General features: G+C 43.3%; 1 protein-coding gene across 4 annotated transcripts; it reads right to left on the bottom strand.

The window, feature by feature from the left end:
• Window positions 1-40040: 40040 nt before the first annotated feature.
• On the bottom strand, window positions 40041-119656 carry LEMD2 (LEM domain nuclear envelope protein 2). Of its 4 annotated transcripts, none has more exons than XM_056557566.1 (10): window positions 118902-119656; window positions 118450-118766; window positions 91381-91421; window positions 90276-90351; window positions 70788-70864; window positions 70418-70497; window positions 68190-68335; window positions 65426-65527; window positions 65193-65295; window positions 40041-41047 (listed from the first exon to the last, which is right to left on the bottom strand). In XM_056557566.1, the coding sequence occupies exons 1-10, from the start codon at window positions 119654-119656 to the stop codon at window positions 40906-40908; spliced, it is 1839 nt and encodes a 612-aa protein (XP_056413541.1). In that variant the 3' UTR covers window positions 40041-40905. The 4 variants fall into 4 exon arrangements, with proteins under 4 accessions (XP_056413541.1, XP_056413539.1, XP_056413542.1 ...); XM_056557564.1 differs by having other exon boundaries at window positions 118857-119656; XM_056557567.1 differs by lacking the exons at window positions 118450-118766; window positions 118902-119656 and adding an exon at window positions 91806-91904.
• Window positions 119657-144179: the final 24523 nt, after the last annotated feature.

The following is a 144179-nucleotide window of genomic DNA, read 5'->3' on the forward strand; positions in this document are numbered from 1 at the left end:
TGTGTTGTGGCATATATTTATTCCTTGAATACCGGTATGGTCATGGAAAATTATCTTTTCTATATTAATGTGTTTTATATACATGTAATTTTATTTTATTTTGTGTGTAGAGGTGGGGCATGAGGAAGGATTTTGGTGGGATTGGGGGCATGACAGGTGTGGCCAGGGGCAGAGTCTGGCAGGGGGCCCTTGCTTCATTTGGTCTGGGGGCCCTGAGTGTTGTCAGTCCACCCCTGACCACATGCTGTGCTTCCTAAGTATAATACTGCTGTATTCTGTGCTTCCCCTACAAAAAATATTTGCACATTGTATCCTGAACACAATATTGCCACATGGTATGCCCTAAACACAATACTAACAAATTTCATACGACAATAGTACCACACATAGTGCAACGCACAGTGCCCCTCAATAAAATGCTGTCAAATCTTAATTAAATAGTTCCACAGTGCCCCCTCAAACAATTAATAATGCCGCTGCCCCTAATAAATTATGCCACTGCCACAATGATTTGTGACACTGCCCCCAAAAAATGGCACTGCAACTTTTATGCACTGTGCCAGGCACCTTAAATGGCCACTATCATCAAAACTATATTTTTAAAAGCAATAGAGCCATAGAAAATAAGTATATCTCTAATACTATTTCATAATTTTTTTCCACAGTTTCCTTAGAAAACTGCTCCTATAACAGTGGCCACCAGAGGTCCTCATAAAATGTCCCGACTGTGGCAACAGCAGCATCTCAGTCGGAATACAGGAAGTGAAAGCGGGGGCCACACCTCCTCACACTCCCTCTGCAGCTCCAGTGAGAGAAGGAGAAGGATTCAGTGCACAGCTCCATCCATAGCATAGAGGAGAAGAAGAAGCAAGCATGACAGCATGACCTACCTCATACAGCAACATGTACCCCAGTAGTAAGGACATGGGGAGGGGGTTTGTTACAGTGTGCCATCCCATTAGTAAGGAGATGGCAAGGGGAGGGGGTTTGTTACAATGTGCACCTCAGTAGTAAAAAGATGTCATGAGGAGGAGGTTTGTTACAGTGTGTCACCCCAGTAGTAATGAGATTGCATTAGGACGAGGTTTGTTACAGTGTGTCACCCCAGTAGTAATGAGATTACATGAGGAGGAGGTTTGTTACAGTGTGTCACCCCAGTAGTAATGAGATTACATGAGGAGGAGGTTTGTTACAGTGGATCACCCCAGTAGTGAGATTACATGTGGAGGAGGTTTGTTACAGTGTGTCACCCCAGTAGTAATGAGATTGCATTAGGATGAGGTTTGTTACAGTGTGTCACCCCAGTAGTAATGAGATTACATGAGGAGGAGGTTTGTTACAGTGTGTCACCCCAGTAGTAATGAGATTACATGAGGAGGAGGTTTGTTACAGTGTGTCACCCCAGTATGAAGGAGATTACATAAGGAGGGGTTTTGTTACAGTATCACTCCAGTAGAAAGGAGATTACATGAGGAGGAGGTTGGATACAGTGTGTCACCTCTGTAGTAATGAGATTACATGAGGAGGAGGTTAGTTACAGTGTGTCACCTTTGTAGTAGTGAGATTACATGAGGAGGTGATTTGTTACAGCGTGTCACACCAGTATTAAGGAGATTACTTAAGGAGGAGGTTTGTTGCAGTGTCACCCCAGTAGTAAGCATGGGATAGCTGGATAACATACATATTGACAGCCATATTGCTTGTCATTTAGCTTTACTACATAGTAGAAGCCAGCATTGGGATTGGAATCACCCATGACCCAACACAAAATGTGCGGGCGGTCTGCTATGGGCTGGCGGTCAGGCGCAAATCCCGCACCACCATGGCAGCCTCAATATAAGTCTGACTCAGTGACTATTTCACAGTGCTCCTCCCAGTCCTGACTGCTCCCCCTGCTGCCACCGCAACCTCATTTATATAAATAAAAATTATATATATATAAAAATTTCTGGGATATGATTGGTATGCTTTATTTGTGCCATTGCCTCCCAAACCATGTCACTGCCCCTTTATGAACTGTACCAACCTCTTATTGTGCCACTTTCCCCCAGCCTAGCCTAGCATTCCTTGTTCCCGTCATCATTCAGTTATTCAATTGTATTGGCATCTTAAAGACACAGATACAATATAATTCAGGAATCTAGCTGAAGGTAGTCGGCCAGTCCACTGCTTAATGGCACAACCACATACATGTATATGATTTGTCATTAAGGGGTTAATAACTTTATGTAAATAGGTGGCTATCTATATAACTGCATGGACCTAAATTAGATGTGCCATTAAAAAAATATCTATTGTTAAAAAAAAAAAAATATTTCACATATTTTAAGAATTATTGGTGTGTTTTTTTTTTTGTTTTTTTTTATAATTTTCCACATCACAACCTATTAACAAAATCCTGAAATCATGCAGTCAAGCATATCTCTTAATGCCCTTAGAAGAAGCTCCATCAAGATGGCCACCCCCATAACATTGTACAGATAAGAGAATAATGAAATCTGCAGTTAGAAATTAACATTGCTAGGAAAAAGGTATGAGTATCTTGTTTTAATTAGTAAAAATGTAGGTGACACAATTTTTTTTAAGTGTCTGAATACTGGATTTCTTTCTGTGTATTTATAGTTAAATAGATCTATCCACTTGTTTCTCTATGGGCAAAGAAACCAATCATCTTGTTATGTGGGAGTGAGATACATCTGTTAGTTGCTATATATAGTATATATATATATATATATATATATATATATATATATATATATATGCACTCGTATCAATATTTACAAGTAAACATGAAAACAAAGATGCTTAAACATATGACAAGGCGGGTTGTAGCCTTGCAGACCCAGTCAGTTTTAATTTTTGTGTTTTTGTTTACCTACTTGCCTTTGAAGAGACATAACTCTTTTATTTTTCCATCCACAGGTCTTGTGGGGTTTAAACACAATGTTGCAACTTTTCTGAGGTTTCATTTTATGCAGTGCGCTTTATGATAAAACTGACAAGTAAGGGTTAACCCAATTTGTGGGAGGGTTCGGCACCTACTTATATGGCAGTGACCCTTTCCAGGGCCACTGTCAGCATTTCAGTTCCCCCACCCACCCTCCCCTTTTTATTAAGTTCCTACAGCGGGTATCCCCCTTTTTAAGGATTACCCTATATGGCCGGGCAGACACACATCAGGCTGTTAGGTTCACCTAGGTGGTTGTTCAGTTTACTCGTTCTCCATACATTAACTGACCACAAATTATCTTTATTCTGTGGGTCAGTATGATTAAAAAGATACCCATATTTAAATAGCATTTCCATTGTTGTACTACTTGCCCTATTCTGTACCTATAACCTTTTTGCTCATTTTTGCACTGGGATCTGTAGCTTTTAATGGTACCCTTTTGGTGTACAATAAATTAACAAGAGATTAACAAAAAAAGGGGAGCACTGCAATTTGAAGAATAAAAGCTCAAAAATAATATAGAGAACACTCATGTGGTGTGACCAGTGAGTTGGAGAGCGTCAAGGTTAAATCGGATGGACTTCAACTACAGCCATGGGAATGATATATTAAAAAAGAAAAAAACAACTAGCGCTCAGGAGGACACCAGTTTAGAGGGCAAAGGTGCAATTCATATGAAACTCTGACTTACTCCACGTTGGGGGGGATGCAAAATGAATTTACATACCCCCCTCCAGGATGGCATGTAGTTTATCCTTCTATCTCCAATCAATCATATGGATAGAGGGATTAGTCTGCAGCATATATTCATGAACTTTATTGGGCGACGCGTTTCTGAGGTTAAAAAGGCTTCTGCCACCTCCTTCATCAGGCATAACATAAATAGTATTAACGTAGTTTAAATACATGCAAGGTAATTGTTTACTGGATGTTTCTCGTCTCTCTCCGCGCTCCATCCGGGGCCTGGCGTTCCCCCATGTTTCCGGTGAGGTCACATGGTCCGCACTCCTCCACTCACGTGACATCTGGCGGGCGCCAGGTCACCTGAGCAGCCGTGCACTCCACCGATGTCACTTCCCGTAACGGTGGAACGCATAAGGAAACCGGGCTTCCGGAAGTTGGAGCGCAGAGGACAACAAGTACAACATTTCAATTAAAACTTATTCCATATAAAAAAAACTGAATTTCGTTACACCTTTATAAAATTACCTAAATAATACATTTTAAAAAAGGATATTAAATATTAAAAATATAAATAGACAAAGGGCAGTGGGTGCATGCGATACTTTCCAGCTATATATCTGGGATGGCTGTTTGCATACCACCACCCATCTTAAGGAGGTGGATGCAAACAGCTACCTGAATTATGACAGTTGCCATAATAAGAGCTGGAAGAATAATGTTCCTTATGGCCAGATGAAATGGATAAGGCAAAACAACAGAGTTTAAACAACAGACTTCGGTCTTACAAACCTGGTTTAGACAGAAAGGCTATCCTAAACCTTTGATAGATGGAGCTCTTAAACGAATAAATACCCTATCCCAAATAGACTGTTTCCCAAAACCCCCCAAAAAAACAGAAGTTGACCAAGAGGACCAACAGATGTTTGATGCGGCTTTCATTACCAGGTATAATAATTTGCATTCAGAAATAATGAAGATCTTGCGGACAAATTGGGGTCTAATTAAGGGAGATCCTATCTTAAATAAGTTTATAATAGAGAAACCTAGATGTGTTTTTAGGAGAAGTAAGACCCTAAAAAACATCTTGGCACATCCATCACTGGAAAACAAAGGGTAGGGCAAAAGCCATTTAATATCAAAGGGGGCTTAGGAGAAATTAGAGGGGCATATAAATGCGGAAAAAGTCGCTGTAAATGCTGTGACCAAATTTATAATAAAAGAACTGAGGTTGGAATTCCAGATGAACCTAAACATCTCCTAAAAGATCATTTAGATTGCAGCATTAGTTACATCATTTACATGATAGAATGTCATGGATTACGCTATATTGGCAGAACAATAAATAGTTTAAGAATTCGTATAAATAAACATAGATCCAATATAAAAAATGGATATACATTACATAGCGAATCGCGTCACTTTTTACATTACCATCAAAAAATTCCTAAAGATATGAAAGTGACACCACTGGAAAAGATTATAAACCGATACTATAAAACCCTCTGCAATAAACAAATGTTATGGATATTTAGGCTAAACACCTTGATCCCTCAAGGTTTAAACGAAATTTTAGAACAAGTTTATTGAATAGGGGCACTGGATGTATGTGATGATCCGGCAATTCATTTAGCTGGAAAGTATCGCATACACCCCCTTTGTCTATTTATATTTTTAATATTTAATATCCTTTTTTAAAATGTATTAATTAGGTAATTTTATAAAGGTGTAACGAAATTGATTTTTTTTTATATGGATTAAGTTTTTATAGGAATGTTGTACTTGTTGTCCTCTGCGCTCCAACTTCTGGAAGCCTGGTTTCCTTATGCGTTCCACCGTTACAGGAAGTGACATCGGTGGAACGTACAGCTGGTCAGGTGACCTGGCGCCTGCCGGATGTGATGTGAGCGGAGGAGCGCGGACTATGTGACCTCACCGGAAACATGTGGGAACGCCAGACCCCGGATGGAGCTCAGAGAGATGAGAAACATCCGGTAAGCAATTACCTTGTATGTATTTAAACTACGTTAATACTATTTATGTTATGCCTGATGAAGGAGGTGGCGGAAGCCTTTTTAACCTCAGAAACACGTCGCCCAATAAAGTTCATGAATATACGCCGCAGACTAATCCTTAAGTCTTATCTTCTGCATTTTGTTTCAGCTCACCAAGATGATTGGCGATTCCCTGAAGATCCCGTTACAAGCTCGGTCCCCGCTACCTTGGTCCTTTCCAGATTCTACAAAAGATCAATCCACACGTTACATATTCCCAATTCCTTCCACTTCTCTCTCCTCAAGCCTCTTGTTATAAATCGGTTCTCTCAGAAGAATCTTGTCTCCGGCTCATCTGACGTCTACAAAGTTAAACAGATTCTTGCTGCAAAAACTATAAGAGGTAAACAACTGTTTTTGGTCGACTGCGAGGGTTACGGTCCTGAGGAGAGATCTTGGGAGCCTGAGGAGAATATCCTGGACCGTGAACTTCTCAGGAGTTTTCTCTCTTGTAAAAGCAGGGGGAGACCAAAGGGGGTGGTACTGTTACGTTATGCGCTCCGGCCACACACGCTGACCGTGAGCGCATGGTCCCCTTACTTTCTGCTGCCGACGGGGCTGGGACTCGCATCGCGGGATGTTCTCCTTCCTCTGCCTCTCTGCTCTGGCGTGCATGTCCCCATCCCCTAGGGCGCACGCACGATGGAGCTTTAAGATTTAAAGGGCCAGTACGTTCATTAGTGTAATCCACCTGTGGCTAATTTATAAATTCCTCCACCCTCCTCAGTTCCCTGCCGGATCTTTGTTGCCTTGTGCCTTTGAGAAAGCGTTCCTCAGTATTGCCTTGCCGTGTATCAGATCTCTTGCTTTTGTGACTTGACCTTGCTCCTCTGTCCCCTGCCTTCTGAACTCCTGCTCCACTTTGACTACACTACTGTGCCGCCTGCCCTGACCTTCTGCTATCCAGACTACTAGTTGCCTTATCCCTCCTGTACCTCGCATCTCTTCAGCTGCCTGTGTGGTTGAGCCGTGCCAGGGGTAGCGACCTGGGTGCCGCCTGCCACAGCAAGTCCCATCCCACTTTGTGGCAGGCTCTGGTGAAAACCAGCGGCACCTTAGAATCCGCTCCCTGGTACGGTCCGAGTCATCTGCCATACAGGTCCAGCGGATCCACATCCACCCGGGTTCCTGTCTTCAGAAACGTGACTGTTACAGAAATGGGAGGACAGGGACTGCTCCCGGGCCATGCCAACTGAGGGTTGTGTCTGAGGAACCCACCGACTGTTGACTGGGGGTGTCAGATGTCACTTATGATGAAGTGGATGACCGTGTTAACCAATCGACGACGGCAGGTAGGTTGCTGATCGAGACACGACCGCTAGTTTATAACGGGAGCTCAGGCCTCTCGCTGCGACTCCTGCTGCCACTCGCCCCTAGTCTGCTGCGACCTCTGCCTGAAGGATTTAGGCCTCTGCCACTCCTCTGTGCACATCTTGGAACTTCTCTGCCTGACATTCTTCGGTGTATATGAGGGGCGTACAATACACTTCACTACGCTTAAAACAGTATTTGTCTAGAACAGCAGCAGGTGTGCACTTTTGGCTGGCCTTTCACAGTATCTAGGCCCTTGACAGATTAACAGGAACAAAATAGTATACTACTTAGATGTCGGTATGTGGTATGCACTTATAAGGGCAGAGTAATGCTCTACAGTACACTTAAAAAAGTATCTGATTACAACACCAGCTGATGAGTACTACAATACGCCTAAAATCTTTTTGTAAAACACCAGCAGGAGATTACTTTTGTCTGTCCTTTCACAGTATGTAGCCCCTTGACAGATTAACATGTACAAAATAGTACACAACTTAGATGTACGTATGTGGTATGCACTGATGAGGGTAGAAAAATGCTCTACAGTACACTATTATAACCAGTAGATGGTTATTTGTGGAACAAATGTACAAGGCAACACATAGGTATGTGCCGCTCTCTGTAATACTATGTCGAAGAAAGTGACTGGGAGGTAAATGCCTGCAGCTGCAGTAAAAATCCTTTTCAGTGAAAAAAACAATGCTCTCTGTCCAACGCTTATGTGACTAGGAGGATGTTAAACACTGCTGGAATGCGCTTTTTTCTGCTGTAATACACAGGGTGTCCATCCTATCTCTCTGCAGTGTAATGAATGAATGAAGTGGCTGGCCGCAATATGGCTGCCGATTATATAGGGGTGACAGGCTGCTGATAGGCTGCATCCTGCATGTGAATCAGGGTTATCCCGCCTACTTCCCTTCCCGCCCTCCCAGCATCCCTTGCCCCATGTACTGACATGTGGATCCGCCATTCTAGATGCCCTGGAGCCTGGAACGCTGTAAAATGGAGTTTAATGAAGCGATTCGCGCGATAGAATCACGGCGATATTTACAATAGTTGCGAATCAAATATTTCCTGAAATCGTAACGAATTCGGGTTCATCAGCTTCGATTTGCTCATCTCTACTTTTTAGCATACCTCTCAACCTTTTGAACGGCCAAAGAGCGACACTTTGCACATTATATTAAAGTTGAATTTTGACTTGCATTTTCCTATGAGCCTCAATACTTTTTATTTTAGATATTATTATACAATTTACCTGTATATAACAATTTTTAAGATCCAAAATACACTAGATCAGTTGTACTCAACTTGTGGACCGTGGGGCGAATCTGGACTACCGTCAGCAATCATCCAGACCTCCAGCCAGTTCACGGAAGCGGCCAGAGGAGGTATCTACATCCATTTGTATTGTTGTTAAGACACCGATAAAAAAGAATAAATGAGTGCCGCCCGAAGCAAAGAGGGAACACTCTGTTTCCTGCCTGGCCATCTGGCGCTTCCTTTCTGATTAGCATTGCCTGCACTATTCTGCTCTGGCTAGGCCAGAGCAGTAGAAGCAACGCAGGAGCTGGGACAGGTGGGTAGTCTGTGTATAATGGCAGTTTATTATTATTTTTTATTTTGCACCAGCGACAATATGCCATATATACAATTAACATCTGAAAGCAAATAACTCTGTTTACTGTGTAGCAGTGGTGCCGGGTTAATACAGCGCAACTTTTCTTGAAGTGAGAGCTGAGATGCAGCATCCACTAAACAATGAACAAAGCCATCTGCCCCCCCCCCCATTCATTGTGTGTATGCCAAAGCTGCAGCTCTGCTAAGCAGAAATAGCTGTTCAATTTACTTTACATGTGTAATTGTTACAGTTATAATTAAGTTGTTGCATGTTACTTCTTTTGTGTGTATTCTGTTCGTATTGTATTGGACTGCAAAAAATATCAACAAACACACAAAAAAATTTTTTTAAATAAGATTAAAGGGACACTGACAGGATGGATGAACAGGAGTACAAAGAGCTTTAACCTACGGAAATTGGTTAAGCCATTCCAAAGATATGGCCCCTTTTGCTATACAGCTCAATCTCTTCCATGCGTAATGGAGGCAGTGAGACGGCTTTCCACACTTCAAAATCAATATGATCCTCATGTATAGAATAGTTAATGAGTTAATAGTTAATGAGAGCACAAATGTAGTTAGGTCCACTAATAAAGGGTTAGCATATCATAAGTTCTTATCCATATTCACAGGTACAGTAATAGAATAATGTAACACATAGTAATGCAGACATGGAACAGGGCATATACTACAGTCTCAACCAATAGTAGCATCATCGTATTTGCCTTCTAACCACTGATACCTGAACAAAACTATTCATGTCATAGACCTTTTCCTATGTGTTTCTTGCTCATAAAGGCAATCATCAGAGTCCTTATTGATCCAATGGCAATATGCAAGCGGAGTAACTTGTCTAAATGGCACTGATATGGCTGCCATCGGTATTAGGATATTAAGGATCAAAACCAGCGGTGAATATTACCAATTTCTTTTCTATGGTGGAGTTTTGCATGGAAGATATATGTATGTGTGTGTGTGTGTGTGTGTGTGTGAAAAATTGGTGACAAAACTCATGTTGTACACATAAGGTGCTAAAAATATTCCACAGTAAAGTTTGGTTAAAAACCAAAAAGACTTTATTAAATTAGTGAATTCCTTTATGGTTCAAACAGTGAAGCTTTATTATCTGACAAAAATATAAGCAATACAAACAAATACATAGATGCCGGAAACATCTCTATGAAAAACTAACTAAATCAAATAACTGGGTACAGTACAAGAAAAATAAAAGAGTAGAAGTCGCAAAAAGGCACATTCCTAAGGAACCCCAAAGACATTTAGTAGAGAGACATAGATGCTTAATCCCTTAATGACCACGGAGTAAATGTACGTCCTGGTTTTGCTGTACTCCGCGCACCAGGACGTACATTTACGTCCTGTGTATGACTGCGTGCATCGGAATGGTGCTCGCGTCATACAGGGCAGGTTCCGGATGCTAGCAGCACCCGGGGACCAGCCGGTAATGGCCGACATCCGCGATCGTGTGGATGTCCGCCATTAACCCCTCAGATGCCGTGATCAAAACAGATCACGGCATCTGCAGCAGTGCAGTACTTTGAATGGATGATCGGATCGCCCGCAGCGCTGCCGCAGCGATCCAATCATCCAGCATGGCGGGCGGAGGTCCCCTCACCTGGCTCCGGCTGTCTCCCGGGGTCTTCTGCTCTGGTCTGAGATCGAGCATACCAGAGCACAAGATCACCGATAATACTGATTGGTGCTATGTCCTATGCATAGCACTGAACAGTATTAGCAATCAAATGATTGCTATAGATAGTCCCCTATGGTGACATAAAAAGTGTAAAAAAAAAAAGTTGAATAATTTAAAAATAAAAAGTAAAAATAAAGTGAAAAATCCCCTCCCCCAATAAAAATGAAAATAGTCAGTTTTTCCCATTTTACCCCCAAAAAGCGTAATTTTTTTTTAGTAAACATATTTGGTATTGATGCGTGCGTAAATGTCAGAACTATCAAAATATAATGTTAATGATCCCATACGGTGAATGGCGTAAATGTAAAAAAGTTAGTCCAAAAATGCAGTTTTTTTGTCACATTTTATTTAAAAAAAAATTATCTAAAAGTTTTATATATGCAAATGTGGTATCGATAAAAAAGTACAGATGACGGCTCAAAAAATTAGCCCCCATACCACCGTCCTATATACGGAAAATTTAAAAAGTTATAGGTGGTCAAAATAGGGCGATTTTAGATTTTGTACAAAAAGTTTTAGATTTATTTTAAGCGGTACAAAAATATAAAAGTATCTAGCCATGGGTATCATTTTAATCGTATTGATCCACAGAATAAAGAACACGTCATATTTACAGTAAAGTGTATAGTGTGAAAACAAAACCCCCTACAAAATGTGCAAAATTGTGGTTCTCACTCAATTTTGGGGGGGGTTCACCGTACACTTTATGGTAAAATGAAAGGTTTCATTACAAAGTACAATTGGTTACGCAACAAACAAGCACTTATATGGGTCTGTAGATGGAAATATAAAAGAGGTATTTATTTTAGAAGGCGGAGGAGGAAAAAACGAAAATGCAAAAATAAAATTGGCCTGGTCCTTAAAAGGGTACTACCGTGGGAATTTTTTTTTTAAATCAACTGGTGCCAGAAAATTAAACAGATTTGTTGATTACTTCTATTAAAAAATGTAAATCCTTCCAGTACTTTTTAGGGGCTGTATACTACAGAGGAAATGTTTTATCTTTTTAGATTTCTCTTTTGTCACGACCACAGTGCTCTCTGCTGACCACTGCTGTCCATTTTAGGAACTGTCCAGAGCAGCATATGTTTGCTATGGGGATTTTATCCTGCTCTGGTTAGTTCCTAAAATGAACAGCAGAGGTCAGCAGAGAGCATTGTGGTCATGACATAAGAGAAATCCAAAAAGATAAACATTTCCTCTGTAGTATACAGCCCTTAAAAAGTACTGGAAGGATTAAGATTTTTTTATGGAAGTAATTAACAAATCTGTTTAACTTTCTGGCACCAGTTGATTAAAAAAGTAGTACCCCTTTAAGGTTAAAATGGGCTTGGTCCTTAAGGGGTTAAATTGCTCAATGGTGCCTTCCCATATATGCTTCCCATATAGCATATACAGTGGGGATCAAAAGTTTGGGCACCCAAGGTAAGGAATCAAGGAAAGATGCATCAAATTACAGATTAGACATTCTTATAATATGTCAACAAAAGTTAGATTTTATTTCCATCATTTACACTTTCAAAATAACAGAAAACAAAAAATGGCATCTGCAAAAGTTTGGGCACCCTGCAGAGTTAATATCTTGCACTGCCCCCTTTGGCAAGTATCACAGCTTGTAAACACTTTTTGTAGCCAGCCAAGAGTCTTTCAATTCTTGTTTGAGGTATCTTTGCCCATTCTTCCTTACAAAAGTCTTCCAGTTCTTTGAGATTTCTGGGCTGTCTGTCACGCACTGCTCTTTTAAAGGGGTTCTCCGGTGCTTACACATCTTTTCCCCTATCCAAAGGATAGGGGATAAGATGCCTGATCACGGGAGTCTCGCCTCTGGGGACTCCCGGGATCATGCACGCGGCACCCCGTTTGTAATCAGTCCCCGGAGTGAACACGCTCCGGGAGTGATTACAGGCCACCACCGGGCCGGTGGCGTGTGACGTCACGCCCCCTTCCGTAGGCTTGCATTGAGGGGCGGAGCAAGACGTCACACGGGGGCGGAGGTGTGACGTCACACACCGCCGGCCCGGTGCTCGCCTGTAATCAGTCCTGGAGCGAACACGCTCCGGGGACTGATTACAAAGGGGGGGTCGCGTGCATGATCCGGGGGGTCCCCAGCAGCGGGACTCCTGCGATCAGGCCTCTTATCCCCTATCCTTTGGATAGGGGAAAAGATGTGTAAGCACCGTAGAACCCCTTTAAGGTCTATCCATAGATTTTCTATTATGTTGAGGTCAGGAGATTGTGAAGGCAATGGCAAAACCTTCAGTTTGCACCTCTTGATGTAACCCCCCTGTGGATTTCGAGGTGTGTTTAGGATCATTATCCATTTGTAGAAGCCATCCTCTCTTTAACTTCAGCTGTTTCACAGATAGCATCAAGTTAGCATCCAAAATTTGCTGAAATTTTCTTGAATCCATTTTTCCTTCTACTCGTGAGATGTTCCCTGTGCCACTGGCTGCAATACAACCTCAAAGCATGATTGATCCACCCCCATGCTTAACAGTTGGACAGAGGTTCTTTTCATTAAATTCTGTTCCCCTTCTTCTCCAAACGTACCTTTGCTCATTCCGGCCAAAAAGTTCAATATTAACCTCATCTGACCACAGAACTTGTTTCCAAAATGGATCAGGCTTGTCTATATGTTCATTTGCAAAGTACAAATGCTGATTTTTGTGGTGAGGACGTAGAAGAGGTTTTCTTCTGATGACTCTTCCATGAAGACCATATTTGTACAAGTATCTCTTTATAGTGGAATAGTGTACCACAACTCCAGTGTCTGTCAGATCTTTGTGGAGGGATTGTGCAGTCAAACGTGGATTTTGAATAGTTTTTCTCACAATCCTGCGAGCTGTTCTGTCTGATATTTTTCTTGTTCTTCCAGAGCTTGCTTTAACTTTCACTGTTCCTGATGACTGACATTTCTTAATTACATTCCGAACAGAGGATATTGACATCTGAAAACATTTTGCTATCTTCTTATAGCCTTCTCCAGCTTTGTGAGTGTCAACTATTTTCAGTTTCAGATTTCTAGACAACTGCTTAGAAGAAGCCATGGTGCTGATTGTTGGGGCAAGGTCAGATGAGTCTGGGCATTTAAAACCTTTGAGATTGACATCACCTGGTCTTCCCAGATGAAGATTGAGAACAATCCATGACACTGGTAGGTCTCAGCTTTGCAAAGGGGGCAGTGCATGCTATAAATTCTGCTATAAATTCAGCCCAAACTTTTGCAGACGCCATTTTTTTGTTTTCTGTTATTTTGAAAGTGTAAATGATGGAAATAAAATCTAACTTTTGTTGATATTGTGGTAGCCTGGTGGGGGTGTAGGGTAGTTGGGGTGTTGCTGTAGTATATGAGGGGTTAACTTAACCCTTGTTACTCGTGACGCCAGGGTGAGGGTTAAAACTCTGTAGTGATGCTGGGCCTATCGCCACCCTTCCCAAAAGCGATAGGTGTTTTGTAAAATAATTGGATTGTCCACAGCAGAACTTAAAACTTGCAGGAACTTTACTGAAGATTTTCTGTACATGCAGTATCGGTAACAGTCCAGATAACAGAGTCTATATAGACAGCACAGAAGTGACTGACAGTTGCTTAGGACCGGCAAGTTCTCTTAAGATTAGGAGAATTGTATTTGCATAGATCCACTGGATTTAGGGGTTAGATTAGGTCCAGAGATCTTGCGGATATATCGGGGAATTGTAAGAACTATCCGTCTCTAGCGCAGGCCTAGGCCGCAAGGCTTTGGCCTAGTAATTGTCTTGAAAGCTGCGGAGGTCCTATCTCTTCCAGAGTCAGCAACCCAAGAGCAATGATGCTGCTTGCTTGGCAGCGCAGGAACAAGAGCGCGACAAAATGGCGCAGTTCCCTTATATGGGCAGGGGCTGGCCGTTTTGGATTGGTCCATATCAGCTGTCACTCACCGTTAAAATGGATTGTGGGTGATCACCTGACTAGAACCACGAAAGGTCCTTTAGCAAACCATAGAGTTCTGTGAAGCGTGTCACATGACCTGCAGGTCCTGCGACGCTAAAACAAGTGAGTAACACCATATACATATATTTACATAGATAATATTTATAAATATGAAGTTACTAAGGGGTGACTAGGGGTTAATTAGGGAAGCAAACCCCGACAGTACTAGGGACTATAACTTTGGGGACTAATAACTAAGGAACAGTATGAAATACGGTGCCGGGACACCACAACATATAAGAATGCCTAATCTGTAATTTGATGCCTTTTGGAGATTTTTCAATCTTTCCTTTGCTTCTTTATGCACATTAATACAAATTTTTACCTGGGGTTCCCAAACTTTTGATCCCCACTGTATTGCCGGACAGCCATTGACTGTTTAGGCATGCTGGGAGTTTTGTAACAGCTGGAGGCACCCTGTTTGGGGAACACTGACGTGTCCATCCCTATGCAAATCCCTAATTTAGGCCTCAAATGCACATGGTGCTCTCTCACTTCAGAGCCCTGTCGTATTTCAGGGCCACAGTTCAGGGCCACATATGGGGTATTTCTGTTCTCAGGAGAAATTGCCTAACAAATTTTGGGGGGCTTTTTCTCCTTTTACCCCATATGAAAAGGTAAAGTTGGGGTCTACACCAGCATGTTAGTGTTAAAAAAAAGAAAAATGTTTACACTAACATGCTGGTGTTGCCCCATACTTTTCATTTTTACAAGAGGTAAAAGGAAAAAAAAGACCCCAAAAATTTCCAACGTAATTTCTCCTGAGTACGGAAATACCCCATATGTGGGTGTAAAGTGATCTGCGGGCGCAAAACATGGCTCAGAAGTGAGAGCGCACCATGTACATTTGAGGTCTAAATTGGTGATTTGCACATGGGTGGCTGATAGTTACAGCCGTTCTGACATAAACGCAAAAATAAAAAAAATCCCCACATGTGACCCCATTTTGGAAACTTCACCCCTAATGGAACGTAACAAGGGGTACAGTGAGCCTTAACACCCCACAGGTGTTTGACAAATTTTCGTTAAAGTTGGACGTGAAAATGAAAAATCTGATTTTTTTTACTAAAATGCTGGTGTTGCCCCAAAGTTTTTATTTTCACAAGGGGTAATAGGAGAAAAAGCCCCCCAAAATTTGTAACACCATTTTTTCTGAATATGGAAATACCCCATATGTGGATGTAAAATGCTCTGCGGGAGCACTACAGGGCTCAGAAGGGAAGGAACGCCATTGGGGAGAGAATTTGGCTGGAATTGTATGCCATGTGTGTTTACAAAGCCCCCATGGTGCCAGAACAGCAGAACCCCCCCACATGCAACTCCCTATTGGAAACCTCACCCGTCATGTAATAAGGAGTACAGTGAGCATTTACACCCCACAGGCGTCTGACAGATTTTTGGAACAGTGGTCCGTTAAAATAAAAAATTTAATTTTTCATTTGCACAGCCAACTGTTCAAAAAAATTTGTCAAATGCCAGTGGGGTGTAAATACTAACTGTGCCCCTTATTAAATTCTGTGAGGGGTGTAGTTTCCAAAATGGGGTCACATGGGGGGGTCCACTGTTCTGGTAGCATGGGGGCTTTGTAAACGCATAAGGCCCCCGACTTCTATTCCAACCAAATTCTCTTCCAAAAGCTTAATGGCGCTCCTCCTCTTCTGAGCATTGTAGTTCACCCGCAGAGCACTTTGCATCCACATATGGGGTATTTTAAGGTGAAAATGGGCTGCTTCCTTAAGGGGTTAAAGACCCTTTTTTTTTATTCTCTGTGTGATTTAATTACTATTATACTGTAATAGTTCGAAAGTTTATGCATGAGGCAATACCACATATTTTTATGCTTATTTTTGTTTATATTTTATTTGAAAAATAGGAAAAGGAGGTGATTCTAACTTTTATTAGGGAATGGGTTTATTCACATTTAATCAAAAAAATTTAATATTATTTTCACTATGTCTTAGTCCCCATAGGGGACTATTACCTACAATCTTTCAGTGTTATCAGTGCTCTACTTGTATAGGTAGGCATAGGTCTACTTGCATGTAATCCCACTAGTTGCATATAAATTTGAGGTCATTTCCATAGCACGTTGTGGTCTCCCGGTACCGTATTGCATCCAGTACCTAGTGTAGAGGTCCCCAAAGTCAGAGCAACTATGTTCAGGTAGGGTTCCTCAGGTGGGACAGCCCCTAGTCGCCTCTCCTTAAGTATAACTGTAATATTAGTAAATGTATATATTTAATAATTATAGCTATATTCTATAGAAATGTATAGTACTTACCTTGTTTAGTGTCGCAGGACCTCCGGTCATGTGACCCTGCTAGTAACCACTATGTTATCTTGCAGGACCTTGGGTCACGTGTTACCCACTAATCTCTGTAACGGTGATTGACATCCGTTTGGACCAATTAGCGTTAGTCCAGCCCCTGCCCATTTAACCTCTTAAGGACCCAGGGCGTATGGATACGCCCTCACACCCTGCGCCTTAAGGACCCAGGGCGTACTAGTACGCCCTGGCGTTTTACGGTCTCTGCCTCGCGCCGGGCAGAGATCGGAACTGGATGCCTGCTGAAATCCTTCAGCAGGCATCCAGGGCAAACGCCGAGGGGGGCCATGTAGGCCCCCCATGTCGGCGATCGCCGCATATCGCAAGGGAAATCGCCCTTGCGATCTACGGCGATACCGGGCTGATCGGGTCTCTGGGACCCGACCGCCCCGTAATTTCGCATGATCCCGGCTGTCACAGACAGCCAGGACCATGCTAACGTATAGGAGCGAGGTGGCAAGCCTGCCACCTCCTCCTATACCCTGCGATCTGTCGGTTAACTAACCGACCAATCGCAAGGGGGGGGGGGGGCGGTTACTTCCTCCCGTCCTGCCCGGCCCCTGAAAGTCCGGAGAGGACGGGAGGAAGACCGGAGGACGCGGCGGGGGACGGGGGAGTGCTGGGGACCGGACCCGGTACTTACCTCGTCCCTGAAGACCCGGATCCAGACGATGAAGACGGCGGCGGCGGCGACAGGTGAGTAGATCTTCAGCCGCGGTCGGGCCCTTTACAGCAATGCACGTCGCCGTAAAGCGACATGCATTGCTGTATTGGGACCCTGTAAACTACAACTCCCAGCATGCCCAGACAGCCCTTGGCGTCTGGGCATGCTGGGAGTTGCAGTTTTGCAACATCTGAAGGTCCACAGTTTAGAGACCACTGTGCCCTTCCAGATGTTGCAAAACTACACATCCTCAGCATGCCCTTACTGTCCAGGCATGCTGGGAGTTGTAGTTCTGTAACATCTGGCCCTTCAGATGTTGCAGAACTACAACTCCCAGCATGCCTGGACAGTTTGGGCATACTGGGAGTTGTAGTTTTGCAACATCTGGAAGGGCATAGATTGGGAACCACTGTATTAGTGGTCTACAAACTGTAGTCCTCCAGATGTTGCAAAACTACAACTCCAAGCATACTGGGAGTTGTAGTTCGGCAACATCTGGCTCTAAAGATGTTGCCGAACTACTACTCCCAGCATGTTTGAGAATGTTTGGGAGTAGTGGTTTTGCAACAACTGGTGGCACACTGGTTGGGAAACATTGTCTGTTTCCTAACTCAGTGTTTCCCAACCCGTGTGCCTCCAGCTGTTGCAAAACTATAACTACCAGCATGCACTGATAGACTGTGCATGCTGGGGGTTGTAGTTTTGCAACAGCTGGAGGTCCCCCCCCCTGTGAATGTACAGGATACATTCACATGGGCAGGGGGCTTACAGTGAGTATCAGGCTGCAAGTTTGCGATGCAGCAAATTTTGCGCGGCAGCTCAAACTCGCTGTAACCCCCCGCCCATGTGACTGTACCCTAAAAACACTACACTACCACAAAATAAAATAAAAAGTAAAAAACACTACATATACACATACCCCTACACAGCCCCCCTCCCCTCCCCAATAAAAATGAAAAACGTCTGGTACGCCACTGTTTCCAAAATGGAGCCTCCAGCTGTTGCAAAACAACAACTCCCAGTATTGCTGGACAGCCGTTGACTGTCCAAGCATGCTGGGAGTTTTGCAACAGCTGGAGGCACCCTGTTTGGGAATCACTGGCGTAGAATACCCCTATGTCCACCCCTATGCAAATCCCTAATTTAGGCCTCAAATGCGCATGGCGCTCTCACTTTGGAGCCCTGTCGTATTTCAAGACAACAGTTTAAGGTCACATATGGGGTATCGCCGTACTCGGGAGAAATTGCCTAACAAATTTTGGGGGGCTTTTTCTCCTTTCACCCCTTATGAAAATGTGAAGTTGGGATATACACCAGCATGTTAGTGTAAAAAAATAAATTTTTTACACTAACATGCTGGTGTTGCCCTATACTTTTCATTTTGACAAGAGGTAAAAGGGAAAAAAGCCCCCAAAATTTGTAACGCAATTTCTCCCGACTACGGAGATACCCCATATGTGGGCGCAAAGTGCTCTGGGGGCGCACAACAAGGCCCAGAAGGGAGAGTGCGCCATGTACATTTGAGGTGATTTGCACAGGGGTGGCTGATTGTTACAGCGCTTTTGACAAACGCAAAAAAAACTAAACCTCACATGTGACCCCATTTTGGAAACTACACCCCTCATGGAATGTAATGAGGGGTGCAGTGAGAATTTACACCCCACAGGTGTCTGACGGATCTTTGGAACAGTGGGCTGTGCAAATTAAAAATGTTGTACAGCCCACTGTTCCAAAGATCTGACAGACACCAGTGGGGGGTAAATGCTCACTGTACCCCTTGTTACGTTCCTCAAGGGGTCTAGTTTCCAAAATGGTATGCCATGTGGGGGTTATTTTGCTGTCCTGGCACCATAGGGGCTTCCTAAATGCGAATTGCCCCCCGAGCAAAATTTGCTCTCAAAAAGCCAAATATGACTCCTTCTCTTCTGAGCATTGTAGTTCGCCCGTAGTGCACTTCAGGTCAACTTATGGGGTACCTCCATACTCAGAAGAGATGGGGTTACAAATTTTGGGGGGTATTTTCTGCTATTAACCCTTGCAAAAATGTGAAATTTGGGGGGAATCACACATTTTAGTGAAATTTTATTTTATTTTTTTACATATGCAAAAGTCGTGAAACACATGTGGGGTATTAAGGCTCACTTTATTCCTTGTTACGTTCCTCAATGGGTCTTGTTTCCAAAATGGTATGGCATGTGGGTATTTTTTGCTGTCCTGGCACCATAGGGGCTTCCTAAATGCAACATGCCCCCCCAAAAACCATTTCAGAAAAACGTACTCTCCAAAATCCCCTTGTCACTCCTTCGGTTCTGAGCCCTCTACTGTGCCCATCGAACACTTTACATAGACATATGAGGTATGTGCTTACTCGAGAGAAATTGGGCTACAAATATAAGTATACATTTTCTCCTTTTACCCCTCGTAAAAATTCAAAAATTGGGTCTACAAGAACATGCGAGTGTAAAAAATGAAGATTGTGAATTTTCTCCTTCACTTTCCTGCTATTCCTGTGAAACACCTAAAGGGTTAAAAGGCTGACCGAATATCATTTTGTATACTTTGGGGGGTGCAGTTTTTATAATGGGGTCATTTGTGGGGTATTTCTAAGATGAAGACCCTTCAAATCCACTTCAAACCTGAACTGGTCCCTGAAAAATAGTGAGTTTGGAAATTTTGTGAAAAATTGGAAAATTGCTGCTGAACTTTGAAGCCCTCTGGTGTCTTCCAAAAGTAAAAACTTGTCAATTTTATGATGCAAACATAAAGTAGACATATTGTTTATGTGAAAAAAAAATTTAAATATTTTGAATATCCATTTTCCTTACAAACAGAGAGCTTCAAAGTTAGAAAAATGCTAAATTTTCAAATTTTTCATAAAATTTTCAAATTTTTCACCAAGAAAGGATGCAAGTTACAAAATTTTTTTACCACTAAGTTAAAGTAGAATATGTCACGAAAAAACAATCTCGGAATCAGATTGATAACTAAAAGCATTCCAGAGTTATTAATGTTTAAACTGACAGTGGTCAGATGTTCAAAAAATGGCCGGGTCCTAAGGTGTAAAATGGCTGGGTCCTTAAGAGGTTAAGGGAGCTGCGTCCAATTATCGCTATCTTGGGTTGCTGCTCTCGTGGATGCCGGACTAACAGGACGGTGTGCTACGCAACTTTCAAAGACACGCTAGGCCTCAAAACCTACGGCCTCAGCAGAACCAAAATTGTGACTTGTAATCTAATCCCTGGAAAAGGAAAAGGAAAAGCCTTATTGAGGAGCCCTCACCCTGGCGTCACGAATAGCAAGGGTTAACCAGCACGCTTTAATACCTGCACAGCTACACTCCCCATACCCTACTTGCCTTACAAGCTTACCACATAGCTTTTTGGCGTCTGGCGAACAGGATACGGGTGGGTGCCTCCAGCTGCTGCCGCTAAGTAAAGTGTACTCCCCCCTAGGTGAAAGACTTTATTAATGTATTGTGAATCTCCTGCTAAAATACGGGACGGTGCTGCTGGTGCGGTGTGCAGAAAGTGCGCAAGAAAAGTAAGGGGGGGAGGGAAATACTGCGGAGCTGCAATTTGCAGCACAAGGGGTTAAGGGCACAGCTAGTCCTTCCCGCGCGCAATACTGAAACTCCGCCCACCGAAGTCTCCAGAGCCACGGCGACCATTTTGGCAGAGTCCCGGGCAGGAAATCTGCGGAAAGACCTAGCGGGTGCGAAAAAGAAACGTAGAGTCGGGCTGAAGATTAAAAGGATTAAAGAACCGGCCCAGTTTAAAGTCCTGAAGCACGAGATCGCTAAACTAAAGTCCTGGTTGCACGCTATTCAACTCCAGATCGTCGCACTCAAGTTGCAGGTCAGCGCACTCAATTTCACGATCAACGCTCTCAAGTTCGAGATCTACACACTCAAGTTCCAGATCAGAGGACAGCTACGTCTCTTAAAGGGACCGAAGTTCCCAAGCTTCATTTAAAGAGACAATCCCGCTTGCCAAGATGTCGGATCCCACAGTGGCAGTACCACTTCCAGGACCTGCTCCACCACCGGACCCTGCTCTGGTACCTGTCCCAGCGTCACCTGCACCCCCTAGTCAGCAAGATGGTGGTGCTCAGCCAGCAGGGCAGGTCCAACTGGATTCATCTCCAGTCGCTGCTCTGACCTCCAAGGCACCTGCAGCTACTCCTGTCTTTTTGGAGAACCCTGTTCTCCCACATTATAGCGGGGATCCGTTTACACTTTTTATGCTTTCTCCCCTCATCTACAGGTGCAGTTACTTACTGGACAGTTGCAGGGACCTGCATTGGAGGAAGTACGCACATGGCCATCGGCCGACAAGGCTACAGTGGAGAAGATTTTTGAGGCGTCTCACTCCCCCTCTAAGGTACGTTTAAGATTGTATGAGTGACGACAGAAGCCAGGTGAGACTCTTCGGGCCTATGCTGTGGCCCTACAGAATGCATTAGAAGCGACGCAAAAGCTAGACGGCATCACGCCCAATCAGGGTAACCGGGTGTTGATGGACAGGTTCATAGACGGGGACCAGAATAAGGCCGAACTCAGAATGCTGGCAGCTCAAAACCCCGATATGGCTTTTCCCGCCTTCAAGAGACTGGCCATTAAGGTCATTGAATCCAGTCTCGAAGCTGAAGAAAATAGCCCCCTTTCTACTGAACCCTTGGGGGCCTAGGCCCCAGCCATAACTACACCCCAGCCAACTGCTGTGTCACCTCCCTCTAGTCCCTGGGCTAATGACTTTCAACATGTCTGATAAGACATTGACCAGTTAACTAAAGCTGTTAAAGAAATGGTGGGGAGAACTAAGTCCCCGTCCTCCAAAGAGACTGCCCCTCATCCTTCCAGGCCACCTAATAACCCCCCTGTACGGCTCCCTGGGACTCAACGGCCTGTCTGTAGTTATTGCAACAAGACTGGACATTGGAAGAGTCAATGTTGGGCTTTAAACGGGCCGAGGACTGCACCCCGGGAGTATTCACGGAAGGTCCGGAATCAACCAGCACCAAAACAGGACTTTCTATGTATGTTGCCCCTTGCCCCTATGTACAAATAGTAGTAGAAGGGGTTAAATTGCAAGCTTTGATTGACACTGGGTCCCAGGTGTCCACTATTGCTCGAGGGGTGTTTTGTGTGAACCTCATGACGTATATTTTTGTGTAATGGCAGGGAATGGGAAGCCAGTACCCAAGCATGGCTACTGGGAGCCCACAGTGCAAGTGGGGAATCATGTTCTTAGGGGGCAAGGTGTTATTGTTACTAGTGTTGTTGATGATCATGCTGCTGAGTTTATTCTGGTAATGAACATCATGACATACTGTTTTGACAAGCTATTCCCTACATGTCACCCTCTGGCCGAAGAGCCATGCAACACCACCTCATGACACTCCAAGCTGAACGAAAGTTTGTCAATCCTCGCAGAGAGATCTGCCGGGTGAGAATTCAAGACATACGGGCCATCACGCTGCAGCCACAGACAGAGACTATTATCTGGTGTCAAGCCCGACCAGGGGTGAAGAATCAAGAGTACCAGGCACTCTTGGAACCCATGCAATTGGAAGACTACCCTTTGGTACGTGCCGCAAGAAGCCTAGTCACTGTGCGGAATGGGAGCGTTCCGGTTCGAGTGGTCAACCTCTCTCCAGTTGTCACAAGATTGACCAAGTATACCCCTGTTGCTCAGCTGCACCATCTGGACCCCCGAGATGTGATGTCCAAACCTCAAGTGGCCAGACAGTGGACTGCTCAGATTGCCCCGGGGGGCGACAAGGACCGGAAGGACCCCTGGTGGACTCAGTTGCAGATAGGAGACGACGAAACTCCCCCGGACCAGGTTGGAGGAGTCATTCAGGTGGCTAAGCAGTTTCAAGAAGCCTTCAGCAAACACACCACCGACTTTGGCAGGACCACGATGATCCAGCATAGGATTCTAACTGGGGATAGCCCCCCCATCAAGGAGAGGCACCGGCCGGTTGCTCCTGCAATTACCAGACTGTAAAAAAAATGTTGCAGGAAATGAAGGAGGCTGATGTCATCTGAGAAACCAGAGTCCTTGGGCCGCTCCTTTAGACCTTGTTAAGAAAAAGGATGGAAATATTCGATTCTGTGTGGACTACAGGAAGTTAAATTACATCACCCATAAGGATGCATACCCTCTTCCTAGGATAGAAGAGTCCCTCACCGCTCTGGGATCCGCGGCTTACTTTTCTACACTGGACCTGACGAGTGGGTACTGGCAATTCCCTATGGCTGAAGAGGATCAAGAAAAGATGGCATTTGTGACCTCGATGGGGCTCTTCGAGTTCAAGAGTATGCCCTTTGGGCTTTGCAACGCCCCGGCTACCTTTCAGCGGCTAATGGAGAGATGCTTTGGGCACTTGAATTTTCAGAGTGTCCTTCTCTATCTGGATGACGTCATCGTCTACTCTCGGACATACCAAGAGCATCTTGAACATCTCACAGAAGTCTTTCAAGTCCTGATACAGCATGGCCTGAAAGTAAAGCCCTCCAAGTGCCACTTGCTGAAGCCCAAGGTCCACTATCTGGGGCATGTCGTCAGTGCTGAAGGTGTGCAACCTGATCCCGATAAAGTGAGTGCCGTGAAAGAGTGGCCTACGCCCAGAACTGTACGTGAAGTCTGAAGTTCCCTGGGGTTTGCCGGTTATTACAGACGGTTCATTCCCCATTTCGCCCAGATTTCTGGGCCTCTGACTACACTGTTACGGGGAATTGCCAAAGAGAACTATAATGGGAGACTCCCTATACAGTGGGGCAAAGACCAAGAAGTGGCTCTGAAGCATCTCCTTACTGAGCCTCCTATCCTAGCATACCCCGACTACAGCCAGCCATTCCGGTTATACACTGATGCCAGCTTTGAAGGCTTGGGGGCTATTCTGTCGCAGATGCAAGACGGTAAGGAGAGAGTCATAGCCTATGCTAGCCAACATCTTCGGGGTGCAGAGAAGAAAGACGCTAACTACAGTTCTTTTAAACTCAAACTCCTTGCTCTGGTCTTGGCGGTCACCGAAAAATTCAAGGACTATTTGGTAGCTACGCCCTTCACGGTCTACACCGACAACAATCCATTGGCGCATCTGAACATTGCCAAGTTGGGGGCCATTGAGCAACACTGGGCCTCCCGATTTGCCAACTATGATTTCAATATCAAGTACCGCAGCGGAAAGAGTAATGTTAATGCAGATGTGCTCTCCCGTATGGCCCCCGGTGAAGAGCCCCCCCCCATGGAGAATGTATGGGAAGATGTGGAGATGCCGCACTTTTATCAGAGGTTCATGAGCCAGGACACTCTAACCACTCAAGAAGGTGATGTCCTTGTACACTTGGAAGACTCTGCAAGATGAAAGTAGGGTCATGGGAGACCTCTTGGACTACTTACTGCAAAAGAGAGTGCCGACTGGGGGACTTGGAATTGAAGCGGTTGTGGCGACAAAGGAATCGTCTGTTCCTCCACAAAGGACTGCAATGTCGAAATTCCTTGGACCCAGTTTCTGGAGAACGCCTGCATCAGATCTTGGTCCCGCGAAGGGATGCCGTCATGGTTCTCAATGCTTATCATGACCAGTCGGGACACTTTGGGGTCCACAAGACCGAGGCCACTATTCAAAGAAGGTTCTATTGGGTAGGGATGCGTGGAGATATCGAGAAGTGGTGTGCCGAGTGCACTAGAATCCTCGCAAAGACGCAAGAGCCCCGTTGCATCCCATCCGTACTGAGAGGCCTAATCAACTGGTTGCCCTGGATCACGTGAAGTTAGCCCCTACTCAATCAGGATACACCTATGCCTTGACTATGGTGGATCATTACTCCAAGTGGGTAGTTGTTGTGCCCGTCAAGGATCTTACTGCCAGGACGGCCGCCCAGGTCTTCTACAGCCAATGGATCCAACCCCTCGGGTGTGCTGAATCGGTCCTCACTGATCGGGGGACTGCGTTTGAAGCTCAACTGTTCCAAGAACTCTGTCATTTTTCCAATTCCTGCCACTGTCATGTACACTAATTCTCTGTTCTTATACGTGTGCGAGATGTTCTGCCTGGCCAATAGATACTCTTGCAAGCTTAAAAGTAATGCACGTAATTAAAGGTAACCTAGGTAAGGTTTATCTGTTGTGTTCTAGGGATAGGAGCGTGTAGCCAATAGACCCTAGTAGCCACCCTTATTGGTAGAAAGCCTCGGGCAAGCCAATATACTTTCAGTGTACTGAACAGTTAGCTAGTATGGAAAAAATGTATAGTGAGATTTCAATTGTCTAGTGAACCTAAATAAAAGTGTATAGTGAGATTTCAATTGTCTAGTGAGCTATAAAAGGAGAAAATGTTAAGTAGGATGTATTTCATGTGACTAATATCATCCTGTTACTAAATTCATGAACTAACCAACCCTGTTCGTGAGTTTACCCAAACCAATTTATGTACACCAAAAGTAAATGTTAAGTAGGTTTATAGGTTGTAACCGACCTTCACTTCGTCCCTCTGTCTTAGGGGACTGACGTCGAGGCCGACTTATCTTAAGTAAGGGAATTTGTGGTGTCCCGGTACCGAATTGCATCCAGTACCTAGTGTAGAGGTCCCCAAAGTCAGAGTAACTACATTCAGGTACGGTTCCTCAGGTGGGACAGCCCCTATTCGCCTCTCCTTAAGTATAACTGTAATATTAGTAAATGTATTTATTTAATAATTATAGCTATATTCTATAGAAATGTATAGTACTTACCTTGTTTAGTGTCGCAGGACCTTCAGTCAGGTGACCATGCTAGTAACCTCTATGGTATGTTGCAGGACCTTGGGTCACGTGTTACCCACAAATCTCTGTAATTGTGATTGACATCCGTTTGGACCAATTCGCGTTAGTCCAGCCCCTGCCCATATAAGGGAGCTGCGTCCAATTATCGCTCTCTTGGGTTGCTGCTCTCGTGGATGCCGGACTAACAGGATGGTGTGCTACACAGCTTTCAAGCTAGGCCTCAAAACCTACGGCCTCAGCAGAACCAAAATCGTGAGTTCTAATCTAATCCCTGCTAATACTAGCAGAACTACTGGACTACTTCGTCCCTCTGTCTTAGGGGACTGACGTCGAGGCCGACTTATCTTAAGTAAGGGAATTTGTGGTGTCCCGGTACCGAATTGTATCCAGTACCTAGTGTAGAGGTCCCCAAAGTCAGAGTAACTACGTTCAGGTACGGTTCCTCAGGTGGGACAGCCCCTAGTCGCCTCTCCTTTAGTATAACTGTAATATTAGTAAATGTATTTATTTAATAATTATAGCTATATTCTATAGAAATGTATAGTACTTACCTTGTTTAGTGTCGCAGGACCTTCAGTCAGGTGACCATGCTAGTAACCTCTATGGTATGTTGCAGGACCTTGGGTCACGTGTTACCCACAAATCTCTGTAATTGTGATTGACATCCGTTTGGACCAATTAGCATTAGTCCAGCCCCTGCCCATATAAGGGAGCTGCTACACAGCTTTCAAGCTAGGCCTCAAAACCTACGGCCTCAGCAGAACCAAAATCGTGAGTTCTAATCTAATCCCTGCTAATACTAGCTACTGGACCACAACTAATTCCCCTAAATCCAGTGGAACAGCGCAATAGACTAAAAGACTCTTAAAGCTAAAGTCCCAACCATTGTCAATCTTCCAAGGAAGCTGTTGTTATGATAAGAGACTGTTATATTGTTGAAGTGTACAGAAAATCTTCAGTAAAAGTTAACTCTGTTTACAGAAGCTTTCCGGTTGTGGACAATCCTTTATTATCTACCCCAAACCTATTATCATCTACCTCCCTATTGTTCCTGGGAAGGGAAGCGGTAGGAAAAGCCTTATAGAGGAGCCCTCACCCTGGCGTCACGAATAGCAAGGGTTAACAAGCACCATTTAATACCTGCACAGCTACACTCCCCATACCCTACTTCCCCCACAAGCTTACCACAATGTCATAAATTATGAGACCATCCTGGTCACATTAAACAGAACTGGGTGAGAATGTGCTAAGCAAGCACTTTTCTGGTTATTTCTACTTTGGTCAGGTTCTAAAGACTAAGACCCCAACCAATCAAAACTTTTGATATGTCTCTATGACATATCAAATTTTTTTTGTCATGATAACAGTGCCCATTTAAACCAAAACTAGGAGTGGAATCTGAACAGAACAACAGTACATGCCTGAAGAATATCAAAGAAAAAACCATGGTGAGTGCCATAAGTATATTCCACTCCTGGTTTTGGCTTACAAATAGCTTCATGTAAAAGCGCCCTGGGAGCCAAGATGCATCACTTGCTACTGAATTACAAACTTTCTCTAGAAGTGACAACTCTGTGTTAGGGTTACTAGAGTAATTCCTCTTGACTTCTCCGCTCCAAATTAATGTACATCCCCTCTGCCCACACTGCGGAAATTCTGCTAGCGGAATTCCAGCGCTGAATTCCGTTCCGCTTGAAGAAAGAGCATGTTCATTCTTCAAGCGGAATCCGCTAGCAGAGATCAATAGAATTCAATTGTAAAAAAGATTTTCCGCCCGACATCGTATTCGCGGAATTCACGCGGAAATGGCTGAAAAACCGTTCACCTCTTTTCCACACGCAATTTCGCGCAAATTTAGTGCGAAAATAAAATTCTTTTTTCCGCCCGTAAATTTTTCGGCGTGAATTCCTCTTGATTTACTCCGTGTGAATGCACCATTAGGAGCTTCATGTAATTGTTTACATAGTCAAGTAGCTGAACACAGGGCTAAGGTCACTATATGCAATGCCACCTCCAGCTGCAGTTATTTAAAGTACGCCAACATTAGACCTGAACAGTAGAAACACGTCTTCTTAAGTGATTATGATTCTAGCAGTCTGATGCATGAAGCGGAGTGGCTCCACAGAGAACAATGCCTACTGCCATAGTGCATACTGTTCTCTTGAGTAGAGAAACTGGTATTTTTCTTATTAAGGAAGGGAGAGAAGGGTGGGAGAAACATGTATGCCAAACATATAAAGGCTGTATATGGAGTGCTTGAGGCAGCAGGTTATATAACATCAAAAACAGAACAAGGGGCTTGGCCTGAATCTGAAACAAGGCGGGTGCATGTAAGACGAGCTTAGCCTCAACTGACTCTCACTATTTTTGATTCATCTGATTCAGAAATTCCAATGATCATCCTCAGCCTGAGAGCGGCAAAAGACGGGTCCAAGCACATAGGCCTACAAATATTGCTGGAGTTGCAGAATAAATTTATGTACTGCGAAACCAGAAGTGATGTTCCTCAAACCTGCATCACCCATTAGACGCATCTTCTGGCCAGCAAAAAGCTTTGTACACTTCATCTCCGCTAATGTACCCTAAAAGATCCAAAAAAGGAGAGAAACAAGAAGAAGAGACCTTTATACAAGGATATGAAGACATGGTGACCAGGAAAACTGTTTAATTTAAGCAGCCTCCAACTAAACATTGCCCACTTTAACAAAACGTTTAGCAAAACGTCTGGTGTACCTTCTCCTCATCACAATGTCCTCCTTGGGTGCCACAGTGTTTCTTTTCACATCATCCCTGGGTAAGAACAAAGCAGCATTGCATAACATTATTTACTCTGGGACCTGAACTCTCCCTACAAACAATCATGGTTAGGGTTGGATCTGGGGAAAGTGCAGGATGATATTGTATCTATACAAGAAACTAATTTTAATTCTCACAAATAATAAATAAAAAATTCTCACATTTGATTTTTTTAAATGCCACAAAGAAAGAAGCGGGTGTTATGATCGCTATCAAAGGCTCTGTCACATACCACGAAATAGAGGTTAAGACAGACACTCAGAGCAGATGTATTATTTTAGTCTGCCCTGTAAATAACTAACTCTTTACACTAGTTAATCTTAATGCTCCTAATACCAGCCAGATAAGTTTTCTTAATAAAATCATGGAAAGGTTTTAACAAAATCCACCAGGGCAGAGTTGAGATTTCAATATGGTCCTTGACAGACACTTAGACACTACTACTTCCTGAAGCTCTCAACCTTCAGCCCATCTCTGGGTCAACCCATAAGGCTTTATGTCAAGAACCTTTAATTCATCAAGCCTTTATATTTTAGAAAAACATACAAAATACATTAATGAGACCCAGAAATCTATAAGAGATGTTTAAGCTCAGCATAAATGTTACAACTCAGTGCCAACACTATAGAAACTGAGAGAATGTAAAATAAAACTAATTTACTCATGGAAAAATACAGTAAACATTCCCCAACACTTCCCGTCACCAATGGAGGAAGCATAAAAAATATTTCCGGGATAAGTGCAACATTTCCCATTTCCCATACATAAGCCGAATCCCTTACTGTTATATTTAAATTTAAAGCATTACATGGGTCTCACCATTAAAATAAAGTAGCCTTTATTTTTCCATATAAAAAATGCTCATGGACAGGAAAACAGAAAATGACCCCTGACTATTTTGCGGTAGAACTTGCTTCTTTTGGCCAGAGGTGTATGAATAAAAAATTCTGACCTAAATTGACAACCTATCCCTTTACAACGTAAATGATTTTAAGTCTAGTATACTTGGCTTTAACATACTCGACAATCTGAAATTACAAATACTGTTGAAATTTTTGTATTGTTGGGGGAAAAAATCTATTCTTTATCTAGTAATCTGATTATCCAACAAGATCAAAAACCTATGTCAAGTAAACTTCCTGTCCCTGTTAGTCTCACTACAAAAAGAAACTCTACCAATACTACCAGGCGAAGCAAGTTTAGCAAACCTAGCCAGGCGAATCCGGGATTGCTCAGAACATTGGGGTGACAGCAGTTCGCCAAAATTCGGTAATAGCAGAAGGGAAAAGGAACACATGGCCTTTTGGTACCTGAATGAAATAAGGAAGTACAGAGAACACTGAGGTAATGTCAGGGTAGCCCCACATACCTTGCAGCTATCAGCAATATTACATAACCACAGGTTATCCAATCATTGCTTTGCATTATGTGCCATACAGCTCCCAGGCCAATGAGAACACAGCATAGGGGCGAGTTTAAGAAGCTGATAAAGCCCTATGCACTGCCATGTGAATGCCATTTTGGAAAGAGAAAGCTGAGAGAGCAAGATTTACTCATCACAGAAAGCCTTCACAAATCAAATAGATTTTCAAAGAAAGCTGAACAAAGCATTAATCAGTGGGCTGACATCAGACAGTGACCTGTCACCTATAGTGTTGTCTCCAGTTGGTCAACTACAGATCCCAGCCAGCAGTGAATGGATCTATAAAAGCTATACAAGCAGAGCAAAGCACTAATCAGTGGTCTGACCTAAGATAGTGACCTCCTGTCATCTGCAGTGCTGCGTCCAGTTAGTGCACTACAAATCCCAGCAGTAAACAAGCCCATAAAGCCATCACATTACAATACATAGTAAGCTGAGCAAAACAGTGGGCTGACCTATATTTTAACATAAATACTCATTAAAAGCGTTGTAAATGTGGAATACGCATTTCAGGTCAAGTTATGTGTATTTTCTGTGTTTAATTAAACATATAGTATTTTTGCCTTGGTTTAACAGAACTATGTATTTACTTTCAATAAGTTTTTCTTAAACATTTTTTGTCTATTTATAATGCAGACAAATGTAAAAGCATGGTGACAGTCGCAGCTGTCAGTAAGGCACAATATAACAGTTTACAATAATAAGGTGCAATGAAAGGCATACGTTAGAGGTGATAAGTGCCTCAGTGAGACAAAAGGAACAATAACAAAAAGAGAACCAACAAAGGAATCGCAATCAATCACAATAGTTCAGTGGTTCTGTTCTCACCTAAGAGAACTCATAACATATCTGTATAGTGTCTGTTATTTCAATGAAGTATAAACGGAAAGAACCAGGTGTTACCCAGGATTACCAAGACAGCAGTATAATGAAACAGTAATATGGTGTCATACACAGATGCTAACGGCCTGTGCCTATTGTGAATGTGCAGTGGAGGAATCAAGAGTTGAGCGGATGAGCGCCAAAGTTCCCATCTGTTATGGAATTTGACCATAGTTCCAGCACCCATGGCAAGAATCTTTTCATATGAGTAGGTAGTGTTGGGATCAGTATGTCTTTAGTTGATATGGTAGGAGACTTCCAAAGGCTAATGAGAGCTGTTTTGGCGATAACACAGAGAATGCAGAAGAAGTCTCTATATGTTGTGAGGATCTGCTGAGAGCCAAGGAAAAGTAATACTAAGGAGGGAGACCAATCAATGGGGAATGGATACAGTTCTATTACAAGCAATCTGCACATGTCCCAATACGATTATATAATTGGGCAAGACCATAGTATATGTATTAGGGTACCTTTCTCTCCACAACCCCTCCAACAGAATGGGGAGGCTTCAAGAACTATGCATTTAAAAGTGTTGAGAGTGAAAGTGGAATAGCCATCTAAGGCAAAGTTATGTGTATTTTCTAGTGTTAATAATAATAATAATAATAATAAACTGCATATATAGCTCGGTTCAACATAAATATGCATTTCAAGCCTTGAGGGTGATAGTGGACTAGTAGATGAGTGACAAATCACCCCCAAAACATAAAAATAAGCTCCAAATTTTTTTCAATAAAATTGTCCTATGCCAGCAAGAAGGTTGGTGGCTGAACCAGCACCGGTACAGATAGCAGCAGCCAGCCAGGTGCTTTCTGAAAGTACTAGAAGCCATGTCAGCAAGCAAAAATTTTCACTGTAGACCAGGGATTTTGTGGTTTCGGAGGATAGAACAACCCTCATGAACCGGTTCAAGGTCTTCTCAAGAGGAGGAAGATATGACATTAAGCCAGTGGATTCCTCATTGTCTACAGTTACATGGTGCGGTGGAAATGTCTGTCCTAGACTGTCTTTTCCATAATTTTTGTCTTTGCTTACCCCCCAGTGCTGAGCAAAATGATAGAATTAGTAATGAGGAAAGGTTGTGTGGGGACAGTCAACCTTTGGAATGTGTTGCAGAGGAGGTGAATAGCACAAGTGGGACTGGTGAGGGTAGGTGTGGTGGGGATACTGTAAGGCATCATTGTGGACATGCTGAGTGGGAGCAAGGAGCCCATTATGATACATCAGAAATTGATGCAAAGAGTTCCTGGGAGGAAGTGAAGGAGTTTGATAATGACGATGTAGTGTTGGACAGGACAGGCAAAAACCAGTTGAGGAATAGTGTTGAGTGCGAATATTCGAAAGGCAAATTTTCACCAGAATATTAAGAATAGTGATATATTTTCGTAATGACGAATATTCGTTTTTTCAGTTTTTATATGCGAATATGCATATATTCCCGAATATGCAAATATTCGCGAATATCAGCACTTCCAGTCAGATGACACTGATCCCTCCCTTCTTTTAGGTGAACAATATAATCACGCATGTGCACTAAGCAAATTTCATTACGAATTTTCGCATGGAAAAAAAAGAGAAGGGACATAGCGAATATGCAAATTTCGTGAACATTGGATAAATATTTGTCCATATATTCGCGAAATATTGCAAATTCGAACATGGCCCCTGCAGCTCATCACTATAGAGGAAGAGGTGACATGTTCAGAGCAGGAGGGTAGGGGTACTGTCAGCAAAGAAGAGTGTAGTCGAGGTAGGGCTAGAACATCTGTCAAACGTAACAGACATGCTGGTCTGATAAGCTCAAGTGATGGCGACAATGCTGCTAAGAAAAAAAGGAGGAGCCCAGTCAGGGGGAAGGGTACCTGTCCAGAATTCTGCCATGTGGAAATTCTTTTCTAGCTTACCAGATGCCGAAAACGTGGCACTGTACCATCTCTGCAAACAAAGTAAGCCGTGGCCAGGGTATGAGTGTAGGAACTACATCGCTACATAGGTACATGGAGCAGCATCATAAGGCCACTCCACAGTGCAAGGAAAAATTTGCCTCTGCTGCTCCTTTAGATCCTTTTCAGCTGTCTAGCACCCAGGCCTCGTCCACAGCCAGCACATTCTCTGTTTTGTCCTCCTCTAGCTTGTCAGTTAACTATTGGGGAATGTACAGTCATTGCCGTAAATGTTGGCACCCCTGAAATTTTTCAAGAAAATTAAGTATTTCTCACAGAAAAGGATTGCAGTAATACATGTTTTGCTATACGCATGTTTATTCCCTTTGTGCGTATTGGAACTAAACCAAAAAAGTGAGGGTAAAAAAGCAAATTGGACATAATGTCACACCAAACTCAAAAAAATGGGCTGGACTAAATTATTCGCACCCTTTCAAAATTGTGGATAAATAAGATTGTTTCAAGCATGTAAAGCTCCTTTAAACTCATCTGGGGCAAGTAACAGGTGTGGGTAATATAAAAATCACACCTGAAAGCAGATAAAAACGAGAGAAGTTCACTTAGTCTTTGCATTGTGTGTGTGTGTGTGCCACATTATCATGAACAACAGAAAGAGAAGATAACTGTCTGATGACTGGAAAACCAAAATAACAATCTCAACATTACAAATCCATCTCCAGAGATCTACTGTAGATTTGCCTTTGTCCACAGTGTGCAACATTATGAAGAAGTTTGCAACCCATGGCACTGTAGCTAATCTCCCTAGGCATGGATGGAAGAGAAAAATTGATGAAAGGTGTCAACGTAGGATACTCCGGATGGTGGATAAGCAGCCCCAAACAAGTTCCAAAGATATTCAAGCTGTCCTGCAGGCTCAGGGAGCATCAGTGTCAGTGTGAACTATCCGTCAACATTTAAATGAAATGAAAAACACTATGGCAGGAGACCCAGGAGGACCCCACTGCTGACACAGAGGCATAAAAAAAGCAAGACTACATTTTGCCAAAATGAACTTGAGTAAGCCAAAATCCTTCTGGGAAAACATCCTGTGGACAGATGAGACCAAGATAGAGCTTTTTGGTAAAGCACATCATTCTAATGTTTACGGAAAATGGAATGAGGCCTACAAAGAAAATAACACAGTACCTACAGTGAAATATGGTGGCGGTTTAATGATGTTTTGGGGTTGTTTTGCTGCCTCTGGCACTGGGTGCCTTGAATGTGTGCAAGGCATCATGAAATCTTAGGATTACCAACGGATTTTGGGTCACACTGTACAGCCCAGTGTCAGAAAGCTGGGTTTGCGTCTGAGATCTTGGGTCTTCCAGCAGGAATATGACCCCAAACATATGTCAAAAAGCACCCATAAATGGATGGCAACAAAGCTGTGGAGAGTTCTGAAGTGGCCAGCAACGAGTCCAGATCTAAATCCCATTGAACACCTGTGGAGATATTTTAAAATTGCTGTTGGGAAAAGGCGCCTTCCAATAAGAGAGACCTGGAGCAGTTTGCAAAGGAAGAGTGGTCCAACAATCCGGCTGAGAGGTGTAAGAAATTTATTGATGGTTATAGGAAGCGACTGATTTCAATAATTTTTTCAAAAGGGTGTGCAACCAAATATTAAGTTAAGGGTGCCAATAACTTTGTCCTGCCCATTTTTGGAATTTGGTGTGACATTATGTCCATCCAATTAGTTTTTTTTTCCCTCCCTTTTTTGGTTTAGTTCCAATACACACAAAGGGAATAAACATGTGTATAGCAAAACGTGTTACTGCAATCCTTTTCTGTGAGAAATACTTCATAAATTTTAGGGGTGCCAACATTTAAGACCATGACTGTATGTCATACAGACAACAGTATTCGCCAAGTTACCCTGTTGTTGGTGGTGCAGGTGCTACAGTAACATCTTGTTGACTCAACGGCTCTAAGGCAACTAATGAGGTGTGCCCAGACCAGGTGAAGCATATCTCGCCAATATTTAGCCTAAAAAGCCATCTTTGCTTTGCACAATCATGTGATTGAGAGGGTGGGCCACTCCATGCAGTTGTTCAACATCCTGCAGAACAAGGCATCTACAGAACAAGGCTAGGAAAGAGTAGTGACACCTCCACAGTTGTGCCGATCCAGTTATGCTTCTGACACCTGCCACCTATCCTCCTACTTATCCACAGACATACTGCATCCCCCCTACAGGGAAGACTGTATCTTACGCTCCTGCTCCTCCTCTTTTTAACGATGCAAAGTCAAGAGCTTTCATGCTGTATTACGTTTAACAGGAAGTTTCACACTGGCTTTTTCGAATTGTAATCCGACATCGGAAAACATGCTCACTGATAATGGGACATACAGTGGGGAAAAAAGTATTTAGTCAGCCACCAATTGTGCAAGTTCTCCCACTTTAAAAGATGAGAGAGGCCTGTAATTTTCATTATAGGTATACCTCAACTATGAGAGACATAATGATAAAAAAATCCATAAAATCATATCTGATTTTTAAAGAATTTATTTGCAAATGATGGTGGAAAACAGGTATTTGGTCAATAATAAAAGTTCATCTCAATACTTAGTTATATACCCTTTGTTGGCAATGACAGAGGTAAAGCATTTTCTGTAAGTCTTCACGAGGTTTTCACACACTGTTGCTGGTATTTTGGCCAATTCCTCCATACAGATCTCCTCTAGAGCTGTGATGTTTTGGGGCGGTCGCTGGGCAACACAGACTTTCAACTCCCTCCAAAGGTTTTCTATGGGGTTGAGATCTGGAGACTGGCTAGGCTACTCCAGGACCTTGAAATGCTTCTTACGAAGCCACTCCATGGTTGTTTGGGAGGAGTGTTTGGGATCATTGTGATGCTGAAAGACCGAGCCACGTTTCATCTTCAATGCCCTTGCTGATGGAAGGTTTTCACTCAAATCTCAGGATACATGGCCCCATTCATTCTTTCCATTACACGGATCAGTCATCCTGGTCGCTTTGCAGAAAACAGCCCCAAAGCATGATGTTTCACAGTAAATATGGTGTTCTTTGAATTCAACTCAACATTCTTTCTCCTCCAAACACAACAAGTTGAGTTTTTACCAAAAAGTTCTACTTTAGTTTCATCTGACCATATAACATTTTCCCAATCCCCTTCTGGATCATTCAAATTCTCTCTAGCAAACTTCAGACAGGCCCAGACATGTACTGGCTTAAGCAGGGGACACGTCTGGAACTGGATGATTTGAGTCCCTGGTGGCATAGTGTGTTACTGATGGTAGCCTTTGTTACTTTGGTCACAGCTCTCTGCAGGTGATTCACTAGGTCCCCTGTGTGGTTCTGGGATTTTTGCTCACTGTTCTTGTGATCATTTTGACACCATGGGGTGAGATCTTGTGTGGAGCCCCCAGATCAAGGGAGATAATCAATGGTCTTGTATGTCTTCCATTTTCTAATAATTGCTCCCACAGTTGATTTCTTCACACCAAGCTGCTTGCCTATTGCAGATTCAGTCTTTACAGCCTGGCGCAGGTCTACCATTTTGTTTCTGGTGTCCTTCGACAGCTCTTTGGTCTTGGCCATAGTGGAGTTTGGAGTCTGATTATGTGAGGTTGTGAACAGGTGTCTTTTATACTGATAAGTTCAAACAGGTGCCATTAATACATGTAACAAGGTGAGGACAGAGGAGACCGAGAGCCAGAAATCTTGCTTGTTTGTAGGTGACCAAATACTTATTTTCCAACATAATTTGCAAATACATTCTTTAAAAATCAGACAATGTGATTATATGGATTTTTTTTTCTCATTATGTCTCTCATAGTGGAGGTATACCTATGATAAAAATTACAGGCCTCTCATCTTTTTAAGTGGGAAAACTTGCACAAGTGGTGGCTGACTAAATACTTTTTTTCCCCACTGTACCTTGAAAAAGCGCTGCATCTAGGTGGAATGACACACTCTCCCTGTATGGCATATGTGCTAAATCTTGTCAAATTTCTTGAGGGGCGTAGTTTTCAAAATGGGGTTATATTTTATTTATTTATTTTATGCTTTTTTTTTGTCAGAACCACTGAAACTATCAGCCATTGCAGTGAAAATCACCAATTTAGGGCTCAAATGGGAATGGTGCTCCCTCCCTCCAGAGCCCTGTTCCATTTTAAGGAAACCATTTAGGGCCACATATGGGGTATTTATGTAGTTAAGAGAAACTGTAATTCAAAATTTCTTCCTTTACCCCTTGTGAAGATAAAAAAAATACTACACCGTATTAATAGGCATGTCTGTCACAATTATCACAACAATAAATTTTATGTAGGATAATAGTTCTTAAAATGTGTAATATATTTTACCATACACTGATATTTTTTAATTCTTCATATATTTAATTCTTAATTCTTTTGCATGTAACGGTATCAGGTCTAGTCAGTTGCTATAACAGTTTTGCTGCAGAGGCCCATCAATGTGAGCTAATTCAATGTTTGTGTGAATTAACCAGAATTTCTCCCTAGGTTTGTGTACCTTCTAATTAGTCAACACTACATTACTCTGCATATTGATTAACCGTACAAAGACAATGAACAATATGTTGAGGTTTATCTGTAGTAACAATAGCTGCCATGTGGAATTTTAAATTCTGTCCCTTCTCCAGCCATCATAAATACTCCGAAAAGCACATTTATTGTGGTTCACCGATTCTGCCTTTAAAAGATATTTGCCTGGAGGATGCATCATATGGAAGGAAATGGACCGAGCAAAGACGTACGCAAGGCTCTGCTTTTATCCAACACTAACTTTGTTGCATAGATACTCAGCTCTTCTAATGCAGTACAGCATGTTCAGTTCCAGTTTTTTATGCTCAGCACCAATATAAAAAGCTACATTTCTTACCAGGTTTATCGATATACTGCACAGTTTCACATCTACTCAAAAATTATTATTTTTTTACAGCTGGCATCCCTGTAACATAGTTCATGAGGTAAAAATAAAATAAAACCAGTGTCCATCAAGTTCAACCTATAACCCTAATGAGTCCCTACTGACTTGATATAGATCTAGAATCCATAACCTGTAATGTAATGTAGAAAAGGTTTTGCAAATTCAGTGACACTGCAAAGGTAACATAAAATGGGCATGATTTTTTTTTTGTATCCTTGTAGCGGCTTACCTGTCCTATCAAGTACACCTGTCATTTGCAACAACTTTTTATATCATCTAGACAACATTATATATATATATATATATATATATTTGTGTGTTTTTTTGTGTGAAAATTTTTGGGCCAATCATCCTGCTGTGTGAGGAGGGAGCGTGTCATAGAGCCTCACTGCACAGAGCCCTGCTTGTCCACCATCCACAGAGCCCTGCTTGTCCACCCAAACTTACTGTATTTTGTCTCTGCAAAGGCAAAAGCTGAAGGGACAGTTTTTTTTTTTTTTCACAAAAAATTACCAAATATTTACAAACATACATGTTATCTACATGATATGATAAGTTTTCTTAAATATCAATGCCCATTTAAAAACCTGCAGTATGGGTTAATGTAATACCATAGGTCTGTATATACCTGTATTTATGTTTAAAGGCAAAATTGCTGTTCACATTTAATTTCAAGGCAACCATACTGGATGAATGGGTTACTCCACTACACAGTGTCTGGGACATTGAGCTCTGAACGCTGTGTGTGGGCTACCATGTTCACGCCCACCGTCGTCTACCTAATGTAAACATCACTAGCAAAATAGCATATTACAGCTGCTCAATGTCTTTTCAATTGTCTCAAAGGGAGGGGGGGGGGATTGTCCTTATCTTGCCTGCACTGTGATGACTCCTTCCCCTCCCACACTCTGCTGACTCACTGCTCTTGAAGCAGCATGGCAGCCCTGCTCTGTAAGGCTTCTTTCACACCGTTGTTTGAACACAGCAGTGCAATGCACATCAGGGAAACAGGAGAGTAGCAGGGGTAAAAATACATCATGCAAAGTCTTTCTCCCACTTCTCTCCTTAAAAAACAGCGGCACCCAACGGACCCCATAATAGTAAATGGGATCTGTCGGGACCTGTTGCTGCCTGTTGTGCCCCGTCCGGATATCGGACATTAAAAAGGTATAAAAAAATAAATAAAAAAATAGCCTAATGGACGTTTTCTGATGGGGCACACAGGCAGTGCTAAAGGGACATAACCCTTTCCTCTCTGGTTTTATGCTGTATACACACACACAGTGATTATTAGATGTTGCCTGTACTCTACCACCAAATACAAAATGGTTAGTGTATAACTTAGATCTTCCAATGTCATTCATGTGTATCATCCTTTGGCAGTCTTGTAATGCTCGGACTTGTAGTTTTGAAACAGCTGGAGATACAGTGTTAGGATAACACTTTTTTTTTTTACAGCAGTGTTGCCTTCAGCTGTGTTCCTACAGCTTTTGCAAAACTACAACTGCAAAACTACAACTCCCAGCATGCCCAGAATACTTTGACTGTCCAGGTATGCCTGGAGTTGTAGTTTTGCAACAGCCTGAGTGTGTCCATGACCCTTGGACACGCTCATGCTGCTGTGGGACTCAGTGTCCCAGGAGGTATAGGAACCCCTAGTGGTGGGATTTTCGAAGACCGTTTTCGTTAATAAAATGTAAAACTTTTTTACAGAAGTATATTAGAAAAACAATTGTTTTGCCAAGATGTACAACATTTCAAAAGTTTTTTTTTTATTATATCTGACAGTGCCCATTTAAAATTCTGGGAAGATAACTGCTAACAAAGGTGTCTAGAGGGGACAGAGGATGTGACCTACATTTGGATACATGACCTAATTCATTCTAAGAGGGAAAAGCAGATATTCCTGATATTCTTTAACCACTTCTTAGCACATGCCCTGGAAGGGGCATGAAAGAGTAAAAATACATTAATAAAAAACATAGTATAAATTTTAGTAACATTAAAACGATAACTGCACAGACTTATGTTCAATATGACTTAATTTATTTAATGTTATACAGCACGGAAAGGATTATTGTAGCAATAGCCTTTATTTTCTGTGAAGCTTTGAAGAAGGTGCATTCAGACTACATGAATACAGCTTTGGCACTGAAACAGTTATTTCCAATACTGCAGGTGTTGTGTTATTCTCCAATAATTGAATTTTCTGCCTCTCTGCTGCTGCTTATAAACAACATCTCTGCTGTGCAGAAGAATAACCACCGTCCAGAACGGGAGCAGCCAAGCGAGGAGACAGCAAGTGTCTAGATCTCCCATGAGCCCCTGCAAGAACAAATTACAACATCGCATACACCACCCATTCCCTCCCCCTCCCACAACCCCTTCCTACTTATAAAGGAATTACACTTAAACAGCAAAGGGTCTAGAGAAGGGGATGGAGATAACAAGCTAGTATGGTGGTTGGCTCTTTACATTACACAGGAAGGCCCGGACAGTGCAGTGGGTATAAAAAAAAAAAAAAGCTGAAAATAACCACAGTTGGCATATTACGAAGGAGGAAATTATTCTACACATCATAACTGAACATTTCTGAAAGTATTCAATGCAGTACAAAATATTTGTAAATAAAAAATGTAAAAAATTGTACAAATTGACTGCACTTTAAACTTTCGGCAGTGTGACTGTAAAACATTTCATAAACTAGTATGTCATACAAAAGCAAGAAGGCAAGACTGTTGCTCAATTTAACCACAGCTCATAACGCTTAGGTAATACTTTTGGTGATTATGGTACTTATATCAAAATTTGCGCAACTAAAGCAAACTGCTGCAGAACACCATCACCCATCAATTTATTTGTAGATTGCACAAAATTAAAGCACAGCATTTATCTTGGATGTTCATTCCGCGTTTGTATCCATCGCCACACATTCAAATTGGCACCAGCTACACGCTGCTGTTCTGTACGGACACGGGATTCATTATTAACAAACTGTTCTGCACGGTCCCAGACTTTCTTTAAACGTTTCCTGCACATAAAGAAAAGTTACGTTCTAAATATTCTACTTTGTGTTTAAGAGCAAGCTTACATACGAACAAAATACAAAGTTCAAAAACTATATGCAAATCCAGCATCCATAAAGTGTCCCTGTTATTGCAAAATAAAATTGACATATCACAGAAACAAACAAAAAAAAAAATAAAAAAAAAAAAAGGCTTCATACAGTAACATCATCAAAAAAAAATTAGTTTAGGCTTTTGTAATGCACTTTCATTTTTTTCTCCTACCCTTTTAAAAATCATAATGCTTCCACTTTTGCACCTACAGACACATATAAGGGCTTGTTTTTTGCATCACTAATTGTACATTGTAATGACATCACTTTACATTGTAACAATCTGCGGCGAAATAAAAAAACGAACTTATTTCTGGGGGCTTCAGTTTCTACGCAGTGCACTTTTCGGTAAAAATGAAGCCTTATCTTTATTCTGTTGGTCCATACGGTTACAAGGATACCCAATTTATGTAGGTTTTATTATATTTTACAACATTAAAAAATTTTTACAACTATATGCTAAATTAGTATGTTTAAAATTGTCATCTTCTGACCCCTATAACTTTTTTCTTTTTTCGCATACAGGGATTTATGAGGGCTAATTTTTTTGCGCTGTGCTCTGTAGTTTTTAGCAGTACCATTTTTGCCTTGAGGGGACTTTTTGATCGCTTTTTATCAATTTTTTTATGGTATATGAAGTGACCAAAAATACACAATTTTTCGTGCACACCATCAACCGTGCGGTTTAAAAAAGCTTTTATTTTAATAGTTGGGACATTTGGGCACACGGCGATACCACATGTGTGTAGATTTATTTATTACAATATTTAAAAAAATGGGAAAAAGGGGTGATTCAAACGTATTAATTATTTATATTAATTATTTATTAAACCCTTAACGACGCAGGACGTATATTTACGTCCTGCGCCGGCTCCCGCGATATGAAGCGGGATCGCGCCGCGATCCCACATCATATCGCGTCGGTCCCGGCGCTAATCAACGGCCGGGACCCGCGGCTAATACCACACATCGCCGATTGCGGCGATGTGCGGTATTAACCCTTTAGAAGCGGCGGTCAAAGCTGACCGCCGCTTCTAAAGTGAAACTGAAAGTATCCCGGCTGCTCAGTCGGGCTGTTCGGGACCGCCGCGGTGAATCGCGGTGAGATCCAGGCAGGAGCAGTCAAGCGCCGATAATGCTGATCACAGGCGTGTTAATACACGCCTGTGATCAGGATGAGAGATCAGTGTATGCAGTGTTATAGGTCCCTATGGGACCTATAACACTGCAAAAAAAAAGTAAAAAAAAAGTGTTAATAAAGGTCATTTAACCCCTTCCCTAATAAAAGTTTGAATCACCCCCCTTTTCCCATAAAAAAAATAAAACAGTGTAAAAAAAAAAAAAAATAATAAACATATGTGGTATCGCCGCGTGCGTAAATGTCCGAACTATAAAAATATATCATTAATTAAGCCGTACGGTCAATGGCATACGCGCAAAAAAATTCCAAAGTCCAAAAAAGCGTATTTTGGTCACTTTTTATAACATAAAAAAATGAATAAAAAGTGATCAAAAAGTCTGATCAAAACAAAAATCATACCGATAAAAACTTCAGATTACGGTGCAAAAAATGAGTCCTCATACCGCCCCGTACATGGAAAAATAAAAAAGTTATAGGGGTCAGAAGACATTTTTAAACGTATAAATTTTCCTGCATGTAGTTATGATTTTTTTCCAGAAGTGCGACAAAATCAAACCTATATAAGTAGGGTATCATTTTAATCGTATGGACCTACAGAATAAAGATAAGGTGTCATTTTTACCGAAATATGCACTGCGTAGAAACGGAAGCCCCCAAAAGTTACAAAATGGCGTTTTTTTTTCGATTTTGTCGCACAATGACTTTTTTTCCGTTTCACCGTGCATTTTTGGGTAAAATGACTAATGTCACTGCAAAGTAGAATTGGCGACGCAAAAAATAAGCCATAATATGGATTTTTAGGTGGAAAATTGAAAGGGTTATGATTTTTAAAAGGTAAGGAGGAAAAAACGAAAGTGCAAAAACGGAAAAACCCTGAGTCCTTAACTAACAACTAACTAACAAGCTTGTTCACATTTATTTTTTTTAACACTTTTTTTTCTGTCCCCATAGGAGGGTTATACCATGCGATCTTTAGATTGTATACACTAATCAAGTTGCTCCATAGAACAGCATTGATTACTCTTATCGGTGCTCTGTTGCTTCAGCCTGCAAAGCCTGGATGGGGACATCAGTGCACCGATCGGATGGCAAGGAGGCAGGTAAGGGCCCTCCCGCCATCCCTTTAGATGATCAGGACATTGCAATTTCACCGCAATGGTCCCGATCAGCTACACTGAGCTGCCGGGATAGTATTTTTGCCATTTCAGACACCACAATCAACTCTGACATTTACTCCTGGGCATCGGTCCGTTCGACAATGTCAGGCATTGACCCTGGGTCCTGGCTGCTGATAGCAGTCAGGAACCACTGTGTATGAAGCACGTTCAGCTTGTGAGCTTGCTTCAAACAGTGGTAATGGGACCAGGGCATACAGGTATGCCCTGCGTCCTTAACTACCAGGATGCAAGGGCGTACCTATATGTCCTGAACAGGTTAAAGGGGTTATGCTGCTTTACAAAATTGATGGACTATCTTAAAAATAGGCTACCAATATTAGATTGACAAGGGTCTAACTACTGGCACCCCTGCCTATCAGCTGTATTAAGAGGCCATGATGCTTGTGTGAGTGCTGCACCCTCTTTAGGCTAGGTTTCCACTTTTTTGTGGGGTGAAAATGCCCCCCAAAACCCCCATGACTGCCGCTCAGCAATGCTAGTAAACTCTTACCTTGTTGGAACTGCACAGAGCGCTCAGCCAAGCAAGAGGTTACAGTAAACCAGCTTTTTATACAGATCACTATGTTCTTATTTGATATACAATGTATACCTTATGGCCAGCATGAGCTTTACCCGCAGCTGTATAGCCGTTGGCACAGCTAAGCCTCGCTAGGATCAGGGACGGTATACAGTTAAGTGGGTTTGGCATTTTAGAATTCCACATTGACTCTTTGCCAAGATCTATCCCCAAAAAACACTGTGTAGCAGTTGTGGGATTTTAGGGTGTTTTTAACCGCTCAAAAAACTAGCGCAAACTTAGCCTAAAGAGCGTTCAGGGATCATACAAGCATCATGGCCTTTGTAATTCAGCTGATAAGCAGGCAGGGGTGCCAGGAGTTGGGCCCTTGTCAGTCTAATATAGGTGGCTTTTTTACACATCAGTTTTGTAAATAACCCCTTTAAGGGCATCTTATTATTTTTTTTTCTTTTCATTGTTGCATTACAAAAGCTAGAACGTATATTTCTGATGTAGCTGTATGAGACCATGTTTTTTCAGTGGACAAGTTGTAGTTTTCAGTGAATATTGAGGTACATATACTTTATTAACTAGCTTAGTAACATAGTTAATAAGGTTGAAAAAAGACCAGAGTCCATCAAGTTCAACCTATAACCCTAATGAGTCCCTACTGAGTTGATCCAGAGGAAGGCAAAAACCCTCATACTAGAGGTAAAAATTCCTCCCACCGACTCCAAATATGGCAATCAGAATAAATCCCTGGATCTAGAATCCATAACCTGTAATGTTGTTATTCTCCAAAAATGCCTCCAGACCCCTTTTGAATTATTTTACAGAGTTACCCGTGACCCGCTCCTCTGGCAGAGAATTCCATAGTATCACTGCTCTTACAGTAAAGAACCCCTGTCTGTGCTGGTGTAGAAACCTTCTTTCCTCAAGACATAGAGGATGCCCCCTTGTTATGAATACAGTCCTGGGTATAAATAGATCATAGGAGAGATCTTTGTACGGCCCCCTGATATATTTATACATAGTTATTAGGTCTCGCCTAAGCCTTCTTTTTTCTCAACTAAATAACCCCAATTCTGATAATCTTTCTGGGTACTGTAGTCCTTCCATTCCCCGTATTACCCTGGTTGCCCGTCTTTGAACCCTCTCCAGCTCCACTATATCTTTCTTGTACACAGTATTCTATGTGTGGTTTGACTAGTGATTTGTACAGCGGTAGAGTTATTTCCTTGTCGTGGGCATCTATGCCCCTACTGATGCACCCCATGATTTTATTTGCCTTGGCAGCAGCTGCCCGACACTGGTTACTACAGCTAAATTTACTGTTAACTAAGACTCCTAAGTCCTTTTCCATGTCAGTCGTCCCAAGTGTGCTCCCATTTAATACATAATCCCAGCCTGGATTTTTCTTCCCCATGTGCATTACCTTACATTTATCAGTGTTGAACCTCATCTGCCACTTCTCAGCCCAAACCCCCAAACTATCCAGATCCATTTTTAACAGTGCACTGACCTCTGTGGTACCCCACTAGTAACAGTCACACAATTAGAATAAGTACCATTAATAACCACCCTCTGTTTCCTATCATTGAGCCAGTTACTTATCCACTTGCACACATTCTCCCCCATCCCCATCCTTCTCGTTTTATGCACCAATCTTATGTGGCACCGTATCAAATGCTTTGGAAAAATCCAGATATACGACATCCAGCAATTGTCTCTGGTCCAGTCTGGAGCTCACCTCCTCATTAAAGCTGATCAGGTTTGTTTGACAGGATCGATCCCTCCTAAATCCATGCTGATACGGAGTCATACATTTATTTTTATCAAGATATTCCAAAATATCATCTCTTAGAAAACCCTCAAAAAATTTACATACAACTGAGGTTACGCTAACAGGTCTATAATTCCTGGGGTCACCTTTTGACCCCTTTTTAAATATTGGCACTACATTTGCCATGCGCCAGTCTTGTGGGAACAGTCCCTGTCACACTAGAGTCCCTGAATATTAAAAATAGGGGTCTGTCTATTACATTACTTAATTCCTTTAGAACACAGGGGTAAATGCCACCTGGACCTGGTGATTTGTCTATTTTGATTTTCTGTAGGCTTTTAATAGCATTTTACTCAATTAGTACAATAAAAACATGTTTTATTGGGAAAGTAATTCTCATTTTGCCAAATTTCAAGATAATTATTTTAGTTGTCTGACTTTTTAGTTATTTTCTTTGTGATGAGTTGTAGTATTTATTAACATTTTTGTGCACATACAATTTATTGAATAGTTTATTACTTTATAAAGGACTCCATGTTTTTCCATTTTTGCACTTTAGTTTTTGCCTCCTTACATTTTAAAAATCATAACTCTTTCAATTTTGCACCTAAAATTCCATATTATGGCTTATTTTTTTCACCACCAATTCTACTTTGCAGTGACAGTCAATTAACAAAAAAATCCACGGCAAAATGAAAAAAAAAACTTCTGTAGTTTCTACGCAGTACATTTTTTGGTAAAAATGACACCTTTTCTATTTTGTAGGTCCATACAATTAAAAGGATACTCTACTTGTATAGGTTTGATTTTGTTGTACTTCTGGAATGAATACGTTTAAACCCTTAAGGACCAAGCCCATTTTCACCTTAAGGACCAGAGCGTTTTTTGCACATCTGACCACTGTCACTTTAAGCATTAATAACTCTGGGATGCTTTTACTTATGAATTTGATTCCGAGATAGTTTTTTTCGTGACATATTCTACTTTAACATAGCAGTAAAATTTCGACGATACTTGCATCATTTCTTGGTGAAAAATTCCAAAATTTCATAAAAAATTTGAAAATTTAGCAATTTTCGAACTTTCAAACTCTCTGCTTTTAAGGAACATAGACATACCAAATAAATGATATATTGATTCACATATACAATATGTCTACTTTATATTTGTATCATAAAGTTGACATGTTTTTACTTTTGGAAGACCTCAGAGGGCTTCAAAGTTCAGCAGCAATTTTCCAATTTTTCTCAAAATTTTCTAAATCTGAATTCTTCAGGGACCAGTTCAGGTTTGAAGTGGATTTGAAGGGCTTTCTTATTAGAAATAACCCATAAATTACCCCCATTATAAAAACTGCACCCCTCAACGTATTCAAAATTACATTCAGTAAGTGTGTTAACCCTTTAGGTGTTTCACTGGAATAGTAGGAATGTGAAGGAGAAAATTCAAAATCTGCATTTTTTACACTCGCATGTTCTTGTAGACCCAGTTTTTGTATTTTTATAAGGGGTAAAAGGAGAGAAATCTCCCCAAAATTTGTAACCCAATTTCTCTCGAGTAAGGAAATACCTCATATGTGTATGTAAAGTGTTCAATCGGTGCAGTAAAGGGCTCAGAAGGGAAGGAGCGACAATGGGATTTTGGAGAGTGAATTTTTCTGAAATGGTTTTTGGGGGGGGCATGTCACATTTAGGAAGCCCCTATGGTGCCAGAACAGCAAGAAAAATCCACGTGGCATACTATTATGGAAACTACACCCCCTCAAGGAAGGTAACAAGAGGTACAGTGAGCCTTAACACCCACAGGTTTTTGATGACTTTTTGTTAAAGTCTGATGTGTAAATGATTTTTTTTTTTTCACTAAAATGCTGGTTTTCCCCCAAATTTTACATTTTACAAGGGGTAATAGGAAAAAGGGGTAATAGGGAATAGGAAAAAGCCCCCCCAAAATTTGTTAGGCAATTTCTCCTGAGTACGAAAATACCCCATATGTGGCCCTAAACTGTTGCCTTGAAATATGACAGGGCTCTGAAGTGAGAGCGCCATGTGCATTTGAGGACTAAATAAGGGATTATCATAAGGACGGAAATGGATGCAAGAATGACACTTGCCTCCGATACCAAAAATACCCTATGGCAGTGTTTCCCAAACAGGGTGCTTCCAGCTGTTGCAAAGGGGAATGTGTATGTAGCATTTTACTTTTTATGTGTATGTAGCGTTTTACTTTAAATTTTGTGTAATGTAGTATAGTGTGGTGTTTTTCGGGTACATTCACACGGCCGGGGTCTACAGTGAGCTTCCCGCTGGGAGTTTGAGCTGCGGCGGAAAACTTGCTGCATCTCAAACTTGTAGCAAGAAGCTCGCTGTAGACCCCGGCCGTGTGAATGTACCCTGTACATTCACATGGGGGGGGGGGGGGGGGAGTGGCGCAAACCTTCACTACACTACCAGCATGCCCTTTGGCTGTCCGTGCATGCTGGGGTTTGAAGTTATGCAACAGCTGGAGGCACACTGGTTGCAAAACACAGAGTTTGTTACTTAACTCAGTGTTTCGCAACCAGTGTGCCTCCAGCTGTTGCAAAACTACAACTCCCTGCATGTACGGTCTATCAGTGCATGCTGGGAGTTGTAGTTTGCAACAGCTGGAGGCACACTGGTTGCGAAACACTGTGTTAGGTAACAAACTTCACAACCAGTGTGCCTTCAGCCGTTGCAAAAACTACAACTCAGCATGCAGTGACAACTGAGGGCATGCTGGGACTTGTAGTTATGCAACAGCTGGAGGCATACTACTAACAATCCCAGCATGCCCTTTGGCTGTCCGGGCATGCTGGGGGTTGTAGTTATGCAAAAGCTGGAGGCACACTGGTTGCAAAACACTGAGTTTGTTACTCAGTGTTTCCCAAAAAAGGTGCCTCCAGCTGTTGAAAAACTACAACTCCCTGCATGCTCAGACCGCCGAAAGACATGTTGGGAGTTAGTTTTGCAATATCTGGAGGGTCACAGTTTGGTGACCACTGTGCAGTGGTGTCAGAGCTGTAGCCCTCCAGATATTGCAAAACTTCAACTCGAAGCATGCCCAGACTGTCCAGGCATGCTTGGAGTTGTAGTTCTGCAACATCTGAAGGGCCATATGTTACAGAACTACAACTCCCAGCATGCCTGGACTGTCTGGGCATGCTGGGAGTTGTAGTTTTGCAACATCTTTAAGAGCACAGTTTGGACACCACTGCCCAGTGGTCTCCAAACTGTGGGCCTCCAGATGTTACAAAACTACAACTCCCAGCATGACCAGAAAGCCTTTGGCTGTCTGGGCTTGCTGGGAGTTGTAGTTTGGCAACTCCTGGAATGCAGCTGTGAAGATCACTTACCGCTGATCTTCACTGCTGCGTCCGCCGCTGCCTTCGCCGGTCCCGCGCTGTCTGTCAGGATACCGCCTCGTGACACGTGGCATCCGCCATCGTTCCCCCGCTCTGCCCCAACATCCAGGGGCGGGGCAGAGACGGGATTTCACCTCTAACCTCCCGCCCCCCTCCTGCCATTGGTCACTAGTCCTAACTACCAATGGCAGCTGCCACCTAGCTCCTATCACTCAGGATGGATCGGAGCGGTCTCTGACTGCTCCGATCATCCCTATTTTCCGGCCGATCGGGTCACCAGAGACCCGATCAGCCCGGAACCCCGCAAGTCATTGTCATTAGTCAGTGACTAATGACAATGATCTGCAGCAGGGGACCAGTCTGATTGGTCCCCTGCTGCATAGTGTCCAGGGCAGCTGAGATGACGTTTCTATCACCATGCCAACGGACATGGTGATAGAAAATGTATTGGACGTGTATACACGTCCATTTGCGGGAAGGGGTTAAAATTGTCATCTTTCAACCCCTATAACTTTTATTTTTCCGTGTACAGGGATTTGGGAGGGGTAGTTTTTTGCGCTGTGATCTCAAGTCTTTAGTGGTACCATTTGTCTTGATTGGATTTTTTGATCGCGATTTATTCATTTTTCACGATCTAAAAAGTGACCAAAAATACGCTATTTTGGACTTTTGAATGTTTTTGCGCATACGCCATTAACCGTGCGGTTTAATTAATGATATATTATTATTGCTGCATACAGAAATGTCCAAACTATACTACATGGTAAAAGGGGGGGAAAAAACGAAAAGAGGGGCGATTCTTTTATTAGGGAAGGGTTAAATGATCTTAATTAACTTTTTTTTCTGCAATATTATAGCCCCCTCTAGAAGCTATAATACTGCACACACTGATCTTTTACACAGATCACTGCCATGCATTAACATGGCACTGACCAGTGTTATCGATGGACGATTGCTCAAGCCTGGATTTCAGGCTCGGAGCAATCCATCGCCGATCGGACACGTCGAAGGCAGGTAACAGACCCTCCGCTTGTGTCCTAGCTGATCGGGATATCCCTGCCGGGAGAGTATTTTTGTTACTTTAGACGTGGCGATCAACTTTGAACGCCGCGTCTAAAGGGTTAATAGCGCGCAGCACAACAATCGGTGCCGCACGCTATTAACCCATAGCTATTTCATTGGCTGCCGTGACCCCGTGTTATAGACCGGGCGCAAGGCGTACAGGTACGCCATGTGTCCTTAATAGGTTAAGGGAGGAATACAAAAAACTATTGAAAAAAAAATACACAAAACAACAGCAATTTTAGGCATGTGTTTAACCCCTTAAAAAGAGTACCTGTCACCAAATAAAACTTTTAATATAGTGTCCTTTGTGTAATTAGCAGACACTTTCCCATTCATTTGCTTTTAAAATTATCAACATAATTATGTTTAAAATGTAATAGAAAAAACGGCCACTAGGTGGCTCTGTTCTGTTCCCTGCCGCAATTAATACAGCGAGTTTGGTCTCCTCCCGGCCTGGCAGGAGTCCAAACTCAGGAAGTGCTTCTCTGCACTGAGCTTGATTGTCAACTCTGTGTGAAAGCTCCACAGAATCTCACAGAAAGCCCACTGGGAAACACCCACTTTCTCCTGCTGGGGAATTGCACTACGTGAGCAAGAATAAAAAGTAAGATACAGAGCTTTTTAAAGCTCTGATTTTTATTTTATTTTTTTTATGGGCTGGAGGGGTGTTAGGAGTACATGGCCCGAGTTGGGTTAAAAAAATGTATTTGGTGACAGGTACTTTTTAAGTACACAGCCCCATTCTGCACTTAGGAAATAGCAAGTTTCCTTTTTTGCTTTTTCCTCCTAGCCTTATATTTCCATCCAGAGACCTATATGAGGGCTTGTTTCTTGCACAACCAATTTTACCACGAAATGTATGGCGTGACCAAGAATACATTATTTGTGTGGTTGGGAGGGGGGAATAGTCAAAAGAAAACCCGCAATTTTGCAACTTTTTACGCAGTGCTTTTTACAGTAAAAATTACATGTTATCTCTATTCTGTTGGTCAATATGCTTAACATTTTACTTATGTTTGCATGCTTTTCTATTATTGCACTGCTTTATAAAAAAAAAAAAAAAAAAAGGCCAAATTTTTTACAAATTTGTATGTTTAAAATTTCTGTATTCTTACCCCTATAACTTTTTTCCTTTTCCTTATACACAAGGTCATAGGAGGGCACATTGCTTGCACAGTGATATGCAGGTTTTAGCGGTACCACATTTGCACATAAATGACACTATCCCTTTTAATTCAATTTTCTTTTTTTTTTTTTTCTTGGGAGAAATTTTGAAATATGGCATTTGTTTTTACGTTTACCCCATTATATACTTACTCCATTATATATTTTAATAATTTGGACAATGCCACACATGGCCATGCCATATGTGGGTGATTTTAATTTGTAATGGGGAGGGGCTTATGTGCCATTTAAAAAAACATTTTGCAGCAGACTGGACCCGGGACTAACCTGAAGCAGGTGAGAAGACCTCCTGCAGGCAAACAAGGCAAAAAATCAAACCCCCACATACATGTTGCAGGGGTTCCAATCGGTAAGGAGGACAGTGATTATGGCGCCTAAGTGCATAATGCTTAAAGGGGTACTCCGCCCCTAGACATCTTATCCCCTATCCAAAGGATAGGGGATAAGATGTCAGATCGCTGCGGTCCCGCTGCTGGGGACCCACGGGATACCCGCAGCGGCACCGCGCTATCATTAAAGCACAGAGCGAGTTCGCTCTGTGCGTAATAACGGGCGGTACAGGGGACGGAGCAGGGTGACGTCATGGCTCCGCCCCTCATGACATCACGGCCCTTCCCCTTAATGCAAGTCTATGGCAGGGGGCGTGATGACAGCCACGCCCCCTCCCATAGACTTGTATTGAAAGGGGCGGGCCGTGACGTCACGAGGGGCGGAGCCGTGACGTAACGATGCTCCGGCCCCTCTACTGCCCGTCATTACGTGCAGAGTGAACTCGCTCTGTGCTGTAATGATAGCGCAGTGCCGCAGCGGGGATCCCGTGGGTCCCCAGCAGCGGGACCGCAGCGATTTGACATCTTATCCCCTATCCTTTGGATGGGAGATAAGATGTCTAGGGGCGGAGTACCCCTTTAAGATCAATCGCTATTAAGGGGTTAGCGACAGAGAAAAACGGTATTGCAGTTGTCATTGACTAAGTGCATGGCTTTGTTGTGTGCAACAAACTCACTCAGATTCATGACTTATTTATCACTAATTCTCATAACCTGTTGGCTCTTACAGAAACTTGGCTACAACCTTCCAACACAGCTTTCCACCCGCTGCTCTAACTTACGGTGACCTTCACTTTTCCCATACCCCCAGATCTGACACCAAGCATGGTGGAGGAGTTGGGGTGCTTCTCTTCCCACAATTAACTTTTCAGGTCATTATTCCTCCATTACCCTCACTCATATTTCCCTCATATGAGGTCCACACCCTCAGACGTCCATCTTCTCTCAAAGTGGCGGCCATCTATCAACCTCCTGGTTCTCCTTCAATGTTTCTTGATCATTTCACTACCTGGCTCCCTCACTTCCTTTCCTCAGAAACATCTACACTCATCGTGGGTGATTTTAATATCCCTATTGATACCCAAATTGCCTCATCTGCCACTCTGCTTCTATCTTTAACGTCTTCCTTTGGCCTTTCACAGCTTACTGACTCTCCCACACACAAGGAAGGGAATAAGCAGGACTTGATCTTCTCTAGACTTTGCTCTGTCTCTAAATTGACTAATTCTCCTTCTGAGCTTTCTGACCACAACCTCCTCTCCTTCGCTATCAAAAACTCTTATCCTCTTCCGGACACTCCAACTTAATACACTTACAGAAACCTACATGCCATTAACACAAATCAACTTATAGACACTCTACAATCTTCACTGTCTCCAATTTCCTCCTGACAAAGATAGCAGCAACCCTGGCACACACTAACAACCTGCTTTCTCAGGTGGTGCTCTAGGTGTGCGGAACATCTGTGGAGGAAAACTAAGACTTCATCAGACTATCTGCACTATAAATTCATGCTAAAATCCTATTACTTGGCTCTTCATCTTGCCAAACAAACATACAGTCATGGCCGTAAATGTTGGCACCCCTGAAATTGTCCTAGAAAATCAAGTATTTCTCACAGAAAAGGATTGGAGTAACACATGTTTTGCTATTCGCATGTTTATTCCCTTTGTGTGTATTGGAACTAAACCAAAAAAGGGAGTGAAAAAAAATCTAATTTGACATAATGTCCCACCAAACTCCAAAAATGGTCTGGACAAAAAATTATTGGCACCCTTTCAAAGTTGTGGAAAAACTAATATTGTTTCAAGCATGTGTTGCTCCTTTAAACTCACCTGAGGCAAGTAACAGGTGTGGGCAATATAAAAATAACACCTGAAATCAGATAAAAAGGAGATAAGTTCACTTAGTCTTTGCATTGTGTCTTTTGTCTGTGCCACACTAAGCCTGGACAACAGAAATAGTAGAAGAGAACTGTCTGAGGACTTGAGAACCAAAATTGTGGAAAAATATCAGCAATCTCAAGGTTACAAGTCCATCTCCAGAGATCTAGATTTGCCTTTGTCCACAGTGCACAACATTATCAAGTAGTTTGTAACCCATGGCACTGTAGCTAATCTCCCAGGGCGTGGACGGAAGAGAAAAAGTTGATAAAAGGTACCAACGCAGGATAGTCCGGATGGTGGATAAGCAGCCTCACACAAGTTCCAAAGATATTCAAGCTGTCCTGCAGGCTCAGGGGGCATCAGTGCCAGCGCGAACTATCCGTCGACATTTAAATTAAATAAAACGCTAAGGCAGGAGACCCAGGAGGACCCCACTGCTGACACAGACATAAAAAAAAAAGCAAGACTACATTTTGCCAAAATTAACTTCAGTAAGCCAAAATCCTTCTGGAAAAACTTCTTGTGGACAGATGAGACGAAGATAGGGCTTTTTGGTAAAGCACATCATTCTACTGTTTACCAAAAACGGAATGAGGCCTACAAAGAAAAGAACACAGTACCTATAATGAAATATGGTGGAAGTTCAATGATGTTTTGGGGTTGAATGTGTGCAAGGCTTCATGAAATCTGAGGATTACCAATGGATTTTGGGTCACACTGTCCAGCCTAGTGTCAGAAAGCGGAGTTTGCATCCGAGATCTTGGGTCTTCCAGCAGGACAATGACCCCAAACATACATCAAACAGCACCCAAAAATGCATGGCAACAAAGCGCTGGAGAGTTCTGAAGGGGCCAGCATTGAGTCCAGGTCTAAATCCTATTGAACACCTGTAGAGAGATCTAAAAATTGCTGTTGGGAAAAGGCACACTTCCAATAAGAGAGACCTGCAGCAGTTGGCAAAGGAAGAGTGGTCCAACAATCCGGCTGAGAGGTGTAAGAAGCTTATTGATGGTTTTAGGAAGCGACTGATTTCAGTTATTTTTTCCAAAGGGTGTGCAATCAAATATTAACCTGTTGGGGACCACGGGCGTATGGGTACGCCCTTGCGCCCTGGTACTTAAGGACCAAGGGCGTACCTTTACGCCCATGGGAATTTCGATCCCCGCCACTAGCCAAACAGGGATCGGACCGGGATGCCTGCTGAAATCATTCAGCAGGCATCCCCGTGCAAATGCCTGGGGGATCCTGAGAACCCCCCCCATGTCGGTGATCATCGCAAATCGCTGATCAATTCAGATCGGCGATTTGCAGCGATTCCGGGCTGATCGGGTCTCTGATGACCCGATAACCCGGAAAATAGGGATGATCTGAACTGTCAGAGCCACCTCCTCCTATCCCCTGCAATTGGCTGGTAAGGACTGATCGGCGAATCGCAGGGCAGGGGTGAAAGTAAATTTCCACCGCTCTGCCTGGTTTTCGGGGCAGAGCGGGCGATAGATGGCGGTGATGGTGCGGCAGCAGTTATCGACGATCACGGTGCGGGGAACTAGGGACCAGGACCGGCAGCTGACAGGAGACAGCAGGCAAGTTGTGGCGGAGTCAGTGTCAGATGCAGCTGTGAAGATCGCCATAAAGTGATCTTCACAGCTGTATTTAGGAGTTTCAGATGTTGCTGAACTACAACTCCCAGCATGCCTGGGAAGTCTGGGCATGCTTGGAGTTGAACTTTTGCAACATCTGGAGGGCTACAGTTTGGAGACCACTACATAGGGGTCTCCAAACTGTTCTCCCCCAGTTGTTGCATAACTACAACTCCCAACATGTCCTTCGGCTGTATGGGCATGCTAAGAGTTGGAGTTGTAGTATTGCAACAACTGGAGGCACACAGGTTGGGAAACATTGTCTGTTTCCTAACTCAGTGTTTCCCAACACGTGTGCCTTCTGCTGTTGCAAAACTATAACTCCCAGCATGCACTGACAGGCCATGCATGCTGGGAGTTTTAGTTTTGCAACAGCCGGAGGCACATGGGTCCGGAAACACTGCGGTAGTCTGTTACCTAACTCAGTGGTTTTTAATCCTTGCTGTTGCATAACTGCAACTCCCAGCATTCACGGTCTGTCAGTGCATGCTGGGAGTTGTAGTTTTGCCCCCTCCCCCCCCAATGTGAATGTACAGGCTACATTCACATGGATGGGGGGTTTACAGCAAGTTTCACACTTCAAGTTTGAGATGCGGACAATTTTCCGCTGCGGCGGGAAACTCACTGTAAACCCCCCCTGTGTGAATGTACCCAAAAAACACTACACTAAATAAAGAGTAAAACATTACATATACATTATACCCTTACACTGTCGTCCCCCCGCCACCCCAAAAAAATTAAAAACATCTTGTACGTCAATTTTTCCAAAACAGAGCCTCCAGCTGCTGCAAAAGAACAACTCCCAGTATTGCCAGACAGCCATTGACTGTCCAGGCATGTTGGGAGTTTTTCAACAGCTGGAAGCACCCTGTTTTCAGGAAAACTGACGTACAGTATTTTTGGTGGAGGAGGCAAGTGTAACGCTTGCATCCGGGTACATACCTATGAAAATCCCTAATTTAGGTCTCAAATGCACATGGCGCTGTTCTGCCACCATGGGAGCTTTCTAAATTAGACAGGCCCTGCAAAATACATTTCAGCAAAATTTGCTTACTCGAGAGAAATGGTGTTTCAAATTTTTTGGGACATTTTCACCTATTACCCATTGTGAAAATGAAAAAATCGGGGTAAAAAGCATTTTAGTGAAAAAAATTTAATTTTTTCATTTTCACGTCCAACTTTATTGAAAATTCGTCAAACACCTGTTTGATGTTAAAAGGGGTTCTCCGGTGCTTAGACATCTTATCCCCTATCCAAAGGATAGGGGATAAGATGCCTGATCGCGGGAGTCCCGCTGCTGGGGACCCCCGGGATCTTGCACGCGGCACCCCGTTTGTAATCAGTCCCCGGAGCGTGTTCAAAACGGAACTGGTCCCTGAAAAATTCTGATTTTGGAGTTAATTGGAAAAATTGGAAAATTGCTGCTGAACTTTGAAGCCCTCTGATGTCTTCAAAAAGTTAAATATGTCAACTTAATGATGCCAACATAAAGTAGACATATTGTATATGTGAATCAACATATAATTTATTTGGTATGACTATTTTCCTTACAAGCAGAGAGCTTCAAATTTATAAAAATGCTAAATTTTCAAATTTTTCATGAAATTTGGGAATTTTTCACCAAGAAATGATGCAAGTAATGACGGAAATTTACCACTAACATAAAGTATAATATGTCACGAAAAAAACTCTCTCTGAATCAAATTCATAAGTACAAGCATTCCAGATTTATTAATGCTTAATCCCTTAAGGACTCAGCCCATTTTGGCCTTAAGGACTTTAATTCTTACGTTTTCGTTTTTTCCTCCTCGCCTTCTAAAAATCATAACTCTTTTATATTTTCATCGCCAGACTAGTATGAGGGCTTGTTTTTTGAATGATCAGTTGTCCTTTGTAATGACATCACTCGTTATATCATAAAATGTATGGCGCAACCAACAAACACTTTTTTGCTAATTATGGAAGGTTTCGTTTTCACGCCGTACAATTTACGGTAAAAATGACATGTGTTCTTTATTCTGAGGGTCAATACGATTAAAATGATACCCATAATTACTTACTTTTATATTATTGTTGTGCTTAAAAAAAATCACAAACTTTTTAACCAAATTAGTACGTTTATAATCCCTTTATTTTGATGACCTATAACTTTTTCATTTTTCCGTATAAGTGGCGGTATGAGGGCTCATTTTTTGCGCCATGATCTGTACTTTTTTTTGATAAGACATTTGCATATAAAAAACTTTTAATACATTTATAATTTTTTTAATAAAATGTATTAAAAAAGTAGCAATTTTGGACTTTTTTTTTACGTTCACGCCGTTCACCGTACGGGATCATTAACATTTTATTTTAATAGTTCGGACATTTACGCACGCGGCGATACCAAATATGTCTATTAAATTTATTTTTTACGCTTTTGGGTGTAAAATAGGAAAAAACGGATGTTTTACTTTTTTATTGGGGGAGGGGATTTTTCACTTTTTTTTTTACTTTTAATTTTACATTATTTTACACTTGAATAGTCCCCATAGGGACCATGATTGCTAATACTGATCTGTTCTATGTATAGGACATAGAACAGATCATTGTTATTGGTCATCTTCTGCTCTGGTTTGCTCAATCTCAGACCAGAGCAGAAGATGCCGGGAGCCGGACAGAGGCAGGTGAGGGGACCTCCGTGCGGCGTTCTGAATGATCGGATCCCCGCAGCAGCGCAGCGGGCGAACAGATCATTCATTGAAATCGCGTACTGCCGCAGATGCCGGGATCTGTATTGATCCCGGCATCTGAGGGGTTAATGGCCGACGCCCACGAGATCGCGGGCGTCGGCCATTGCCGGCAGGTCCCTGGCTGCGATCAGCAGCCGGGATCAGCCGCGCATGACACGGGGATCGCTCCGATGCCCGCGGTTATGTACAGGACGTAAATGTACATCCTGGTGCGTTAAGTACCACCGCACCAGGACGTACATTTACGTCCTGCGTCCTTAAGGGGTTAAAGTGACAGTGGTCAGATGAGCAAAAAATGCTCTGGTCCTTAGGGTCAAAATGGGCTCGGTCACCAAGGGGTTTAGTCAAGGGTGCCAATAATTTTGTCTAGCCCATTTTTGGAGTTTGGTGTAACATTATGTCCAATTTGCTTTTTTTCCTCCTTTTTTGGTTTAGTTCCAATACACACAAAGGGAATAAACATGCGAATAGCAAAACATGTGTTACTGCAATTATTTTCTGTGAGAAATACTTCATTTTCTTGAAAAATTTCCAGGGTGCCAACATTTACCGCCATGACTGTATTTCACCTCCCTCATCTCCTCTCTGTTTGACAACCCAAAACAACTTTTCAACACATTCAACTCTCTCTTTAGGCCAAAAGTACAGACACCAATTACTTATCTCTGTGCTGAAGACCTGGCCAAATACTTTAAAACTAAAATTGTTGACATTCATAATGAAATCTCCCAGTCCCCGGCCACATTTCCTCTTCATCACTCTTAGTTTTTGAGCCAGTAAGTGACGATGAACTTTCCTGGCTCCTCTCATCCTCCCACCCCACTACCTGCTCTAGTGACCCTATCCCCTCACACCTTATCCATTCTCTCTCCCCTGTTATCACCTGTCACCTAACTAAAATGTTTAACCTCTCCATCTCCTTTGGTATCTTTCCCTCCTCTTCTAAACATCTATCATAACCCTGTCACTGAAAAAAACATATCTGGACCCATCTCCAATCGCCTGGAACGCTTGGTCTATTCCCGCCTAATCTGCTTTCTCTCTGAGAACTTACTCCTTGAGCCCTTACAGTCTGGTTTCCATTCCCTACACTCCACAGAAACATCCCTAACCAAAGTCACTAATGATCTTCTGACAAATCTAATGACAATTTCTCTCCATTGATTCTATTGGACCTCTCTGCGGCTTTTGACATTGTGGATCGCCAACTCCTCCTTAGTAGTCTCCACTCCATCGGTCTTAAGGACTCTGCTCTCGCCTGGGTTTTCCTCTCATCTTTCTGGCCGCTCCTTTAGTGTCTCTTTTTCTGGCTCTACATCTCCTTTTCCCCTTGCTGTTGGGTTCACCCAGGGATCAGTCCTAGGTCCTCTACTCTTTTCTCTCTACACATCCCCCATTGGAAAAACAATCAGTAGATTTGGCTTCCAGTACCACCTCTATGCTGATGACACCCAACTCTATACCTCTTCTTCCGACATCACCCCTGCACTCCTTCAAAATACCAGTGGCTGTCTCAAACATCATGTCCTCCTATCAAACTAAATCTTTCTAAAAACAGAACTTCTTGTATTTTCCCCATCAATTGATGAACCTAAACCTGACATTTCAATTTCTGTATGTGGCACTACTATAACTCCATAGCAGCAAGCTCGCTGTCTTGGAGTTATACTAGACTCTAATCTGTCCTTCACTCCCTATATTCAGTCCCTTTCACTTTCTTATCACCTGCACCTCAAAAACATCTCCAGAAACCGCTTGTTTCTCACTATTGAAACTGCTTAAACTCTCAATATTGCTTTAATTCACTCCTGCCTTGACTATTGTAACCCTTTACTAATAGGCCTTCCCTTTTCTAAACTCTCCCCTCTCCAGTGCATCCTCAATGCCTCAGCCAGACTCCTCTTTTTCTCCAGCCATTACATGATGCCTCCCCCCTGTGCCAGTACGACACCGATTACCCATTCAGCCCAGAATACAGTACAAAATCCTCAGTCTCACATACAAAGCTCTCCACAATGCTGCATCTCCTCTCTTATCTCGGTCTACCATTCAGCACGCTCTCTCCGCTCTGCTAGTGATCTAACACTAAAATCTTCTATAAGCCGAACCTCTCACTCTCGTCTCCCACAGTTTTAAATGTGCCCTAAAGACACATCTCTTCAATCAGGCCTATAACATCCCCTAATTGGCTTCCACTACTACCACTTTGCCCCTTTTTAAACCTCTAGGTCTAAAAGATATCAAAAGCTTCAAATTCGACAGTATTCCCCTATTCTCTATGTACTTTAGACCTTCAGAGATTAGGTTCACTCTCCTGTATGTAACGTCGGCAAACAAAAGAAAACAAAAACGGCGGCACCACTGCGGATAAAACTGAAGACACACTGCTAGGACTATCTGCTGCTGACCCGGTTCCCATTGTAGATAGAAATCATAATGAGGAATGAACAACTAGAGAAGATAGATATCGCACTGACCGGTCGAGAAAACCAAAAAGCAGCTTTATTCTGGAACTAGCACGGCAGCAAGCATCATGCAGGTAACATTCCAATACAGCTTAGGGTCAGGGAAGTGGGCAAGGTGAACAAGGTGTGGGGCGTGTGCAGAAGGGCAACGAATCGTTTCACGTCATAGGTGACTCTTCATCCGGCCTCTCTGAGGGGGAAGTTCCTTGGGTTTATATACATGTGCAATAGTGGAAAAATCCCTTAGCAACAGAAAAAAAAACTATTTGTGTATAAAATATGCAAGAAAAAACAATACATAATTTCAATGCATAATTAAAAGAATAAACAAATACAGGGAGAACTGCCAGAAAAAGCCGCGCAATAACCAAAAAAGGTACATTTTCTATAAAAACGCTGCACGTTCGTTAAGTCCAAGAGATCCAGTGGCATCCAAAAGGATGATCCACTTGGCCTCTTGCTGTAACAAATGAGCGTCGCGATCTGTCTCAATCCTAGAAAAAATTATTTCAAGACCCATACATTTTAATTCAGCAGGGCTACTACCATGACTTTCTTTTATGTGGGAAATGAAGAGTGTTGCTCCCTTCTCTGTCCTAAGGGACATCTATCAATATGGACTTACATTCCGAGGCTACGAGCACACAAGACCCACCTGCAGTGGAATGATCTATAGACACTGATCACACTAGCAAGTATGGACTCTGCGTTAACAGCAGGGCGAGTGGATGCAGGTGCGTTTTTCCTGATGTGCAGTAATAAGGATGAACTACAGTTGCTCAATATCAAATCTCTGGGGCACTGCATTTATTCTCTTGCTGAGAAAGAAATTAAGGTCTTTTGGACTATTAACTCTTTGTCCACCTATCTTGAATGTAACCGAGCACCTCGGGGCTTACGATTTTTCAAAGCTCCGTCACAATTTCAAGAGGATTCTATATTTATGAAGGAATGGCATGAAACACATTTGGTTAATTCCATGAATCTTTTGAGGACTGTTTTAGCTAAGAACCAGAGAGATTATTAAATTATCGCTGCTGATCTCTGCAAAAGCTAAATTGGAGTTGCGCTCTCGCACCCCGAATGAAAAGTCACTGTCTCTCTTTGTTAAGACCTTGGAAAAAAGACTGCTACATGTACAAACAGAAATTAGAGATAAAATAAAAATGTGTGCGTGGCAAGAACGATTATGAGCACCATCTTGAGTTTACATGGACGAAGTTCAAAAATCCTGCTCCATCTAATTTTAAGAGGAAGCCTAAATCCACCACTGACTTCTTCACTACAGAATCAGAGGGTAGTGTGTCTGATGATCAGGATGCTAATCGACCGAGCACATCTAGTGCCAACAGAGGGAATCATCATCCAGGTGAAGAATCACCTCTAGGATGATATGGTCCCAATACAACAGTGAATAGAAAAGGTCCATTCCCTTTAGGAGGAGAAAAAGTAGAGGTCGTCGGAGGAAGAACAGACAGCTAGAAGAAAGGAAAGAAGAGAAATTCGGTGACCTGGCGCAGGACTTAACCATAGATAATGTGATACATTTGACCTCACCGACTCTTTCATCAGACTGCACCAGAGCCTTGTCTAAAGGACTTAACTACGAGTTCAATGAGGGCTTTTTGTTGGAGCACTTTGAAGTAGATTTTTATGAATCTATTAGAAAAATAAATCCACGGAAGTTTTTTGCCAGAGTTAAAAAGCCCACTTGTACCCAGGTTACAAGGCAAGGAGAAGTTACTTGTAAGATTAGTACTTTGGGATTTAGAATGGTTCAGGAGTTCAGTAAGGAGGAGGAATTATGTGTTTTAACCCTCAATGAGCTACAAGAGGAAGGGCCAGTGCCCCGGCACAAGATGACCCTTCATCTTTTTTCTAGGGGTTAACCATTCAAGCTTTAGTCCTCCTGTTCCTGTTGGAAGCTCGTTAGATTTACTTCAGAAGGCATATGATGTTAACTCTTTAATATACCCCAAGTCCACTCCTAACTTAACCCATACTGAAAGAAATGCATTGGACTGGCTAGCTAGCTGGTAATCGTGTGTAAATCTGATAAAGGTGGAGCCGTGGCCTGTGGCCAAAAGCTGACCACGATTGGGAGGTCAATAATCACCTCTCCAATGCTGAAACTTATGAAAGGTGTATTAGTGATCCCACCAAACAAGTTCTTGATAGATTGTGCTCTTTTCCAGAACCAGCGTGGAGACGGGAATATTAGCAGAAGCGAGACAGCCGAGCGCCTCCTTCCCAAAAAATCCAGTCCCTGCGAAATGGTATATGTCATCGAAAGTGCATAAGTTGCTTAGCCAACCCCCTGGGCGACCGATCATCGCGAGGATCGGCTCAGCGGCTCAATACCTTTCCAGCTATCTAGAAAGGAGTTTTCCCCTCTCTTCCCGGGAATTCCCTCTTTCTTACATGATACAAATGATTTCATGATGGTGCTGGATGGGTTCGTGTGGCAGGACGCATTCCATCTAGTGTCGATAGACATTGAAAGCCTGTACACCCGCATCCCCCATGATGCGGGTGTGCAGGCAATGGGCGACTTTCTTTCCCTGATAAGTCTGAATCATTAGTATGTTTTGTCTCTGCATCTTTAAAATTTATTTTGGATAATTTTTTCATGTATGAAACACAATGGTATAGGCAGACACGGGGGACGGCCATGGGGTCCCCCGTGTCTTGTACTTATGCAAATGTATTTTTAGCAGTGTTGGAGAGCCAGCTGATCTTCTCTAGTGCCAACGCATTAACACGTCACATAAAATTATATCTCCAGTATGTGCATGAAGTGCTTGGGATATGGGAGGGCACTAGAGAAGAGTTCGATGCCTTTGTTTCTTACATCAATCTTAATCACGCAAACATGTTCTTCACTAGCCATTTCGGCGATGCTCACCTCGATTTTCTCGACGTGAGTATTGACGTAGCCAATGACAACATATCTACATCTGGCTACAGGAGAGAAATGGCTAAGAATTTCACATTCACTTCAAGAAGTTCACATTTACCACATGTAAAAAACTCCATCCTGTATGATTCAGAGAGGTTATCCCGTGACTTATTGATGCAGCCCTGGATAGAGCTAAGAAGCTCTATAGGAACTCCCTACACACCAGTAAGAGCCGTAGGCGTAAAGAACATAACAGGCAGAAAAGGTTTATGTTCGTGTTTAGAAATATACCTCTCAATCAGATCATCAAAAATTCTATACATAGATGTTGGTTTATGATTGAAAATGATGCTGACTTAAATTCTGTCGCAATACATAAACCAATTATCACATTCAAAAAAACAGTAACAATAGGCAATTACATCAAGAAAAAACTATTAGTCTGCAAAGAAATCCATGAATTGGTTACATTTCCCTTGAAAGAGCTGTTCTTTTTGTCAGCATAATTTAGGTAAACAAAATTTCCGAGTGGGAGGATATGAGGTCGAAGTTCACCAATCCATTACTTGCAGGAGTACCCACATAGTCTACTGTATTTATTGTCCATGTGGGAGATTCTATGTGGGGAAAACTAAAAGACCCCTTTTTCACTGCATTCGAGAACATTTTTATTCCCTTAGGGCAGAGAAGGGAGCAACGCGCTTCATTTCCCATATAAAAGAAAGTCATGGCAGTAGCCCTGCTGAATAAAAATGTATGGGTCTTGAAAGAATTTTTTCTAGGACTGGGACAGATGGCGACACTCCTTTGTGACAGCAAAATGCCAAGTGGATCATCCGTTTGGATGCCACTGGAGCTCTTGGACTTAACGAGCACAGCAACTTTTCCCAGTTTTTGTAGAAAATGTACCTTTTTTGGTTATTGCACGTCTTGTTCTGGCGTTTTTCCCTGTATTTGTTTATTCTTTAAATTTTGCATTGAAATTATGTATTGTTTTTTCTTGCATATTTTATACACAAATAGTTTTTTTTCTGTTGCTAAGGGATTTGTCCACTATTGCACATGTATATAAACCCAGGAACTTCCCCCTCAGAGAGGCCGGATGAAGCGTCACCTATGACGTGAAACGATTCGTTTCCCTGCTGCACACGCCCCACACCTTGTTCACCTCGCCCACTTCCCTGACCCTAAGCTGTATTGGAATGTTAACTGCATGATGCTTGCTGCCGTGCTAGTTCCAGAATAAAGCTGCTTTTTGGTTTTCAGGACCGGTGAGTGTGATATCTATCTTCTCTAGTTGTTCATTCCTCATTATGATTTCTATCTACAATGGGAACCGGGTCAGTAGCAGTTAGTCCTAGCAGTGTGTCTTCAGTTGTATCCGCAGTGGTGCCGCCGTTTTTGTTTTCTGGTGCCGTGCTAGTTCCAGAATAAAGCTGCTTTTTGGTTTTCTGGACTGGTGAGTGCGATATATATTTCTTCTCTACTTGTTCATTCCTCCTGTATGTAACCTTTTTTTATTTATAAAACATGGCTGGACCATTGTATCAATAAAAGCCCTTTATGCCTTCTGTCTCTACCCCATTCCTCGTAGTCTGTAAGCTCTCACGAGCAGGGCCCTCACTCCTTCTGTTTGAATAGTTAGTGTTTAATATTGTTGGCGTTATATAAAATAAAATTATTAACTTATTATTATTATTATTATGAAGTACATACAATGTCCTTAAAGGGTTAAGCTATACATTATACCTAGCAAGTTATCTATATTATTATAGTTGTGTATGTACCTGGCAGAATTGATAACCCATATAGAAGGGAGACAGTTTTATCATGTACTGATGTTCATAAAGATTGAAGGCTTCATATAGGTCACTGCTCACCTGTCTTGAGGCATTATCAATGAATCTCTCACATGCAGGATACCAATATATGGATTCTGCTCTATTCCTGAAGTCCAATCCTTGTAATGGTGTTTCACAACATCTTAAAAAGTCAAATAAGAATATGTATGAGCATTTTTTTGAATAAATATTCAGTCCAATTTCTAACATTTTCAGAATTAACAGCAGTTCACTACAAGGGTTAGTGAATTGTATACAAAAATATAGCATACCAATGATTTTCTCTACCATTGCAAACATCTGCTTCTCCTCTTCTTCCAACCTTTGCCAATGATATCTCAAAAAAATCAATAATATCCAAAGCATGAAGATACCTGGTAAAAGGAATTAAGATGTAATCCAATGAGAAAAATACATTTAATTACATTATAATATTGAATTGCCCTTATCTATACAAACTCACTTTATGAGCCAGTGGAAAAATGCAAAAGAAAAGTCATTTTCCCCATGAAACTACCACATAAGCAGATTAATTAGGAATTGCGTTGTTATTTCTAACACTGATTTAATTGAAAGAATCTGTAATAGGAGGAATGTTAAGTGTCACACAGCCATATTGTTGGAAAATTAAAGCGGGTACGCCTTTTAATAGAACCCTTAACCCCATAAGGACAAAGCCCATTTTGACCTTAAGGACCAGGCCAATTTTATTTTTGCGTTTTCGTTTTTTTCCTCCTCGCCTTCTAAAATCCATAACTCATATATTTCCATGTACAGACCCATATAAGGGCTTTTTTTTGTGTCACAAATTGTACTTTGTAATGAAACCTCTCATTTTACCATAAAATGTACGGCGAACCCGAATAATATTTTTTTAGGGAGGAAATTTTAATGAAAACCACAATTTTGCACATTTTGGAGGGTTTCGTTTTCACACTGTACACTTTACGGTAAAATGACATATGCTCTTTATTCTGTGGGTCAATACGAATAAAAGGATACCCATGGCTAGAAACTTTTATATTTTTCTACCGCTTAAAAAATAATCTAAAACTTTTTGTACAAAATCAGTAATCTAAAATCGTCCTATTTTGACGACCTATAACTTTTTCATTTGTCCGTATATGGGGCGGTGTGAGGGCTCATTTTTTGCACTGTCATCTGTACTTTTTATTGATACCACATTTGGATAGATAAAACTTTTAGATAATTTATTAATTTTTTGGGGAATAAAATGTGAAAAAAAGCAGCATTTTGGACTTTTATTTTTTACGTTTACACCGTTCACCGTACAGGATCATTAACATATTTTGATAGTTTGGACATTTACGCACGCAGCAATACCAAATATGTTTATACAAAAAAATTACGCTTTTTGGGGGTAAAAATGGGAAAAACTGACAATTTTCATTTTTATTGGGGGAGGGGATTTTTCACTTATTATTTTTTTTTACACTTTATGTCCCCAAAGGGGACTATCTATAGCAATCATTCGATTGCTAATCCTGTTCAGTGCTACGCATAGGACATAACACTGATCAGTATTTTCGGCTATCTTCTGCTCTGGTCTGCTTGATCTCAGACCAGAGCAGGAGATGGAGGGAGATGGACGGAGGCAGGTGAGGGGACCTCTGTCTGCCATTACAGATGATCAGATCACTGCGGCAGCGCTGCAGGCAATCCGATCATCTAATTTAACATGCGCATTGCCGCAGATTCCGTCACCTGTACTGATCACGGCATCTGAGGGGTTAATGGCGGACATCCGCGTGATCGCGGATGTCGGCCATTACCGGTGGGTCCCCGGCTGGTGATAGCAGCCGGAACCTGCCTTTTATGACGCGATCACCGCTCCGATGCTCATGGTCATACACAGGACTTAAATGTATGTCGTGGTGCGCGAAGGAAATTATTTTCTTTTTGGAACACAGAGCTCTCTGCTGACATCATGAGCACAGTGCTCTCTGCTGACATCTCTGTCCATTTTAGGAACTGTCCAGAGCAGCATATGTTTGCTATGGGGATTTTCTCCTACTCTGGACAGTTCTTAAAATGGCCAGAGATGTCAGCAGAGAGCACTGTGGTCGTGAAGTCAGCAGAGAGCACTGTGCTCATGATGTCAGCAGAGAGCACTGTGTTCCAAAAAGAAAATAATTTCCTTTGTAATATTCAGAAGCTGATAAGTACTGGAAGGATTAAGATTTTTTAATAGAAGTAATTTACAAATCTGTTTAACTTTCTGGCACCAGTTTAAAAAAAAATAAAAGTTTTCCACCGGAGTATTCCTTTTTAGAATTACTACAAATGTGTATTTCATTTTGCTTATACAGTGCTGACATATCAGTTGTTGTGTTCAAAGGGGTTAACAAATTAAAGACCCTATTAAAATCACACATTAAAAGGAGATTTCCAGTGAAAGACAACATATTCCTTATCCACAACTTATCCCATACCTCCTGAATGAGACCCTGGCTTTCTGTAAGCACTTACATCTGCAGCACGCACTTCTCTCAGAGCCATTCAGGAGATCGGAAGGGGTCTCAGCAGATCAGACACTTGTTCCTATCCTGTGGATAAGGGATACGTTGTCTTTCACTGGATAACCCCTTTAACTTACCTATATCCCAAGTATGTTAGACAATGCTGATGCCCGCCATTGATTCAGCAGATGATGTGATCAATACTAATCAGCTGGGGGGGTGCTCTTACCCTCTGATGATACTAGCCAGTGTAGGGACACAAGGTGAATGGTAATGCCCAGTCGTGATGTCTTTCATAAAAATATTTAAAAGGAATAATAGTACAACATAGGGGGAGGTTTATCACGACCTGTTTTGTAGATTCTGGTGGCAGGATTCCAATATGGTTTTAATCTTGTTGCTTCTCAGCCACCACCACACTCCCGAAACACAGGGATTCTACTATTTGGTTGTTTGCCTACTGTTTGTATTATTTTTTTATGCATGCAAAATTAAACATTCTTAAAAAAAGTATCAATTCTGAGGTAACCAATCAACAATTATTATTTTTTTTTACCAAGAAGAGCCAAAAAGAGGTTTGAAATTGCAGTGTAAAGTGCATTCTTCAATCGGCAAACAAATCCAAGTCTAGGCTTAGAAGATTCAAGACAAAAGACGTCCGTCCTCTTAGTGGCAAGTTTTTCAGAATCCTTACCCTTTACCCTAACCAAAACATAAGAAAAAATTTATGTCACCAAACTACATTATAACAAAGGGCCCTGTCTTCTTAAATTACATCAGTATATCCTTATAAGCATATGGGCATGTGTGCCTCTTAGCTTTTCCTTTATTATAGGGTCACACATGCCATATTTTGCAAAATATTTTCTGCAGCTAATTTGACTTTAATGGGTAGGAACATATGAGGCAGCAAATATGCAGCAAAATATGGCATGTGACCCTACCCTAATAAAAATATTGACACACATACATGTATGTATGTACAATAAAGACTCAGAATGTATGTACAATATTTACTCAGAAATCCAGAAGGAACACATGCACCGAACTACCATGCAGCATAAATTAACACATTATATACTCCAGCAAAAAAAATCCACACAGTATATACGGCTTGCTGCAGGGGATTTTACAATTTTTAGTACAAAGGAATAAAGCAGAGTAAAAATTTACATTAGTATGGCACTTTTTATGGACCTAGTTCAACAGCACATCCACCATACATGAACATACCTCAAGGCTGACATGTACTAAAAGGGGCATATATGATGTGGCTGCATTGTTTCTCTCTTTAAGCCCCCTTTGATCTTGCTTGACACTGCCTGTTATTAAAGAAGAACTCTGGCTGGAAGTTTTTTTCTCTCTAAATATGGCTATTGTGTAAAATATAAAAAAAATGTATATCTACTTACCTCTAGCACTCTCGCGGTGCCTCTGGTGTCCTGCTCTGGTCTCCCACAGCGATAGTGTTCCTGAGCTGCAGAGCAGACGTCGTTTACGGAAGCACCCAGGCCCAGTGTGTCATACTGCAGATCAGTGGCTGCAGGATACCGGTGGCTCCACAGGAGCGCTAGAGGTAAGTAGATGTAAGTTTTTTTTTTTATATACCACACAATAGCCATACTTTGAGAAAAAAACTCCCACTGGATTTCTTCTTAAATAAAAGCCTTTGATTTGCTAATGTATCTATCTTTCTCATTAAACAACTTTAGAACATTAATTGTTGAGAAAAGAAACAGTAAAAAGAAAAAATGTACGGAAAACACCCAATGTATCGCCTTATATGGGCATAAGAGTTGCCTGTAACAAGCACTGACTAACAACGCAGGAAGTCGATCATTTCTTTGTCATTTATTGTAGGAGTTTGAACAAACTAACAATTGTTCAATCTAACCCCTCTGCTCAGATTGGCCTCTGTTTGTGAACTTGCACATCGCTATGACTCCGCCCCAAATGGGATCTGAATAGTTCTGATTTTTAAAGGCATTTCTAGTTATTTAAATATTGCGCCTTATGATATTTTAGAGCAGTTTTTTCAAGCTGTACTATACAATAAATTAATTAAAACCCTAGAAATTCCAGCAGAGTTTAAGAATGTCCAGAACTCTCAAATTCTTAACTCCAAAATGCCTATGTTTGCAACATCCTGTTCTGAAATGCAGTTAAGGACACAGCCAATTTTATTTTTGCAATTTCATTTTTTCCTCCTTGACTTCCAGGAGTCATAACACTAATATTTCCATATTCAGATGCATATGAGGGCTTGTTTTTTTTGCATGACCATTTGTACTTTCTAATAACTTATCTTACCATAAAATATTATTTATGTAGGGAAAACAACAATTTTACAAATTTTCATGCTGAGAATTTAACTGTAAAAATATCTGTATTGATCACGGGATCTGAAGGGTTAAAGGTGGACATCCGCGCGATCGCGGATGTCCACCATTACCAGCGGGTCCCTGGCTGCTGATAGCAGCCGGGACCTGCCACACATAATGCGAGCACCGCTCCGGTGCTCGCGGTCATGGCGGAGCGTAAATGTAAGCCATGGTGCGTTAAGTACCACGTCACCATGACGTACATCTACGTTAATTGTCGTTAAGGGGTTAATAGACACAGTTAGGACCCAATATGGGTGGATCTGAATGAGGCCAGTATTTAACAATGATATATCTGGTAATCCGATGTTTTTGCATTGTTCTAGATTGGTGTGGTCCGTGGTACTGCTAACACTGAAGTTTTATTCATTTCTAATGAACTTCAGTATGCATTTTTACTCACCATATGCCAAAATGTTTGTCACTGCTCAGCAACCAGTCCAATGCAGCATCAAATTTCTCTGCTCCATATCCACTAACATTCTAGTGCAGACACAGGTGAAACAAAACCAGGAAGAGTTATCAATCCAAGGATTATGGCAATGTAATGTAAGTTTATGGGGGAATTTATCAAAACCTGTGCAGAGGGGAAAAAGGGAGCAGTTGCTCATAGCAACCAATAAGACCTTTTCTCTGATTTTTTAAATGCCTCTGAAGAACGAAAGAAGAAATCTGATTGGTTACTATGTGCAACTGGTCAACTTTTACTCTTTACTCTGCACAAGTTTTCATAAATCTCCCCAAGATATACATACAGTTCTACATCTACTTACCATCACATGCTCTTCAGCTCTTTTAACTGGAATACATTTACTAGTCAGATCAGATGGGTTTCCACACACATAACCACCTGACATAAAGAAAAGTTCAGTTTAGCATTTATTGATGATTAATAACTGAAGTGCATCCTGTGGGTTAGTAGCCCTTTCAGGGCTGATATTATGAAAGAAAATAGGTATACAGTGTACTACATAAATGTGTCCAGCTTCGTTGTTTTTATCTGCAGCGGAGTTCCCAAACTAAACTCCCGAATGCAGATGTGCACATAGCCTTAGTTTACATACCGAATAAACTACCATCACCATGCACATAGCAGTGACACATGATATTGAGTAGGTGGCTATCATTTATACCACCCTCTATTAGAGCTCTGTTTATTGCATGATGTTTATACATTAATCTCAATAATAAAAAAAACAGTACGCAGAAAACTTGTTGGCTGCAGGTAGATAAGATATATAATAATATTAAAAAAAAGGCTAAGTAGATGATCTAGATTTGTGTATTTCAAACTAAATGTAAGTGCATATACCGGTGTATCTTTTTAATGGTGTTATGTTTTTGCTTTAAAAGGGATTTAATGTTTTCACCTTGTCTTGGTAAGAAGGCTAATGGAGCTGTGTCATAATTAGAATAAAGATATATTTATACCAGTTTCATGTTTAGATATTAGGCATAGCTAGAAACATTTTGACACTATTACAAGTAGATATTGTCACTTGTTTCGTCCCCTTGTCCATGAGCATAGGTACATAATCTGTGGTGCTTTCAATCACAATTTTAGCTATCAAGTACTTAAGTACTTTTTTTTATATATCAACTGGCTCCAGAAAGTTAAACAGATTTGTAAATAACTTCTATTAAAAAATCTTAATTCTTTCAGTACTTATGAGCTTCTGAAGTTAAGGTTGTTCTTTTCTGTCTAAGTGCTCTCTGGTGACACCTGTCTCGGGAACCGCCCAGATTAGAAGAAAATCCTCATAGCAAACCTCTTCTAAACTGGGCGTTTCCCGAGACACGTGTAATCAGAGAGCACTTAGACAGAAAAGAACAACCTTAACTTCAGAAGCTCATAAGTACTGAAAGGATTAAGATTAGATTAATAGAAGTATCTTTCTGTTTAACTTTCTGGAGCCAGTTGATATATATAAAAAAAAGTTTTTTTTCCTGGATAACCCCTTTAAGACTGTATGATGTGAACTTACATGGGGGACACTAACTAAAGCTTTTTTTTTTTTTTTAAACACAGGAAGACAGCTGACTGACATAAGCACCAACCTAATATGAAAGCTGGTGCTTACTAATATGAATGAGTCTTTACATAGCTGTACAATTGTTTATGCATCCACTTATTTCCATGTTTGTCAGCAGCACCTCCTAAGCATGGAGAGATCTGTAAGTAACTAGGCCATTCAGCTGATAAACACTCAGTCTAGAGAGAGTGAAGGATTTTTCTACTTTATGCTGCACTGTATTGGTTCTAATTAGGTGCCACACACAGTTTGTAGAAATGATTGGGATCCTAATATACCAGCTGTGCCAATTAGCTTTCCAAATGACATTTCCTCTTCATATTTGGCAGTGCTTGTTGATCAGCTGGCATGGACAATACTGACTGTGTTTGTTTTAAGCCATAGGGTCAACTGTGTTTATGAAGACAGAATCCCATTTAGAGCAGCTAATTATGTGAATGTAACAAATGATTTCCTTTGTATGCAAAGATAAAGCATTGGGAGAAGACAATGTACATTTTGTAGTTCACAGAGAATACACACGTAATATGAAAGGGGTTATGTGGCATTCAGCAAAAATTTGTATTCTGCTGGAGCCGAAAAAAATAAAATAAAAGTAACCCCCCTCCCCCCTTAAAAAAATAAATAAATAAATAATCCAAAAATATACTTGCCTAGTGCTGTTCACTAGAGATGAGCGAATTTACAGTAAATTCGATTCGTCACGAACTTCTCGGCTCGGCAGTTGACGACTTATCCTGCATAAATGAGTTCAGCTTTCAGGTGTTCCGGTGGGATGGAAAAGGTGGATACAGTCCTAGGAAAAAGTCTCCTAGGACTGTATCCACCTTTTCCAGCCCACGGAAACACCTGAAAGCTGAACTAGTTTATGCAGGATAAGGCATCAACTGCCGAGCCGAGAAGTTTGTGACGAATCGAATTTACTGAAAATTCGCTCATCTCTACTGTTCACCTGATCGTCTTTAGTCTTCCTGTAAGGCCTCGTTCACATTGCCGTTGGACTCCCCTATTCAGAGTTCCATCCGCAATCCGGCCAGAAGTACGGGAGTTTAATGGAGAAAAAAATAGTGCAAGCACTATTATTTTCATCGCTAAATTCCTGTAATATTACCGGATCACTGATGGACCCCATGCACCAATGGGGCCCGATAGTAGATGTGTGCATTCTACTCATTTTAGGGTCCCTAAATGGGTTTGATGCGAACGGCAACGTGAACGAGGCCTTACAGACACGAGTGCACGTTTGAGGGCCTGCTGGCTCAGCCAATCACTGACAGACTGGACTCCAAGGGGGCGATTTATCAAAACCTGTCCTGAGGAAAAGTTGCCGAGTTGCCCATAACAACCAATTAGATCGCTTCTTTCATTTTTGAAAAGGCCTTGGAAAAAAAGAAGCGATCTGATTGGTTGCTATGGGCAACTCAGCAACTTTTCCTTTGGACAGGTTTTGATAAATCTCCCCCCAATGCTTCTTGCAAATCCTGCTTAGAGCACAGACAGAAGATCACAGGACAGAACAGGAGCAAATTAAAGCTGGAGGAACTGGAGAACGCAATTTTTTTTTTTCTATTTTTTTTTTTACCAGCTCCAGCTTGAAATTAATTTTTGCAAAATGGCAGATAATTGGAATACTCGAAACCCCTATGCACACAAGGTGGTAAGCCAGTCCTGTTGAAATTGCCAGGTTCAGCCAACACGTGTGTGTAAACGAGCACCTTAGTCTATGTTCATACAGGCAAAACAACTCAAAAATATGTATGGTTTTCAGTTTCAATTGACTTCATTGGGGAATGCATTAACCCCTTAAAGACCAAGCCCATTTTGACCTTAAAGGGGTATTCCAGGCAAAAACTTTTTTTTATATATATATCAACTGGCTCCGGAAAGTTAAACAGATTTGTAAATTACTTCTATTAAAAAATCTTAATCCTTCCAATAGTTATTAGCTTCTGAAGTTGAGTTGCTGTTTTCTGTCAAACTACTTTCTGATGACTCACGTCCCGGGAGCTGTCCAGCTCCTATGGGGATATTCTCCCATCATGCACAGCTCCCGGGACGTGACATCATCATTGAGCAGTTAGACAGAAAACTTCAGAAGCTAATAACTATTGGAAGGATTAAGATTTTTTAATAGAAATAATTTACAAATCTGTTTAACTTTCCGGAGCCAGTTGATATATTAAAAGTTTTTGCCTGGAATACCCCTTTAAGGACCAGAGCATTTTTTGCAAACCTGACCACCGTCACTTTAAGCCTTAAAGAGGTACTCTGGTGGAAAACTTTTTTTTTTTTTTTTTTAAATCAACTGGTGCCAGAAAGTTAAACAGATTTGTAAATTCAAAAATCTTAATCCTTCCAGTACTTAGCTGCTGAATACTACAGAGGAAATTATTTTGCTTTTTGGAACATAGAGCTCTCAGCTGACATCACAAGCACAGTGCTCTCTGCTGACATCTCTGTCCATTTTAAGAACTGTCCAGAGTAGGAGAAAATCCCCATAGCGCAAACATATGCTGCTCTGGACAGTTCCTTAAATGGACAGATGCCAGCAGAGAGCACTGTGGTCGTGACAGAAAAGAAATCCAAAAAGAAAATAATTTCCTCTGTAGTATTCAGCAGCTAATAAGTATTGGAAGGATTATTTTTTCACTGTGTAGTTAAGTGTGGGTGGAAAACTTTTTTTTTTTTTTTTATTTACTTTTACTGTAATAAAGCAGGTTATTTTTGTATTTATTTTTTGGCACCTTTTTTTTTTGGGGGGGGGTGGGGGAAACTGATGGTCCAGGCCATCAGCGACAGTTTTGCACTGTGTGGATGGACATAGCCTGTGTGCAGACTGCCCTGATTGCTGATCGGTGAATCATTACTTGTTTATTTATTTATTTTTTTGTACTTTTTAGTGGACATTTGTGGTCCGTGCCACCAGTGACTGTTCTGCACTGTGTGCTTAGACTACAAACACCCAAAAAAGTGATAAAGTAATAAAATCACTGATCAGCAATCAGAGAAATCTGCACATGGGTTATGGTCCGGCCACACAGCACAGACCAAACACGGCCCCCATAAAAGTGAAAGAAAAACAAAAACAAAAAAAAGCCTACACCACAAGAAAGATAGGAGCAGGCAGATGCAAGCCCTGGTGGATCACAGATCAGTGGTAACCAAACTGTGGCCCCCAGATGTTACTAAACTATAACTTCCAGCATCCCCAGACAGCTGTTGGCTGTTCGGACAAGCTGGGAGTTGAAGTTATGCAACAACTAGGAGGGCCATAGTTTGGAGACCACTGATTTAGACCCCCACAGCAGTACAAGGTGCTGCAAAAAAACACAACAAAAAGTGTCACTTAGAACAGTGGTCTCAGATGTTCTAAAACTACAAATCCCAGTATGCCCTCATAGCCAACATCTGAGACTAGGGAAAGCTAATCCGAATTCGTTACCAATTTCAGGAAAAATTTGATTTGCAACGAATGCGAATATCGGCGTGATTCTATCGCACGAATTGCTTCATTAAATTCCATTTAGTGCGCTCCAGGCTCCAAGGCATCTAAAATGGCGGATCCACATGTGAGGACATGGGGCAAGGAATCCTGGGAAGGCAGGAACAAGGGTAGGGGGGATGACCCTGAATAACATGCAGCCTATCAGCAGCCATCCACCCGTGATGTCACAGCCCTATATAAATCGGCAGCCATCTTGCAGCCAGTCACTTCAGCCTTTTATTGCAAAGAGAGAGAGAGACACACACACAAACAGCAGTGTGTGCTGCACAGAAAAGCATTTTTACAGAAGCGATTCACCTCCCAGTCACATCAGTGTTCTATTGCAGAGAAGGACAGAGAGCACTGTGTTGCACAATAAAGTTTTACAGCAGCGATTCACCTCAAGAGCAAATCCAGCCTTGAAGCACTGATAGGGAAGGGAGTGAGATTGAGGGAGCAAGTGCAATTTTGGGTGTAGTACACAGCGACTGTGTGCTGCAGCACTGGTCTGTACTGCTGGTGTTGTAGACAAATACTGTTTTAAGCGTAGTGGAGCGCATTGTCCTCCACTCATAAGTGCATACCCCATTCGTACATCTAAGTGGTGTACTATTTTATTCCTGTCAAAGTCTTAAGGGCCTAGATACTGTCAAAGGCCAGGCAAAAAGTACTCACCGGCTAGTGTTGTAGACAAATACTGTTTTAAGCATAGTGGAGCGTATTTGTACTCCCCTCATATACACACTAAGTATGTCAGGCAGAGAAGTGCCAGGCTGTGCACAGAGGAGTGGCAGAGGCCTAAATTCATCAGGCAGAGGTCACAGCAGACTAGGGGCGAGTGGCAGCGAGAGACCTGAGCTCCCGGTATCAGCGAGCGGTCGTGTCTCGACCAGTAACCCATCTGTCATCATCGATTGGTTAACATTGGTGTTCCCTCTCCCACAGAAGTATCTTATTCTGTGGGTTCAGCTCCACTATTTAGTGAGGACAGTTAGTGAGGAGGCTGGTGGAGCCGGACTGTGGAGGAGCGGCATTCGAGAACCAGGCGGCCTCTGATGGTGTCCGATGGAGCTGCCCTGTGGCTGGGGGGTACCCCCCCTCTCTTGAAGTCCTTGGAGGCTCCGGGGTTGCAGAGCTTTGGGCCCGCCATTGCTGGCCTTCATGGGCGGGCCTGGTCTCTGATTGGTCTCCATGGCAACCGCGCTCCCTGTGGTGCCGGGACGGGCTGCAGCGCTGAGGACGCAGGCTGGGATGACAGCTAGGAAGGGGAGAGGAACTTTCTACCTGCAATTACTGCAGCAGTGAGTACACCTGTCCTTGCCCTACCCATCTGGCCCTTGGGATTGTGGATCTCCCTACTCCGTCAGGGCTTGCTGGGGTTTCATCTGTTGCAGCTCCTTTAACCCTCCCTCTGCTGGACTTTCCTGATATTACTTTTGGCTGGGAGTGCTGGGACTTGTGGGGAAAGCAGTGCTGGTGAAGTGCTCTGATAACCTCTGGTGTTCACCTTCCGCTGATGCTCTCTTTACTGTGAAATTTTATGCTCTCTTAACTGCTTGCTCTGCGGGCTACGAGTGGTGCTTCTAACTTCTGGTGCCTTACGTTGCTCATATTTCTCCAGATAAGTGTCTGTGTGATGATATGGGAGGCCCGAGGGGCAAGTCCAAACGTAATAAGTCAGGGGTTGGTGCAGCTCGCCCTTCCTCAGAGGAGGTTGTTCCTTCAGATGATGGACTCTGAGGCTAGCGGTCACTCCCAGCGTGACTGCGGTCCAGGCGCCTCTTTTTACTAAAGTGGCAAGTATGCTGCTAAAAGCTGTGTCAGTTTTCCAGGTCTGAAGATGCGGCGGGCAGCGCTTTGACTAACCAGTCTGTGTCCTCAGTGGATCGTCCTTCTGATCAGTCACCCCTTCCTTCTCCTGATCGGATGCAATATGAAGGGGCTCTCGTGGACCTTCTCTTTACAGAACTATTGTCTACTTTAACCTCCTGTCATACCTCTATGATCTCTAAGGTGGACAAACTTAAACAGGAATTTGTCATACTACATCATGAGACTCAAAAGCTGAGAGAACGCACCCCAGAGGTGGAAAGCAGTTTCTACGGTAGAATACCTCAATAAATTGTGGATCTCCAGCGGCAGTTTCGGGGCATTGTAGACAGAGCTGACTACGTTGAAAATCGCCTGGCAAAGATTCTTCATTTTAAAGACAGAGACGCTATCCTGAGGGCAGTGAGGATTTAGGGGCGAGTTGCTCTTTGGTGACAGCAGTTTAATTCTACCCGGACTTCTCAGTGAAAGAAAACAGCGCACCCAGTTTACGGATGTCAGAGCCAAACTTCGATCCAAAAGGATATCGCTATGCCATGCTGTACCCGGCTCGCCTGAGGGCAGTGGATGGCCGCACTACCAGATTCTTCACTTCACCTGTGGAAGCGATGCTGTGGGCGGAGGCTGCCCCTAGAGCGGCTCAGCCGCCGGACTGATATCCCTGCTGAACTGCCGGTTCCCCTCTTAGTTAGAGGGTAGACTAGGAGTGCTAGTGGGCCGAGGTTCGAGTTCCCCTTAGGAATTCCCTGGTTAGAGGGTCAGGGGGTGTTGTCCTTAATTTACTGGGGAGCGAAAGCGGGGGTTGGTGGATTGTAAGTAGCTCCTGCACTCACCCTATACGATTATCTTGTTAGGAGTCAAGGTCTGCACTGGATTAGTTAGATAACAGGTAAACAATCCCTAAACAAATCCCTGTCTAACACTGTTTTTGCTGTTCTGTGGAATGGTATCTGTGTTGTATGTCCGTGTTGTTTGGTTGTGTATGGGAGCTCCTCTAGTTGACTGGTTCTGGTATGACGTGTTGGGCCCTGTTTGTGCTTCTCACTGGCTTCATGATGGGGTCCCTTAACCCTTTAAGGACTCAGATTTTTTTTTTTTTTTTTTTGCACTTTCGTTTTTTCCTCCTTACCTTTTAAAAATAATAACCCTTTCAATTTTCCACCTAAAAATCCATATTATGGCTTATTTTTTGCGTCGACAATTCTACTTTGCAGTGACATTCGCCGTGTATTTTTGGGTAAAATGACTAAACGGGAAAAAAAATCATTGTGCGACAAAATCGAAGAAAAAACGCCATTTTGGAACTTTTGGGGGCTTCCGTTTCTACACAGTGCATATTTCGGTAAAAATTACACCTTATTATTTTGTAGGTCCATACGGTTAAAATGATACCCTACTTATATAGGTTTGATTTTGTCGCACTTCTGGAAAAAATCATAACTACATGCAGGAAAATGTATACGTTTAAAAAGGTCATCTTCTGACCCCTATAACTTTTTTATTTTTCCACGTACAGGGCGGTATGAGGACTAATTTTTTGCGCCGTGATCTGAAGTTTTTATCGGTATGATTTTTGTTTTGATCAGACTTTTTGACCATTTTTTAATGGTATAAAAAGTGACCAAAAATGCGCTTTTTTTGACTTTGGAATTTTTTTGCGCGTACGCCATTGACCGTGCGGTTTAATTAATGATAGATTTTTATAGTTCGGACATTTACAAACGCGGCGATACCACATATGTTTATTTTATTTTTTTTTTACACCGTTTCATTTTTTTTTATGGGAAAAGGAGGGTGATTCAAACTTTTATTAGGGAAGGGGTTAAATGACCTTTAACACTTTTTTTTTGCAGTGTTATAGGTCCCTATGGGACCTATAACACTGCACACACTGATCTCTTGCACAGATCACTGGCGTGTATTAACACGCCTGTGATCAGTGTTATCGGCGCTTGACTGCTCCTGCCTGGATCTCAGGCACGGAGCAGTCATTCGCCGATCAGACACCGAGGAGGCAGGTAAGGGCCCTCCCGGTGTCCTGTAAGCTGTTCGGGACGCCGCAATTTCACCGCGACGGTCCCGAACAGCCCGACTGAGCAGCCGGGTCACTTCCACTTTAGAAGCGGCGGTCAGCTTTGACCGCCGCTTCTAAAGAGTTAATACCGCACATCGCCGCGATCGGCGAGGTGTGGTATTAGCCGCGGGTCCCGGCCGTTGATGAGTGCCGGGACCGACGCGATATGATGCGGGATCGCAGCGCGATCCCGCTTCATATCACGGGAACCGGCGCAGGACGTAAATATACGTCCTGCGTCGTTAAGGGGTTAAGGTATTCAGTTGGAATGTCCGAAGCCTTAATTCCAAGTTTAAGAGAGCGTTGTGCCTAGATTTTGTTAAAAGACACTCGCAGCATATTATTTGTTTGCAGGAAACTCACTTCACTGGTTAAAAGGTGTGGGTGGCGAAGGGTTATCATTCTTCTTACTCATCCCTAGCTAGAGGGGTCTCAGACTTTGTGTCTAAATTTCTGCCTTTGATAGTCTCCCAGGTTTCACGTGACCACTTCAGTAGGTATGTGATCTTACATTGTGCGTTGTCTTCCTTCTGCTTCACTTTGGTCTCTCTATATGTGCCTTTTCCCTTTCATGTGGCCCTATTGGATTAACTTACAGATAAGATGACTACCTTCCCTACTGACCCTGTTCTTTTTATAGGAGACTTCAATGTGGTTCCTGACCCCCAGCTTAATCGCACCAGTGCTGCGAACCCTGTATTGGCTTCTTGGCGTCTGGGACTGGGCCTTACTGATCTCTGGAGATGGAAATATCTGGATGACACTGTCTTCTCCTTTTACTCCTCGGTGCATAAGTCCTTCTCTCGAATTGATCTCGCCTTTGCTTCGGCTGACCTATTGCCAGTGGTGAGTGAAGTGTGTTATACAAATAGGGGGATCTCAGATCATTCTGCCTTAATAGTTACACTGTCTGTGTGTCCTCATCCCTCTTCCCGCCTGTGGAGAATGCATCCTGTGTGGCTTCAGGTGGAAGACCTTACTTCCGCCTGAAGCCACACAGAGGTTGCTCACTCTTACTAATGGGTCCATGATGCCTCCCATTCGGATGTTTTAATCCAATGGGACGCTTATCAAGTGACTGTAGAAGGATAGGGTACATTTAAAGATGGCGTCAAGGGAGGTGGCCATATTTGAGTTTGGGGACAAGGATGGTAAGTTGCTGGCCTACCTGTCTAGGGAGAGCCATCCTGTCGCCTCCATACCCTGTATACGCACTCAGGATGGGACCAGTAGCTCTGACCCTATGGTGATTAATGGGGTATTTCACTCCTTTTATAGTTCCTTGTATTCTTCCTCCTCCGAGGTGGCCCCTGAGGTTATACTATCCTTCCTGAGGGACCTTACCCTATTGACCTCACTTCAGTCTTCTGGTCTTGAGGCCCCTTTGACCGCTGAGGAGGGGTCAAGGGTTATCAAAGATTTTCCCTCTGGGAAGACCCCGGGGCTAGATGGGTTGGTGGGGGACTGGTACAGAATGATTAAAGAGAAATTGATCCCTATCTTGCTTAATTTGTATACAATGGCCTTGGAGTCTGGGGCCCTGCCTGACTATGAGAGAAGGCCTAATTGTAGTTCTGCCTAAGCCTGGGAAGGATCCGACTTTGTCGGACTCGTATCATCCAATTTCCCTACTCAGTGTAGATATAAACATTTTGGCAAAAGGTTCTGGAAAACAGGCTTAAGGGGGTCATTTCCTCTGTGGTTCACCCTGATCAGACTGGGTTTATGCCAGGCAGGGCAACTGATGTTGATGTCAAACGGCTCCAGCTTAATATTTCCGCAGCAGAGGAGGACAGATCCCCTGGATATGTGGATAGCCTTGATATCTATAAGGCCTTTGATTCGGTTGAGTGGCGCTATATTTGGTGCCTGATGCAAGTCCTCCACTTTGGACCTGTTTTTAGGCAATGGGTTTGTTTGCTGTATAATGCCCCTAGGGCCTGAGTACGCACCAATTTGGAGATTTCTGGATCATTCCTGCTGGGCAGGGGCACTAAGCAGGGGTGCCTTCTATCTCCCTTTCTGTTTGCATTGGCTGTAGAACCTCTAGCGGCGGCAGTCTGCTCCTCTGACTCTATTAGGGAACTCCCTAGGTGTTCCCTGACCGAGAAGATATCCCTATACACTGACGACACCCTAGTTTATTTAGCTGATGTGGAGGACTCCCTCAATGCTCTGTTTGATCTTCTGGGAAGGTTTGGGGGAGGTCTTGGGTCTCCAAGTTAATTGGGCCAAATCATCCATTATGTCCCTGTCCCGGGTAGGAACTTTACCTTCAGTATTACCTAATGGGTTGCAGGTGGTGTCCCGCTTTAGGTATTTGGGAGTGGAGGTGTCACCTAATCATTCTGAGTTTACGGCACTTAACTTAGACCCTCTTCTATGTCTTACGCTTACGTATTTACAAGCATGGGATTCCTTACCCTTGTCCCTAGCAGGTAGGGTCAACATTTTCAAAATTATATTTCTCCCGAAGATCCTCTACCTTTTTCATTTGTCACCTATTGTTCCTCCTAGGGTTTTTTCTGTTAAACTTAGCAGGGCTCTGAGATCCTTCTATTGGCAGAATAAACCTCTGAGATTAGGACAGGCACTGCTCAAGGCGCCAAAGCAGGGGGGGGGGGGTAACGGGACTAGCCACTCCTAATAAGCATAACTATTTTCTAGCCTTGCAGCCGGTGTACGTGGCCTGGTGGATTGACCTGGACCTCTCCAATACCTTCACGGCTTTGGCGGGGGCTCTCATGGGGTCCTATGAGACAATGACTAACAGTTTGTACAGGTATGTTCCTTCTTCATCCTTGTTGGCTCCTATTAGGACGGTGGCAGCGGTCTGGTCGGTGGTTTCTTGGCACTTTCCTCAGCCGGTGATATCTCCTAGAGTACCCCTGTGGGGTAATCCTCATTAGGGACACCTACGGGAGTTGGAGGCGGACAGATTCTCAAGCTCCCGGGGATTCAAATTCGCCATCCACTTGTTTGGTGATGACTGTCTTTCCTTCATTTGCTGATATTAGGGAACGTTTTCATGTCTCTCAGGATGCCCACTTCCGTTATCTTCAGTTGCGACATGCGGTCTCTACGCAGTTTGGTTCCTGGGAACCACCGACCTGGCTAAACCTCTTACTCAGAGTTATGCTCTACTGCAATCAGTGGGCCCGGACCAGTATGCGGAGGCACAGCTGAAGGGGGTTGAGGATATTCCTAGTCTTTCTGCTGATATGTGGAAGGAAGTAGTTAAGACATATAACCCTATGGTAGTTAGTGCCCGAGATATGCTCATTCAATCCAGGTTTATTCTTAGTCTCTATTATACTCCTTTTAAAATAAGGTGCAGCTCACAACAGAAAGACCGATGTAATTAAAGCTATAGCCGGACCCCACCGGCAGCAAAATAAAAATATAGTCAATATAATAGTTTATACCTCTAGGACCTCACCAACCTTGGAGCATAATGATGAGGGTGGAAATAAATTAGAGTATAACAGCGTTACTCATAAAATTTTAATTAAATATAAATAAAATATATATTATAAACAAATTTACACATTAAATTGGCACTGTTGATAATCCCACTGGGCCCTAGTGGGGTATCAAAAAATTATTAGAATGAATGTTAAGATGGATAGTGTCCAATAATCTAGTATTCCAGTGTGTATGAAGGAAAAAGTCAGTTAATCCGCAAACGAAAAAAAGCCCGTCAAAAAAAGCCCGAGAAAAAAGTCACTTAAAGAATCAAGTCAATCTCCAGCTAAAATATGCAAATGGTGCTAAACTATTTCTCACCACTGCTTCTGGCGGCTCGATGATCCTTTATTATGTATCACAGTCCGTACTCCTCTCGTGATCCAATGGGCACGGGAGCACAGCAGTCTCACGTCTCCCTTGCAGCCCCAATGGCAAGGGGGAGCAGAGTGATGGTCCGTGCCGCAGGCTCCGATGGCAGGGGAGCGCGATGTGATGTTCCGTGCTGTAGGCTGCACTTGCTCACCGGCTGTCTCTTGATGGTATTAGTCTGACACTCCGGCAAGAGTGTCAGTCAGCACGGGAGCGTAAGTAATTCTAGCGGCAGCGGTGCATTCGGGAGCGGTAGACAGTCCGGGGATAGCGTCCCACGTGGAAGCTTTAGCTGCGGGAGATGTAGGCTGTGAAAGGTGGTTAGAGGTGAGGTTGCCGCCAGGCAGGGCGGAATAGACTGGAGGAGCTGGATTAACTCCTCTGTTGCTGGGACTTGTGGGTTTGCCGACGGACACTGGTAGTAGCTGTATGAACAGTGCCAAACACCTAAACGCATTTCGGGGTGCTGGGAATTGTGATCCTCTGACCCCTTCCTCAGTATAGTTCCACAGTTTATATACACATTTCTACTGAGGAAGGGGTCGGAGGATCACAATTCCCAGCACCCCCTGCCATCGGAGCACGAGAGGAGTACGGGACTGTGATACATAAAGGATCATCGAGCTGCCAGAAGCAGTGGTGAGAAATAGTTTAACACCATTTGTATATTTTATCTGGAGATTGACTTGATTCTTTAAGTGACTCACTCTGTTACAAAACAGGCTTTTTTTTTTCATTTGCGGATTAACAGACTTTTTCCTTCATACACACTGGAATACTAGATTATTGGACACTATCCATCTTAACATTCATTCTAATAATTTATTGATGCCCCATTAGGGCCCAGTGGGATTATCATCTAACAGTGCCAATTTAATGTGTAAATTTGTCTATAATATATATTTAATTAAAATTTTATATGAGTAACGCTGTTATACTCAAATTTATTTCCACCCCCATCATTATGCACCAAGGTTGGTGAGGTCCTAGAGGTATAAGCTATTATTTTGACTGTATTATACTCCTGTTAGACTACATCGCATGGGGGTCTCTAAGTTGGATGTCTGCTTTAGGTGTGGGCAGGAGAGAGGCACCTTTCTGCATGCGGTGTGGACTTCTTGTGTTGTACCTTTTTGGAGAGAGGTAATGACATTCTTGTCAGATCATTTAGACTTACCCTTTGTTTTGACACCGAATGTGTGCTAGTTTTGAGTTCTTAATGGACTAAAGACGGGCTCTTAAGGCGCATACTGATCCGTTTCCTCTTGTTTTATGAGCGTAAGGTTATATTGAAGAGCTGGAAGGATGTGTCCTCCCCCCCCCCTGTCCCGTTGTATAGCATTAGTGAACGAATATGTTCCCTTGTATCATGCCTTATATGCAAGTCGGAAATGGCCGAAAAAATTTGACAAGGTCTCGGTACCGTGCCTGTTGTTGGATGTGTCTGCTGATCCACCAGTTCATGGGTCCTCCCAGGCTTAGGGTGGTTCTGTGGACAACTGAGGAGCTCCTAGGATGTGTTCTGTAGTATGTGTGTGAATGGCTTGGCTGTAGTGTGGTTTTAATGTGTTGTTCTCGGTGGGGATACACTTCGTATACTCGTATACTTATGGAAGTCTATGATTCTGAACTACGGTTTAACCACTTGATCCTTTCTATGTCTGGTCTTGCGGTAAGATTGTTATTTTGGGTGCGGGTGGGTCTGCCAGAACTGTTTACTTGAATGTAGTTAAGTTGCTTCAAAATTAATAAAAATAAAAAAAATATAAAAAAAAAGGTGAATGTGCTCCTGTCCAAGTTGCTGGTGCTGCAGTCCCTCCCTTTTCAAGTGGTGGACTTTGCACCTTTCAGAGAACTGATGGCTTGTGCCGAGCAGAGGTGGAGTGTCCTAAACAGTCAATTCTTTTCGAAGAAGGCAGTACCAGCCCTGCACAATTTTGTGGAACAGAAGGTGGGCCAGTCCTTGAGCCTGTCGGTGTGTACCAAAGTGCACAGCAGTGCCGACATCTGGAGCTGTAACTATGGTCAGGGAAAATATATGTCCTTTACGGCCCACTGGGTGAATGTGGTTCCTGAACAGCCACAAACAACAACTTGGATAGGTCATGCCGCTTCCACCTCCACGCTCTCAGGCCGTTGGTTCTGTGACTGTGTCACTCTGCATTCTCATCCTCCACCATGTCCCCAGCCTCCACTGCACAGACAAGTCACAGTGCACCTCCAGCATACCATGTGTGCAGGGTACGGCAGTATCATGCTGTTCTTCACATGGTTTGCCTTGGCAAATGGAGTCACACAGGGGAGGAACTGCTAAAAGCAATTCATCAAGTAATCAAATTATTTCTTACTCAAGGAAAACTGGAATGGGAACCATGGTGACCGACCACGGTAAGAACATCTTGTCTGCGCTGCGACAAGGAAGCCTGAGCCATGCTCCCTGCATGGCACAAGTGTTCAGTCTGGTTGTCAAGCGGTTCCTGGAGTGTTCCCCCCAATTTGCAAGACTTCCTAAAAATGGGAAGGAAACTTTGAATGCACTTCAGCCACTCGTACACCCTCCTTGAGCTGCAGCATCAGAACGGCATTCCCCAACTTAGTCTGATTTGAGACATTTTCACACGTTGGACTTCCACCCTCCATATGTTTGACCGACTCTACGAACAGAGAAAAACCATCACCAATTTCTTGATTATCCAAGCAGATAGGGGTCTCCCCTGTGTAACTTCAATGTCAACCAGTGGCAGCTCATACGCAACACCTGCCGTTTACTCAGGCCACATTATTAGTCAGTCGCCAGGATAGCGTGATGAACAGCGTCATTCCATTGCTTCATCTTCTACAATACGTGTTGGAAACAATGGCTGGTCAGAGCACTGGAGACATGGCACCTACATCTCATGGCCACATGAGCCCTGTGGGGGCTGAACTGGAGGAGAAGGGGGAGGGGCAAAGTGGAGCACAGTTTAGGTTTCGCGAGATGGGCGGTTTTTCTAGTCATCTGAAAGGAGAGGAGGAACTAGAGGGTTATGGGGAAGGCGAGAGAGAACCTAGACACACCGTGGCAGTATGCAGTGGAGATGGAGGCAGGGAGTCCCTCTGAGTCACTTGCACAGATGGCACGTTGCATGCTCAGTTGCTTGCGTAGTGACCGACAAATTGTCACCATTCGGCAGCGGGATGACTTTTGGCTCTCCCCCTTATTGGATCCACGCTACCGGCACAAAATGGGGGCCTTTTTTACACCCACTAAGAGGGTGGACAAACTGACCTACTACAGAGACATCCTACGTAGTCAGTTGGCCGATGCCTATCTGCGCCCTTGTCCATCCTCTCGCAGGTCTGACATGGGGGGGGGGCTCTCTGCGATCAACTTCCACTGCCATGGCTGCTGGGAGGGGTGGGGTTGCAGGAGCAGTACCAGCTCCATCAGCCGCAGCCTGAGTCTACAGTCGCTGATAAGTAACTTTCTTCACCCGCATAGTGAAGCAACTCACCAACAGCAGGTAGACCTGGAGCTGGACCTGAAACAGCAGGTGGTGGCATACCTTGACATGACCATGCCAACACACCTTGAATATCCGCTGGACTTCTGGGCAGCCAAACTTGAATTATGGCCGCAACTAGCAGAGTTTTCCCTGGAAAAGCTGTCCTGCCCAGCCAGTAGTGTGCCATCAGAGCGTGTGTGTGTTTAGTGCAGCGGGGGCCATAGTAACCCCAAGGAGAACTCATCTGTCCACGAAAAATGTGGAGAGACTGAACTTTGTGAAGATGAATCAGCCATGGATCAGCCAGGATTTCCACCCACCAATGCCTGATGCATCAGAGTAGATTAACCATGGTGCCACACCAACAATTCACTAATATGGATAGTGCAAAACGTATTTATGGTGCTGCTCCCCAGTTACAGACATTCCTCGGCATCAGACTGCAAGTATTGAGGATATGCATTAGCTAAAACTTAACTTTTCTTAGGATAAAATATATGTACCCACATTTTTTTTCAAAGCAAACAAAAGGAAAGGTGTGCAAAAAACACCATGTGCCACCTACATCAAGAAGTATCGATGTGATGCAAAGACCTCTAAAAAGGTGGAAGGGAGCAACGTATGGTCCATTGTAACCGGTGGGGGTTACAATGGACAAACTTCTTCTGTAAGGCCCTACTCTTGCATCATTAATTCCCTTCTTGGCAAGTGTTACTCACCCTAAAAAGGGTGGCCCCACACGTGAAACCTCTCCCTATTTCCCCCTACAAACACTGCCATTTTCCAGGGTTTTTAGGTGGAAATAGAGGGCGAGAGTAGGGCCTTACAGTGAAAGTTTTTACCCCCACCTGCTACAATGGACAATAAGTTGTTCCCTTCCACCTTTTGGAGGAAAGTCTTATTAGTCTTAAAAAGGGCAGCCCCACACAGGAACCAATCCCTATTTCCACCTAAAAACCCTGAGAAATGGCAGTGTTTGTAGGTGGAAATAGGGAGAGGTTCCTGTGTGGGGCCACCCTTTTTAGGGCGAGTAACACTTGCCAAGAAGGGAATTAATAATGCGACAGAAGGGCCTTACAGGGGAAGTTTTTACCCCCATCGGATACAATGGACCATACATTGTTCCCTTCCACCTTTTAGTGGTCTATGCATCACATCAATACTTGGTGGTGTAGGTGGCACATTGTGTTTTTTGCACACCTTTCCTTTGGTTTGATTTAAAACATTTTTTGGGGGCCATGTATTTTATCCTAAGCACATTATTAAACGTTAAGTTTTACATAATGCATATCCTCAATACTTGTGCACACTAACACTTTTACAAAAGAGACCGTTTTTCCTGCCTACCTGCCTCAGCTACTATACTGATCCTGCCACCGGCCTGATGCTACACATCTGATGCCAAATTCTCCTTTTTTCACCCACCTTCGTCACCGGGTACTGGTATTGCCACCCTCCGCACCACTAGGTCACCGGGTCACTTTCAGGACTTCTGATGCTGCTGCCACCTCCAGGCTGTCTCATTCTGCCACCATATGGTCTCTTCATGCTGATACCAGCTCCAAGCTGATTCATACTGCCACCATATGTTCTCCTCATGCTGCTGCCACCTCCAGGCTGCGTCATTCAGCCACTATATGCTGCCGCCACCTCCACGCTGTGTCATTCATCCACTATATGGTCTCCTCATGCTGCCACCACCTCCACGCTGTGTCATTCAGCCACTATATGGTCTCCTCATGCTGCTGCCACCTCTATGCTGTGTAAGCCAGCCACTATATGGTCTCTTCATGCTTCCGCCACCTCCAGGCTGTGTCAGCCACTATATGCTGCCGCCAACTCCAGGCTGTGTCATTCAGCCACTATGTGGTTTCCTTATGCTGCCGCCACCTCCACGCTGTGTCATTCAGCCTCTATATGGTCTCCTCATACTGATGCCACCTCCAGGCTCTGTTATTGTACCGCTCTGCGACAGTGATTCTAATAGCGATGCCTCTGATCTGCATGTCATACTGAATGACAGTATTATTTCACTAACCCAGCACACGCCCTCTGTGTGTTACAGAAAGGGAAAGTGTTCTACACCTCTCTTGACGCTCGCTGTAGGCCAGAAATAGCAGTTTTTAATAGCGATTTGCGGCAAATAAATTCGGACCGAAACAAATTTTGGGGGGAAATTCTGCGAATCGGCTGAATCAAATAAAAAAAAAATTTGCGAACGGAGTCACACGGGGAAGAATTGCTAAAAGCAATTCATCAAGAAATCGAATCATGGCTTACTCCACGAACACTGGAAATGGGAACCATGGTGACCAACAACGGTAAAAACATCTTGTCTGCGCTGCGACAAGGAAGCCTGAGCCATGCTCCCTGCATGGCATACATGTTCAGTCTGGTTGTCAAGCGGTTCCTGAAGTGTTCCCCCTATTTGCAAGACATCCTAACAATGGGAAGGAAACTTTGAATGCACTTCAGCCACTCGTACACCACAAAGCACACCCTCCTTGAGCTGCAGCATCAGAACGGCATTCTCCAACATAGACTGATTTGCGACGTTTCCACACGTTTGAATTCAACCCTCCATATGTTGGACCAACTCTACGAACAGAGAAAAGCCATCACCGATTTCTTGATGATCCAAGCAGATAGGGGGACTCCCCTGTGTAACTTCAATGTCAACCAGTGGCAGCTCAAAAATTCGGCAAATCGGCTGAATGAAATTTTTCAAAAATTTGCTCATCTCTATCTGGGACCACTGGTCTAAGTGACTTTTTTTGCTGCACCTTGTACTGCTGTGGTTCCTAAGTCAGTGGTCTAAAAACTGCGGCCCTCCAGATATTGCAAAACTACAAATCCCAGCATGCCCTGACAGCCAACAGTTGTCTGGGCATGCTGGGAGTTGTAGTTTAGCAACATAAGGAGGCCCACAGTTTGCTGAAGTCACTGCATGCTGACAATCAACTGCATGGTGACAATCCGCTGATGTCACCTCTCTGTCACAGCATGTTTACACCCTGTGTTGGCAACCAGTTAAAATAAAAAAAATAAAAAATTATGTTTTTTTGTTTTGTTTTTTAAACACATTGTCATGTCATTTTTAGAGCGGTTTCCCTTAGAAGCTTACACTGAGATAAATAGGAGTTTGAAAAGGAAAATGCCTTAAAAGCCATATGAAAAAAAAAAAGCATGTAAAAATCAGCACCAAAATCTGAACAGCACAATGATTTAGGTTTGTTTTTTTCAGAGTGGGTTTTGCTCATGTGAACATATGCCCCAGACCAGTAAAAATGGTAATGCAACATATATACAAAGTTACTCAAATTTTTTGTGACAAGTATGTCTATATACCGTATATTAAGCTGTGAAACTATTTAGGGTTTGGCACTCTAAACGCAGTGTAAGTGCTCATTAAATAGCACTTACTAACAGTACATATAACAGCATGCAACCTAGATCTATAGCAGAAAGTCTCTAATGCTATGGCAAGGGTACTTATCGATGGAATATGAATCACATACCGGCCTCTAAGGACAAAAAATCATACAATTCTGACAAGATCTGAAGAGTAATTTCCTTCTGCTTCGTTTTGCAAAACTGTAGAAATAAAAAATAAACCTTAATAAATAAGAAACATGATTGAGGAGAATTTAAACCCATAAAGGAGACTTCAACCCAGGAAAATAGGTGCATTCATTTAAATGGGCACGGTTATCAAACTTTATTTTTGATATATTATAATTACGTTATTTGAAACATATTCCTAATATATTTCATCAGTCAATTCTCTCTATATTTGTGTTTTTTTTGCCTTTGAAAAGCCAGCTATTAGGGGTCTCCCTCCTAGTGTCAGTTGCAGCACGGCTGAGGTCACCTCTGAATTCGGACTGATCCATACCGGGCATCAGTTTGAATTCAGTCAGTTAACCTACCGTCGTCCAGCGCTCGCTCCCTGCCTGTCAGGCAGGCGGTGCCGAGTGCTGGACAGTAGGTAACTGACTGAATTCGGACTGATGCTCGGTATGGATCAGTCCGAATTCAGAGGTGACCTCAGCCGTGCTGCAACTGACACTAGGAGGGAGACCCTTAGTGGCCGGCTTTTCAAAGGCAAAAAAAACCCACAAATATAGAGAGAATTGACTGATGAAATATATTAGGAATATGTATCAAATAAGGTAAGGAATAATATCAAAAATAAAGTTTACTAACAGTGCCCGTTTAAAGAAGAAGTATCATGGACAAAAACTTTTCCCCTATCTGCAGTTTTAGGTCACAGGGGTCCGAGCACTGTTTGTCAGTGTCATTTTATGACAAACATCTAGATGTAAGTAGCATCATACTACAGTATAAACCTTCAAAAGCACAGAGAAAATGAAGTTGTATCATCATTGATAATGGCTGCTTTGTGGGGGAAAAAAAAAAAGCCTGCAACACCCTAATACTATTTACATAACAAACACACAGTACACTAACCAATTGCATATAGTATCAGTATTAATGCATCACTATTACAGTGCTTAGAGGTGGACAGGCAGTAATTTACAAGAACATGCAGAGATAAAAAGTACATAGCATTCCATAGAAAATAAATAAAAGGAAAAAAGAAAGCCATAAAAATACAATTACCGGATCTCCTCTGCCTTCACAGTCAGAAGGAAGCAGTTTCACTGGAAAACAAATATATAGTGAAGAATTGGTGTTAGTTGCCATTTGTTGACTGACCATATTCTAAGCATTCTGTATTGAGCATTAAGCAGGCCTTATGTGGCTATCACCATCCTCGCAGGTGATCCTGAGATGTTTGTTAAACACGTCATGCTGCAGGTTGGGTGCTATACACGCTGAAAGGCATGACTAATGAATCACCTGCCAATGTCGTTTTGCATAAATTACCGTTACATGCAAATACATGAAAGACTGGCGTCACAGCTTTTTATTTTATAGGATCCATGACAGATATGCTATGATCGCTTTTCTTCTCTCTCTCATTGGCATTTCATTTGTACATCAGGTTTCTTTTGCAGTCTAGAATAGCACAGTATGCCTCTTACCATCAAAAAGCAACAAAAAGCTGGAGGATAAGAATTAACTGCTACACTGCCATCATAGAGAAAGTGGCATAGTTCACAGGTCCCTGCAGACAGAAGGGTGTTCCTCACTGTATGCTGTAGGGAGAAAGGGGAGCTGCAATGAGGGGACAACAGATTAGCTCATAGCACAACTAACATGATAAAAGGTAGAGCCCACCCAAACAGCACACATGGGGAATATAATGTAAACTTACAGGGGGGGGGGGGCACACAGGCTCTATGGCCTTGATAGTTACAGAGCTCACTTTACTCTAAAGGGTATATACACCCACTGTCTAATGTGTGTGGTGGCTTTGCACACTCTCCTGACAGAGGTCTGTGGAGAAGAGTCAGGAAGTGTTGGACCCTATTGTTCTAGAGAGAGATAAACTGTCTGGCAGCGGCTTACCCCCTTCTTGCCCAGGTCAAGAGAGAACAATCAGTCATGCAAATGTTCAAACAGTTATTGATAGTGTATTGTCACCTCAACATTGAATATTTTATGTACATCCCCATTCTAGTGGTAAAGACAGTTGTTAAACATTTTTTTTCATTGTTACAAAATTGTACACACAAGAATGAAAAAAATTATCACTAATACCAACAACTCCACTACCGTCTAAGAGAATGAGCAGTAATCTAGTCATTTAAGCATTATGGTCATTATATTATATACACACACACACACACACACACACACAAACTGTGGTCCACTGGTTCAGAAATCCATATTTCAGATAAAGATGCAACACACCAGGTAAAGCGCAAATCAATACGAGGATTTATTCCATGATATAAACAGAGATAACATTTCAGTGGCCTCACACCGCTCAGTGAGGCCACTGAAACATTGTCTCTGTCTACATCATGGAATAAATCCTTGTATTGATTGGCACTTTACCTGGTGTGTTGCATCTTTATCTGAATAAAATAAAATATATATATATTTTTTATTTTTTTTTTTCCAGATAAAGATGCAGCACACCAGGTAAAGTGCCAATCAAAACTTTTAACATGGCTCTATCCAGATTTGACAGAAGCAGCAGAACACCGAAGTAAGATGAATATGTGTCAGACTTTATTAATCAGATGCCACAACGTTTTTAACCACCTCACGCGGTTGACAAAGACCACGTGAGGTGGTTGAAACGTCATGGCATCTGATGAACTAAGTCTGACACATATTCATCTTACTTTCGTGTGCTGCTGCTTCTGTCAAATCTGGATAGAATAAATATATATATATATATATATATATATATATATATATATATATATATATATATATACATACATACACACACACACAGTACAGACCAAAAGTTTGGACACCTCATTCAGAGTTTTCTTTATTTTCACGACTATGAAAATTGTAGATTCAGACTGAAGGCATCAAAACTATGAATTAACACATGTGGAATTATATACATAACAAAAAAGTGTGAAAATATGCACACTCTTGGCATTCTCTTGATTAGCTTCAAGAGGTAGTCACCTGAAATGGTCTTCCAACAGTCTTGAAGGAGTTCCCAGAGGTGCTTAGCACTTGTTGGCCCTTTTGCCTTCACTCTGAGGTCCAGCTCACCCCAAACCATCTCGATTGGGTTCAGGTCCGGTGACTGTGGAGGCCAGGTCATCTGGCGCAGCACCCAATCACTCTCCTTCTTGGTCAAATAGCCCTTACACAGCCTGGAGGTGTGTTTGGGGTCATTGTCCTGTTGAAAAATAAATGATGGTGCAACTAAACGCAAACCAGATGGAATAGCATGCCGCTGCAAGATACTGTGGTAGCCATGCTGGTTCAGTATGCCTTCAATTTTGAATAAATCCCCAACAGTGTCATCAGCAAAGCACCCCCACACCATCACACCTCCTCCTCCACACCAGCACACCTGTGAAGTGAAAACCATTTCAGGTGACTACCTCTTGAAGCTCATCAAGAGAAAGCCAAGAGTGTGCAAAGCAGTAATCAAAGCAAAAGGTGGCTACTTTGAAGAACCTAGAATATTAAATATTTTCAGTTGTTTCACACTTTTTGTTATGTCTATAATTCCACATGTGTTAATTCATAGTTTTGATGCCTTCAGTGTGAATCTACAATTTTCATAGTTATGAAAATAAAGAAAACTCTGAATGAGAAGGTGTGTCCAAACTTTTGGTCTGTACTGTGTATAATATATATTATATACATATACACACACACACACATACATACACACACACCCCCAACAACTTTTCACAGAGAGACATGTTAAAAGTTTTGATCGTAAGACCCCCACTGATCCCTTGCCACTGCCCATCTCCATGAATATGCTAAGTAGAAGATATCACTCAGGGGCTGTACTACAGGTGTAAAGCAATCCAGGATTTCAACTGTGCTGATACACAAGATCTAGTGACAGCATCATCCAGGACACACAGACTACAAATTCAGCACGTATTTCTGGGATAGACAGGCCTGCGAGCTGTAGGGTACTTCACATTCTCATAAGTAGCAGTTTTCCTACTGTGAGTGAGGCTACTATTTGTTTCAGTCTGGCCGCTGGCAGCCTGCAAATCTGCCACTATTACAGACTGTCGGCGGACAACTCGCTATGGATTTTTTACAGCTGGAAACCCATTGCTAGTTACAGGTGTGTGAACATACCCAAAAACCTCAGTGGAGATTTGCTAAAGCCTGGTGCTTTACATGCTGATATTTAGTGAACCTGCAAAGCAGACCTTTTCTGCTTATTAATAAGGCTAGGTTTTCACACAGGTTTTTTTTGGCGTTGTGGAAAACTACCACTGCAGTTTTTGAGCCAAAGCCAGAAGTGTATTCAAAAGGAATGGGAAATATAAAGGAAGGATTACACTTCTCCTTCCTACCGAATCCACTTTTGGCTTTGGCTAAAAACCGGCAGTGGCAGTTTTCCAAAATCGCCAGGAAAACCTGTGTGAAAACCTAGCATAAGAGGTGCCGGCATATTGATAAGTAAGGTGCATTTGTGTTAAATCTAGACTTCATCAACAACTTACTCCTGTTTACATTTCTGAAGTTATAAATCCAGAGAGCAAGGAGGCCAAGTCTCCTTTTCACTAGGCCTTTAACACTATATACAGTGGTCCCTCAACTTACAGTGGCCTCCACAGACAAGTTTCAACATACAATGGTCTTTTCTGAACCATTGTAACTTGAAACCAGACTCAACATACAATGCTACAGACAGTTCAGATCTGCAATGGCTGGAAGAACCAACCTTTTGGAATGGGTATTTTACTGGCAATACCCCTGTATTCCTAAGGTGCATGCACTGGCTGGCTGTCTGGTAGTGCCCCCTACAGTACAGGGAGGTACTACATGTTCTGTACTACTCTTTACCTGTGCCAGGTATAGCTGCTCCAGGTGGGGGCAGCTCCATTTTACTTTTTTTAGGACATTGCCTGTACTGAACAGGACCCTGAAGAAGCTTCTTTCCTCTACATAGACAGTGATTACAGCTCCCAGCAGATCTTTATTACTTTTATATGTAAGGACTTGCTTTATCTATATTAGTTATCTACTTATTTTAATTTTATCCTCAATTCTTCCTATTTTTGGATGACATTTTGGGGGCTTCAGAAGCAATTACCAGGTTTCCATAGAGTTATAGTCTCAACATACAATGGTTTCAACATCCACTGCTCAAACAAATAAAAGGAACACTTAAACAACACAATGTAACTTCAAGTCAATCACAATTCTGTGAAATCACACTGTCCACTCAGGAAGCATCACTGATTGACAATCAATTTCACATGCTGTTGTGCAAATGGAACAGACAACAGGTGGAAATTATAGGCAATTAGCAAGACACCCCAATAAAGGAGTGGTTCTGTGGGTGGTGACCATAGACCACTTCTCAGTTCCTATGCTTCCTGGCTGATGTTTTGGTCAATTTTGAATGCTGGTGGTGCTTCATTCAAGTGGTAGCATGAGACGGAGTCTATAACCCACAGAAGAGGCTCAGGTAGTGCAGCTCATCCAGGATGGCTCATCAATGCGAGCTGTGGCAAGAAGGTTTGCTGTGTCTGTCAGCGTAGTGTCCAGAGCATGGAGGCGCCATTAGGAGACATGCCAGTACATTAGGAAACGTGGAGGAGGCCGTAGGAGGGCAACAACCTAGCAGCAGGACTGCTACCTCCGCCGTTGTGCAAGGAGGAGCAGGAGGAGCACTGCCAGAGCCCTGCAAAATGACCACCAGCAGGCCACAAATGTGCATGTGTCCACTCAAACGGTCAGAAACAGACTCCATGAGGGTGGTTTGAGGGCCTGACGTCCACAGGTGGGGGGGTTGTGCTTGCCAGAGATAGCCTGACTGCCATTAGGTACAGAGATGAGATCCTCAGACCCCTTGTGAGACCATAGGCTATTGCAGTTGGCCCTGGGTTCCTCTTAACCCCTTAAGAACGCAGCTAATTTTATTTTTGCATTTTAGTTTTTTCCTCCTCGTCTTCTAAAATTCAAAACTCTTTTATATTTGCATTCCAAGACCCATATGAGGGCTTGTTTTTTACATGTCCAGTTGTACTTTGTAATTACATAACTCATTATACCCTAAAATGTATGGTAAACCCCAAAAATAATTTTTATTGTAAGGAAATTTAAACAAAAATCATAATTTATTCTCTGGGTCAATACAATTAAAATGATATCCATGGTTACATAAATTTCTATTATTGTACTGCTTTTAAAAAATCTCAAACTTTTTTTTTTTTTTTACAAAATAAGTAAGTTTAAAATTGCCCTATTTTGACCACCTCTAACTTTCTTATTTTTCCGTATTCAGGGATGTGTGAGGGCTAATTTTTTGTGCCATGTAGTTTGTCTTGGTACCAGATTTGCGTATATGTGACTTTTTGATCGCTTTTTCATAAAAAATTTAGCAGCTTGATATGACAAAAAAGAAGACATTTTTGACTTTTTTTTTTTTTTAGGTTTACGCCGTTCGCTGTAGGGATCATTATATTTTTATAGTTCAGACATTTAAGCACGCAACGATACCAAATACGTTTATTTATCGTTTTCTTACGCTTTTATGTATTTTTTTTACATTTATTTTACACCTTTTTAGTCCCCATAGGGGACTATTTATAGCCATCATTAGATTGCTAATACTGTTCAGTGCTATGCATAGGACATAGCACTGATCAGTATTATCGGTGATCTTCCGCTCTGGTCTGCTGGAAGGCAGATCAGTGCAGAAGACCCCGGGAGACAGACTAAGCCAGGTGAGGGGACCTCCTCCGCCATCTTGGCTGATCTGATCCCCAGATCAGCGATTTTAAGTGCCGCACTGCCGCAGATGCCATGATCTGTATTGATCACGGCATTTAATAGCAGACAATCTATGTCCGCCATTACTGGCGGGTCCGTGGCTGCTGACAGCCGCCGGGAATAAAGCGACGCAGCTTCTGCGCTCGTATCACAGCCGTGCCGTATATGTATGGCGCTGTGCGCTAAGAGGTGCTATGAAGCGCTGTACATTTATGGCACACATCCTTAAATGGGCAATGTCAGATACAAAAACTTTTCATATGTTGTAAAGCATGCAAAACCAATTGGTTTTGCAATTGCTTTCATTAGAAAAATTTCTGTATTTCATACTGAAAAAGCCAGTCAAACAACTGCCCCCCTGCCTGCTTGGACACATACTAGTCTTTATGTGTCCAAGTATCATCACCTATGTCATGGACACACTTCCTTGATTGACAGCTGAGAGTGCAGGGCTCACAGCTGCAGGAAATATCCTCCCACTGTCAACTTGTGTCCCGCTACTGTCAGTGAGGACAAGCTGGGAGTTGTAGTTTTATGCTAGGGGAGATGTAAGCAGACAGCATACTGAGGGAGGGCGTGGAGACCTGCACAGTGAGGCCACCTCCCCTCCCTTTGAGAGGAATTCAGAATAGTGAGCTAAATTCAAAGTGTAATAAAAAAAAAAAAATAAATAAAGGTGCTAGACACATGAAAATGTTATGTACATGGTAAGGATTAGGTACTGAGTGATATATAAAAACGTTTTTTTCGTTGTATTTGACGGGTACGCTTTAACCTGTTGGGGACGGAGGGCGTACCTGTACACCCTCCACCCACTCCATGTCTATAGCAGGTCGGGCCCGGCACCTAGCAACGGACGGGACCCGTGGCTAATAGCGCACTGCCGCGCGCAATTAGCCCTTTAGACGCGGCGTTCAAAGTTGAACGCTGCGTCGAAAGTGAAATTAAAACTTTGTCGGTTAGCTCAGGTGGCTGTTCGGGATAGCCGTGGCGAAATCGCGGCATCCCGAACAGCTCTAGGACAAAAGGAGAGTCCCTTACCTTGCCTCCTGTTGTCCGATCGCTGAATGACTGCTCAGTTCCTGAGATCCAGGCACGAGCAGTCAAGCGGCAGAATCATGGATCAATGGGTTCCTATGAGAAACCATTGATCAATGTAAAAGATCAGTGTGTGCAGTGTTATAGCCCCCTATGGTAAAAAAAAAAAATAAAAAAATAAAAAAAGGGTAAATAAAAATAAAGATATGTGATATTGCCGCATGCAGAAATGTCCGAATTATAAAAATATATTGTTAATTAAACCGCACGGTCAATGGTGTATGCGCAAAAAAAATTCCAAAGTCCAAAACAGCGTATTTTTGGTCAGTTTTTATATCATGAAAAAATGAATAAAAAGCCATCAAAAAGTCCGATCAATACAAAAATTGTACCGCTAAAAACTTCAGATCACGGCTCAAAAAATGAGCCCTCATATTGCCCTGTACGTGGAAAAATAAAGTTATAGGGATCAGAAGATGACAATTTTAAATGTCATAGCAGGTCGGACCCGGCCTCTAACAACGGGACCCGTGGCTAATAGCGCGCGGCATTGATCGCGGTGCCGCGTGCTATTAACCCTTTAGACGCGGCGTTCAAAGTTGAACATCGTGTCTAAAGTGAAAGTGAAAGCATGCCGGTTAGCTCAGTGGCATCCCGCGGCAAAATCGCGGCATCCCGAACAGCTTACAGGACAGCAGGAGGGTCCCTACCTGCCTCTTCGCTGTCCGATCGCCGAATGACTGCTCAGTGCCTGAGATCCAGGCATGAGCAGTCAAGCGGCAGAATCATTGATCACTGGTTTCCTATGAGAAACCACTGATGAATGTAATAGATCAGTGTGTGCAGTGTTATAGCCCCCTATGGGAGCTATAACACAGCAAAAAAAAAAAGTGGGAAAAAAAATGAATAAAGATCATTTAACCCCCTTCCCTATAAAAAAATTGAATCACCCCCCTTTTCCCATAAAAAAAAACCAAAAAAACTGTGTAAATAAAAATTAAAACAAACATCTATGGTATCGCCGCGTGCAGAAATGTCTGAATTATAACAATATATTGTTAGTTAAACCACACGGTCAATGGCGTACGCGCAAAAAAATTCCAAAGTCCAAAATAGTGCATTTTTGGTCACTTTTTATATCATGAAAAAAATTACGATCAATAAGTCCTATCAATGCAAACATGGTAACGTTATAAACTTCAGATCACCGCGCGAAAAATGAGCCCTCATACCGCCCCATACGCGGAAAAATAATAAAGTTATAGGGGTCAGAAGATGACAATTTTAAACGTACTCATTTTCCTGCATGTAGTTATAATTTTTTCCAGAAGTACGACAAAAAATCAAACCTATATAAGTAGGGTATCATTTTCATCGTATGGATGTACAGAATAAAGATAGTGTCATTTTTACCGAAAAATTTACTACGTAGAAACGGAAGCCCCGAAAAGTTACAAAACAGCGTTTTATTTTCTATTTTTTCTCACAATGATTTTTTTTTCCGTTTTGCCATAGATTTTTGGACAAAATGACTGACGTCATTACAAAGTAGAATTGGTAGAGCAAAAAATAAGCCATCATATGGATTTTTAGGTGCAAAATTGAAAGAGTTATGATTTTTTAAAGGTAAAGAGGAAAAAACGAAAATGCAACAACGGAAAAACCCTCGGTTAAAGGGGGGTTAAAAGTGGTATTAGGTGAAAAAGACTCCCAAAATGTTTAGCCCAATTTCTCTCGAGTATGGAACTACCTCATATGTTGACAAAGTGCTCTGCGGGCTCACAACATGGCTCAAGAAGGAACAGAGCAACTGTGGGATTTTTGAAAACTAATTTTGCTGTCATGGTTTTTGGGGGCCATGTTGCATTTAGGAAGCCCCCATGGTGCCAGAACAGCAAAATAACCCCCACATGGCATATTATTTTGGAAACTACACCCCTTAAGGAATGTAACAAGGGGTATATTGAACTTTAACACCTCACAGATATTTGACGACTTTGCGTTGAAGTTGGTAAATTTGATTTTTAACACTAAAATTATGGTGTTACTCCAAATTTTTCATTTTCGGATGGTGTAATAGGAGAAAATGGACCCCAAAATGTGAAGCCCAATTTCTCCCAATTAAAAAGATGTCCTATATGTGGATGTTAAGTGCTCTGCTGGTGCACTACAGGTCTCAGAACAGAAGGAGCGCCATTGGTCTTATGTAGAGAGAATTTTGCTGAAATTGAAGTCGGGGGCTATGTGCAATTACAAACCTCCCATGATGCCAGAACAGCAGAAACCCCCTAAATGTGACCCCATTTTGGAAACTAGACCCCTCCAGGAACGTAACAAGGGTTACAGTGAGTACTTACACCTCACAGGTTTTTTGTCCTGAGACCCCCCCCCTACCCCTATGTTGGCGATTTGCGGCGATTCAGGGTCATACGGGTCTCCAATGACCCAGAAAATGAGGGGGATCGGGGTTGTCTAAGACACCCACTATCCCTCTGAAGGGATAGGAGTGGGGTGGCAGGGGTGCCACCCCTCTTATCCCTGCTATTGGTTGTTCAGAAGTTTAACATTCAGTTCCCCCGCTCTGCCCACCCACTGTTGTCCGCACAGAACGGGGGAACCGACGGGACCGGCGCCGAAGGTCCACTTATCCATCGGCGGCAGCGGGCGGCGATCGGTGGAGGCAGCAGGTGGCGATCAGCGCCACAAGAGGACGGCGATGCGGTTCCCCGGAGCCTACAGAAGCCGGTGAGTTGCCTAGCAACATCTGGGAGGGCTACAGTTAGGAGACCACTATACAGTGGTCTCTAAACTGTAGCCCTCCAGATGTTGCAAAACTACAACTCCCAGCATGCCCAGACAGCTGTTTGGGCATGCTGGGATTTGCAGTTTTGCACCAGCTGAAGGGCTACAGTTTGGAGATCACTGTGTAGTGGTCTCTAAACTGTGGCCCTCTAGATCTTGCAAATCTACAACTCCTAGCATGCCCACACAGCAGTTTGCTGTCTGGGCATACTGGGACTTGTAGTTTTGCAACATCTGGAGGGCCACAGTTTGGAGATCACTGTGCAGTGGTCTCTAAACTGTAGCCCTCCAGATGTTGCAAAACTGCAAATCCCAGCATGCCCAAACAGCAAACAGCTGTCTCGGTATGCTGAAAGTTGTAGTTGCCTACCTCCAGCTGTTGCATAATTACATCTCCCAGCATGCCCTTTGACGATCAGTACATGCTTGGAGTTGTAGTTTTACAACAGCTGGAGGCACACCGGTTGGAAAATACTGAGTAAGGTAACAACCTAACTGAAGGTTTTCCAACCAGTGTGCCTCCGGCTGTTGCAAAAGTACAACTCCCAGCATGAACGGTCTGGCAGTACATGCGGGGAGTTGTAGTTTTGAAACAGCTGGAGGTTTGCCCCCCCCCCCCATGTGAATGTACAGGGTACATTCACACGGGCGGGTTTACAGTGAGTTTCCTGCTTCAAGTTTGAGCTGTCAATTTTTTCACCACAGCGCAAACTCCGAGCAGGAAACTCACCGTAACCCCCGCCAGTGTGAATGTACCCTAAAAACACTACACTAACATAAAGGGTAAAACACTACATATACAGCCCCTTACACGGTCTCCCCCCCCCCCCCCCCAATGAAAAACTTATCGTACGGCAGTGTTACCAAAATGGAGCCTCCAGCTGGCGAAACGGAAAAAAAGCATTGTGCGACGAAATTGAAGAAAAAAAACACCATTTTGTAACTTTTGGGGCTTCCGTTTCTACGCAGTACATTTTTCGGTAAAAATGACACCTAATCTTTATTCTGTAGGTCCATACGAATAAAATGATACTCTACTTATATAGGTTTTATTTTGTCGTACTTCTTGAAAAAATCATAACTACATGCCGGAAAATTTATACGTTTAAAATTGTCATCTTCTGACCGCTATAACTTTTTAATTTTTCGGCGTATGGGGCAGTATGGGGCTCATTTTTTGCGCTGTGATCTGATGTTTTTATCGGTACCATTTTTGTATTGATCGGACATTTTGATCGCTTTTTATAAATTTTTTCATGATATAAAAAGTGACCAAAAATACGCTATTTTGGACTTTGGAATTTTTTGGCGTATACGCTATTGACCCTGCGGTTTAATTAATGATTTTTTTTATAGTACAGACATTTACACATGTGGCGATACCACATATGTTTATATTTGTTTTTATTTACACGTTTTTGTTTTTTATGGGAAAAGGAGGTGATTTTGACTTTTATTAGGGAAAGGGTTAAATCACATTTATTAACTTTTTTTTTTTTGTTACACTTATTTTGCTATGCTATAGCCCCCATAGGGACTGCGGCGGTCCCGATCAGCCCCACTGAGCAGCTGGGAAGGTTTTACTTTAGTTTTAGACGCGGCGTTCAACTTTGAACGACGCATTTAAAGGGTTAATAGCGCGCGGCACCGCGATCGCTGCCACGCGCTATTAGCCCCAGGTCCCGGCTTCAGTAACATGCCGGGACCGACCCGATATGACACGCAGTCACCGTGCGTTGTATCGTGGGAGCTGGCCACGGACGTAAATATACGTCCGTGGTCGTTTAGGGGTTAAGGTGAAATTGGGCTTGATCCTTAACACTAAAATAATGGTGTTACTCCAAATTTTTCATTTTCACATGGTGTAATAGGAGAAAATAGACCCCAAAATTTGAAGCCCAATTTTCTGTGGATGTTAAGTGCTCTGCTGGCGCACTACAGGTCTCAGAACAGAAGGAGTGCCACTGGTCTTTTGTAGAGAGAAAGTGAAAAATTTGATTTTTAATATTAAATTGCTGGTATTAACCACATTTTTTCTTAATTTATCAAGCAGTAAGAGAAAAAAAAGCTCCACAAAATTTGTAGACAATTTCTCCGGAATAAGGATATACCCCACTTTTGCACTATGCGGGTGCAAAACAAGGCTTAGGAGTGAGACAGCACCGATTAGATTCGAGGCCTAAAGTGGTGCTTTGCACTGCAAGAAAAAAAAAAAAAAACAGCAAGTGACCACAATTTTGAAACTATACCCCGAATGTAATAAGGGGTACAGGGAGTACTTACACCTCATAGGTTTTTTTGAACAGTGGTTTGTAAAATGAAAAAAATTATTCTTTTACATTAAAATGCTGGGGTTACCCAATTTTTTACATTTTCACAAGGGGTAATTGGAGAAATTGGGTTACAAATTTTGGAGGGCTTTTTCTCCCAACTATGGAAATACATCCACATATGGGGTAACGTGCTGGGCGGGCACACAACAAGGCTCAGAAGTCATAGAGGTCACTTTGTATTTGTGGTCTATGGCATATCAGTAGCTGACGGTTACATACATTCAGAGGAAAATACAAACATTGAACACCCACATGTGACACCATTACAGAAAGTACCCACCCTGAGGAATGGGTATAGGGGTATAGAGGACATTTTTAACGCACAGGTGTTTCCTAAATTTATTTTCCAGGAATGGATGAAGGGTAGCTTTTGAAAATTGCAATTTTCAACCTATCCTCTGCTTCATCTGTCTGGGAACAACTAACATGTGACTCCGAATTGTCACCTGGAAATACGACAGAGCTCAGCGAGAACTCTTCGCATCTGAGGCCGGTGTTTCTTACGGACCCAACAGTTACATACATTCAAATGCACACCCAACTCAGGTGGGGAGAGAGCGCTGCGCATTTGAAGAAACTGCAAACCCCCAAAGCTGTTGACTGTGTCCCATGACCCTTTTTTTTTTTTTTTTTTTTTGTGGGGGGGGAAGATATTAGGGGTATTGGGAGAGAGCTTTTGAGATTTTTTTTTATTTTATTTTTTTGGGGGGGAGGGGGGGGGGGAGGGTTGGTTTTAAAATTTGGAAGACAACGTACTCTGGATTGGTACATTGGAGTAGCATTCTAGGAATTAAAATCAGGGAAAAGGATGAAAAATTTAGTGCTCCGTGAAGTGTGATACTCCCTGAAGCCGTTTTTAATGCAGAGGTCTGGATGATCGGGGCAAGTGTCACACTGAGTGGTGGTGTCCTTCTGAATCCCCCCCACCTGTGACACACACTGCATTTTTTTCTGGGATCATTCCTTCTTTCCAGTGTGGGGGACCACACCTGGAAAGCGTTGGCCGGGTACGATCCGGGGGCCCACAGTTCAAGAGGTGCTCTGACCCGCTCCTTGGCAGCCAAAGATGAGGGCCTTTAGAACTACCTCTTGAAACTGCAGGAATGTCCCTGTGTTGCCAGCGTACTGGGACAGTACAAAAGAGTTGTACATGGCAACCTGTAGCGTGTAGACCACAACCTTTTAGTACCATGTCCATGCTTTCCATATGGCATCATACGGCTTGAGGACTTGATCAGAAAAATCAACTCCCCCCCATATACTGATTGTAGTCTAGAAGACAATCAGGCTAGAGGACCGGTCCCGCGGTACCTCGCACAGGGACAGGGGTGCTGCCGTTCCCATGAATTGTGGTGAGCATAAGGACATCCCTCTTGTCCAACAGGTTTTCATGGGAAAAGGCACGTGACTAACCCTGAGGGATAGGAGCATATAAGGGATGGGGCAGAAGGCCTCTTTGATTCTTCCAGAGTGTCCCACAAGTGACCGTGGATCTGGCGGCGAGGGATGTGAAAAGAGGGATACTAGTATAAAAGTTATCCACGTAAAGATGGTAACATTTATCTAGCAATGGTTGCAAAAGGCCCCAAACTATTTTCCCGCTAACACCCAGAGTGGGGGGGGGGGGGGGGGGGACATTCTGGGGGTTCAATACGGTAATCTTGTCCCTCATACACTATAAACTTGCAAGTGTACCCTGAGGTACTCTTGCAAAGTTTATCCTTATCGCAAAGTTTATCTTCACGCCATACCGAGCTCACTTGGTTGGGATGTATTGCTGGAAGCTGAGTCTCCCCTTGAAGCTGATGAAAGACTCATCAATAGCGAACTCCTGCCCAGGGACATAGGCCTCCCAAAATTTGGCCCCGAAGTGATTGATGACCGGCCTAATTTTATACAGGCAGTCATATGCAGGATCAGTTTGGGGGGGAAATGCCGCATTATCAGCATAATGCAAACATTTCCGAATGGCCTCGAACCAGGGACATGCCATGGCCATACTGTAGAGCGGGGTCTGGTAGAGGACGTCCCCACTTCAATATTGCCTGACACTGGGTTTTTAACTAGACCCATATGCAGCATGAGGCCCCAAAATGTCCTCATGTCAGCTGCATTGACTGGGAACCACTCATTGGGGGACATTTACTAATCTAGTCTATTCTGGGTATGCTTATAGACCAGCGTATGTGGTAGTCTCCTGTCTATTGTGCTCCTAATTTATCAAAGGTCTCACAGCCCTTGATAAATTCTGTGCTCAGACTTCAGGGTCTACAGCTTAAACTGCATTTAGATCTGCTCCAACATGGTCTGACATTTCAGCGTATTTTTGGCAGATGCGACTTGTCGCACAAAAGTCGCTTTTGATAAATTCAGCACCAATGCATTTTCCAATGCATTTCCATCTAAAATAGACTTGCATGCATGTTCTAAAAGTCCTCTACAGCAAAAATCGCAGAAAAGTCGCACATATTTAGACTGCGACTTTCTGTGCGACAAATTTAGACAGGAAAAACCAGTCTAAATCTTTTGATAAATCTCCCCCATTGGGTCTAGCTAAAAATGAGCCCGGGTTTGCAGCGACAAACTGTTGGGCGTACAGGTCCGCCTGGTCAACCATCAGTTTGACAAAGTTGTCCAAAAAAACCAAAACTGAAATAGTCCATTTCAGTGAACCTGACGATGTCAATCTTGATTCCTGAGTCGCCAACAAACTCAGGAATCACGGGCTCGAGGTCCGCTGGCTGAGTCCAGACAAGATCGCCAGTACGGGGCACCAGTAAACTTGGCTGGGGGGGCTTGACTAGTATGAGCGCCAGGGAGACTCATACTAGCATGGGGCACAGGGTCAGACGCAGAGGAGGTTTGCGGCCTCGCATGGCTGCATCTGCACCGCCTTGGTGGCTCATCATCAGAAGATGATTAGGAGGACGAGGAAATAAGGAAGGTGGGGTATTCCTCGTCCTCTGTGATGCTTTCAGAGTCAGAGGCAAGTAAGGCATATGCCTCCTTCGCCGAAAACACCCTGCGGGACATTTCCCTACGAGTGTGGTGAGATACTTCCTACCCTAACCTAACCTAACTATCCCGCCCTAAGAACAAAAATATTAAAATATAAAATAAAACTAGAAACAAAAAAAATGAAGAAACAAAAAAAAAAAGAAAATTCTAGCGCAAAAAACCCTGTGCCAAAAAAAAAAAAGAGTTTGCCTAATCAGTGGTGTGCACACTGATTAGCGCTTGGTGGCGGCAGGGGGCGCAGAAGTCAGTTGTGGGTCTGGCTTCTGAGCCCAGAACAGTGGCTGGTGGCATGTACACAGACCCCCACACAAAAAAAATAAAAAGGTTAAAACCGGAAAAAAAGCACCCGCCTGAACCCCCCCCAAAAAAATGCTCATAAGTGATAAATCACTGACAGCGGTGGGGCAGGCCGCACACGCAGGTACGGTTCATCCACACAGCACAGGCCTGCTACTGGTGGAACAGATCTCCTATAGGTGCAAAAAAAAAAAAAAAAAAAAAAAAATTTAATCCCTGAAAAAGTGCCGGAATTCCCACGGGCGTACCCATACGCCCGATGTCATTAAAGGGGTGCTCACCTGGAAAACTTTTTTTTATTTTTTATCAACTGGTGGCAGAAAGTTAAACAGATTTGTAAATTACTTCTATTAAATAATCTTAATCCTTCCAGTACTTATTAGCTGCTGAATACTACAGAGGAAATTTTTTTCTTTTTTGGAACACAGAGCTCTCTGATGAATCACTAGCACAGTGCTCTCTGCTGACAACTCATCTCTGTCCATTTTAAGAACTCTCCAGAGTAGGAGAAAATTCCCATAGCAAACATACGCTACTCTGGACAGTTCCTAAAATGGACAGAGGTCAGCAGAGAGCACTGTGCTTGTGATGTCAGCAGAGAGCTCTGTGTTCCAAAAAGAAAATAATTTCCTCTGTAGTATTCAGCAGCTAATAAGTACTTGAAGGATCAAGATTTTTTTAATAGAAGTAATTTACAAATCTGTTTAACTTTCTGGAACCAGTTGATTGAAAGAAAAAAAAAAAAAAAAACCTTTTCCACCGGAGTACCCCTTTAATGCAAGACAATGCTAGACCTCATGTAGCTGGAATGTGTCAGCAATTCCTGCAAGAGGAAGGCATTAATGTTATGGACTGGCCCGCCTGTTCCCCAGACCTGAATCTGATTGAGCACATCTGGGACATCATGTCTTGCTCCATCCACCAACACCACGTTACACCACAGACTGTCCAGAAGTTGGCGGATGCTTTAGTCCAGGTCTGGGAGGACATCCCTCAGGAGACCCCCGCCACCTCATCAGGAGCATGCCCAGGCATTGTAGGGAGGTCATATGGGCACGTTGAGGCCACACACTACTGAGCCTAATTTTGACTTGTTTTAAGGACATTACATCAAAGTTGGATCAGCCTGTAGTGTGGTTTTCCACTTTGATTTTGAATGTGACTCATATGCAGACCTCCATGGGTTGATAAATTTGATTTCCATTGATAGTTTTTGTGTGATTTTGTTGTCGTCAGCACATTCCACTATGTAAGGGTGCGTTCCCACAGGGCGTATACGCAGCGTATTTGACGCTGCGCAAAATGTATGGCAGCAGCGGGAAATACGCTGCGTATCCCTTGCTCACTATACACACAGGGCTTTCCTGCGACAGCCCTATGTGTGTAGTGAGTTTTGGAGGCGGAGCCGCGCGTCACAGACACGCCGGCACACGGCCCCGCCTCCAAAACTCACTACACATATAGGGCTGCCGCCGGAAAGCCCTGTGTGTATAGTGAGCAAGGGATACACATTTTTTGCACAAACTTTCACTTTAAGCATTAATAACTCTGGGATGCTTTTACCTATCATTCTCATTCCGAGATTGTTTTTTTCGTGACATATTCTACTTTATGTTAATGGTAAAATTTTCGTCCATACTTGCATAATTTCTTAGTGAAAAATTCCAAAATTCGATGAAAATTTTTTTAATTTTGCATTTTTCTAACTTTGAAGCTCTCTGCTTGTAAGGAAAATAGACATTCTAAATAAATTATATTTTGATTCACAAATACAATATGTCTACTTTATGTTTGCATCATAAAGTTGACATGTTTTTTTTATTTTTGGACGACATCAGAGGGCTTGAAAGTTCAGCAGCAATTTTCCAATTTTTCACCAAATTTTCAAAATCTGAATTTTTCATGGACCAGTTCAGGTTTGAAGGGCCTTCATATTAGAAATACCCCATTATAAAAACTGCTCCCTTCAAAGTATTCAAAATGACATACAGTAAGTGTGTTAACCGTTTAGGTGTTTCACAGGAATAGCAGCAAAGTGAAGTAGAAAATTCAAAATCTTCATTTTAAACACTTTCATGTTCTTGTAGACCCAGTTTTTGAATTTTTACAAGAGGTAAAAGGAAAAAAATCCTCAAAATGTATAACCCAATTTCTCTCGAGTAAGGAAATACCTCATATGTGTATGTCAAGTGTTCGGCGGGCGCAGTAGAGGTAGCGACAATGGGATTTTCAAGAGTGAGTTTTTCTGAAATAGTTTTTGGGGGGTATGTCACATTTAGGAAGCCCCTATGGTGCCAGAACAGCAGAAAAACCCCACATGGCACACTATTTTGGAAACTACACCCATCACGGTACATAACAAGGGCTCCAGTGAGCCTTAATACCCCACAGGTTTTTGATGACTTTTCATTAGTCGGATGTGTAAATGAAAAAAAAAAAATTTTTCACTAAAGTGCAGTTTTTTCCCAAAATTGACCATTTTTTATAAAGGGTAATGGGAGAAAATGCCCCCCAAAATTTGTAACCCCATCTCTTCTGAGTATGGAAATACCCCATGTATGGATGCAAAATGCTCTGCAGGCAAACTACAATGCTCAGAAAAGAAGGAATCACATTTGGCTTTTGGAAAGCAAATTTTGCTGAAATGGTTTTCTGGGGACATGTCGCATTTAGGAAGCCCCTATGGTGCCAGAGCAGCAAAAAATACCCACATGGCATACCATTTTGGAAACTACACCCCTCAAGGAATGTAACAAGGAGTACAGGGAGCCTTAACACCTCACAGGTATTTCACGACTTTTTGTTAAAGTTGGATGTGTAAATGAAAAAAAAAAAAGATTTTTCACTAAAATGCAGTTTTTTCCCCCAAATTTTACATTTTTACAATGGGTAATAGGAGAAAATTACCCCCAAAATTTGTAACCCCATTTCTTCTGAGTATGGAAATACCCCAGGTGTGGACGTCCAGTGCACTGCTGGCACACTACAATGCTCAGAAGAGAAGGAGCGACATTGAGCTTTTGAAAAGGGAATTAGTTTGGAATGGAAGTCAGGGGCCATGTGCGTTTACAAAGCCCCCCGTGGTGCCAGGACAGTGGACCCCCCCACATGTGACCCCATTTTGGAAACTACACCCCTCACAGAATTTAAAAAGGGGTGCAGTGAGCATTTACACCCCACTGGCATTTGACAGATCTGTGGAACAGTGGGCTGAGCAAATGAAAAATTTAAATTTTCATTCTCACGGACCACTGTTCCAAAAATCTGTCAGACACCTGTGGGGCATAAATGCTCACTGCACCCCTTATTACATTACATGAGGGGGTGTAGTTTTCTAAATTGGGGTCACATGTGGGGGGGGGTCCACTGTTCTGGTACCATGGGGGCTTTGTAAACACATGTGGCCTTCAATTCCAGACAAATTTTCTCTTCAAAATCCCAATGGCGCTCCTTCTCTTCTGAGCATTGTAGTTCGCCCGCAGAACACTTTACATTCACATATGGGGTATGTTCTTACTCAGAAGAAATTGGGCTACAAATTTTGGGGGGCATTTTTCCTATTTTCCCTTGTGAAAATGAAAAGTTTAGGGTAACACCAGCATTTTTGTGAAAAAAAAAAATGTTTTTCATTTTCCCATCCAACTTTAATGAAAATTCTTCAAACACCTGTGGGGTGTTAAGGTTCACTATACCCCTTGTTACATTCTGTAAGGGGTGTGGTTTCCAAAATGGGGTCACATGTGGGTATTTTTTTTTTTTTTGCGTTTATGTCAGAACCGCTGTAAAATCAGCCACCCATGTGCAAATCACCAATTTAGGCCTCAAATGTACATAGTGCACTCTCACTCCTGAGCCTTGTTATGCGCCCACCGAGCATTTCACGTCCACATATGGGGTATTTCCGTACTCAGGAGAAATTGCGTTACAAATTTTGGGGGCCTTTTTTTTCCTTTTACCTCTTGTGAAAATAAAAAGTAAAGGACAACATCAGCATGTTAGTGTAAAAAAACAGGCTGGTGTAGACCCCGACTTTTCTGTTTCATAAGGGATAAAAGGAGAAAGCCCCCAAAATTTGTAACGCAATTTCTCCCGAGTACGGAAATACCCCATATGTGGCACTAAACTGTTTCCTTGAAATACGACAGGGCTCTAAAGTGAGACAGCGCCATCCGCATTTGAGGAGTACATAGTGTAAAATGTTTTATTTTTTTACACTGACAGGCTGGTATAGACCTCAACTTTTCATTTTCATAAGGGGTAAAAGGAGAGAAAGCCCCCCTAAATTTGTAACGCAATTGGTCCCAAGTACGGAAATACCCCATATGTGGCCCTAAACTGTTTCCTTGAAATACGACAGGGCTCCGAAGTGAGAGAGCGCCATGCTCATTTGAGGACAAAATTAGGGATTGCATAGGGGTGGACATAGGGGTATTCTATGCCGGTGATTCCCAAACAGGGTGCCTCCAGCTGTTGCTAAACTCCCAGCATGCCTGGACAGTCAGTGGCTGTCCGGAAATGCTGTGAGTTGTTGTTTTGCAACAGCTGGAGGCTCCGTTTTGGAAACACTGCCACAATACGTTTTTCATTTTTATTGGGGGGGGGGGGGGGGGGGGGGGACGACAACGTAAGGGGGTGTATATGTAGTGTTTTACCCTTTATTATGTGTTAGCGTAGTGTTTTTAGGGTACATTCAATACTGGCGGCGGTTTACAGTGAGCTTACCGCTAGGAGTTTGCCACAGCTCATACTTGAAGCAGGAAACTTACTGTAAACCTGCCTGTGGGGGGGGGGGGGGCAAACCTCCAGCTGTTTCAAAACTATAACTCCCAGCATGCACTGACAGACCGTGCATGCTGGGAGTTGTACTTTTGCAACAGCTGGAGGCACACTGGTTGGAAAGCTATGGCTTTGCAGGGATCAGCATAGGAGATCAGTGTGTGCAGTGTTATAGGTCCCTATGGAGCTATAGCACTGCAAAAAAAAAAAAAAAGTGAAAAAAAAAGTTAACAAAAGGTCATTTAACCCCTTCCCTAATAAAAGTTTGAATCACCCCCCCCCCTTTTCCAATAAAAAAAAAAAACTGTGTAAATAAAAACATACTGTATTTTTCGCCCTATAGAACGCACCGGCGTTTAAGACACACCCAATTTATAGGTGCAAAATCTAAAAAAATTTAGATTTTCAACTCAATAGTGGTCTTCAACCTGCGGACCTCCAGATGTTGCAAAACTACAACTCCCAGCATGCCCGGACAGCTGTTGAATGTCCGGGCATGCTGGGAGTTGTAGTTTTGCAAAATCTGGAGGTCCGCAGATTGAAGACCACTGCATAGGAGGTAATACTCACGTGTCCCCGCCGCTCCGGACCCGTCACCGCTGCCCTGGATGTCGCTCCATCGCTGTCGCCTTGTCCCCGTCGCTCCAGAACGTCTCTGCTGCCGGCCGGGTATCCTCGCTCTCAGTCATCACGTCGTTACGCACGCCGACGCACGTACGCGACGACGAGGAAGGACAGCCGGGTTAGTGTCACTTTCCCTTCAGACGCGGCGGTCAGGTTTGATCGCCACGTCTGAAGGGTTAATACAGGGCATCACCGCGATCGGTGATGTCCTGTATAAGCCGCGGGTCCCGGCCGTTGATGGCCGCAGGAACCGACCAGATAGGTGTGTATTCGCCGTATAAGACGGTGCGTCTTTTTCCCCCCCAGTGTTATACAGTGAAAAATACAGTATGTGGTATCGCCACGTGCGTAAATGTCCTAACTATAAAATTATATCATTAATTCAACCGCACAGTAAATGGCGTACGCGCAAAAAATACCAAAGTCCAAAATAGCGTATTTCTGGTCACTTTTTATAACATAAAAAAATGAATAGAAAGCGATCAAAAAATCCGATCAACACAAAAATGGTACCGATAAAAACTTCAGAACACGACGCAAAAAATTAGCCCTCATACCGGCCCGTACGCGGAAAAATAAAAAAAGTTATAGGGGTCAGAAGATGACAATTTTAAACGTATAAATTTTCCTGCATGCAGTTATGATTTTTTTCAGAAGTACGACAATATCAAACCTATATAAGTAGGGGATCATTTTAATCGTATGGACCTACAGAATAAAGATAAGGTGTCATTTCTACCAAAAAATGTACTACGTAGAAACGGAAGCCCCCAAAATTTACAAAATGAAATTTTTTCTTCAATTATGTTGCACAATGATTTTTTTTTCCGTTTCACCGTGGATTTTTTGGTAAAATGACTGATGTCATTACAAAGTAGAATTGGTGGCGCAAAAAATAAGCCATAATATGGAATTTCATGTGAAAAATTGAAAGGGTTATGATTTTTAGAAGGTGATGAGGAAAAAATTTAAATGGAAAAACGCCGAGTCCTTAAGGGGTAATGTAATACACAGACCCCTATTTTTAATATTCAGGGACTCTATAGTAACAAGGACTGTTCCCCAGGACTGGCGCATAGCAAATGTGGTACCAATATTTAACCCCTTAAGGGCCAGGCCAATTTTATTTTAGCGTTTTAGTTTTTTCCTCCTCGCATTCTAAAATCCATAACTCATATTTCCATCTACAGACCCATATAAGGGCTTGTTTTTTGTGTGACCAATTGTACTTTGTAATGAAACCTCTCATTTTCTCATAAAATGTACAGCAAACCCCCCCCCAAAAAATTTTTAGGGAGGAAATCTAAATGAAAATTACAATTTTGCACATTTTGGAGGGTTTTGTTTTCACACTGTACAATTTAAGGTAAAAATGACATGTATTCTTTATTCTGTGGGTCAATAGGATTAAAATGATACCCATAGCTAGATACTTTTATATTTTTGTACCACATAAAAAAAATCTAAACTTTTTGTACAAAATCAGTAATCTAAAATCGCCCTATTTTGACCACCTACCGTATATACTCGAGTATAAGCCGAGTTTTTCAGCACGATTTTTCGTGCTGAAAACACCCCCTCGGCTTATACTAGAGTGAACTCTCCGCCCTCAGTGGTCTTCAACCTGCGGACCTCCAGATGTTTCAAAACTACAACTCCCAGCAAGGCTGGGTAGCCATCGGCTGTCCGGGCTTGCTGGGAGTTGTAGTTTTGAAACCTCTGGAGGTCCGCAGGTTGAAGACCACTGCGGCTTTCGACATCATCAAGCTCCCCCCCCTCTCTCTCACCCCCTTTAGTTCTGTACTCACCTCCGCTTGGTGGGACGTTAGGGTGCGCTGGTCCGGTGCTGCAGGACTGTCCGGTGGGGAGGTCGTCCGGTGGGATAGTAGTTCCGGGCTGCCATCTTCACCGGGGGGCCTCTTCTCCGCGCTTCGGGCCCGGCATAGTCACGTTGCCTTGACAACGACGCAGAGGGACATTTATTACCAACATCCCTCTGCGTGGTCGTCAAGGTAACGCCTCTATTCCGGGCCCGAAGCGCGGAGAAGAGGCCCCCCGGTGAAGATGGCAGCCCGGAACCACTATCCCACCGGACGACCTCCCCACCGGACAGTCCTGCAGCACCGGACCAGCGCACCCTAACGTCCCGCCGAGCGGAGGCGAGTACAGAACTAAAGGGGATGAGAGGGGGGGGGCTGGATGAAGGCCGCAGTGGTCTTCAACCTACAGACCTCCAGAGGTTTCAAAACTACAACTCCCAGCAAGCCCGGACAGCCGATGGCTGCCCGGGCTTGCAGGGAGTTGTAGTTTTGAAACATCTGGAGGTCCGCAGGTTGAAGACCACTGTATCAGACATTGACAAGCAGTGATGATGAAGGTGGGGACATGTGGTGATGATGACAAGGGGATGATGAAGGGGGGGGTGTGGGATGATGACAAGGGGATGATGAAGGGGGGTGTGTGGGATGATGACAAGGGGATGATGAAGGGGGGGTGGGATCATGACAAGGGGATGATGAAGGGGGGGGGGTGTGGGATGATGACAAGGGGATGATGAAGGGTGGGGTGTGGGATGATGACAAGGGGATGATGAAGGGGGGGCTGTGGGATGATGACAAGGGGATGATGAAGGGGGGGCTGTGGGATGATGACAAGGGGATGATGAAGGGGATGATGACAGGCGGTGATGATGACAGGGTGATGATGATGAGGGTGTTAATGACGGGGGTCTGGATGATGACGGGGGGGGATGATGTATTTCCCACCCTAGGCTTATACTCGAGTCAATAACTTTTCCTGGGATTTTGGGGTGAAATTAGGGGCCTCGGCTTATATTCGGGTCGGCTTATACTCTAGTATATACGGTATAACTTTTTCATTTTTCCGTATATAGGGCTGTATGAGGGCTCATTTTTTGTGTCATCTGTACTTTTTATCGATACCACATTTGCATATATAAAATGTGACAAAAAAAGCTGAATTTTTGGACTTTTTTTTATTTTTTACGTTTACACCATTCACCGTATGGGATCATTAACATTATATTTTGATAGTTCGGACATTTACGCACGTGGCGATACCAAATGTGTTTATAAATAAAAAAAAACGTACGCTTTTTGGGGGTAAAATTGGAAAAACAGACAATTTTTATTTTTATTGGGGAAGGGGATTTTTTCCAATTTTTTTTACATTTTTCAACTTTTTTATTTTATTTAATTTATTTTTTTTTTTTTTTTTTTTTTTTTTTTACACTTTTTATGACCCCATAGGGGACCATCTATAGCAATCATTTGATTGCTAATACTGTTAAGTACTATGCATAGGACACAGCACTGATCAGTATTATCGGCTATCTTCTGCTCTGGTCTGCTCGATCAGAGCAAACCAGAGCAGAAGACCCCGGGAGACGGCCAGAGCCAGGTGAGGCAACCTCCGGCCGCCATGCTGGATGATCGGATCCCCGCGGCAGCGTTGCGGGCGATCCGATCATCCATTCAAAGTGCCACACTGCCACAGATGCCGTGATCTGTATTGATCACGGCATCTGAGGGGTTAATGACGGACATCCGTGCTGGATGTCGTATCTGTTTTTTTCCAAAGCATTTGATACGATGCCACATAAAAGCTTGGTGCATAAAATGAGAAGGATCGGGCTGGGGGAGAATGTGTGTAAGTGTTTAAGTAACTGGCTCAGTGATAGGAAACAGAGGGTGGTTATTAATGGTACTTATTTTGATTGGGTGATTGTTACTAGTGGGGTACCACAGGGGTCCGTCTTGGGTCCTGTTCTGTTCAATATATTTATTAATGACCTTGTAGAGGGGTATAAAAGTAAAGTAGCAATAATTGCAGATGACACTAAACTCTGTAAAGCGGTAAACACTAGAGAGGACAGTGCACTGTTACAAATGGATCTGGATAGGTTGGAGGTTTGGGCTGGGAAGTGGCAGATGAGGTTCAACACTGATAAATGTAAGGTAATGCACATGGGGAGGAAAAATCCGGGCTGGGGTTATGTATTAAATGGGAGAACACTTGGGACGACCGACATAGAAAAGGACTTAGGAGTCCTAGGTATCAGTAAATTTAGCTGTAGTGACCAGTGTCGGGCAGCAGCTGCCAAGGCTAATAAAATCATGGGGTCCATCAATAGGGGCATAGATACCCACGACAAGGAAATAATTCTACTGCTGTACAAATCACTAGTCAGACCACATATACAATACTGTGTACAGTACTGGGCACCAGTGTACAAGAAGGATATAGTGGAGCTGGAGAGGGTTCAAAGACAGGCAACCCGAGTAAAACGGGGAATGGGAGGACTACAGTACACAGAAAGATTATCAGAATTACCGTTATTTAGCTTAGAAAAAAGAAAGCTTAGTGGCGACTTAACTATATTTCAGGGGACCTTACAGAGATCTCTCCCATGATCTATTTATACTCAGGACTGTATCAATAACAAGGGGGCATCCTCTACGTCTTGAGGAAAGAAGGTTTCTACACCAGCACAGATGGGGGTTCTTTACTGTAAGAGCAGTGAGACTATGGAACTCTCTGCCAGAGGAGGTGGTCATGGTAAACTCTGTAAAAGAATTCAAAAGGGTCTGGATGCATTTTTGGAGAGTAATAACATTACAGGTTATGATTCTAGATCTATGTGGACAGAACTTTGATCCAGGGATTTATTCTGACCGCCATATTTGGAGTTGGGAAGGATTTTTTACCTCTAGTATGAGGGTTTTTTGCCTTCCTCTGGATCAACGCAGTAGGGACTCATTAGGGTTATAGGTTGAACTTGATGGACTTTGGTCTTTTTTCAACCTAATGAACTATGTTACTATGAGAGTGTCCATTTAAGAGTCCTGTGTATTAGGGATCGACCGATATCAGGTTTTTTAGGACCGATACCGATAATCGGTGGAGGTTAGGGCCGATAGCCGATAACTTATACCGATATAAGTTATCGGCTATTTATCCCCCCACGACACCGCTGCAGATCATTGATTTATAGCGAGCGCTTTAAATCAATGCACTGCAGTGGCTTTTGCGGGGCCATAGGCCGCCACCGGCTACTCTCCCCCTGCCTGTCCGGGGGTCCTGAGTCCTATCACTGCCACCCCCGCACCGCTCCTCACACCCCCCACCGCCCCTGCCCCATTGCCTCCCCCATCCCCGGTTTTATTACCTGGGCCTGGGGTCCACTCTACATCTGGCTCCGGTGGCGTCCTCCTGAGCAGTCACTCTGCGCACTGACGGTGATGCCACGTCGCGCACATCATGTCACTCGTCATTGCGCACAGCGTAACGCAGGACACAGCAGGAGCCAGAAGTAGCATGGGCCCCGGGAACAGGTAATAATAAAACCGGGGATGGGGGAGGCAATGGGGGAGGCAATGGGGCCGGGGCCGTGTGGTGGGGGGTGAGACGCAGTGAGGTACGGAGGCTCGGGGGGGGATGGTCGCGGTGGGGGCGGGGCATTATCTTCTTATCGGCAAGGTAATTGCCGATACCGATAATGCCCAAAATCGTGATTATCGGCCAAACCGATAATCGGTCGAGCCCTACTGTGTATTATTGTCCAACAGGTGGAAGAGGAGGAACAGGAAAAGGCTAGAAGTAGCTGTAAGGTGGGTCTCAGTCACAGTCTGTTCACTTCAGAAAAACTGAGCTGAATGGGGTGTTACCTGGCTCCCCACCGTCTGATTGGTACTCCAAGGCTCTAGTCAGCCATGGCAGGCTGTAGCAATGGAATGCCTATGACACTGATCAATGCTGTGCAATGACATAGCATTAAAGGGGTAGTCCACTGCCCAGCATTCGGAAGTAAATGTTCCGAACTCTGTTTTCGCGCAGCAGGGGTCGGCCACCTCAATGCAAATCTATGGCATCACAAGGGGCGTGGCCGGCCACTGCAGCGCGAAAACAGCGTTCTGAACATTTACTTCCTAACGCTGGGCAGTGGAATACCCATTTAAACAGTGTATGCAATCCTCTAACCAATATAAACTACAGATTACAGCACAAAAAATAAGCCTTCATATTTTATATATATATATATATATATATATATATATATATATATATATATTTTTTTATTTTTTTTAAGAAAAGTTATAGGGGTCAGAAGTGGACAATTTTAAGCATAGTTATTTTCATACAAAAAGTTAAAAAAAAGTAGTAAAATAAAATAAAACTTTGTATATTGTGTATCAAGTAGCAACTGCATTTATAGGGCATTTTTATTGTATTCTTTGTATTTTTTTTTTTTTACCCTAAATTGGGTATATAACAATCCCTAGAAGTCCAACCTCACAGACATTTAAAATGGTTAGTTTAGCTTTATTTATAAACAATAGAGCCCTTATACACTAAATAAGGAGAAATGAATATTACTGGATAGAAGCTATATTTATTACATAACACTTTGCACATAACTTACTGTCATTGTCCTGTGATATGCTCAGGATGCCACTCTTCACAACTAGGATACCAGCAAAGACCAGAACCACAATGACACACAGCAGCCACAACAGTCTTGACAGGTAGTGCTCCAGCTTTTTGGACCAGGCTGGTTTTGAATGAGAGACTTTTTCCTGGCAGAGGTCTGGGTGAGTTTTGTAAGACAAAGGGCCCGGAGCAGTGGTAGTGCTAGAGATATTTGGACTTGTGATCCTTTCACCTATGGGTCTGAACCTCAGTTCATTGGAGTATCTATCATAACCAAGGGAGTTGCTCTCTGGGATGTCACTTGGATACCTCTTATAACCAATGGAGCTTCTGTCAGGGATGTCACTTGGATACCTCTTATAACCAATGGAGCTTCTGTCAGGGATGTCACTTGGATACCTCTTATAACCAATGGAGCTTCTGTCAGGGATGTCACTTGGATACCTCTTAGAGACAAGGGTGCTCTCTGGGATGTCACTTGGATACCTCTTATAACCAATGGAGCTTCTGTCAGGGATGTCACTTAGGTAGCTCCTATAGCTGAGGGAGCTTCTGTCAGGGATGTCACTAGTGTATCTATCATAGATGAGGGAGCTTCTCCCAGGGATGTCACTAGTGAGGAGGTGTCTCTCAGGGATGTCACTAGTGAGGTGGTGTCTCTCAGGGATGTCACTAGTGAGGTGGTGTCTCTCAGGGATGTCACTAGTGTATGAACTATAGCCGAGGGATCTCCTATCAGGGATGTCACTAGTGAGGTGGTGTCTCTCAGAGATGTCACTAGTGAGGAGGCGTCTCTCAGGGATGTCACTAGTGTATGTACTATAGCCGAGAGATCTTCTTCCTGGGATGACCCCTGACACGGAAGCCCTCTCCCTGCTATCATCTGCTTCACCATCCAGCAGGGTATCTTCTACCCTCCTCTGGCCCCTCTCCTTCAGTCTCCGGCCCTCGGCCGTGTCCCTCTTCGGGCTGTCGTCAACCTCGTGGTCACTGTCATCTCGTGGTTCCCGGTGCAGACTTCTCCTGGCGTTGTCGCTGCTTCGGCTGGTGCGTTGAGATTTCTTAGCCTCTGCACGTAACTTCTGAAGCTTCTTCTCCAGGATATTGCGCGTGCTATCTGTTATAGGCCCCGGAGTGTAGCCAAGGGACACCAACTCCCTCCTCAGCTTCTCGTCCGACATCTTTCCAGCCGGTAACATGACGTCACTTCCGCCGCGCTACAAGTCTATTCCGTGCGCCGGAGAATGTGCGGAATCCATGTTTATTCAGGGCAATGAGGAGAGTCATGGAGGACAGAACATAAAATACTTGTAATATTGCCTTATATATTCTGTTATGTGATATCTATACATACACAGGCATCTATCAGACCAGGTTATAGCTTATCCTATGGCTGCCAGAATTATGTAGTCACACAATGGTGAATAACAACTTTTATTCGCTCGCTGTGACTCCAGGAAAGAAATATAATAGGGGAGAGTTAGCAAAACCTGTGCAGAGGAAGTTTCCAAGTTGCCCATAGCAACCAATCAGAGCGCTTCTTTCGTTCTATAAAAAAAAGGCCTCTGAAAAATGAAAGAAGCGATCTGATTGGTTGCTATGGCAACTGGTCAACTTTCCCCAACACAGATTTTGATAAATCTCCCCAAATATCTATAACTCCCACAGCTAGCTGTGGACCAAACCAATGCACTGTCGCTACCTTTAACCCCTTAAAAGAGTAGTCTGGTGAAAAAGAACTTATCCACTGTTAGGTTCGGCCTCAAAGGCCGAGACGTCTTCTGTCGGCGGATGCCCAAATAGTGTGTGGAAGGCTTGTAAGGGGCTCCAGTCACCCTACGTTCCTTCCACACCACCTGCCACTCAAATCAAGATACAGACACATCAGCTGTGACCAAGTCGAGTGCAGTCTCTAAGACTGGCTCTTTACTTAAAATAAACTTTCTTATACACGTATATGGGGCATGCGCAGTAAACTTTAACCCCTTAAGGACTCAGCCCAAATATACGTTAAGGACCCTCCCATTTTTTTGAACATCTTACCACTGTCACTTCAAGCATTAATAACTCTGGATGCTTTTACTTTTCAGTCTGATTCCGAGATTGTTTTTTCGTGACATATTCTACTTTATGTTAGTGGTAAAATTTTGTCGATACTTGCATCATTTCTTGGTGAAAAATTCCAAAATTTGATTAAAAAATTGAAAATTTTAAATTTTTTTTAACTTTGAAGCTCTCTGCTTATAAGGAAAATGAATATTCCAAATAAATGATATATTGATTCACATATACAATATGTCTACTTTATGTTTGCATCATAAAGTTGACATGTTTTTACTTTTGGAAGACATCAGAGGGCTTCAAAGTTCAGCAGCAATTTTCCAATTTTTCACAAAATTTTCAAAATCGCTATTTTTCAGGGACCAGTTCAGTTTTGAAGTGGATTTGAAGGGCCTTCATATTAGAAATACCCCACAAATGACCCCATTATAAAAACTGCACCCCTCAAAGTATTCAAAATGACATTCAGTAAGTGTGTTAATCCTTTAGGTGTTTCACAGGAATAGCAGCAAAGTGAAGGAGAAAATTCAAAATCTTAATTTTTTACACTCGCATGTTCTTGTAGGCCCAGTTTTTGAATTTTTACAAGTGGTAATAGGAGAAAAAGCCGCCAAAATTTCTAACCCAATTTCTCTCGTGTAAGGAAATACCTCATATGTGTATGTCAAGTGTTCGGCGGGCGCAGTAGAGGGCTCAGAAGGTAAGGATCGACAATGGGATTTTGGAGAGTGAATTTTTCTGAAATGGTTTTTAGGGGGCATGTCACATTTAGAAAGCCCCTATGGTGCCAGAACAGCAGAAAATACCACATGGCATACTATTTTGGAAACTACACCCCTCAAGGCACGTAACAAGGGGTCCAGTTAGCCTTAACACCCCACAGGTGTTTGACAACTTTTCGTTAAACTCGGATGTGTAAATGGAAAAATAAATTTCACACTAAAGGTCAGTTTTTCCCCCAAATTTACCATTCTTACAAAGGGTAATGGGAGAAAATGCCCCCCCAAATTTGTAACCCCATCTCTTCTGAGTTTGGAAATACCCCATGTTAGGACGTAAACTGCTCTGCTGGCGAACTACAATGCTCAGAAGAGGAGGAGCGCCATTGAGCTTTTGGAAAGAGAATTATTTTACAAAGCACCCCGTGGTGCCAGAACAATGGACCCCCCCACATGTGACCCCATTTTGGAAACTACACCCCTCACAGAATTTAATAAGGGGTGCAGTGAGTATTTACACCCCACAGATCTTTGGAACAGTGGGCTGTGCAAATGAAAAATTTTATTTTTCATTTTTACGGACCACTGTTCTAAAAATCTGTCAGACACTTGTGGGGTGTAAATTCTCAATGTACCCCTTATTACATTACGTGAGGGGTGTAGTTTCCAAAATGGGGTCACATGTGTCGGGGGTCCATTGTTCTGGCACTATGGGGGCTTTGTAAACTCATGTGGCCTTCAACTCCGGACAAATTGTTTCTACAAAGTCCCAATGGCGCTCCTTCTCTTCTGAGCATTGTAGTTCGCCCGCAGAGCACTTTAAATTCACATATGGGGTATGTTTTTACTCAGAAGAGATGGGGTTACAAATTTGGGGGCGCTTTTTTCCTATTTTCCCTTGTGAAAATGAAAAATTTAGGGTAACACCAGCATTTTAGTGAAAAAATAATTTTTTTTTCATTTTCCCATCCAACTTTAATGAAAATTCGTCAAACACCTGTGGGGTGTTCAGGCTCACTATACCCCTTGTCACGTTCGGTGAGGGGTGTAGTTTCCAAAATGGGGTCACATGTGGGTATTTTTTTTTGCGTTTGTCAGAACCGCTGTAAAATCAGCCACCCCTGTGCAAATCACCAATTTAGGCCTCAAATGTACATGGTGCGCTCTCACTCCTGAGCCTTGTTGTGTGCCCGCAGAGCATTTTACGCCCACATCTGGGGTATTTCCGTACTCAGGAGAAATTGCGTTACAAATTTTGGGGGTCTTTTTTTCCTTTTACCGCTTGTGGAAATAAAAAGTATGGGGCAACACCAGCATGTTAGTGTAATTTTTTTTTTTTTTTTTTACACTGACAGGCTGGTGTAGCCCCCAACTTTTCCTTTTCACAAGCGGTAAAAGGAAAAAAAGACCCCCAAAATTTGTAGTGCAATTTCTCCTGAGTACGGCGATACCCCATATATGGCCCTAAACTGTTTCCTTGAAATACGACAGGGCTCCAGAGCACCATGCGCATTTGAGGACTAAATTAGGGATTGCATAGGGGTGGACGTAGGGGTATTCTACACCAGTGATTCCCAAACAGGATGCCTCCAGCTGTTGCTAAACTCCCAGCATGCCTGGACAGTCAGTGGTTGTCCAGAAATGCTGGGAGTTGTTGTTTTGCAACAGCTGGAGGCTCCGTTTTGGAAACCCTGCCGTACACGACGTTTTTAATTTTTCATTGGGGGGGGGGGGGGGGGACAGTGTAAGGGGGTGTATATGTAGTGTTTTACCCTTTATGATGTGTTAGTGTAGTGTAGTGTTTTTAGGGTACATTCACACTGGCGTGTTACGGTGAACTTCTCGCTAGGAGTTTGCGCTGTGGCAAAAAATTTGCCGCAGCCCAAACTTGAAGCAGGAAATTTACTGTAAACCTGCCCGTGTGAATGTACCCTGTACATTCACAGCTGTTTCAAAACTACAACTCCCAGCATGTAATGACAGACCGTGCATGCTGGGAGTTGTACTTTTGCAACAGCTGGAGGCACACTGGTTGGAAAACCTTCAGTTAGGTTCTGTTACCTAACTCAGTATTTTCCAAGCAGTGTGCCTCCAGCTGTTGCAAAACTACAACTCCCAGCATGTACTAATCACAAAAGGGCATGCTGGGAGATGTAGTTATGCAACAGCTGGAGGTACCCAACTACAACTCCCAGCATGCCGAGACAGCTGTTTGCTTTCTGGGCATGCTGGGAATTGCAGTTTTGCAACATCTGGAGAGCTACAGTTTTTAGACCACTGCACAGTGATCTCCAAACTGTGGACCTCCAGATGTTGCAAAACTACAACTCCCAGCATGCCCAGACAACAAACAGCTATGTGGGCATGCTTGGAGTTGTAGTTTTGCAAGATCTGGAGGGATATAGTTTAGAGACCACTGTATAGTGGTCTCAAACTGCAGCCCTCCAGCTGTTGCAAAACTACATATTCCAGCATGCCCAAACAGCTGTCTGGGCATGCTGGGAGTTGTAGTTTTGCAACATCTGGAGGGCTACAGTTAGAGACCACAGTCTCAGACTGTAGCCCTCCAGATCAACTTACCGGCTTCCGTAGGATCCCGGGAGCCGTCCTCTTCAGACGCACGTGAAGCCGCCCGCCGATCACCATCGCCGCAGCCTCCGGATCGGTAAGTGGACGTCGGCGCCCGGTCCCCTTCGGTTCCCCGTTCTGCCCCGCCTATTGTGGGTGGACAGGACGGGGAAAACGAAAGTTAACCCCCCCGCCCCCGGTCTGCTATTGGTCGTCGCCTCTGACGATCAATAGCAGACCAATAGGAGGGGTGGCACCCCTGCCACCTCACTCCTATGCCTACAGGGGGATCATGGGTGTCTTAGACAACCGCGATCCCCCTTCTATTCCGGGTCACAATAGTTACATAGTTAGTACGGTCGAAAAAAGACATATGTCCATCAAGTTCAACCAGGGAATTAAGGGGTAGGGGTGTGGCGCGATATTGGGGAAGGGATGAGATTTTATATTTCTTCATAAGCATTAATCTTATTTTGTTCCAGGAATGTATCTAATCCTGTTTTAAAGCTGTTAATTGTTCCTGCTGTGACCAGTTCCTGAGGTAGACTGTTCCATAAGTTCACAGTTCTCATGGTAAAGAAGGCGTGTCGCCCCTTGAGACTAAACTTTTTCTTCTCCAGACGGAGGGAGTGCCCCCTCGTCCTTTGGGGGGGTTTAACCTGGAACAGTTTTTCTCCATATTTTTTGTATGGGCCATTAATATACTTATATACGTTTATCATATCCCCCCTTAAACGTCTCTTCTCAAGACTAAACAATTGTAACTCCTTTAATCGCTCCTCATAGCTAAGATGTTCCATTCCCCATATTAGTTTAGTCGCGCGTCTCTGCACCCTTTCCAACTCCGCAGTGTCCCTTTTATGGACAGGTGCCCAAAACTGAACAGCATATTCCAGGTAAGGCCGTACCAATGATTTATAAAGGGGGAGTATTATGTCCCTGTCCCTTGAGTCCATGCCTCTTTTGATACATGACAATATCCTGCCGGCTTTGGAAGCAGCAGCCTGACATTGCATGCTATTCTGTAGTCTGTGATCTACAAGTACAATAGACCCGTATGACCCGGAATCGGCGCAAATCGCAAGTGTGAATTCCCTTGCGATTTGCGCCGATCGCCAACGGGGGGGGGGGCTGATGCCCCCCCCTGGGCATTTGCGCGTGGTGCCTGCTGATAGATATCAGCAGTCACCCCGGCCCGGTCCTCGCCCGGCGCGCGGCGGGGACCGAAATTCCTACGGGCGTATGGATACGCCCTGGGTCCTTAAGTACCAGGACGTCAAGGCGTATCCATACGCCCTAGGTCCTTAAGTGGTTAAATTGTGTGAAAGACAGCAAACAGTAAATCTGCGTAGTCAGTAAAAAATTAGATACAAGGATACATTTGCTTAAGCTGAGGTATAATGAACCATTGTTTCGAGGACACATCTGTGGTAGAAAAAGATAAGATGTTCCTTCATTGTATCCCGTTAGCCTTGAATATAAGATGCTAATTGTCTCTAGTCTATTCACAGGAGTTATGTAGAAAAAAACAAGAATTATAGAATGCAGTCACTTAGACTTAAAAAAAATTGATTCTCTAGAAGACAAAATGGAGTCTCTTCTACCCAATTCTATCACCACTATCCAAGGATAGGGGATAAGTTATAGATCACGGGGGTCTGAGCGCTGGGACCCCCGCTATCTCCTGCAGAGGGCCCTAGCAGTTTGCGGAAGCTGACGTCTGTACCCCACAGGAAGCCGCAGCTGGCACACCCCCTCCATGTATCTCTTTAGAAAGCTTTTTCTAAACAGAGCAATTCTGAGACAGTTTTTTTTGTGACATATTGTACTTTATATAAGTGGTGCTTTTTTGTTGACACATGCAGCATTTTTGTGAAAAACTCCAAAATATTGTGAAAAACTGCCAAACCTTTTTTATTTTTCGTCCAACGCCATTGTGTGAGGGCTTATTTTTTACAGGATGAGCTGTACTTTTTATTGGTATAATTTTTGTGATACATACTACCTTTTGATATTTTTCATTCCACTATTTGTACCAAAATTGGCAAATTTAGCTTTTTTTTTTTATATGGTGTTCACCGTGCGGTATAATTTACATCATAGTTTTATAGTACACATCATTACGGACGTGGCAATATCTAGTATGTACAGTGATCCCTCAACAAACAATGGTAATTCGTTCCAAATTAACCATTGTTACTTGAACCCATCGTATGTTGAGTGATCCGTGCAATAGTTATACACAGGGTGGGCCATTTATATGGATACAGTTTAATAAACTGGGAATGGTTGGTGATATTAACTTCCTGTTTGTGGCACATTAGTATATGTGAGGGGGAACCACACCAAATATATTTCAGATAGATTGGGGTATATATATATATATATATATATATATATATTTGTATCTCAAAAGTCAATTACCAGTGCACTGCTTGGCCCCCAATGGTAAAGATGCTATATGATCTCCCAAATTACATAAATACTTAAGAAGAAAATGGAGTGATTCACAGAAGGTAAAATTTCATATAATAATCTTTATTTAGACACATAAGTAAAAAATAGGAAGGATTCCACCCAGAGGGGGAAAGATGACACTGGTGTCACTCAGGTAGCCATTGAATGTCTATACAGGAAATTTCTGATAACACAGTAAGTTAAATGTACTTAAAAGCTTGGTCACAGTGCAAAAACCACATCATACATTAAATCATCAATGTGAGACCTCTCGACAAACGCCAGCATTGGGGAGGTGTCGCTCCGGTGCCTGTCTTGTTACTTTCTGCGGTAATGTATAGTGTCTCATGTCTCACATTGATGATTTAATGTATAATGCGGTTTTTGCACTATAACTAAGCTTTTAAGTACATTTAACTTAGGCTGGGTCCACACTACGTTTTGTCCCATACGGGAGCGCATACGGCAGGAGGGAGCTAAAACCTCGCGCTCCCGTATGTAACCGTATGCGCTCCCGTATGTCATTCACTTCAATGAGCCGACCGGAGTGAAACGTGGTTGACCACGGTTTTAGGTCCGGTTGTAAAAGCGCATACGGCGCAAAAATGAGCCGACCGGACCGAACGTTTCACTCCGGTCGGCTCATTGAAGTGAATGACATACGGGAGCGCATACGGTTACATACGGGAGTGCGAGGTTTTAGCTCCCTCCTGCCGTATGCGCTCCCGTATGGGACAAAACGTAGTGTGGACCCAGCCTTACTGTGTTATCAGAAATTTCCTGTATAGACATTCAATGGCTACCTGAGCGACACCAGTGTCGTCTTTCCCCCTCTGGGTGGAATCCTTTCTATTTTTAACTTATGTGCCTAAATAAAGATTATTATATGAAATTTTACCTTCTGTAAATGACTCCATTTTCTTCTTAAGTATATATATATATATATATATATATATATTAGGGATCGACCGATATCGTTTTTTTAGGGCCGATACCGATAATCGGTGCAGGTTAGGGCCGATAGCCGATAACTTATACCGATATTCCGGTATAAGTTATCGGCTATTTAACCCCCTGCGACACCGCTGCAGATCATTGATTTAAAGCGGGCGCTTTAAATCAATGATCTGCAGTGGCTTTTGCGAGGCCATAGGCCGCCGCCGCCACCCGCTTCTCTCCCTTACCTGTCAGGGTGGTCCGGGCCATCCATCCATCGTTCATGTAGTGTCCGAGTCCGTTCCGGGCTGTCCTTCTTCTCCGGCGGTCATCTTCTCCACTCCGGGCAGGCTCCGGCATAGTACGCTGCATAGACGCCGCTGCGCAGTGACGCCCGTGCGCAGCGACGCACCTGACTTCACGGCGTAGCGGCGTCTATGCAGCGTACTAGGCCGGAGCCTGCCCGGAGTGGAGAAGAAGACCGTGGGAGAAGAAGGACAGCCCGGACCGGTTCACTCTTCACCCGGAACGCCCCCGGACACTACAGGAAGGAAGGATGGATTGCCCGGACCACCCCCATTACGGGTAAGTTTAATTTTTTTATTGACTCGGGGGGTGGGGGAGGGGCCCGACCGGTATAGTGGTATGGCCAAAAATCCATACCGGTATACCGCCTTGCATCATGGTGGGGGGTGTGACGCGGTGCGTCGGGGGTGCAGTGCGGTGGGTCGGGGGTGCGGTGCGGCGGGTCGAGGGGGGTGGCGGTCGCGGTGCAGTGGGGGCGGTGCGGGGGGCGGGGCATTATCGGCTTATCGGCAAGATAATTGCCGATACCGATAATGCCCAAAATCGTGATTATCGGCCGATAATATCGGCCATACCGATAATCGATCGATCCCTAATATATATATATATATATATATATATATGTGAGGGGGGAAACTTTTCAAGATGGGTGGTGACCATGGCGGCCATTTTGAAGTCGGACATTTTTTTTTAACACTTCATACAGGTAATGACCAACATTTTATTACTTTATTTTTCACTTTTTACAGGTTATACTATGCTGCAATACATTTGTACTGCAGCACAGTATGACCTGATCTGCTGCAGATACTACAGCCTGTGAGATCCAGCCTATGGCTGTATCTCACAAGCTTCCGTAGCTGGCATGCAGGAGGCCATCAGCTGACCTCCTGCTGCCATAGCAACCAACCAACGGCGACCCGCGATGGTATCGTGGCACCACCGTTGGTGAACAGGGGGAGTGCGATCCCCCTGTTAACACCATAGATGCCGTGATCAGGATTGATCACATCATCTATGGGATTAATGCTGCCAGGACCGGCGCCGGCAGCTGCGGTGGGACTACAGCTGTGATTGACAATCGGCTCCCGCCGCTGATCTCCTGCACTGCCCGCAGCAGTGCAGGAGATCGCTAGAACATATGCATATGTCCCAGTGCGCGAACATGTCGGGTGCTGGGATGTATGCATACGTCTTATAGCAGGAAGGGGTTAAAGTGGTACAGATTTGTAAATTACTTCTAATTAAAAATCTTAATCCTTCCAGTACTTATCAGCTGCTGTATACTACAGAGGAAGTTATGTTCTTTTCTGTCTGAACACAGTACTCTCTGCAGACACCTCTGTCCATGTCAGGAACTGTCAAGAGTAGGAACAAATCCCCATAGCAAACCTATCCTATCTGGACAGTTCCTGACATGGACAGAGGTGTCAGCAGAGAGCACTGTGGTCGGACAGAAAAGAAATTCAAAAAGAAAAGAACTTCATCTGTAGTATACAGCAGCAGATAAGTAGAGGAAGGATTAAGAATTTTAAAAAGAAGTAATATACAAATCTTTTTAACTTTCTAACACCAGTTGATTAAAAAAAAATTGTTTTCCACCGGAGTACCCTTTTAAAGACCAGGCCAATTTTATTTTTGCGTTTTCCTTTCTTTCCTCCTCACCTTCTAAAAATCATAACTCTTTTATATTTCCATCCACAGATCCATGGGTTCGGGATGACATCACTCATTTTATCATAACATGTACGAAAACCCCCAAAATTATTATTTGTGTGAGGAAATTAAGAGAAAAAACTGAAATCTTGCACATTTTGGAGCGTTTTATTTTCACGCTGTACACTTTACGGTAAGAATGAAATTTTTTCTTTATTCTGTGGGTCAATTAGAATAAAATGATACCCATGATTACATACTTCTCTGAAATTGTCCTGCTTTTAAAAACTAACTTTTTTTCACAAAATAAGCATGTTTTACCCCTTAAAGGGGTACTCCTGTGCTTAAACATCTTATCCCCTATCCTTTGGAGTCCCGCAGCTGGGGACGCCCGGGATCATGCACGCGGTACCCCGTTTATAATAGCTATCACGCCCCCTCCTGTCGGCTTGCATTGAGGGGCGGAGCGTGACGTCACACGGGGCGGAGGCGTGACATCACACACCGCCGTCCCTGCGGTCGCCGGTAATCAGTCCCGGAGCGAACACGCTCCGGCCACTGATTACAAACTGGGTGCCGTGTGCATGATCCCGGGGGTCCCCAGCTGCGGGACTCCCGCGATCAGGCATCTTATCCCCTATTCTTTGGTTAGGGGATAAGATGTTTAAGCACCAGAGAACCCCTTTAAGGACGCAGGGTTTTTCCATTTTGGCATTTTCATTTTTTCCTCATCACCTTCAAAAATCACAACGCTTTCAATTTTGCGCCTAAAATTCCATATTGTGGCTTATTTTTTGCGTCACCAATTCTACTTTTCAGTGACATTAGTCATTTAACCAAAATATCCACAGCAAAGCGGAAAACAAATTAATCGTGTGACAAAATTGGCGAAAAAATGCAATTTTGTAATTTTGGGGGCTTCCGTTTCAACGCAGTGCATTTTTAGGTAAAAATGACACCTTATCTTTATTCTGTAGGTCCATACGGTTAAAATGATACCCTACTAATATAGGTTTGATTTTGTATTGCTTCTTAAAAAAATCATGACTACATGCAGGAAAATTTATATGATTTTTTGCGCCGTGATCTGAAGTTTTTATTGGTACCATTTTTATATTGATCGGACTTTTTGATCGCTTTTTATTCCTTTTTTTATTGATATAAAAAGTGACCAAAAATACGCTATTTTGGACTTTGGATTTTTTTTTGCGCGTACGCCGTTGACCGTGCGGTTTAATTAATTATATATTTTTATAGTTCGAACATTTCAGCAAGCGGCGATACCACATATGTTTATTTTTATTTTTATTTACACAGTTTTTTTTTTTAATCGGAAAAGGGGGGTGATTCTTACTTTTATTAGGAAAGGGGTTAAATGATCTTTATTACCTTTTTTTTAACACTTTTTTTTTGCAGTGTAATAGCCCCCCCTAGTGGCTATTACACTGCACATACTGATCTCATACACAGATCACTGCCATGCATTGACCCGGCAAAGATCAGTGTTATCGGCGATCGATTGCTCAAGCCTGGATTTCAGGCTTGGAGCAATCAATCGCTGATCGGACGCGACGAAGGCAGGTAAGGGGACCTCCGCTCGCGTTCTTGCTGATCGTGACATCGCGATTTCACCGTGATGGTCCCAAAAGCTTTTACTTTCATTTTAGATGCGGCGATCAACTTTGAACTCCGCGTCTAAAGGGTTAATAGCGCATGGCACAATGATCGTGCCGCACGCTATTAGCCCAGGGTCCCAGCTGTCATTAGTCGCCAGGACCGACCACGGCGTGATCCCGCGTCATATACCGGGAGGGGGCGCAGGGCGTATAGGTATGTTTTGTGCAATTCTGACCATTATCACTTTATGCATTAATAACTCTGGGATGCTTTTACCGATTATTCTGATTCCGAGATTGTTTTATTATATTCTACTTTAGCACAGTGGTAAATTTTCGTCGTTACTTGCATCCTTTCTTGGTGAAAAATCATAAAATTTCATGAAATTTTTTTAAATTTAGCATTTTTCTTACTTTGAAACTCTCTGCTTGTAAGGAAAATGGACATTCCAAATAAATTATATATTGATTGCATCATAAAGTTGATGTGTTTTTACTTTTGGAAGACATCAGAGGGCTTCAAAGTTAAGCAGCAATTTTCCAATTTTTCACAACATTTTCAAAATTGGAATTTTTCAGGGACCAATTCAGTTTTGAAGTGGATTTGAGGGGTCTTCATATTAGAAATATCCCATAAATGACCCCATTATAAAAACTGCACCCCACAGTATTCAAAATGACATTCAGAAAGTGTGTTACCTCTTTAGGTGTTTCATAGGAATAGCAGAAAAATGAAGGAGAAAATTCAAAATCTTCATTTTTTACACTCGCATGTTCTTGTAGACCCAGTTTTTGAGATTTTACAAGGGGTAAAAGTTTTTGAAAATTTCTCTTGAGTAAGGAAATACCTCATAGGTGGATGTCAAGTGCTCTGTGGGTGCACTAGAGGGCTCAGAAGGGAAGGAGGGACAATGGGATTTTGGAGAGTAAGTTTTTCTGAAATGGTTTTTGGGGGGCATGTCACATTTAGGAAGCCCCTATGGTGCCAGAACAGCCAAAAAAAAAAAAAAAAACAACAACAACAACAACATGGAATACTAGTTTGGAAACTACACCCCTCAAGGAATGTAACAAGGGGTCCGCTGAGCCTTAACACCCTACAGGTGTTTGACGACTTTTCGGATGTGTAAATGAATTTTATTTTTATTTTTTTCACAAAAATGCTGGTTTTCCCCCAAATTTTACATTTTTGCAAGGGGTTATAGAAGAAAATGCCACCCAAAATGTGTAACCCCATCTCCTTTGAGTATGGAAACACCCCATGTGTGGACGTCAAGTGCACTGCTGGTGCACTACAATGCTCAGAAGAGAAGTCACATTTGGCTTTTGGAAAGCAAATTTTGCTGAAATGTTTTTTTTGGGGGGGCATGTCGCATTTAGGAAGAACAGCCAGAACAGCAAAAAAAAAAAAAAAAAAAAAAAAACACGGCATACTATTTTGGAAACTAAACCCTTCAAGGAACGTAACAAGGGGTACAATGAGCCTTTACACCCCACAGGTGTTTGACAAATTTCCGCTAAAGTTGGACAGGAAAATGAAAAATTAGATTTTTTTCACAAAAATGCTAATGTACCCCAAATTTTTCATTTTCATAAGGGGTAATTGGAGAAAAAGACTCCCAAAATGTGTAACCCCATTTCATCTGAGTATGGAAATACCCCATATGTGGATGTAAATTGCTCTGCGGGCGAACTACAATGCTCAGAAGAGAAGGAGCGCAATTGAGCGCTTGGTGACAGAATTTGGTTGGAATAGAAGTCGGGGGCCATGTGCGTTTACAAAGCCCCCATGGTGGATGTAAATTGCTCTGCTGGTGCACTACAATGCTCAAAATAGAAGGAGAGCCATTGGGATTTGGAGAATGTGTTCGAAATTGAAGGCCATGTGTGTTTACAAAGCCCCCATAGTGCCAGAACAATGGACCCCCCCCCACATGTGACTCCATTTTGGAAACTACACCCCGGTCATAATTTAATAAGTGGTGCAGTGAGCATTTACACCCCACTGGTGTTTGACAGATCTTTGGAACAGTGGGCTGTGCAAAATTTTTCATTTTCACGGACCATTGTTCCAAAAATCTATCAGACACCTGTGGGTGTAAATGCTCACTATACCCTTAATTACATTAGGTGAGGGGTGTAGTTTCCAAAATGGGGTCACATGTGGGGGGGGTCCATTGTTCTAGCACTATGGGGGCTTTGTAAACACACATGGCCTTCAATTTCGAACACATTCTCCAAATCCCAATGGCTCTCCTTCTATTTTGAGCATTGTAGTGCACCAGCAGAGCAATTTACATCCACATATGGGGTATGTTCTTACAAATTTTGGGGGGCTTTTTTCCTATTCTCCCTTGTGAAAATGAAAAATGTAGGGTAACACCAGCATTTTAGTGAAAAATTTGTCAAAAACCTGTGGGGTGTTAAGGCTCACTATACCCCTTGTTACATTCCTTGAGGGGTGTAGTTTCCAAAATGTGGTCACACCTGGGTATTTATTGTTTTGCGTTTATGTCAAAACCGCTGTAAAATCAGCCACCCCGTGCAAGTCACCAATTTAGACCTCAAATGTACATAGTGTGCTCTCACTCCTGATCCTTGTTGTGCGTCCGCAGAACATTTTACGCCCACATATGGGGTATTTCCGTATTCAGGAGAAATTGTGTTACAAATTTTGGGGGTCTTTTTTTCCTTTTACCTCTTGTGAAAATTAAAAGTATGGGTCAGCACCAGCTTGTTAGTGTAAAAATGTTTTTCTTTTTTACATTAACATGCTGGTGTAGAAAGGAGAAAGGAAAGGAGAAAAAGCCCCCCAAAATTTGTAATGCAATTTCTCCTGAGTACGGAGATACACCATATGTGGCCCTAAACTATTTCCTTGAAATACGACAGGGCTCCAAAGCGAGAGAGCACCATGCGCATTTGAGGCCTAAATTGGGGATTTGAATCTGCCACAAAAATACCCCACGGCAGTGTTTCCCAAACAGGGTGTCTCCAGCTGTTGCAAAACTCCCAGCATGCCTGGAAAGTCAGTGGCTGTCTGACAATACTGGGAGTTGTTGTTTTTCAACAGCTGGAGGCTCTGTTTTGGAAACAGTGCTGTACAAGACGTTTTTTTTTTTTCATGGGGGGGGGGGACTGTGTAGGGGTATGTGTATATGTATTGTTTTACTCTTTATTTTGTGTAGGTGTAGTGTAGTGTTTTTAGGGTACATTCACACGGTTGGGTTTACAGTGAGTTTGAGCTGGGAGTTTGAGCTGCGGCTGAAAATTTGCCGCATCTCAAACTTGCAGCAGAAAACTTGCTGTAAACCCACCCATTCACTTGGGGGGCAAACCTCCAGCTGTTGCAAAACTACAACTCCCAGCATGTACAGTCTCTCAGTGCATGCTGGGAGTTGTATTTTTGCAACAGCTGGAGGCACACTGGTTGCAAAACACTGAGTTAGGTAACCAACTCGGTTTCACAACCAATGTGTCTCCAGCTGTTGCAAAACTGCAACAATCAGCATGCATTGATAGTCAAAGGACATGCTGAGAGTTGTAGTTTTTCAACAGCTGGAGGCACACTGCTACAACTCCCAGCATGCTCTTTGGTAATCTGTGCATACTGGGAGTTGTAGTTATGCAACAGCTGAATGCACACTTTTTCATAGAAAAAATGTGCCTCCAGCTGTTGCATAACTACAACCCCCAGCATGCACAGACTACCAAAGGGCATCCTGGGAGTTGTAGTTGGAACTCCAGCTGTTTTAAAATTACAACTCCCAGAATGCCCTTTGGCTTTGCATGCTGCGAGCTGGCCTCACCTCCTGCTGTATCCTGCCGCCGGTACCGCCGCCGCTGTATCCTGCCGCCAGGACCGATCCTGCTGCTCCTGTCGCCGCCACCGCACACGAGGGGACCCCCGCCGGACCAGGGCAAGGTAGGAGACCCCCGCCGGCACTGATCTCTGCTCCGATCGCCGTCCCCAGTCGGTCCGTGATTGGCCCGTGCCACCTGTGCCACCTCATTCCTGCTGGGAAAGGGTGAATGGGGCTGTCTCGGTGCAGCCCCATTCACCCTTTTTTACCGGGTCACCTGAGTCCCGATTGACCCGGAATAGTGGCAAATCGTCGGTCTGAATTGACCGGCAATTTGCCACGATCGACAACATGGGGGGGGGGGGTTGGGGTCTGGACCCCCCTGGGCGATATGCCGGGATGGCTGCTGATAGATATCAGCAGTGATCCCGTTCTGATCACCGCGTCCAGAGACGCGGGGATCCACGAAAGCTGCGTCATAAATGTACGGCGCTGTGCACTAAGTACTTCTTAACATTTACTACGCTCGTCCTTAAGGGGTCAAGAGGTAAAAATTGCCCTGTGCCCGGTCCCTGTATATAACGCAGGGTCCCGCCGTGACACCTCGTCATACCGGGTTGGTCCCAGCGGCTAATGATTGCTGGGACCCTGGGCTAATAGCGTGCGCACCTATCGTTGTGCCGCGCGCTATTAACCCTTTAGTTGATCGCCGCATCTAAAATGAAAGTAAAAGCTTCCCGGATGCTCAGTCGGGCTGGTCGGGACCATCTGGATAAAATCGCAATGTCTCGATCAGCGAGCACGTGAGCGGAGGTCCCCTCACCTGTCTCCTTCACGTCAAATCGGCGAATGATTGCTCCAAGCCTGAGATTCAGGCTTGAGCAATCGACCGCCTATAACACTGATCAATGCAAAGCTATGGCTTTGCAGTGAACAGTGTAAACGATCAGTGTGTGCAGTGTTATATGGGAGCTATAACACTGCAAAAAAATAAAAGTGAAAAAAAGTTAAAGGGGTTATCCACCATAAGGTGATTTTAGTACGTACCTGGCAGGCAGTAATGGACATGCTTAGGCAGGATCTGCGCTTGTCTTGGGGCTAAATGGCTATGTTGTAAGATTACCATAACACTGTGGCTAGCTTTTTGTGAACTTGTATTTCCTGTTTTGACTTTTCTTTTTTTGACTACAATTCCATTTTCTTCCCTCCCACACATCCGCCACCCCACCGCTAAAGACCTGTGGTTTTCAATCAGGGTGAAAACTGTCACACACAGGTACAGACACTATATTATGAACTACACTAACTTTACAGCCCCTGTAGCATAGTCAAATAAAAAATATTCCTGGAATACTCCATTAATAAAGGTCATTTAACCCCTTCCCTAATAAAAGTTTGAATAAAAATAAAAATAAACATGTGTGGTATCGCCACATGCGGAAATGTCCGACTTATAAAAATATATCGTTAATAAAACCACACGGTCAATGGCGTACGCGCAAAAAAATTTCAAAGTCCAAAATAGCGTCTTTTTGGTCACTTTTTATATCATGAAAAAATGAATGAAAAGTGATCACAAAGTCCGATCAATATAAAAATGGTATGCATAAAAACTTCAGATCACGGCTCAAAAAATGAGCCCTCAGGGGTCAGAAGATGAGAATTTTTAACGTATACATTTTCCTGCATGTATTTATGATTTTTTTCAGAAGTACAACAAAATCAAACCTATATAAGTAGAGTGTCATTTTAACCTTATTGACCTACAGAATAAACATAAGGTGTCATTTTTACCAAAAAAATCCACTGCGTAGAAACGAAAGCCCCCAAAATTTACAAAATGGCATTTTTTTCTTAAATTTTGTTGCACAATGATTTTTTTTTCCGTTTCGCTGTGAATTTATTGGTAAAATGACTAATGTCACTGCAAAGTAGAATTGGTGGCACAAAAAATAAGCCATCATATGGAATTTTATGTGCAAAATTGAAAGTGTTATGATTTATAGAAGGTGATGAGGAAAAAAATTAGTCCTTAAAGGGGTACCTCGCCCCCTAGACATCTTATCCCCTATCCAAAGGATAGGGGATAAGATGTCAGATCGCCAGGGTTCGCTCTGTGCGTAATGTCGGGCGATACAGGGGACGGAGTAGCGTGACATCATGGCTCCGCCCCTCGTGATGTCACGGCCCACCCCCTTAATGCAAGTCTATGGCGGGGGCGTGACGACCGCCACGCCCCATCCCATAGACTTGTATTGAGGGGGAGGACCGTGACGTCACAAGGGGCGGAGACGTGACGTAACAATGCTCGGGCTCCTGTACTGCCCGTCATTACGTTTGGAATGTGATGTGACCAAAACACAGTAATTTTGGACTTTTTTTTGTTTTTTACGTTTACTCCGTTCACCGTATGGAATCGTTTACATTATATTTTGATAGTTCAGATATTTATGCACGCGGCCAAACCAAATATGTTTAGTAATTTTTTTTTTTACGCTTTTTACGGGTAAAATGAGAAAGAAAGAAGGCGCTTGAGAAACACTGATATAAATAGTCCCCTGCGGGGACATAAAAAGTGTTAAAATTAAAAAAATTAAAAAGTTTAAAAAAATATGTGAAAAAGCCCCTCCACCTATGACAATGGCACCCCCGATGTTAAAAGTATAATTGAAAAATACTGGCATGTTCTCTTGATGGACAAGGACCTCCAGGGGGTTCTTGATACTCGTCCCCAGATTTCGTTCCGGCGGGGACGGAATCTGCGAGATAGACTAGTTCATAGTCATTTTGTAAGACCAGGTCAGACCCCTACCTGGCTACATCGTAACATCAAGGGCTGCTTCAGATGCTCAGGCTGCATCGCCTGTGCTCACATTTCGGTTACTAAAACCTTCACAAGTTCTGTGACAGGTGATACATACACCATTCGAGATTTTATTAACTGTCGGAGCAAGGGGGTGGTCTATAAGGCCAACTGTACTTGTGGTTTGGAATACATTGGAAAAACAAAACGTGAGATGAGGAGGAGGGTGGGGGAGCACCTGAGAGACATTACTAATTCAGCAGATAAACCCCTGGCAAGACATGTTCATGACAAGCACGGAGGGGACCCTAAAGTGGTCAGTTTTGTGGGGATTGAGCTTGTGCGACCCCCCACAAGGGGAGGGGACTGGGATAAGCTGATCCTGCAGAAGGAGACTCAGTGGATTTTCCGCCTGCAGACTCAGTTTCCCAAAGGTCTCAATGATCAGCTGAGTTTTGCATGCTATGTCTAACTCTGTCCTCCATACTCTCCCCCTAGCTAGCTCCCTCCCCCTTCCCCCCCCCTTTTTGGGTTTTTGCTTCTCCATCCCCCGTTTTCTCTTTTTCCGACCACAGCCACTTCGTTATGACATCATTACTGACTCAGCTTTCTCAATCTCTCCGTAAATATCTACCTGTTTAAACTGTCAATACCAACCACCTAATACTCATTCGTATTTTGAAAAGATATGTTGCCTTGGCGCATGCGTACTGGCTCACCAGCATCGCCTAGCAACGCAGGACGCTCCGCTCCGTAGCATAGACGCGCCTCCGGAAGTGACGCCGACACACCGCTGTGGCGCCGGCACCCGGAAGTGGCGCGCGCATAATCGAGCGTGGAAGCAGCCTGTTTGGTAAGTGCTATTTAAGGATCCCAGGTTCACTGATGTGACCGACGGGATACAGACGCCATAACCGCGCACTCTGCCACTGCAGTTCCCGACATCTCGCCGACCGCCATTGTGGTCACGTGAGTCAAACCCAGTAGCAGGGCTCTGCTCTGGGTAACCAGCACACCTACTTCACCTTCTCCCTTGGTTATGTTCTAAGGGAATTGTGTTTACTTTTGTGGACTATGTTCACGTGTTGGTTCTAATTAGTGCACTTTATTATTACTATTGTTGCACGTTGCTGGCCTATGAATTTTTTGCTTGCATTTTTTTTATTGCACCTTATGTATTATTGTTTACATTTGGTAACGCAGTACTGACCTAACTTTTTGTTTGCCCTGGAGCCCCTGATGAACCCATTAACTTGGGGGAAACGCGTTGGGCGGGCTATACATCTGTTCTAGTTTAGGGGCTGACCAAGGGATAGACCGGGGCAGGGGTCGTCCTTTCAAGGACGAGTGCCCCGACAGCTCCCTGAGCGAGCAGGGCTAGTGGGCACAACATCTCCCCTGGCAGGGTATACTAGGGTCCTAGTCCCACCCCACCTGGTCTTCACAATTTTCCCGGTTACCCCATGTGTTGTCTCTACTCAGGCCACTGAATTGTTTGACTCCAACTATCATCGCTAGTTGTGGCCTCTGGGCCTCTTTGACCTATCTCCTTGTTGTTTGTATGTCAGTGGGGATTCTGTTGTTTTAAATAGCACGATTAAACGTTATGTTTTATATGTCTTTACCCCTTCTGTGAACCGATATTTCTAGCAGGGTATTGATTTTGCTTCATCTGTGAAGTATTGATTTATTCATATGAGTATGGCTGGTTTTTTGGCAACAGGCCTAAACACAGAGAGTTGGGTGACTGAGGTTTCTGAGGTATTTTCAGATAAACTTTACATTCAGAAACAATACACCCCTTCTTTCAAGTCTGCCTTCAGGGAATTGACCAATTTATATAAGGAACACATCACCTCCTGGTGGGAGATACAAAGCATCGAAAATTATCTAAAAAATCAAATTATTCCTAGGGGATTACGCATCAACCTCACCCCAGCGGCCAGAATCAGGAGCTCTGGGCTCATGACAAAGTGGGAGAAAGAGGCCACTCAAAGCTCTCTGAGGTTGATGCGCTTGCTCCTAGAGGAGGAAAAAATCAATCACTCTACCTTAGAAGAGAAACTTAGGTCCCAGATTGAGATTACACAAGGTTTTTCAGGAGAACCTGAATTTCAGGCTAAGGAAACACAACTCAAGGGCACTGTCGAACGCTTCCAGTACCACCTTAAGGAAAGGAAACACAGACAATTTGTTAGGGACCTCCAGGACTTCAAGGATAACAAAATATACGGGGTCCTGCCTAAGGGCGGTACTGGAACGTCAGAGGTAGAGTGCTCATCCACAGAGACTGACGTCTCTGATTCGGATAAGGACTCGCAAGGCAGAGGTAGGGGTAGAGGCAGAGGCAAAGGTAAATCCAAACGGGGAGGTAGAGGGAACTACAGAGGAAGGAGAGGTGGTCCCCCTGCCACGAATGACAGTTCTTCTTTTTTAGAGCGTCAGAACCAGTACTCTGTCTACCCCCTCCGCAATCGCAATACCTAGGCGCGTCAACTTCTCAAATCATTAACCTCTCCTCCCACTCTTTAACTACAGCAGAGATGTGTATCCTCAGTAAAGGTCTGGGCTATGTCCCTACCAATAACTTCAATAAGTTTAATTGGGTAAAGGACTTACACTTATTTGCGCGTAAGCTGCAATGGCACAAATTCCACATGAATACTGAAAGAAGGAGAGCCCTTGAATTAGGATTACCAAGGGATGTTCTACAGGGTGTTGACACCCTGGTGGATCTTCTCACCGAAAGCGAGGTCACAAGTGGCCTTGGTCCATTCACTGCTCTGAAAAATAAGAGCACAAAGATGCCCCCGGCTGGGGACATTTCATGCATAGAAGTGTTTCTGGGCCTGGTCACCAAGGATTTGGAGACGGTTCAAAGTCACACTCGTGCCAACTTTGGACATAGTGAGATGTTGGCACTTCAGTCTCTGGAACGCGACCAGTCCCTGGCCATCAAGCCCTCCGATAAGGGGGGCAACATTGTGGTCATGGACTGGTCGCTATACAGAGACATGTGCCAAACTCTTTTGGCCGATGCCACCAGCTATGAGGTTCTGGAGAGGAACCCTACTGACACTTACCTCTCGGAGCTAAAACAGCTGGTGGAAAGGGCAAAGAGTCTTAATTTACTAAGTAATGATGAGGCTGATTTCCTTGTACCCCGCTTCCCCAGGGTTGCGACGTTCTATGCTTTGCCAAAGGTCCACAAGGGCACCTCTCCTCTCAAGGGTCGACCAATAGTTTCTGGTGTTGGAAATATCACTCAGAACGTAGGCCTATACATTGACACCATCTTAAAACCATTTGTGTTGGCACTTCCTTCCTACACCAGAGATACAACAGATTTGTTGCAGAAACTGGATGGTCTGACCATTGAGGAGGGGTGTCTTTTGGCAAGCATAGACGTCGAATCCCTTTATACTTCTATCCCTCATGATTTGGGGATAAGAGCAGTGGAATTTTTTCTTCAGATGAGGGGCCTCCAATTTCGGGCCCACAGCCGGCTGGTTTCCGAGTTACTGCGTTACACTCTCACCAGGAACTATTTCGTCTTCGATAGGCGGATTTACCATCAAACGCGCGGGACCGCGATGGGGAGCCCTTGCGCCCCCACCTACGCCAACCTCTATTTAGGATGGTGGGAGGAGTCAGTGGTTTTTGGTGAGTCTATGTCGCGGTACACGGATCTAGTCGGGTTGTGGGCCCGGTATATAGACGATATTTTCATTCTCTGGAATGGGTCGTCAGACCAATTCAGGGAGTTCGTGGCTAGTCTTAATCAGAACGAAATAGGATTGCATTTCACATTTGAATTCCATACTGATCAGATCCCCTTCCTGGATGTTCTAATTTCTAAGAATAGCCAGGGCGGTCTTGACACCACTATTTACCGCAAGCCTACAGCCACGAACTCCCTTCTTAGCTGGGATAGCCATCACCCTAGGTCTGTATGTAGAGGCATCCCCAAAGGGCAATATTTGCGCATTAGACGCAACTGCTCCACAGAAAAAGAATTTGTGAGGCAGGCGGCCGACCTGCGCCACAGATTCAGGGAACGCGGGTACCCGGATCGGGTACTAAGACAAGCGTATCAGGAAGCTAGGGGAAGAGAATGGAGCACGCTCCTCACCCCTAGACAAAAACCATGTGAGAAAGTCCTCACCCGTATAGTGGCCACCTATGACAATGGCACCCCCGATGTTAAAAGTATAATTGAAAAATACTGGCATGTTCTCTTGATGGACAAGGACCTCCAGGGGGTTCTTGATACTCGTCCCCAGATTTCGTTCCGGCGGGGACGGAATCTGCGAGATAGACTAGTTCATAGTCATTTTGTAAGACCAGGTCAGACCACTACCTGGCTACATCGTAACATCAAGGGCTGCTTCAGATGCTCAGGCTGCATCGCCTGTGCTCACATTTCGGTTACTAAAACCTTCACAAGTTCTGTGACAGGTGATACATACACCATTCGAGATTTTATTAACTGTCGGAGCAAGGGGGTGGTCTATAAGGCCAACTGTACTTGTGGTTTGGAATACATTGGAAAAACAAAACGTGAGATGAGGAGGAGGGTGGGGGAGCACCTGAGAGACATTACTAATTCAGCAGATAAACCCCTGGCAAGACATGTTCATGACAAGCACGGAGGGGACCCTAAAGTGGTCAGTTTTGTGGGGATTGAGCCTGCAGACTCAGTTTCCCAAAGGTCTCAATGATCAGCTGAGTTTTGCATGCTATGTCTAACTCTGTCCTCCATACTCTCCCCCTAGCTAGCTCCCTCCCCCTTCCCCCCCCCTTTTTGGGTTTTTGCTTCTCCATCCCCCGTTTTCTCTTTTTCCGACCACAGCCACTTCGTTATGACATCATTACTGACTCAGCTTTCTCAATCTCTCCGTAAATATCTACCTGTTTAAACTGTCATTACCAACCACCTAATACTCATTCGTATTTTGAAAAGATATGTTGCCTTGGCGCATGCGTACTGGCTCACCAGCATCGCCTAGCAACGCAGGACGCTCCGCTCCGTAGCATAGACGCGCCCCCGGAAGTGACGCCGACACACCGCTGTGGCGCCGGCACCCGGAAGTGGCGCGCGCATAATCGAGCGTGGAAGCAGCCTGTTTGGTAAGTGCTATTTAAGGATCCCAGGTTCACTGATGTGACCGACGGGATACAGACGCCATAACCGCGCACTCTGCCACTGCAGTTCCCGACATCTCGCCGACCGCCATTGTGGTCACGTGAGTCAAACCCAGTAGCAGGGCTCTGCTCTGGGTAACCAGCACACCTACTTCACCTTCTCCCTTGGTTATGTTCTAAGGGAATTGTGTTTACTTTTGTGGACTATGTTCACGTGTTGGTTCTAATTAGTGCACTTTATTATTACTATTGTTGCACGTTGCTGGCCTATGAATTTTTTGCTTGCATTTTTTTATCGCACCTTATGTATTATTGTTTACATTTGGTAACGCAGTACTGACCTAACTTTTTGTTTGCCCTGGAGCCCCTGATGAACCCATTAACTTGGGGGAAACGCGTTGGGCGGGCTATACATCTGTTCTAGTTTAGGGGCTGACCAAGGGATAGACCGGGGCAGGGGTCGTCCTTTCAAGGACGAGTGCCCCGACAGCTCCCTGAGCGAGCAGGGCTAGTGGGCACAACATCTCCCCTGGCAGGGTATACTAGGGTCCTAGTCCCACCCCACCTGGTCTTCACAATTTTCCCGGTTACCCCATGTGTTGTCTCTACTCAGGCCACTGAATTGTTTGACTCCAACTATCATCGCTAGTTGTGGCCTCTGGGCCTCTTTGACCTATCTCCTTGTTGTTTGTATGTCAGTGGGGATTCTGTTGTTTTAAATAGCACGATTAAACGTTATGTTTTATATGTCTTTACCCCTTCTGTGAACCGATATTTCTAGCAGGGTATTGATTTTGCTTCATCTGTGAAGTATCATTGATTCAATACCCTGATTACTGTCATGGATCAGTGTTATTGGCGGTTGATTGCTCAAGTCTGGATTTCAGGCTTGGAGCAATCGATCGCCGATCGGACGTGCAGGAGGCAGGTAAGGCACCCTCCTGTTACGTTCTAGCTGATCGGGACATCGTGATTTTACCACGATGGTCCCGATCAGCCCGACTGAGCTTTTACTTTCACTTTAGACGCAGCGATCAACTTTGATCTCCGCATATAAAGAGTAAATGCCAGACATCAGCCCAATCGATGATGTCCGGCATTAGCCGTGGGTCCTGGTTGCTTATAGCAACTGGGACCCACCGAGTATGATGCGCACTCACTTGCTGAGTGCGTGCAATACCACGGGAGCCGCTTATGGACGTTTATAAACCCTCTGCGTGCGGCGGCAGAGATTGTGCTGATGACGGAAGCCAGTAGATGAGTTGTTGCCTAGCAACATCTGAAGAACTGCAGTTTGAAGACCACTATACTGTGGTCTCTAAACTGTAGCACTCAAGATATTGCAAAACTACAACTCCCAGCATGCCCAGACAGCTGTTTGCTGTTTGGGCATACTGGGATTTGTAGTTTTACAACAGCTGGAGGGCTACGGTTTGGAGATCACTGTGCAGTGGTCTCTAAACTGTGTCCCTTTAGATCTTGCAGTTTGCTGTCTGGGCATGCTGGGATGTGTAGTTTTGCAACATTTGGAGGGCCACAGTTTGGAGATCACTGTGCGGTGGTCTCTAAACTGTACCTCTCCAAATCTTGCATAACTACAACTCCCAGCATGCACGAACAGCAAACGGCTGTCTAGGCATGCTGGGAGTTGT

The sequence above is a fragment of the Hyla sarda genome, chromosome 2 (genome assembly GCF_029499605.1).
Source record: "Hyla sarda isolate aHylSar1 chromosome 2, aHylSar1.hap1, whole genome shotgun sequence".
In the NCBI taxonomy this organism is placed as follows: Eukaryota; Metazoa; Chordata; class Amphibia; order Anura; family Hylidae; genus Hyla; species Hyla sarda.

Excerpts from the sequence above, each read along its gene's own strand:
- LEMD2 (XM_056557564.1), bottom strand. The coding sequence starts at position 119,656 with ATGTTACCGGCTGGAAAGATGTCGGACGAGAAGCTGAGGAGGGAGTTG. Across the intron at positions 70,865-90,275 it reads TTTTTTGTCCTTAGAGGCCG|GTGGTTATGTGTGTGGAAAC; the intron begins GTATGTGATTCA and ends TCTTTATGTCAG. Across the intron at positions 41,048-65,192 it reads TTGATAATGCCTCAAGACAG|GAAACGTTTAAAGAAAGTCT; the intron begins GTGAGCAGTGAC and ends CTTTATGTGCAG.